The 141,240-nt window shown below is 44.8% G+C and overlaps 6 protein-coding genes and 1 non-coding gene across 12 annotated transcripts; 5 read left to right on the forward strand and 2 right to left on the reverse strand.

Annotated features, from left to right (window-relative positions):
* Window positions 1-1,944: 1,944 nt before the first annotated feature.
* TTC9C (tetratricopeptide repeat domain 9C) lies at window positions 1,945-11,185 on the reverse strand. Of its 2 annotated transcripts, XM_054981986.1 has the most exons (4): window positions 11,106-11,185; window positions 7,398-7,653; window positions 5,795-5,977; window positions 1,945-2,360 (listed from the first exon to the last, which is right to left on the reverse strand). In XM_054981986.1, exons 1-4 carry the CDS (start codon window positions 11,118-11,120, stop codon window positions 2,266-2,268), a joined length of 549 nt encoding a protein of 182 aa, XP_054837961.1. In that variant the 5' UTR covers window positions 11,121-11,185; the 3' UTR covers window positions 1,945-2,265. The 2 variants fall into 2 exon arrangements, with proteins under 2 accessions (XP_054837961.1, XP_054837969.1); XM_054981994.1 differs by lacking the exon at window positions 7,398-7,653 and having other exon boundaries at window positions 11,106-11,145.
* Window positions 11,186-19,391: 8,206 nt separating this feature from the next.
* On the forward strand, window positions 19,392-47,892 carry HNRNPUL2 (heterogeneous nuclear ribonucleoprotein U like 2). 4 transcript variants are annotated; one of them, XM_054992704.1, is made up of 16 exons: window positions 19,392-20,110; window positions 24,401-24,533; window positions 25,458-25,531; window positions 26,391-26,530; window positions 30,575-30,787; window positions 34,341-34,431; window positions 34,537-34,649; window positions 35,024-35,287; window positions 35,987-36,109; window positions 36,663-36,791; window positions 39,791-39,959; window positions 40,089-40,289; window positions 41,255-41,299; window positions 41,801-41,880; window positions 42,179-42,289; window positions 44,928-47,892. In XM_054992704.1, exons 1-16 carry the CDS (start codon window positions 19,570-19,572, stop codon window positions 44,997-44,999), a joined length of 2,499 nt encoding a protein of 832 aa, XP_054848679.1. In that variant the 5' UTR covers window positions 19,392-19,569; the 3' UTR covers window positions 45,000-47,892. The 4 variants fall into 4 exon arrangements, with proteins under 4 accessions (XP_054848679.1, XP_054848690.1, XP_054848698.1 ...); XM_054992715.1 differs by lacking the exon at window positions 41,255-41,299 and having other exon boundaries at window positions 19,394-20,110; XM_054992723.1 differs by lacking the exon at window positions 30,575-30,787 and having other exon boundaries at window positions 19,395-20,110.
* LOC129346050 (small nucleolar RNA SNORA17) lies at window positions 37,882-38,021 on the forward strand. Its single transcript, XR_008598687.1, has one exon. It is a non-coding gene; the product is annotated as a small nucleolar RNA SNORA17 (small nucleolar RNA).
* A 1,483-nt stretch (window positions 47,893-49,375) lies between the features above and the next one.
* LOC129338468 (adenylosuccinate synthetase isozyme 2-like) lies at window positions 49,376-68,889 on the forward strand. Its single transcript, XM_054992743.1, has 13 exons — window positions 49,376-49,608; window positions 51,324-51,426; window positions 52,223-52,291; window positions 54,816-54,866; window positions 54,953-55,019; window positions 57,297-57,404; window positions 59,339-59,420; window positions 60,884-61,010; window positions 64,023-64,177; window positions 64,368-64,492; window positions 65,758-65,855; window positions 66,797-66,946; window positions 67,065-68,889. Exons 1-13 carry the CDS (start codon window positions 49,384-49,386, stop codon window positions 67,115-67,117), a joined length of 1,413 nt encoding a protein of 470 aa, XP_054848718.1. The 5' UTR covers window positions 49,376-49,383; the 3' UTR covers window positions 67,118-68,889.
* Window positions 68,890-69,731: 842 nt separating this feature from the next.
* On the reverse strand, window positions 69,732-76,977 carry GNG3 (G protein subunit gamma 3). Its single transcript, XM_054988557.1, has 3 exons — window positions 76,887-76,977; window positions 72,578-72,683; window positions 69,732-70,148 (listed from the first exon to the last, which is right to left on the reverse strand). The coding sequence occupies exons 2-3, from the start codon at window positions 72,674-72,676 to the stop codon at window positions 70,020-70,022; spliced, it is 228 nt and encodes a 75-aa protein (XP_054844532.1). The 5' UTR covers window positions 72,677-72,683; window positions 76,887-76,977; the 3' UTR covers window positions 69,732-70,019.
* Window positions 76,978-84,710: 7,733 nt separating this feature from the next.
* BSCL2 (BSCL2 lipid droplet biogenesis associated, seipin) lies at window positions 84,711-113,953 on the forward strand. 2 transcript variants are annotated; one of them, XM_054992769.1, is made up of 12 exons: window positions 84,711-84,794; window positions 86,210-86,833; window positions 88,223-88,304; window positions 91,251-91,394; window positions 94,193-94,228; window positions 98,239-98,373; window positions 99,294-99,391; window positions 101,756-101,897; window positions 105,647-105,719; window positions 107,973-108,053; window positions 109,991-110,056; window positions 113,617-113,953. In XM_054992769.1, the coding sequence occupies exons 2-12, from the start codon at window positions 86,625-86,627 to the stop codon at window positions 113,775-113,777; spliced, it is 1,227 nt and encodes a 408-aa protein (XP_054848744.1). In that variant the 5' UTR covers window positions 84,711-84,794; window positions 86,210-86,624; the 3' UTR covers window positions 113,778-113,953. The 2 variants fall into 2 exon arrangements, with proteins under 2 accessions (XP_054848744.1, XP_054848752.1); XM_054992777.1 differs by lacking the exon at window positions 94,193-94,228.
* Window positions 113,954-124,573: 10,620 nt separating this feature from the next.
* Window positions 124,574-130,253, forward strand: LRRN4CL (LRRN4 C-terminal like). The gene is made up of 2 exons (XM_054982624.1): window positions 124,574-124,984; window positions 128,873-130,253. The coding sequence occupies exons 1-2, from the start codon at window positions 124,978-124,980 to the stop codon at window positions 129,739-129,741; spliced, it is 876 nt and encodes a 291-aa protein (XP_054838599.1). The 5' UTR covers window positions 124,574-124,977; the 3' UTR covers window positions 129,742-130,253.
* The last annotated feature ends 10,987 nt before the right edge of the window (window positions 130,254-141,240 follow it).

Raw genomic sequence — 141,240 nt, forward strand, 5'->3', positions numbered from 1 at the left:
TGCAATAAGAGATGGATTGATCCTGAGCATGTCCTGGCATGCAACAGAATCTCTGGCTCACTCCTTGGTTGCTAATTTAACTAGTTGCTGATGCTTTAATGGCAATCTGATCTCCAGTAATTCACAGGTGAATGTCTTCAGCTCTGTTCCATTAAAAGCTTCACTTACAGATTCCTGCAGATCAAACCTCTTGGCAAAGGGGTAGGAACAAGTTGGGCTGGTTTGTTTCTGACCAACTGGCAACCTTGCTTCAATCGCTTGCTCTGTTGTTTGCTCTGCAGGCATCTCTCCAGGGAGCACACTGTGCTCAGGCCCAGATTCTGTAGTCTGATGTGGGAGGGATACCATTCCATTGATTTAGTTCCATCAAATAGCCACCTGACATTTTATTAAGCACATCATGATACTGGAGTAGAGCAGGGAGAGTTTAAAAGATGGGGTGTGTGTGGGCGTGTGCACGCCTCCCAGTCCTCTATGGCTGCTGTTCTTGCTTGTAAATATCGTCCCATGAGGGCTAGAAGCTCGTTTGGGGAACTAGAAAATAATGCAGAAATGGAAATTTCTCAAGCAGCCAGATTCCTGTTGGGCTTTACACTTGCATAGTTGCAGTATTCATATATGCTAGCAAGCAGGAAAGGGATTATAGAAACGTGCACTTTGTACACACAGCACACACCCGAAGCAAAATCTTGCTGGTGTCTTGGGTGTTTGCAAAGGGAAGGTCACAGAGGGCAGCTGAGAAAAGCAAACAGCCCCCTTTCCTCAGCTGCTTCTAAGGGAGAAAAGTATTTGCTTAAGGAGCCAGGCGGGAAGTGGAGCATGGCAGGAATTAAGGATGTTGCAGCCGGAAGATAAAGAATGGAGACTTCTGCCTTTACTGAGAGCTGCTGTAGCACAGTGGTTAAGTGGTTTGGCTGCAAATCAGCACTACTGGTTTGAATCCCACTACTGGCATGGACTCAGCCTTGGGTAAGCCACTCCTCTCAGCCCCAGGTCCCCAGCTTTATTGTCGGGATAACAGTAACACTAAATTGATCTCCCCTCTGGGTGAGGCACTAATCTCTCTAGAAGAGCGGTATATAAGTGCAGTTGTTACTATTTACAAAAATGCCCACTGATGGCAGGAGAGGACATTGTGAAAACTGCCAGCTTGTGAAGGCGAGGTTCAGCTTTAGAACCTCCTCTCTATCCTCTTGTGACTCCATCTCTTCTCACATCTGCTTGAGAGAGCCACACCATTTTCCTCTCTACCCCTGCCTCCCTGCAAGGGCTATGTGCATTACAGTCCATTCTTCTGCATGTATACTTAGAAAGTCAGAAGGATGTACTCCCCAGTATCTGGTAGGAATATCAGTAACTACTCTTCTACTTGTGCTTAAGCATTACAAAGGGAAGCGACCCCCATTTTCGCATGGGGAGGATTAATAAACTCAGAAATAATGGAGGGAGGAGGGGCAGAACCCATTTAAGTGTAAGTGTGCAGTCTACACAGAGGTGGCCAACTTATTTTTGCATGGGGCAAGGTATTTTGCTGCTCAGCTAGGTTGCCAAAGATGGAGAACAAGATGCCGGAGAGGACTAACCATGGTTATTATGGCAACAAGGGCACTAGAAATATTTTATTTACAGTCTGCCTTTCTCACCGAGACTCAAGATGAAGTGTATAGCATTAAGTCAATAGGAAAAGACATCCAATCCAATATACAATCTGATAGGGTTAGGAGTGGAGAGCCTAGCCTTGGTCAGTAAGGCAACGGGCATCCAAAAATGTAAAGCATCCCAGAATGACCCTCCAGAGCCAGATGTGATGGGTGTGGGAGGCGCTCAAAAAACAGAACCAACCATTTCCCACTAGGACAGGAAGGATCCTGACTTCGGTGAACTTCATAACCTTCGGACCTTTCTTTTTTAAGCAAAAGGAATAAAAGACACACAGCCAAAAGGGAATTCCCAACATATTTTATGAACCAAAGGGAATAACCATTAGATCTCCACCCCCCCCCCCACTGATTCCTGCTTTACCTGCTTTAGTAGTGGGAGGAAACCCATAACAGGTTGCACAATCCATCCCTAATCCTTTTCCATTCCAAACCGGTGATAGAAGAAATTATTGAGGCCCCCTCTCTTAACATCTTCAGTTTAAATTGGCTATTAAGCACATGACACATCTGAAACCTCCAGAGCCAATGAACACGTACAGTCTGCAAGAAAATGGGAACCAGTGCGACTCCACGTCCGGGTACTTCTAGGTAGGAACTGCTGCCTCTACCCAAACATTCCCATATAAAGCTGCTTCTCCTTTTGATGGTAGCTGCTCAGCTGGGACTCTGTCAACTGCAAGTAACGCTTCACATTGGCATCTTCCATCCATCCATCGTGAAGAGAGAAAAGCAAAAAAAATAATGAAGACAAAGTTGTAGATACAGGTTGTTCAAACATTTGGAAATATGGCTGGTGATCAAAGAAAGTTATTTTGTGCATCAGACCCACCAGTTGCCAGCTGACTACACTTGCTCAAGGAGGAGCAAAAATTGGGCCACCCATTTCCCAGAAGGTTAAAAGAAGGAGGGGTTACACACAAATCTAATAAGAGCAAAATGCCAAGGGTAAGATCCTGTGCACGTTTCCCTGTCTGTAAACCACTGGCAGTTTTCCCACTTTCCACTTCCTCCATCGTTCCCCTGCAAGTACCAAAAACATGATGCTAGCCACCTGTATGGAAAACTAATAACATTTGATTTATATTCTGCCCTTCAGGATAACTCAGAGCGGTTTACAAAGTGTGTTGTTATCCTCATGACAATCACCCTGTGAGGTGGGTGGGGCTGAGAAAGTTCCGAGAAGGTCACCCAGCTGGCTTCAAGCAGAGGAGTGGGGAATCGAACCTGGTTCTCCAGATTAGAGTTCTGCCGCTCTTAACCACTACACCAAACAACAAAGTAGTGAAATACACGTGGGATGAAGCCAGGAAGGAGAAACAGGCAAAATTAAATCTTCTAACTTGTTTGCCAGTGGTGCTTCCCCTAGTGCATGCAATTCATAGCAGATGAAGCAGAGGGGACAACTTCTGCCAATCTAGTCCCTCAAGACTATTACCCCACATAGCCAAAATATGTCACTGGTAAGTTTATTTTTAAAACTTGCCTTGATTACAGTTTCATAGAGCATTCCCCTGGTATGGATGGCCCAGGCTAGCCCAATCTTGGAAGCTAGGCAGGGTCAGCCCTGGTTAGTGTTTGAATGGGAGGATCAACAAAGAAGTTAAGCACTGCCATGCAAGCAATGGTAAACCACCTCTGCTTATCTTTTCAGGACAACTTAACACCCACTCAGAGAGGTTTACAAAGTATGTTGTTGTTATTATCCTCAGGACAATCACCCTGTGAAGTTGATGGGGCTGAGAGAGCTCTGAGAGAGCTGTCACTGACCCAAGGTCACCCAGTTGGCTTCAAGTGGAGGACTGGAGAATTAAACCCAGTTCTCCAGATTAGAGTCCCATGCTTTTAACCACTACACCATACTGGCTCACAGCCTCTGAATGGGGAGGTTGGCTTTAATATCTGGCATTACTAGCCACGGATGGACCTGTCCTCCAGGAATCTGTCCAATCCCCTTTTAAAGCTGTCTATGCCTGTGTCCATCTCTACATTCTCCGGCAGTGAATTCTACATCTTAATCACTCGTATAAATAAGCATTTCCTTTTGTCTGTGCTAAATCTACTGCCCATCCGTTTCATTGGATGCCCTTGAGTTCTGTTGTTATGGCGGAGGGAGAAAAAGATCTCTCTGTCCACCCTCTCTGTAGTGCTGTGAAGTCATAGATAACTTACGGCAATCCATAGTGGGGTTTTCAGGGCAAGAGACTAACAGAGGCGGTTTGCCATTGCCTGCCTCTGCAACCCTGATCTTTGTTGGAGGTCTCCCATCCAATTACTAACCAAGGCTGACCCTACTTAGCTTCTGAGATCTGACAAAATCAGGCTTACCTGGGCTATCCACATGTGCATAACTTTATAAATCTCTATCATGCCATCCCTTAGCTGTCTCTTTTCTAAACTGAAAAGTCCAAGACTCTTTTGCCCTTCCTCATAGGAAAGGCATTCCAAAAGAAAGTTATTTTAAATGGAGTCTTCTGAAGATGCCATCATGGAATAGTGCCCCCATCATGTTATTTAACAACCTCTTCTTAGTAAAAGCAATTTGAAAAATTGGACCACAGGTTCAGCGTATCTAACATCCTATTACTAGTGCCTCCAGGCCGTCACTGAGAAACAATCCTCAGTTGTCATTAACCCCAAACAATATTTAGAGGTTCTATAACTCAGATTATCGTTTACCTTATTTTTCCTCCTCACTTTTTCAATGCTTACCCTGAAAAGAATCATATCTAATACTGAACATAGACCCAGATGCAGATCCTTAACTCTGTAGATTAAGACCATGAGGTTTTCCGCATGGTTATTTTCCATCGGTTATGGCTCCATACGGCTTCAATCTATCCCGAGCGCCACATGGATATTTTTTTTTTGCCTTTCACTTTGCGTTTTTTGGCTTCCCTCCATTTTTTTCTGATTCTTTTGAGATCACTTTTACCCCAATCTTTTTCTAGAAGCTGATTTTGAGTTGATTTTTAACTCATGCATAATGTTTCCTTTGGGGTTTTTTTGTCCCGCTCACCTCCAACCCACTTTTTGATGATTGAACGTTTGTCATTGCCAAATCACTCCTCTCTCCATCTTTCTTTCCCCACTTCCTGCTTTTTAAATCTTTTTAAAATCATTAATTTCGTATTGATAGATCGACCTACTGTTGTAATAATAGGTACAGCAGGTTTTCTGAATTCCAGCCTTTGTTTATTTTTTTTAATAAGTGTCTCTAGTCCCTTGTGGAGATATAAGAAAGGCACATCTCTGCAAGGGAAGGGGCTAGAGATTTACTTTTTTAAAAAACGAAAGCTGGGAATTCAGAGAACCTGCTGCACCTTTTATTGCAACATTAGGTCCACCTATTGATATGAAACTGATGATTTGAAAAAGATTGCAAAAGCCCCGGGGGCCCAGGGGAGGGGGTGGCGGCCACTTTTGGTGCCAGAAAAAGCAGCATGATTTGAAAAGCACATAGCTGCTGCTTCTCTGAGCTCTGTCCTAACAGAAGTCAGTTTGCCCTGCTGGTGCTAGCCTCTGGCTCTGGGTCAGTCCAGGCAAGGCTCTCCTATTTGGACTGAAGAATGTAGGTATGGGTGGTGCTGCCCTTTTAGGCCTCCCCATGGAAAGACTTCCCCCAGTGTTCATTTTCAATCTTTTTTTAAAAATTCAGCCCTTATGTCAATCTGTTGATATTAATGGACTTCTCCTCTCTTCCAGAGTGGAAAAGAGGAGCTGGCAATGGCACAGGTGATTGGGCCGGTAAATGAAAATGGGGAAGGAAGGAGGTGGCCAGGAGCCAGCAACAACACAATGGAGGGCAGGTGATGTTAATGGGTGAGCAAGCAAGGATGAGGATGAGGCACTCCTGGAAACAACAGGAGAGGGGCAAGGGAGAGAAAACCCGGGGAAGCATCTGGACCAGCAAGGGGTGGCATTTCCCCCTCTCTTGCAAGTTTTGCAGGTCCCCAGCTTGTTAATTCATATTAATGATTTTTCAATACCAGACCATTCAGCAGTAGTTCTTGCTGGGGGATTAATCCAGAACAAGAGGTATTCCACCTATTGGACGCAACCATGATTAAAAAACCCCACAATGGCCGCGACAAGCTTTGTGCTAACATCTCCTGGTGGATCCTGAAGCCTCTTACCTTTGGGCTGCTTGCTGATAGCTTCCAGGAGATAGCGGCGTGCTTTGTCATAATCCCGAAGGTGGTAGAATGCCACTCCAGCACGATACAGGGCCTTCGTGTTCTCCGGCTGCCTTTCCAGGACTTTTAGACTGTAGTCTTTCACCCGCTCATAGTTCACAGGTTCCATGTGGAGGAGACAAGCTGTGTACAGAACATTAGAACCCCACTGATCAGTCTGAGGTTTCTTGTTCTTCAGCAACCTATTTTCATCCAGAAGCTAGCCTGATACTTCCAGGGGAACCCACCAGCAGGGCGTAAAGGCAACAACCCTCTTTGGGCATGGCCACTGAAAGATGTCTCCATGAAATTTGTCTCACTCCCCTTTTAAAGACATCTAAGGCTCTAGATAATCACCAGAGCTTGTGAGAGTGAGTTCCGTAAGTATACACCGAATTCTGCCACAGATGTGGTTTCCTACAACATTAGCGAGGCATAGTTTAATCTCAGCTTAGAATCCTGATTTCTGTCTCTCATATTTTTAATTCCACTCTTTCTCCAAGGAGCTCAGGGCAACATGTACAGATCTCCCTTCCTCCATTCTGTTCCTAAAACAACCCTGTGAGGTAGGTCAGATGGAGACAGAATGACTGACCAGAGAGATTCGTGGCAGAATACTGTCTGAAACCAAACGCGGGAAGAAAACTGAACACAAAACAATAGACTGAGTAACCTAAAGGCTGAGATAAAGGATAAAAAACACGGATTAGGGAATGTACAACTTTAATAAAATCTTCTCCAAAACCCTGAAAGATATGTGGTATATAAAGCTCCTTGAGCTTGAGCAGAAAAGTTGAGATTGACACATTCCTACTAAGACTGGACTGAACGTGTTTCAACAAAAGAATGCTTTCATCAGTTGTCCCTCCATCCACAATTAATTTACATACAAGAAAGATATCAAGTTCACTGTATAGTAAAAACATGTAGAAAATACGTATACCACTTTTTAAAAAAAGCTCTGTGTTAAAATGGTGCTCTTTTCACAATGCAAAAATTGCTTTCTTTTGTTAAATCCACTGCCAATCAGTTACCCCCAAGGCTACTCTGGGTAACCCTAAGGGTGTCCCTCCGAGCCCCATTCATATGCAGAACGCCACACACAAGGTGTCTGATTAGAACAAGATCGCTCCTATTGTCCCCCAGTGCCTCCTTGTCTAGAGTTTTGAAGCCCTAGTTGTTTCTTCTGCTGGTGCAGTAGTCATGGATAACTCAAAGTTCTAGTTTTATAAGATACAAGAAGTTTCCACTTTCTTCTTCACACCATGCATATTTTCTAAACCTCTATCACATGCTCCCCTAGTCCCCCGCCCCTCAAACTAAAAGGTAAGGAATCACAAAGAACAACAATGTTATACTAAGAGGTCAGTGATAGCACTTAGTGGCAAGAGAATGGTACCCTTGCTTACATCATCAGCCAACCTAAAGGTAAATTCTTGAAAGGGAATATTCAGGCCTAGGATCTGCTATCTTAAACATTCAAGATCAGGGGACAGAGGGTTTGCATTCAGAAAGACCTAGCATTAATTCGACATTGCCCAGAGACTATTTTCTGTAGCTTTACCAGCAAGATTATTGTAGCAGTCGCTTTGGGTGCTGTGGAGAGAGCATTCTTGCTCAGGGGTTACATGAGGCTTCTCCCCGCCAAATTCCTGCAAAGGAGACGGCACGCTGGGATCCAGCCCTTTCACCTGCAGAAGGGCCCAGTGGTAACGGCTTACGGCATCACGGAAACGCCCTTCTTTGTAATAGCAATTCCCTTCCTCCTTGAAACGTCGGGCCTGCTCCAGCCGCAGGTCCATGACCTCCTCGGAAGAGGCCTGGAAGGAAAATAAAACAGGCTCCTAACTCAAAAAGGAACTTTTTTTCTTTTCAGAGAGATGCCAGCTTGCTAGGAACCCCAAACCCCCCCCCCCAATATTCCAGCATTATGCACCATAGTGAGAACAGCTCACTGAAAAATAGTAAAATTGTCCATATTAATCTTCAACAAAGAGAGGTGAAGGGGAGCTTACAGGCTCCACAGAAGCTACATTCTCTGACCCAAGAAATGCCAGTGTCTAATTCCTTGTATAATAGTAAAGAGTCCAGTAGCACCTTTAAGACTAACCAACTTTAGTGTAGCATAAGCTTTCGAGAACCACAGCTCTCTTCGTCAGATGTGGTTCTCAAAAGCTTATGCCACACTAAAGTTGGTTAGTCTTAAAAGTGCTACTGGACTCTACTATTTTGCAACTACAGACTAACATGGATAACTCCTCTGGATCTAATCCCTTGTATGTGAGGGCTGTTTATGATCAGTGGCAGTTCAAAGGAAAGCACTCTGAGCATGCTCAGAGGTGCACTGCTTCATTACTCCATCACATTTTCCAGCGCTAAGCTATGGCACTCAAGCATGCTATATATCTAGGAGTAAGTTCTGGCCAAGTAAAGCCCTCAAAAAGTATTATAGGATAAACAGTAAACAGGATCCTAAGAAAAGGATGTCCATCTGTCCCTCAGCAGAGCAGCAGCTGTTTAAAATGAGAATATGGAAACTGGAAATTTTACCAGTGAAACGGTGAGAGTAAACTCTCCCACTAGGACCCTGCTCGTAAACCATCGTTTACTACCAGATGTTACACAGGAATTATTTTCATCCGTTACAACTGCATTCCTACGAATATGAACAAAAGGCATGCAATACACTTTATTAAGGCCAACCAAAATGACACAAATACAGCGTGCAAGCTTTTGAATTTTCCAGAACTTCATCAGGATGGGTGTTTTTAAAAAATGGGGGAGGGAGATAACCGTTGTATACAGAAAGATATATACAACATATTTAGTGTATTTAGCCAAGTACAACCCTCTTCTCTTCTTGCTGGCACACCAACATCTTCACAGAGAGATGTTGCACTAGGCCAAAAGTTTGCCTGTCTCTTATCTTAAAGACAGGCTGAATGGCCATCGATTGGGGAGAACAGAGTTGTGTGTTCCTGCATTAAGCAAAGGATTGGACCAGTTGACCTCCAAGATCCCTTCCCACTCAGACACTCTAAACCGAAGCAGTACAAAGCTGCTTCGTATAAATGTTGAAATTTTGGGAGAGACCATAGTTCAGTGGCAGAGCACAAGCTTTGTACCTGTGCTGAGTCCCCATCATGTCCGCTTAAAAAAGATCTCAGGAAGAGATCCTCAAATCCTTGGAGAACTGTTTCCGGTCAGAATAAAGAGTACCAGGCTAGAAGGTTAGGTTCCAGGGTCAGTCTCCTGCAACAAGGATCTCCAATGAGCAGGAATGAGAAAGAGCCGGCTGCCACCAGTTCAAGTAGGCAGTACCAGGACTTTTTTTCTGGGAAGAGGTGGTGAAACTCAGTGGGTTGCCCTCTTGAAAATGGTCACAAGACTGGTGGCCCCGCCCCCTGATCTCCAGACAGAGGGGAGTTTAGATTGCCCTCAGCACCGCTTAGCAGCATGGAGGGCAATCTCAACTCCCCTCTGTCTGGAGATCAGGGGGCGGGGCCACCAACCATGCGACCATTTTCAAGAGGTTCCGGAACTCCGTTCCACTGCGTTGCTGCTGAAAAAAAGCCCTGGGTGGTACCAAATACAGCAAATACAAGTACAGCAGACAGCATTTGTATGCCATTGGCTATTACACTATCATTGTGCTATAACCATCTTTTGCAATGGGATCATCTTGTCCACCCAAGAAAATCCTGTTGCAATTGACTGCTATAGTGTTATGATACACAATATCCAATGATGGATGAATGCAGCTTTGGTACAAGGTAGCTTAAAAGTGTGTGTGTGTAGGGGGTATATTTATGTATTCAAATACACACTGCATAATTGGTTGGTCTGTAGTGGGACAGCCTGGTTCTCCCTTGGCTATTTAAATGAGGTGGTTTAGACTTTTTTTGGTTCTAGGCAAGAACTGTATGTTGAAAAAAAATAATAATGAAGACCCTCTTGATCGCAATTTAGCTGTTGCACCAGTGTTCTTCTGTTCTAAACAAACAGATGGTTTTACGAACCTATCTGTCTCTACTGAATGGTTTCTAAGAGCAGAACCTGTCCAGTCTTGGGAGCCTAACACTGCCCTGTCCTGTTTGGGGGTTGGCTGTTATCAATATGCTGATAATACTCAGCTCTACGTATCTGTATCCAAATCTGGTGATGTGGTAGAGATCCTAAAGTGCTTCCTGGCTGCTGTGGCTAAATGGCTGAGTGAAGAAACTGAAACTATAGCCGGACAAGAAAGGGGTAATGCTGGTTGGGAAGGTGGAGATCTTGAAAGGCACTGTGCTCCCCACTTCCTATGGGGTTCAGTTGACCCTTGCTGACTCAGTTAAAAGCTTTGTGGTTTACTGGATCCAACATTACTGCTGGAGAAGCAAGATAATGGAATTACAAACATTTTTCTCTAACTCAAGTCTAACCTGGAAAATGACACAATAAATGGTGCACAAATTACCTACAGCAACAGACAGTAGAAACCAGGGATTGGGGGGGGGCAGGGAAAGAGGTGGCGGAACTCTCAAGAGGAAAATGAGGAAGAAACACATGGGATTCTTTGAAATCATATTATTTTTAAGCACTATTGCCGATTATTTTCAAGAGGAGCCGGAATGCCATTCCCCCACGTTCCCCCTGAAAAAAAACCCTGGTAGAAACTATTCACTGTGGTACAGTCTACACTCCCTAACTCAAGCTTCTTTCTGAACCATTTTGTTACAGTGCACCCCTCTTTCCTGTACAAAAAGCCATCTTGATTAATTCAGTTTTGAATTGTTTGCAGAAAGCCCGGAGTGTGGGAATATTCCTGACCGCAGCAGGCAAGCCATTCCATAAGGTGGGGGCACAACAGAGAGTGTGCAATGTTTTAAATTTCTAGTTGGTTCCAGATTTCTACCTGTCAAATCCCATCGCCTTGTCTATTGGATATCCCATCCTGCTGATTGTGTTGTCACCCCGAGTCCGAGGGAGAAAAGCAGACTGTAAATAACATAAACAAAAATAAATTGCATTTTTTTAAAGGCTGGGCAAAGCAGAGTGGGTTTCTGAATACTCAACTCTACGAGGCTGGAGCCTCGCTGGGGCTGCCTCCACTCATCACAGCACACTGCACTACAGGTATTATTTCCAGAGGAGTTGTGGCTTGGAAAAACCCATTGTGAACGGTCGCTACAATGCAACCGCAGAGCGACGTCAAAGGATGCGTGGCACAACCTGGCTGGTTACACGGATCTCTCCTACACACACCCCCAACAGAGCACAAACGCGGTACCTTTGCTGCTGCCATCGAGGTCAGAGAAGGTTTAGTCCCATCCCGCCTTCCCTCCCTTATAGCGGCTGCCACACCCCCTCCATGACCTGGAAGGAAAGGAAATCGGCCGCAAGGGCAGGCAGTTTGGGAGGCGTTTCCAGTGCATGTGATCACAGCCTACTGATCTAGCGGGAGCGGATGCTGCACAAACTGGAAGGTGGCGGGAACGCGAGGAGAAAGCATTCCCTTTTGCTCCATTACTGGTGGCGCGATTCTCAATCTGATCTTAGTGCGTCAAGTCTATTTCCCCTTAGGAAGGTTTCTGAGAGGTGTTGATGAAACAATATCCTTATTTCTATAGGAGTCGATATGCCACCCTTCCAGAATCGTGCTTGAGGCAGCAGACAAAGCTCAAAAACATTTATTTATTTTAGATTTTTAGTCAGCCGTCTGAACTAGACGGGCTCAGGGCGGAGTACAACATTTCAATTCACATAAATAAAACAAAACATACAAAAACAACTTTATACAATAAATATAATACAGCTTCTCTTCAGATGGCAACGAGAAAATACTGCATTTCAGGGCCTAGCTTATATATAGGGTGGTGCACAGATCTTTAGTGTGGCCGGTGGGGGCCCAACCTAGCCACCATATGCCTGGAGGAACATCTCTAGTCTTATAGGCCCAGCGGAAAGATAACAAATCCCGCCTGGCCCTTGTGTCTTCAGACAGAGAGTTCCACCAGGTCGGTGCCAGGACCGAAAAGGCCCTGGCTGTGGTCGATTATCAGTGTTGGATGCCTTGCGCTGTATGTTTGCACTGTTTTTTATCCTGCAATACTTCTTGAGTCTCGGAGAGAAGGGTGCATCATAAATAATATAAAAACAAAATCCAGCCATTGAAAACAATAATTGAGCACTCTAACAAAAATACATAAAACAGACCTCAGACCCGAAGCATACTATAAACCCAATAAAAAGATAGAACCCCTTCTTAAAGAGAAACGTTTTAGCCTGGTGCCTAAAAGGTAAGTTACCAGGCAAACCTCCAGGGCAAGGGTATTCCAAAGGTCTTTACATCCGTCACTGCATGATAAGACATTAGCACCAGTAGTACAATCCTGGGCACCGTTACACCCTTCAAAGCCCACTGAAGTCAACAGTCTTAGAAAGAAGTGACTCTGTTAAGGATTGCAGTGAAAATATTCTGATTATACATCTTCCAGTTTAGCAAAACCTGGGACTCCCCACCCATTAGAGGTGTTAACTACCTTAGCAGAACTAGTGAGCTGTTAGATATTAATTTGCCATCACTACGTTGTATAGGGTACATCCTGCCTTTATCTATTTGCATACCTTCTACATCAAAATCTGCCTAGAGAGGAGCCACTGATTGCATCTGAAGAAGTGGCCTGTAGTCCTTGGAAGTTTATGCGTGGAATGCGTTTCTTGGTCTTTTTCATTTTTGCTGCAGCTGATGAACACTGCAATTCTAAACAGATTAACCCCCTTCTAAGCCATTGACTTTAGTACACTACATCATAGAGATCCCTCTGGAATTATATCTTCAACTGTGTCTCTTTACCATGAACAGTTCCTATTTTGGGGCCCCTCGTCTTTCCTTCCACAAAATGTGTAAAAACATAAATGTTCAGGAGGGCATTTATATAAAGAGGTTAGAAGTGCTATAGTCTATTACAATGCTTATTGTTTGTATCACCTTCCTTATACTGTATTCCACCTTCATTTTTTAATTAGTATTTATTTGATATAATAAAAAGATGTACATAACAAAAAGAATATATGTAACAGGTACAAGGCTAACATGTATACCTGAATCCTAAATAAAAAGGTGAAATTGAGAACTTGGTTTCTCACACTTCACTGCAAGATCAACCATTCTCTGCTCAACCAACGTTCAACCTTAATGAGCCTAATTTGGAAGTACGTCTATTTTGCTTGTGGGCTATTCATTTCACCAGTGTGTAAGCTCTCTTACTTTCATTAGCAACTAGACATGAATTTGGTGGCTATTTTTTTTTTGCTTCCAATTCCTAGCAAAGACTAATCTGGCTGTGGTAAACATATGTAAAGCTATTGCTTGAAGATTTTTAGGTGTATCTACTACACAGTCATAGATGCAGAGGAGTTAGCCCTGTTAGTCTGTAGTAGGAAAATCAAAGAGTCCACCTATATATCTGACCAGTTTCTTCTTGCCCTCCATGCATCTGACGAAGAGAACTTTGATTCTCGAAAGCTTATGCTACAATAAAGTTGGTTAGTCTTAAAGGTGCTACTGGACTCTTTTTGATTTTGCTATTACACAGTTTAACAGTAAGATCTCTGGCTTATAGGGAATCTGCCTCTCCGTTGTCTTCTACTTTTGTAAACCAATTTCTGCTTTATGGGATATAAAGCAATTGCTGTGGCAATTGGTTACAGAACCAACCAGAGGGGTAGTAATCTTGGGGTTAGTTCTGAGCTGGTCTTAGGACCTGGTGAGAGTAGATGTTGTTGCATCAGTTGGGAACAGTGACCACAATACTATTAAGTTCAGCATTCTTGTTCCTAAAAGAAGTAACTTTAACAAAAAAGGACGGAAATACTTAAAAAGAAGCTGAGAAGGAAACAAGAGTGTCAAGGCCTAGAGGATGCTTAGAAGCTATTTAAAACCACTCTGAGGCCCTGATAGAATGCATTTTCCAGGTTAGGAGGTACTGCCAAGTCTAAAAGAATGCCAGATGGTTAACACAAAATTATTCAGGAAGGTGAAAAACCAGGCTCTCCACAAATTGGGTAAGTGGGCAAATTAAGTTCAATATAAGGAAGCGTAAGGGGATCCACATGGGAACAAAAAATCCCAAGTATATGCGGATAGAGTCTCAATTTACTGATGCAGAGGAGTTAGCCGTGTTAGTCTGTGGTAGCAAAATCAAAAAGTGTCTGACGAAGAGAACTTGATTCTCGAAAGCTTATGCTACAATAAAATTGGTTAGTCTTAAAAGTGCTACTGGACTCTTTTCAATTTACTGAGACTAAGAGCTAAACTACATGAGCCGAATTACAGGAGGATGCTCAAGTGAAGGGAGACACAATGTTAGTTGGGACATGTAGTTTGAATTTCACCTTTCTACAGAGCCGCAAAGATCGCTCCTCAGAGGGTTTGTTAATAATTGACAGAGCCTTCAGGGAGGCAAAGAGAAATTAACAAACCCTCTGAAGAGCGATCTTTGCCGCCTCTATAGAGAGAGGTGAAATTCAAACTGTGTCCCGGCTAACATTGCGTCTCCCTTCATTTAAGCGTCCTTGTGTAATTTGGCTCATGTAGCTTAGCTCTAAGAGGGAAAGAGACCTTTAGGGTTGCAGTGGATAGCTCAGTTAAAGTGTCAACCCAGTGTGTCACAGCAGTGAAAAAGGCAAACTCTGTGCGGGAGAGTATTAGGAAAGGGATTGAAAATAAAACAGCCAATGCCCTTGTATCGATATTTGGTGCGGCCTCATTCGGAATATTATGTGTAGTTCTGGTTACTGTATCTCAAAAAGGACATTTCAGAACTGAAAAAAGTACAGAAGAGGGCAATCAAGATATTAGGGGGTTGGGATACCTTTCCTCAGCAGAAAGGCTGAAGAGACTGGAACTTTTCAATTTACAAAAGAGATGATTAAGAGGGGACATGATAGAGGTCTATAAAATAATGCACAGGGTAGCGGTGGACAGAGAGAACCTTTTCTCCCTCTCCAAAAATACTAGAATTTGAAGGCATTCGATTAAGCTGATGGGCAGTAGGTTCAGATGGACAAAAGGAAATACTTCACTCCGTGTGGAATTTGCTGCCAGAGAATCTAGTGGTTTCTTTTTTGTTTGCTTGCACTGTTTTCCAGTTCTGTAATTCTAGTTGTAATACATTGTTTATTGGATACCTTATTCTAGGTGATGGATTTTTTAAAAATATTTTGTAATCTGCCTTGGGTCTCAGCAAGGTATAAATTACTAAATGCTAGGGGATGTCTTGTTAATATTTTAAACCTTAAAACAGCTTGTCACTAACAAGGATGGAATACCTAACAGAGACTAGAACCCTAGAAACCAGGCCCTGCAATAGACCTAGATGTTAACTTTGTCCTTGTATGTTTCAGCAATATAATGGTAGGTCCAAATTACATCAGCAGCAGAATGAAATGGGGATGGTGACGGTAGTAATAAAGGTGGATGTTGCTTCCAGCCAAAAAACTAGAAATGATACAGCGATGCTCTAGGAATCCCAAAGATCTCTATGGTTTTGCCATAGAGATCTATGGGATTCCTAGAGTCTCTTCCATTTTCCCCCTGGAAATAGATCCATAGGAGTTAGCCGTATTAGTCTGTAGTCGCAAAATAGTAAAGAGTCCAGTAGCACCTTTAACTTGCTGCAACTTTATTGCAGCATAAGCTTTCGAAAACTGCAGTTAGGGGTTGAGAACTGTATTAGGGGTTGAGAACTGTGGTTCTCAAAAACTTATGCTGCAATAAAGTTGGTTAGCCTTAAAGGACCTCTTGAAAATGTCACCGAGGCATCACTCAACACCATTTCTGCCTCTCCACAACTCCTAGAGCCTCTCTACACCCCAGTAAGCATCCCACCAAAGGCTGGCCACTCTAGCAACAGCACTTTCAGATGGTGGGTTTCCCTGCATTTCCCTCTCCGACTCCCTGTAGCAGCCATTTTCCTCACATCCACACCACTGGGTGGGGGTGGGGGAGGTCTTTTTCACAGATTTTTTTAAACCAGTAATTGACATAGAGATGTAACATTATATAGGTAGATTGATATGCCAACTTTAATTTAAAAACACATACACACACAATCTAGTGCCATGGGGAAGAATGGCTACCATGGGGACAAAGGAAGGGAAAATAGCTGCTGTGTGGGTAGGGCTGGGAAACTAGAGTTTCTCACTTACACAGCAGCCATTTAGGTTTAGCTGTGATCTTACTAAAATGTGGGGAGAACCCAGGTGGTGTACAAATGCACCACAATGCTGTGGGGAACACACATCTGGGATAAATAACCTTTGCGGGAAAGCTCTAAACTAGAGGAACAAGTCAGATCCACTGCCACTGCTGTTATTCTTCAATGTTCAACTCCTTCCTTAAGGTCTCTGTGAGGAATGGAAGGCATCTTACTGGAGAGAGGTTTTTGTTGTGAGCTGGAGGTGACAACCAGGAGCATTCCCTGCTCAGTCAGCCCCTACTTTACAATGTAATTTTGCTTTTAGAGGCTATTCAGCTGGTGTTCTATAGGTACCAGCATGAGACAAAAACCATTTACTCAAAAGTAAAGACAGTGTGGAATACAAAATAATTCAACAACCACATTTAATTAAAATTTTATATTTGATTTGGTATCTATTTGTTATTATAGATATATGTGGCTGTGCCATGAAACATGTTACACAAGCCATTTAAGAGATCAACAGATCTAGATCAACTGGAGTACTGTGATATCACTAAACACGGGGGCGGGGGGGAATGCCTATTTTGCCATTAAAGAGGCTTTCCATAGAAATATTTCCCTTGTGGATGTTAAGGGAGTTTTAAAAGTAGAAACCACGTTCCCATATTTTAGCCTTAGTAAGAAATTGAAAATTAAGTTGGTCTTGCCTGTTACGTGCCCCTAATGTGTTTTTCCTTCATATTCTCATTTCACTGTAATGAGAATGTATGCAATAAAAAGGACATAGGTAAAAGGAGGGGGAGTGTTTAGGGTAACTTGCTTGGAGCGGGCTCCAGAAGAAACCCTGAAGGTTACAATTCCCTCCTGTGTCTCTTCTTCCAGCCTTGAATGTATCTCTCTTATTGTTAAGATAACAAAAGGAGCCAAGCCAGTGTTAGTTTTTACGTTTTTAGTTTATATGACCTGTCATATCCTAGGATTGACCTGTCACTCTTCTGCATAAATTGTAAACCTTTTGAAATCCCATTGATTTCTCTTTGCTTGTCTGTGCAAATTGTGTAAACAACATTGTTATCTTTATGAGAAGGTACAAATATGGGTGAGAGCATGCACTATGGTCAAATGTGTGCATCCGTTTATTCTGAGTCTGTCTCATAATAAACTTTTCCTTCTTTGATTACCAGTTGTCTGCCTTGATAAATGCAAGACCAGTGATTTACAGCGTACTGCAAAACTGGGCTTTAGGGAGAATTCCCCTCACAGCGGACTTGCATGCAAAATAAAATGCTGTGTACCTCACCTTGATGATAGACAGTATTTATTGAAGGATTTCACCACATGACACTCAAACCACTCTCCACATCATCATCATCAAATGGCCTTGTTTGATGTGGGGAAAATGCTGAGATCTGACAACAGATCAAAATGTGTGTGGTCTGACAGCTTGCACTGTTCCAGTTGTCAGGGTTGGGGATTAATACCTTGAACAGAGCCAAAAGATTGGTTTACCAATGGGTATTACTATTGCATGTCTCAGGACGGAGGATCAATTTGTTTCTTCTGCTGCTTATTTAAATATAACAAAAAAAAAGCCTGGGGCAAGAAGAGCTAATTATTTGAGAGCCAGTTTGGTGTAGTGGTTAAGAGTGCGGGACTCTAATCTGGAGAGCCGGGTTTGATTCCCCACTCCTCCACCCGAAGCAAGCTGGGTGACCTTTGGGCTAGTCACAGCTCTCTGGAGCTCTCTCAGCCCCACCCACCTCACAGGGTGTTTGTTGTGGGGATAATAATGACATACTTTGTAAACCACTCTGAGTGGGCATTAAGTTGCCCTGAACGGTGGTATGTAAATAGAATGTTATTATTGTTATTATTATGAGCGGGGTTGGCATTTGGGCTGTAAAGGATTTTGACATAAACAAGTTGCAGAAAAGTGGCAAATCTGAAAGCATGAGTTTTAAAAACCCATCTTTGCTCCAATTTCTGCTCCACGCACACCCGCATCAAAACAAGTGATTTTATGGGTAGAAAACAATGGGATGGTCAGCAGAAATTTGCCGAACACCTACATGCACAATCCTTTTGGCACATTTGCTCTTTAATACTAACTGGGACAAACTCATTCTTGAGAGCAAAGCGATGCTATCAGTCATATGGTGCTTGGACCACAGAATATCCCTGGGTTTTCCTTTTTGAATGTAGATGGCCTTTCAAGTCAACCAAGGGAATTGTTTTGTTTCATATTGAAGGGGGACGGGATTACTAGAATGTGCCAACATCATCAACATAATCGCCACCTCTGGCTTGAGAAATTCCTAGAGATTTCGTGGAAGAGCCAAAAGAGGACATGACGAGACGAAGGCGGTAACACTAATTTTTTGAGCCACTGCCAAGGGAAACATGGTTTTTTTAAAAAAAACAACAACAGCCTATTCACTTTCAGCAGTAAACAGTCAGGTATGTATGTTTGGTAGAAAAGAACAAGAATAGCCCGTATTGTTGGCAGAAACTCTAGAAGTTTCATGAGAGGTAAAAATCTGTCTGGGTGGGGTTTTCTTCTATTCAGTGATGAAATACCTACAGTGTACAGAAGATCATAGTTCTAGCTTTTACGCAATTCTACAAAACGGAGAATATTAGTGAACGAAAGGAAATACATAACTAGCGGTTTAAAAAATTCTCTAGTACAAAGCCGAGGACAAGATGGCGGCTTCCCGGGTTTGAGACGGAAAGGCGGCGGAAGTCTCGCCCAATCAAAAATAAGCGTTAACTGTTTCTGGGCAGATTGGCACCATGCCTTCTTCGTGCGATTGGTGAGTTTTAGCCAATTAAAAAAATAGCCACAGGACAGCCTTGTTACTATCCTCCGGGGCGTTAGCTGCCCGCCTAAAATCAACTATTGTGGACGCGAGATCCCAGTTAACGCATGCGCAATACCCAAAGGCACGTTTATTTTTAAAAAAAGGAAAAAAAAGACCACGCAGGCGTATTAACTCTGCGGCTTCTGAGGTTATCTTTTTTACGCCCTGATAAGCTGGTGAGGTTATATGTGTGTGTGAAAAATAAAAAGAGGGAGAGCCAGCGCACGCGTAAATACGGTCTCTCAGACTGACGCCTGCGTAATTTTCCTCCCAACGGTCGTGCGCGCCAGCCATCGGCGCCTGCAACTTCCTCACCCCTTCTCCGAAAAAAACCCTCGTTCCCTTTCCGTCGGCGCATGAGTACTACAGCGGCGAGGCCTTCTTTCCCCAGCGCAGGCGCAGTGAGAGCCCAGCGCGCCCCCCTGCGCGCGCGCACGAGCTCTCGGACTGCAGGGGAGGAGGCCGCCGCCGCCGCCGCCGAGACGGGCGAGCGCGAGACAGGGGGGGAGAAGAAGAGGAGGGTGAGAGCGAGAGCGCGAACGCTGCGCAGGCGCAGTTCGGTCAGCGAGAGAGCGAGCCTGAGGAGCGCCCTTTCTTGCGGATTAATCCCTCGCTCTCTTTCTCTCTCTCTCCTCCCCCTCCCTCCTCCTCCTCCTCCCTCCTCCCCCCTCAACGGAGCGCGCGCGCCATGGACGTGAAGCGGCTGAAGGTGACGGAGCTGCGGGCCGAGCTCGGGCGGAGAGGCCTGGATTCCCGCGGCCTGAAAGTGGAGCTGGCCCAGCGCCTCCAGGAGGCCCTGGACGCCGAGATGTTGGCCGCCGGGCCTGACGAAGGCGGACCGGAGTCGGCCGGGGTGGCGGCCGGGCAGAGCCTCGCCAGGGCCCGCTTGGCAGGCGGCGGCGGCGGCGGCGGCGGCGAGAACGACGACGACGACGAAGAGGAGGACGAAGAAGAAGACGAGGAGGACGAGGAAGAGGAGGACGAGGAGGCGCTGCTGGCCGACGAGGAGGAGCCGATGCAGGCGGAGCCGGCCGCGGGGGACGACGGCCAGGCCCTGCCTCAGCCCGCCGGGGAGCAAGGCGAAGGCCAGGCCCAGGCGGGCGGCGGCGGCGTCAACGGCGCTGAGCGGCCCCAGGAGGAAGGAGGCGGCGGCGGCGGCGGCAGCGAAAGGCCCAGCGGGGACGAAGCGCCGGGAGACGCCGAGGCCAAACAAGGAGACGAGCAGGCGGGTAAGGCGGGAAGCGGGGCGGGCGGGCTCGCGGGGCCGGCGATGCTCTCTCCGCCTCGCCTTCAGTACAAAGGCACCTGCACACGCGGGCATCGCTTCGGCGGAAAGGAGGCGCTTGTTGCTTCCTCAGGGGAGCTGTACGCGTTTCGACCTCGTGGTTCGTTTTTTATCTTGTGATTTTTAAAAAACAATTCCGCCCCTCCCCCCATGCATGTTAATTACTCGAAGGAAAGGCCTGTTGGGGTTCGGTAGGGGCTTAATCCCTGAGAAGTGGGCTTGGATTTGGCGCCTTGGCACCCAGATCCTACCCAGCGTGGCTCAAGTAAATCCCAGTGAGCATTACCCCCCCCCCCCCCATGCATAGCTTTACGACTCAAGCCTAAATCAGTGTTACTCCAGTCTAATCCCATTGAAATCAATGGGCGTAGCCGGGGGTATTTCTGGTTAGGATTGCACTCCTAGTACATTGTAGCAAAAAAAAAAGTGTAAATGGTGGATCAGTTTTATTGTATAAATTCTAAACAAAAAAAGGTTGTTGCTGTAATTATAGAATTCATTTAGTTTGTTATTTTCAGTCTTTTTGATTTCCATAGGGCTAGTCACGTTTTAGGCCAGTTCTAGTGCACCTACTCCTTGCATGCATAGGCAGGCCCCTAGGGCATACTCCCAAGTAATGGTACCCGATATTGTGCTCTTACAGCCTAGGCTTATTCATTCAGAAGTAAATTCCCCTAAAGAAAGGTAGGTATAGGTAGTATAACATCTTCAGTGTCTTAGAGTAAAAGTGTTGTTTTAAATGTTAAGTCTTTAAGGTGCCCTAGGACAAAAAAAGGTGAATATTTTTGCAAGTTGTTGCAGTAACTGAATTGAATGCATATTTCTTCTCTGTTAACCTATCTTTTCCTCTGCCCTCCTGTGTCAAATGTTAGATGGCAAAGGCCTCAGGACAATGCTGTATCTTTTTGCTTTGCTTCTCTGGTGTTATAATAGAGGTTAAGAGACAAAGCTGTGCTCTCGAAAGCTCCCAGTTCAAGTCAAGCCTCACTATGTGTCTTGGGGCAAAATTGCTGCTTCTCAAGTCTGGCTTGCAGTGTGGTAAAAGTAATCTTGAAATAGTTTTTAAAGGCTTGGATTTTCAGAGATGATGAGAGAATCCATATGAGGTACTGGCTAGAATTTTTGGATATGGAACTAGGGAAGGTAGAAGTTCAAATCCACAGGCCATAAAGGTGCAGACTCTGTTAGCCTTCCTTACTGTGCAGGGTTATTGTGAGGATGACATGAGGTGGGGGATAGAAAATGATTTATACCATCTTGAGCTGCTAGGAGGAAGGGCAATATGAAAATGTGGCAGTAAATAATGTAGTGGGTAAATCCTAATTAGTTAAAATTTTAATATAGTGCTTAAATTATTAAGTTCCTTGAGGCAGGGAGCTGCCTCTCCTTTACTAATATGTGTAAAGTACCACTTTGGTAATGAACAAGGCGCATGGTAGTAATTGTTCTGGTGTCCACTACAGATAGGCAGTTGGAAGAAAGGTTGTCTGGGTAGCTTCCCTGTATTTTATCTAGTAGAAATATGTAGCATTTTATGTAATGTGTTTCACACATGCAGAGTGTTCCACATTACCTCAGTGCTCACAAGAGTCTTGAAAGATGGTTCAGTGTTGTCTTTCCCAGACTAATGGTTTGTCTTAACCTAAAGAGAGTCTGTATCAGATATGAAATTCGAACTGGGTGCTTTGTGGCTCATCAGTCATATTCTTAACTGATATTTTGCATTGCTGCTGTAAATCAACATGTGAACAATGCATTTCTGATATGTATTTGATGCAGTGACTTTTTATGGGTCATAAACAGCCACAGGTTGGAGCAAAATGTTTAGGTATTTGATCCCAGGTGACTTCAAAAAGAGCAAATTTGCAAATCAAATAATAAAATGGAAGATTTGGGGGGGTGAGGAGAGCAAACTGATTAAAAACAGGAAAATGCTTCAGAAAGAATGAGAGAACATAGCACACAGAAAACAGAAACTATATTTAAGAAGAAAGTTAAAGTAAGAAAATACTGTTTTCATAGTCTAGCAATTTTAGAAGGATGGATTAAAATTGTATCAGTGTAAATGTTTTAGTAGGATCTCTCTTACATGTGTGCAAAGATCTGTGAAATTGTGGCTTATGCAACTGGTTTCTCTTGTCTATAGTACTTGCTGAAGCATCAGTACTACAGAGTAGAAATTCCATATGAGATCTTGAGACGAAAGCTTTGATTATCATAAGTATGAACACTCTACAAATGTATTTGTTATTTAGAAACCTAGGAAGTTTAATGGCTAAGAGCAGTTTCAAATATTGCACCTGAGTCACATGACCACTTGTAGTTTTCAGACACTTAAGCTACTTGTCTGGATGTTCAAGAAAAGAGTTCTAGTTCTAAGTAGCAAGTATTGCTAATTTCTGCTATGCTTTCCGCTAATTTCTGAAATAGAATAGCAGGAATGATTCTGATATTTGCTTCATCCAGATGCTTCATTCTCTTTAAAGATTGAAAATGCAATGATTTCTGTTCTTTTAAAAATATTGTGGCAAAATTAGTCCTTCTGAGTGACAGTCACCTTAAAAGGAAGATACGGGAAGTTAGTGTAAGGCACACAATACTTAATTCCTTGTAGATTTTTATCTTTGGCTTTGCCACCTTTTGCATTTTGGATTCAAAATCTGTCATTGGTTTGTTGCATGAAATCGATTCACGTATAACACCTGAATTAATTGGTCATGTGAAATTACCTTCTTGAGTGGAAGTCAGAATGTGTAAAATTAAAAGTATGCAGAATATTTGAGAGTATGAGGAAACTGTCCTCCTTGGTTGCAGTTTTCTGTGATGCAATGCACATGGAAGCGGCTCTACGACTTTGTCCTTTTGAGACATTGACAACTGCACTTCGTTTACCAGTGTCCCCAAAGTACAGCCACTTCAAGTTTTCTTTCTATAAACAAAACAGACCCTGGAGTATAAAATAGCAAAATCAATAGATTTCTGGGGTTCAGTGTTTTTTTATTCCTGCAGATGTAACGTGAAAAATGTCTCAAGATTTTACACAGGAAAGGTGGTCCAAGGAAGCATTGAAATGAAGTGTTACAGCTGTCTGTAGGTTGACCTAAGCTCTGGGCTTCTACTGAAGAACATTAATTTTATTTACTTCATTTATACTCCACTTTCCTCCCCAGTGGCTTACAATATTCTCCGTCTTCAGTTTATCTTCACAACAACCCTGAGAAGTAGGTTAGTCTGAGAATGTGTGACTGGCCCAAGATCCCCCAGTGAGTTTCCATGGCACAATGGGGATTCAGACCTTCGTCTCTCAGATCCTAGTCTAACAATCTAGCCACTGTGCCACATTGGCTCTCACCACATTAACCTCCCCACAAACAATGAGTTTTCTAGGGTAGAAAAACATCCTCACATACCAACAGCATTAGTAATTAATAATGACTAGAGATGGGCACAAACCGGAAAAAAAAGAACTGTGCGGTTCATGGTTTGTCGCATTTCACGAACCTGCCCAGTTCGCGAACTGGCTCGTTTGGGTCGTGAAAACGTCACATCCAGGTCAGCAGAAGGCCACTTCCGGGTCAGCAGAAGGCCTGCAGGAAGTCCATCCCCTGTTGCCTAGGAAACTGATTGATCGGTGTCAGGCTATCTGCAGTGACAGACCAAAAAACAAACCAAACAAACGGGCCTAAAGTTTGTGGCAGTTCGTCAGAAATAGGCTCTGATGAATTCCTGGTTCGTGAACCATGAACTGGCCCGGTTCATCACGAACTTTGGTTTGTATTTCGGTTCGTGCCCATCTCTAATAATATTTCACGATTCGTTGATTTCTAATAGCTTAGGTTCAAAAAATATCAAGAAACATTTCTGCTTTGATAAATATGCATTTGGTGATGATGTTTTACTGTCTTATAGTACTGAATATATCTCGCAAATGCAATTTGAAAGTTTTTGGTGCTGCTGCCACAGAAAATTCCTATCAAATGGCTATAGTGAAAAATAAAGTTTTGTTACTTCTTCCAGGCCTTGTATAACAAGACTTGGTAAAGGGTGTCTAGAAAGCCATGTGGGGCTTGCTAGCAGTGATTATTTTTGTTACTCTGAACACCAGGGACTTTGTCCGCTGTAGGAATTCAAGATAAATACTTCATGGGTATTCTTCTCTTAAGTATGTTTGCGAGAGAACACTTTTCAGGTGACTTTGAAGACTGCTATATAAAATCCTCCCTTCTATTTGCAGCAAACGAAGATGATGAGAAAGCAAAGCAAGCGGGTTCAGATGGAGAACGCCGCGGGCTAAAAAGACAGCGTGAAGAGAAGGAAGAGCACGGCCGTGCTTATTACGAGTTCCGAGAAGAGGCATACAATAGCCGGTGAGATGCACATCATTTTTGCAAGGAATTTAAGCCAGTTTGTAGGCAGCGTGTGAAACATACAATTTGTGGAGGATTGGGTACACTAAGCGAGGAGTGGGTTAAGGAGTTTAGAATATTCCATTTATTTATTTAGTGCTAAGATCCCTGTAGCCCACGGATGGATGTTTAAATTTACAAGTCCAGAGCACATACTTAGGGGACAACTGTTTTTTGTTAAGTGCTCTAGAATATTCTGTCTTGCTCAAGAACACAAGACATGTCTGGCTGGGTCATACCAAAGAACACCTAGTCCCCAGTGCTTTTTTTGCAAAAAAATCAGGAGAGTTACCAAATACTTGATGTTCCACTAAGTATTGTCCAGTTATCCATTAGTGAATTGCTGGCTATCTTTTGCTCTGCAAAAGCTCAATTAGGCAATCAAGGAGATTTTTAGGACTAAATTGTGAAGGTTTCGTTTCATGAACTTATTTTTCTTATTAAAATTGCTTTATATTGCTCACAATGGTTTATCCTTTTCCATCACCTGAGTTTCCAATTCTGCATATTTTCTTGAAGACGGTACTGCTTTTTTGAGAGGTGATATTCCATAAAGAAGTTGTGTACCTCTTAGATTGGAAGAGGTTTGTGCAATTTCCCTTGAGCTAAAATAACACTGGGAATGAATATTTATTCAGGGAGAGGGGTGGGAAGTTTTTATTTATTTATTTATTTTGCTATGGTTTCCCATAATAAAATAAGTTGGGACTTTTTCTTTTCTCTCAGAATACAAGAAAAAGTAAAAGATGGGTAGTTTCGTGAAATGAGAGACGGTAAACAGAAAACAATTGTACATTTCTGTGCTAGTTTCTTCTGTGTACCAGTTTTAACTGCTGGATGCATTTCTAACCTAACTTTGATGTTGGTTCTCTCCCATCAATGTAGATCCAAGTCTCCACCACCACCAGAAGAGGAGCCTCGAGAAGATGACGATGAGAATGCTGTGATTCTGGACACCTGTACGTAGCTGTTTGTCATACTATCATATCTGTATAATAATTCAAGAAAGTATAACTTCATGAGAAACAGTATGAAGCAGTGGTTTGCATACTGGACTAGGTTCTTTGAGAGCCCAGTTCCAATCCCCGCTGAGCCAGGAAGCTTATTGCATGACCTTGGACCAGTCACTTCCTCTCAGCATAAGTTCCTTCACAAGGTGGTTGTAGTGCCAAAATAGGGAGAACCCTGGAGGAAGCACATGATAAACATTTGAGAGAGAAGTTTGTGCACAAATGAAGATTGGTGTGTAACACTGGATTTCAGTCATATTCCATGTTGGGGAAAGCATTCGTGATTGGCCTTCTGATGACTCTCTACAGTAAAGGAATTGTAGATGAAAACTATATTCTAGTGTGTTGTAATTATGCTCAGGATGGATTTTCAGATTGTGTAAGAGCTTCCCTGAGTGCGGTTACAATGAAATTGATGGCTGATCTTGAAGTATCCTGGATGTGCTTTTTTTATGAAATGAGAGGCCAAGGGAAGGAATCTGAGGAAGCAGAAACTTTGCAGAGAGAAGGAAAGGGAGACTAGCCTCATTGTCTCCACTTGCTAGTGAAGAAGAGCTCCCTGTATTTCATTTAGACTATGACTTGGCTAAATTCACTTTACTGTCTATTAACCAGTGGTTTAAAGGTTTACAGAAGCCTCAGCCAGGTCACTGAATTCCATCTGGTATCTCACTAGTTTTCTGTCCTTTTACTGGGCGCAGCTCATCCATGTCTTAAGTTTTACTTCTAGGACAGTTTTATAGCATTAGGAAAAATATCTTTGACAATAACTGATTTTAAGTGCTCATTGCTCTGATCTCTCTCCCAGATACATCTGATCTCCACTTCAGAGCTACCAAGGACCGTTATGGAGGGCAACCGTTGTTCTCAGAGAAATTCCCTAACCTTTGGTCAGGAGCAAGAAGCACACATGGAGTGAAAAAGGGGAAAGTCTGCTTTGAGGCAAAGGTGAGGATGCTTGTTCTATGAAACGTGCATAATCCATATTACAACAGACACTTTTGACTAACACATTTTATTGTGGTAAATGCTTCTGTGAGCCCGGGCGCACTTCACCAGATGTATAATACATTGTCCTCAATGGTAGATATATGCGTACTCTTATATATTACATGAGTACAAACAGAAAGGGGTACAAAATAAAGCTAGTAGGCCAAGCAATCCATAGGTATGTAAGGTGAGCTCATGAAAGCAAGATCCAGGCAGAAGGAACATATTTCCCCAGAGTGTGTGTGGACCTCTCTTGGCTTGCAGTGAATTGGCAAATGTCGATATGTGAAGTGTGCACAGGCCTAAAGAGGAACTTTGCCCCTCTTAATGAGGTAGTGTTAGTTTTGAAAAAGGGGGGTACCTGTTAGGATTCACATGCAGCTATGACCTTGAGCTATTGATAAGCACCCCGTGTTGCCCACATTCCAGTTCTTTTCTGTTCTCTGGAGCTTTCTCACTGACACCAGAGAAGCATCTGGGGAAGGGAAAATGGCTGCAGTTCAGTTCAAGTCTGTAGGCCTAAGTTCTGGATCCAAGAGTCACCTCTAATGGAAACTACTCCTAAAACTGACTGTGAGCTAGACTGATAAAATTCATATGCAGATTCGACACTAACTTAGTTGTTTCCACACAGGTTGTTTCCCCCTTTTAAAGTTTTGCTGAAGTGTGTCAGCTTTTAAATCTGTTACTGAGTAGTCCAAGGAGATTAAAATCCTCAGGCGTTGGTTTGAGTGTTTTCAGACATTCAGCTGATAATATGTGACCATTTATTCTCTTGTATAGAGGCAGGCGGTTTGGCCAGCATAAATGCTAAAAGGGCATTGATGGCATGTTGAGTTCCCTAGAACTTCAGCAACAAGTGTGGTCTGAGCCAGTTAGATTGACACATAATGCATTTATACGGGCAATCTGTGTCTTGGGACTGTTTATGAAAGAGAGCCCTTTACTATGAATGGGAGAGTGTAGCACTCTGGCCCCTTTTATATCTCTTTGTGTGCGTGGACCTTGATATGTGTGTGTTTGTGTGGCCATTTTTAAGGAAACGTAGCTATTTAAGTTGATGTTCTTTCACTTTTCCTTTGTGAGTGTGTATGCGTGCAGCTCTGTGGTTCATTTTGTTTTACTGGTATTTTGCCTTCATTAAGGAAATCAGAGTGGCTTAAATGAAGTTCTCAGGCAGTTTCTCACAAAGGCTTCTGACAAAGCTTGCTTGGTTTCAGCAAGGTTACTGTGTTGTATGTTATAACAGCCCTTCTGTTGGGCAGTGATGAGGGTCTTCTGGGCAGATTTTCTGATTCAAATTTAAGTATTTAAATTATGTTAGTAAAAATTAAATAAAGTTAACCAAAGAAAGCAAATACACCATATACAAGCACTGGAGTTTATCTGTGCTTCATATCCCACATTTAACCTACCAAACGTGACTGATCTGCAGTACAACAGCCCTGACAACTATAGTTAAACAGTCCATATTTGCTTACGTGGGGCAGAAATTTTCCACAGAAAATCAAAATATTTTCTGGAAATTTTTTTACTCCACATCACTGGTACTAGGACAGGCTTCATTTTTTTAATTATATCTTTTTTTTTTCTCCCTCACATTCACCCTGAGATGCTCAGAGAAACCTTGAATATAAACAAACTACAATATACACAAGCAAAATACAATTAGTAAAACGCACACAAAACCATTTCCTATGCAAGTGCTACATCCAGTGGCTGGCTCAGTTTGTGGCCATAGGCTATGAGCCACAGATGAAGAGCTGTTTGGATTGTGCCAAAAGGCTAAGGCCTCTGGCCATGCCCAGGCTTACACTTGCAAACTGAAAGGAGACAGAAACGCAACAGAGATGTTGCACTGCTGGCAAGATGCTCATCGTCATTTCCACTGTCTCAGTGGATTGGTGACAAAGAATAGTCACACAAAACTCATCACCCACAATGTCATCTCAGTTAAAGTCAAGACAATTTATTATTATTTACTATCCTATATAGTAAATTGGTTTAGCATAGTTAGCACTCTGAAGCTGAATGTAAGATCCTTAATGTATTTGGGCCCAAATCTTCCTTGGTATCCATTTAATAAGAGAATGTGCAAATCTAGAGATGTGAGGGCCCAGAAAAATAAGTCGTCCCCCCCCCCCATTTTTTCATTAGAAAAACTAGGAAATTTTGGACATCACTGGAAAAACTCTTAGGTTATAGACATATATTTTCAAGAGTTTTTCTTTAATGTAAATCATTTTGGTAACTATTAATAATAATGTATTCAGGGATAATATCTTAATAAAGAGCTTAGTGTTTTCCAGTATTGTAAAGTTTAGCTTAATATCTAAACATGCTAATAGCCTACCTATTGTGAATATGAGAGTTTCTGCCCAAACACATTTTCTTTACTACATAATTGGTTTTCTGCATTCAACTTACATTTTTTCTTTCCTCTCAGGTAGTAAAAATTAAGATACGTGCTCAATAGTAGCAAAGTGTGCAGCAATTTACTACTCTTTCTCAAGTACTGGAATTTTACTTATAAAAAATAAAGGCATTAATGCTTTAAAATTCCATAAATATGCCAAATACAATTTTATATGATAAGTTATAAATGATACATTTCTGTTTAAAAAATGGATGGGCGGGTTTCCTCTGTGGCTTCTAAATTTCCAGAAATCTTACAGCTCTGGACTCTGCTGATGTTCTGCTGGTAGAAAATAATATTCTCTTGCTATCTTTTTCTCCCAGCAGTTTCATGTTGGGTGAACCTTCAAAGACAAAAGGCCCTGTGGTTTTTAGGGGTGCTATGAGGAGAGCAATCAGGCAAGATGCTCCTCTTCTATCTGTGGAATGTCAGTAGGATCCGACCCATAGTCTCCTGGCAACATCACAATGAAATAACACTTTCAGATTCAGTCACCAAAAAGGCAGAAATACCCACATTTTCAATTCAGAATGTCATAGCTACATCCTTTAAATAAACAAACAAGCATGTATGAAATTCTGCATACTCAGAGCTGGTTCACTGCACAAATGGCTGCTTGAGGTTCTATAGCAGCTGAGGTTTCGCTCAAGGCAGGGTAAAGCTGTCCTGATTGTTGCCCCCCTCTATTAGGAGCTGCCTTTCTGAAAGAACTTGTTTATGGTTAATAGCCAAACTGGAGCCAAGAGCCTTCTTGCAAATAATTGTAGCTCTTAAAAAGTATATGTAGCCCTCTAATTTGATGCTTTCAGTAGGAGTGGGGAGAGGAAAAAAGGGCTAGAGTTGCTTCCCCTGTTGTCCCAGCCAGGTGGGAGGGGTTGTAGGTTCTTTAAAGCAGCTTGCTCTTCAATTATTGAATGTGTGGGGAGGCAGGAGACCTGCAGATCATGAGTGGTGAGACAGAGGCAACCTGTGCATCCTCAGTGATACTTCCAGGGCTTAGCGCTGGAGTTGAAAGCATACTCCTTGGCTCTGCCCAGGTAAGGTCTTGGTACAAATTGCTTAAATAGAGTGATAGCCATGTTAGTTGGTTGTATCAAACCCATAAAGTAATCTTGTGTCACCGTAAAGACTAACAGGTTTATTGTAGTGCAAACTATCATGGCTAGAGCCTGTTTCATAAGATGCATGAAGTGCAGTTAGCAGATAAAACTACAGAAAGTGAAAGTTTGTAACAGTGTGGCCATGAAATGCAGCAAAACTGAAAAGTACAAGATAAGCATGGTAACCATTCACAACTGACTTAGTGTAAGCCCTGGTTAATGCTACTAAATCTACTGTTGATTTCTTGTTCAGCAACTTTATGCAACAATAAATCTGAAGTCTTTTTGGTGCCACAAAACTTTTTTTTATAAGGGAGGACAGCAGCTGCCATACCCATTGAAATGCCTTTGCAATGAATGAATAAATGTGTTATCTTAGTGGAGATGGGAGCTGGTAGATATGGGGGTGGGCATTTTCAAAGATGGCCAGTGATACGTAAGAGTGCTCGCTGATTAGCTAACCTCCATCCCATCCCGCCGTCGAAGTGGAGCCCAGCCCCTTGGTTTACTGCGGAGCTGGGTGACATGAAGAGGGCCGGGAGACGTCTAGAGCGGCGTTGGCGGAAAACTAAGAGTGAATCCGACAGAGCGTGCTATAGAGCTCATTGGAAGACCTATGAGGCGGCGCTGACAGCGGCAAAGAAAGCCTACTTCTCAACCAATGAATCAACTAGTTCGCGACCAGCTCAGTTTGTGAAGGTATTTCGGCACTTGCTGACTCTTAAATCTGTGCCATTAAACTCAGGAACAGGTGATTAATTGTGACCCTTTTTGCAAAGTTTTTTGCTGATAAAATACCTCAGATCCGTTCCAATTTGTATGCTGGTTGTGATATAGACCAGACAGAAGTGCATCATCTGGTCCATCTTTAGATCATTTTGACCCAGTTATCTTGATGGATATTAACAGTATCTTGGGATCTGTGCAAGTCATCCTGGTTGTTAAATCATGTAAGGACCATATTAACAAGTCCTTGACGTCCATAATAAATCATTTACTGACTGGGGCGCCTTCCCTTGGCCACTCAGAGAGGTGGTTACTTTCATTACTTAGAAAACCATCATTACAGAAAAATTATGTGGCCAATTTTTGACTGGTCTCTAATCTCCTGTTTCTGGGAAAGGTAATTTAGAGAGCGGTTGTGGATCAACTTCAGGTCTTCCTGGATGACTCATCTGCTCTGGAACCTTTACTGTGGTTTCAGGCCGAGCTACACAGTGGAGACAGCGTGGTGGTTTTCGCTGATGATCTCTGTCTAAATGTAGACAAGGGCCATGCCTCTTTGTTGATCCTACTAGATTTATCGGCAGCCTTAATATGGTGGCACATGCCATCTTGTTAAGCCATTTGGAATAGAAGAATGTATTAGGGAATGTGCTTTGGATTGGTGTAAATTGCTCATTATGGATAGGGCTGAGAGGATTGCTGTTGGAGGTCATGAGTCTGGGCTCTGTCCTGTGGGGTTATAAAAGAAGCCGTCCTATACCTCCATGTTATTCAAATTATGTAAAGCTGTTAGAAGATATTACTTGTGGTTTTGTAGTTGGTTTTCATCAATATGCTGATGATATCCAGCTCTATATTTCTTTATCCAAATCATCATCTGATGATGTAGAGGTCCTGACCCAGTGTCTTACTTCCGTGGTAAAATAGCTAAAAGTTGAAACTGAATCCTGATAAGATAGTTAATGTTGGTTAGGAAGGTCTTGAGGGACTTTGTGCTCCCTGCTTTTGGTAGGATCCAGCTGAAACTTTCTGGCTCAGTTAAGAGCCCAGAGGTTATGTTGAATCTAGCATTATTGCTGGAGAAGTAAGTTAATGCAGCTGCAAAAATACATTCTTCTAGCTTCATTTAGCCTAGAAGATAGCCCCCTGCCTTGACTTGGCTGACCTGGCCATGTGGATCCATGACGTGATTACCTCAAGAGTAGATCATTTTGAAGCACTCTATGTGGGTCTGCCCTTGAAGTCATCTTGGAGACTTCAGTTGGTTCAGAATGCCTCAGCCCGGTTACTGTCAGGTACAAGGCAAAACATGAATGTTACGCCCTTTCTGCTGTCACTCCATTGGTTACCGATCTACTAGGTTCACTTCAAGATTCTGGTTATCCTAAACCCCTTAATGGCCTTGGACCCACATACTATCTCTCCTGCTGTGCTCTGCTGCGACAGCTTTGCTCCCCTGAGCAAAGTTCTCTGGAGGTGCCACTTTGCAAATGGGAAAGATTGGCAACTGCTTGTTCACATGTTATTTCTGCTGATTACCACCTTGTGGAACGGGCCTGCCTGACAAGATCTGGAAGGTCCCCACACTTGTTTTACGGAATGTGCGAAACCAAAATGTTCAGGAAGGCTTTTTTTAAATAGAAGGTTTAGAACTGTAGTATAATGGAACAGTTTAGGAAGTCTATTTTATTAGGAAATAAGATTGCAGTTCATTGTATGTATCACCTTGCTTTTAGTGCATTGTCTTTTACCTTTGTAACCCACTTTTTGCATTAATAGTATTTCATGCCTTAGACAGGGTTCTTTTTCATTGTTTTCCAATTCTGTAATCCTAGTCCTACTGCATTGTCTATTGGATGTCTTATACTGTCTGAATTTTTAAAAATATTTTGTAATTTGCCTTGAGTCTCAATGAAAGAGGTGAGCTATAAAGGAAGTAAATAAATATTATATATTTAATATTGAAGAAATTTAAAATAAAAATATTCAAGGAAGCTTATAGGTTACTTTCCTTGAGCCTGTGTTGTGCTGTCTAGGAAGTAACAGCTGGGAGTGGCAAGATTGTCTCCTGCTTGGAGTGATGGTATGTCTTGAGCTGGTCCTCCATCCTTATTAGAAGTGGAAGGCAGACCTTACTTAAGAGCATGATGTTTAATTCTTAAGACATCCAATTGGCAGCATCATTATTCATGTCATGTCAGTGTCTATAGAAACCTACAAAGCGTTTGAACTTGAGATTGAAAGTTACCAAATATATTTAAGTGAGTAGCCATGTTGGTCTGTAGTAGAAGAACAAGATTCAAGTCCAGTAGCACCTTTAAAACCCACAAGGATTTTCAGGGTAGAAGCTTCTTAGAGTCAAACCTCTCTTCTTCAGATATTTAGCACGGGGGGGGGGAGCCTTGTACAGACTTTGCAAATGAATAGAGACATAGGATTCTTATCTCACTGGTGGTGGTGGTGGAGAGTGCTGTCAACTTGCGGCGACCCCTTGTGGGGTTTTCAAGGGAAGAGACTTAACAGAGGTGTTTTGCCGCTGCATAATGACCCTAGTCTTTCTTGGAGGTCTCCCATCCAATTACTAATCAAGGCCGACCCTGTTTAGCTTCTGAAATCTGATGACGTTGGGCTTGCCTGGACTATCAAGGGCAGTGCTGTTATCTCTCAACAGATGCTAATTTTCTGCATTTCCTCCCCTCCTCTAATCAAGCTGATTACATTTTACAGTGTACCTTTACATCTTGATACCCCTGTTTGCAACACTTCCCACCTTCAGGCTGGGATATAAGAACTCCGAGATCGCCATTCCTGCTTGCATCTGATGAAGGGAGTTTGACTTTCAGAAGCTTATATCCTAGAAAATCTTGTTGTTCTTTAAGGTGCTAGTGGACTTGAATCCCGCAGATATATTCAGAGAAGCTGCGTCTGTCAGATTTATCTTCCCTAATCATCCATTAAGTCTTTCCCATCTATTTTATGGAACTGTCACAGTTATCTAGGTAGTGCACATTCCTTGCTTTCTGCAGCTGTGCTTTGGTGGTTGCATGAGTTTAGCATACTTGTTAAAGAAAATAATAGATCATATATATGTGTGTGTGGGAGAGGTGACTTTTATTTGCCAAGGAGCTGAGGTTAAGATCTGCACCCCAGTTTCCTGCTATTACTGTAAAATAACTATGGTGTTACCACTGTGGCCACTGTGCAAAGGGATCATGGCTCACATTTGGAGAGCTGCCAGCAGAAGCGTGTGATCAGAATAACTACAGGTAGAACTCGGTGACTGTGAAGAGGACATTCCATACTGGAGTAGCATTAATTGCTTTAGAATGGGGCAAGGGGCACTATGAGGACCTATTCATAAAGAGGAATGTTTGGGTTGGTATTTAAATAGAACTCATTACATCATAGCAAAAGTCTTCTTCTCCGGGGGAAATTATACTAGGCTGGAATGGTTGTCACTCCTAGACCTGTTTTTCAGTGTTTTGCCAGATGCATCAGGTGGCTGCTCTCCTTTGATTTGTCTTAGGTGGCCAAAACCCTCCCATTGAAGGAAGGCTGCACAGAGAACTCGCTGCTTCGCGTCGGATGGTCCGTCGATCACTCTCGTACACAGCTAGGTAAATAATACATCCTTCATGGTGGCTTCACAGCTTGGCTAAGCTGTTGCAGCCATGTAGCTCATGCTCAAGGTGCAGCTGTAGTAAGTGTTTGCTCTCTTCTAGGTGAGGATGAGTTTTCTTATGGCTATGACGGACGAGGGTTGAAGGCTGAAAATGGGCAGTTCGAAGAATTTGGTCAGCCCTTTGGAGAGAACGATGTGATCAGTTGCTTTGCTGTAAGTGCAGTAAGAGAGGCCCTGAGCCTGCTCTTGGGGGGCTTCCTTGCCATCTTCAGAGTAGGCTGGGTTATGGGAACTATACTTGCATACGATCAAAATGTAACTCATAATTCAAAGTTAACTCCTGCTCCTTTCCTTGGTGCAGTACCATTCAGGGAACTACTTTACATTTAGTCTACTGGCATGGAGGTTTGCTTTGAGGCTGCTTAGAAGAGTAACTGGCTGAGTTTCTGAGTAGGGCCGCAGAAAGTCAGCTTGCTGTGTTCCAGGGCTAATAGACCATGGCTTTGAAACATACGTCTCTGAGACAACTGCATGTAGTTGTTGCTAGAGAGGTCATCGCTCACATGCTTCTGTGCCTTGTGTTGTAGAACTTTGAAACTGAAGAGGTAGAGCTCTCCTTCTCCAAGAATGGGGAGGACCTGGGTGTGGCCTTCCGGATCAGCAAGGAATCTCTAGGTGATAGAGCTTTGCTGCCGCACGTGCTGTGCAAGAACTGTGTTGTGGAGATGAACTTCGGCCAGAATGAAGAGCCTTTCTTCCCAGTTCCTGAGGACTTTGTGTTCATTAATGCTGTCCCTGTTGAGGATCGTGTACGCACTCCTCTGCCACCCAAGACCTCTGAGGAGTGTGAGGTAACAGCCTTTCCTGTTGTTTTCACAAGAGAACTTCTCTCTTGTTCTGTATGGGTCTTCTAGGCTGGGCACTGTGTTCCCAGAGCTGTTACTTCCCTCTCTACGTTTCCATCTTGGAGAATAACCTTCACTACGTAGTTGTATCTTTACCCTTCAGGCAAGGCAGGTGAAATCTGACTTGTCCTCTAGTGTGGACAGTTGAGTGGGAATGGACATTGGTTGTCTGGGTCTACCCGCTTTTTTGTGAAAGCTGATTTCTTTGTGCCTCCAGACTCTGCATTAGGGAGAAATGCTTTGTCTCCTATTCCCCTTCCTCCCAAATGTTAGTCGGGAGGAACTGTTACTGTAACTGATCCCCCCCCCAATGTTAATCTTGGGGGATCAGTTAGACTGATAAATAAGTCAATGGCCCAAGGGTAAGCTTCTCAACTGAGTAAGTATTTAAGATTCTGATCTCCCTTGTTTTAGCCCAATGCTATTACCTATCCTGAGAACAGGAGAAAAAAATATTATCTTCCTCAGTAATGGTTAGAATGACACTTGTGGTCTTTATCTGAGTTCATGCTAAACTTTAGCTTAACAGTGACAGTGCAGTCTTAATGGAGTAGTGGCAGCTGCCTGCATGGTCCATCAGTACTCTCCTCCCGTCGCTGCTTTTTCATTTTTCTAAATTTGTTGGTTTTCTCTCACCTGTTCTAGGTGCTGTTAATGGTTGGGCTGCCAGGATGTGGGAAAACCCAGTGGGCACATAAGCACACCCAGGAGAATCTAGACAAACGCTACAACATCTTGGGGACAGATGCTGTTCTCCTCCAGATGAGAGTAAGCAGCCAGAGGTTATGTTCGCATGAAGGGACTTTGCCCTCCTGACTAGAGGCATCCTGTAGCAGAAATGTTGGCTTTTTCACTGGTTGCCAGGATCTGGGCTTTTCCTGGTCTACCTCCATATTAGCAACAGCAGAAAGATTGGGCCTTTTGATATTGTGTATCACCATCAGATACAGAATAAGAAATTATGGACAAAATAAGTGACTTTTAAACAATCCTTGAAAATATGCTTAATATGACTACAGTATGCATAGGAATTAACTTACGCTGTAGATTGTTTTACATTAAAAACTTTGTTACATGTTTTGAATGAGTTAAACCTTGTTTTTAAAAATGTTAAACTCATTCTGAAGGTAAAAATATTTCACAGGAGGATTTGTTTTTAGTTTCCTCCAAAACTCCCAGGTTTTCTACTTGGAAAAAATCCCATTCTCCCCCCCCCCCCGGCCCCGCCTTTCACATTGAGGTCAAGCCATCAGCATGTTGGACTTATGTCACTGCATTTCTTGATTAACTCCTCTTCCTCTCCATATTTTCCCCTTTTTAGACAAAGGGACCTGAAGTCGAAGAACTGGACACCAAGAGTCAAGATCAGCTCATTCAGCAAGCTGCCCGTTGTGTTAGCAAGCTGGTCCAGATTGCCCCCAGGACAAAAAGGAACTTCATTCTTGACCAGGTACTAATTACAGCCAGATTGCATCTCCTTTGCATGGCAGTCAGTCAGTTGTTCCGGCTTGACAAAGGGTTGGACACAGAATCCATACTCATATGTAACTGGTAAAGGGAGAGGCTTCATTATTGTATATTGCTTGACTAGCAATCAGTCGTCTTTACTTGTCTGTTCACTTCTCTTACCTGCTAAAATAAACATTTTAAGATTATGTGCATTGCATCTTTTTGCAGGAAAAGTTGGCATACTGTAGTTCTAATTTTGGAGACCAACTGATGAGACTCTTTTACAGGCTACTCAGGCTTTGAGGGTAGATGACCTGGGATAGCCTGATCTCAACAGATCTCAGAAGCTAAGCAGGGTTGGCAGTGGTTAGTTCATGGATGAGAGGATCACCAAGGCAGTCCAGGCTTGCTATGCAGAGGCAGGTGATGACAAACCATCTCTGTTAGTCTCTTGCCTTGAAAACCCCAGCAGGAGTTGCCATAAGTTGGCTATGACTTGATAGCATTTTACACGCAACAACAAAAAGATGTTAAAAAATTCAGCTGCAACATACTGAAAAGGCATACTAGTCAATTTGTAGAAACACCATAACTGAACATTATCTACTTTAAGACTGCTGGAAAGGTCTTGACTGCTGCATGACACTGCAGGGCAGGCGCGGACATTGGGGGAAGACCTGGTCTAGAATGATGTTGCTGAGCCCCAAAAAGGCGTTAAGCAAGCTACTTTGCCCATCAGGTATTTTTGTTTAAACACTGGAAGTAACACCTGGGAGGGAAGCAGGATAGAGGTGCAATCTGCGTGAGAACTGACAAACTTGGGAGGAGTTTTTTAATTGCCAGGTAGATGGGAAGGCACCTCAAAAGTAATTAATGAAAGCTGAAGAAAACTTCCGAAAGGGACCGATTATTAAGGGAAGCAACTTTTCCCTAAGAGGTTAATACTGTTAGTACAAGAAGGAAGATGAGAGGGTAGGGGGAAATGAAACAGGATTATAACTGCTATTATGATGGCAATAAAAGGAGCTGTAATGGAGTTCCTTGGAAGTCGAGTGGGATATGTTACAGATTCTGGAATGGGATGTTGCTCCTGTGCCCCTAGAGGCGTTACAAGCATGGCTGTTGTGCTGTGTTTGTGTCATTAGGTGGCAGAGAGAAATGGGCTGTGTCTACGCTCTGTGCTCGGAAATGTAGGCCTGTGGGCACTTAGAATGATTAATAGCCTGACAAAGCAACAAACTGCTGTCTTGCACAGCAGTGCAGGTCTCTGGGTCTTGCTCAGGAGGTTCTGGCTCAGTGGGAAACAGTGTGATGCGTTTCAGTGAATAGTAGGGTATGGCTGTAGAGGTGCTTTCCCCCCTGCCAATGGAGGAAAGTATTCCTGAATGGTTAGACCTCCTATTTACGCTGCAGGCAGAGCAAAGACTTGGATATCTGGCTGGAGGCCCTAGTTTAGCATGTGAAAATGGGTTGAATTGACATCGTGATATTACACGCCAAACTTCTCTAGCTTCAGAAATTGCGGGAGGAACAAAATCTTAACATAAGTAGATTCTAATGCATTCCATTTAAAATGTGGTTCCATAAAAGAGGCCTCCAAAAGAGCCCCAAATGGATACTCCAATTGAGATAGATCAAGATGGGTAGCCTTGCTAGTCTGTCTGTAGAAAGAGTTCAGTAGCACCTATAAGACTAAAATTTGTGGTTGGGTCCCACCACAAATTTTGTTCATCTTATAGATGCTACTGGACTCCAGTTGAGGTGAGGGGACCCAGTAATTTGCACACACACATGCCTGGCCGCCTCTCCCAATATGTCCCCCAGAGCGCCTTGCGCTCTGTGGATAAGCAGTTACTGGTGGTCCCTGGCCCGAGGGACATTTGCCTTACCTCGACCAGGGCCAGAGCTTTTTTGGCTCTGACACTGGTCTGGTGGAACGCTCTCCCAATGGAAATCCAGGCCATGCAGGATTTGCTACATTTCAGCAGGGCCTGTAAGATGGAGATTTCCTGCCAGGCCTGTGGCTGAGGTGACAGCGTTCTGTCCCTCCTGACTGCCTGTGCTCCACTCTGTGCCACCCTGGATGTGATCAGTAGGCTTACATTACCGGCTGCACCCTACAGTTTGGTTGCGGCCTCAGTGAGACCTCATAGTTGTTGCCTTTTAATTGCTGGTTTTTATGTGACTTGCGATTCCTCTTTTTTAAAGTGTTTTTAACCTGTATCGATTATTGTTGTGAGCCTGCTTGCAGGGAGGACAGGATATAAATGGAATGAAACAAATGTCACAAAGAGATTAATCTCATTTTACAACTTGAGTACACCCAGTGAAATTGACTGGAAGACAAAAAGAAGCTCTGCATTTGCTGCTGAATTAACACACGAAACATTGCAAGATATGATCTCTAAAAAGATCAGGCAACTGAATATGGCTATCCAGCCATGTTAATTAAAAGTGGAGGCTCCCATGCTTTGAAGCAGTGGGTTGGTTTCTTCCGAGTCATTCCACTGGCACTCCCCGCCTCTGCCCCCAGATCTAGGAACATTTCTTTGATTCTTGCGTCCAGGAAAGTGCTGCTGATAGTGGAATAGATCAGTGGGATCCAATCTCAGGGGCAAGGGCACAAAAGAAAAGTGTGCCCTTCATATCAACTTGGCAGCATCTGGCTGAGTGCTGTTGGAGACAGACTGCGGGACTCAAAAGACCGTTGGCCTGATCCAGTACTTATGACTGCAGGAACTCTCTGCAAGTGAACAATTAAAAATTTACGTTTCTACCAAATTCTGGTCAAAAGCTAGCTTGGAGAATTACTACTTTCCTTACCTCATTAGCTGGGTAAGGTGGTTTAACTGCTAGAAGCCAAATTAATGTCTTTATGCCCATGTGCTGTGTGTGATTTTTGTTCAGGTGTGAGTGTCGGGTTTTTTTCCTGGCGTTTTACCTTCAGTGGGAGGTGGCGGTGTTTGCATTTCTGATGCGCCTGTCTCTTCCTCTCATCAGTGTAATGTGTACAATTCCGGCCAACGGAGGAAGCTGCTTAACTTCAAAGGGTTCTCACGCAAGGTGATTTTAATCGTCCCCAACGAAGAGGACTGGAAACAGAGGCTGGAACTGAGGAAGGAGACTGAGAAGGATGATGTGCCTGAGTCAGTGATGCTGGAGATGAAAGGTAGGTTTGGGGGAAACGTCACTGGGCACGCAGTGCAGCTAGAGCTTTCTTTCCCCACTGAAAAGCAGAGCAACCAAGAGCTTCCCTCTCACCCTGGCATCTTTGTCTGCTGTGTCTTCCTGTTTGCAGCCAACTTCTCTCTTCCGGAGAAGTGTGACTACATCGATGAAGTCCTATACCAAGAGCTTTCGAAGGAAGAGGCTCAGCCCTTGGTCACTAAGTACAAGGAGGAGGCCAGGAAACTACTTCCGCCCTCTGAGAAACGAACAAGCAGACGCAACAACCGCAACAAACGCAATCGCCAGAACCGCAACCGTGGCCAGGGATATGGTGAGGCTTTGCAAGTAGTAAGAGCGGGAGGTTCTCCTGAAATGCTGTCCTCATGCTATGAGGACATACCCTGAGGATGTCTGCGCCCTCTGCTTGAAGGCAGGATTTCCTAGATGGTATCCCTACTGTAGTCAGCTCATTCTTCACCTCATTGTCCTCTAGATATGCTCTTCTCCGTTGGATCTTAATTGCCTTGGGGCGGGGGAGTGTCCAGTGTGCTCAGAGTAGCTGGCCATTCCAGTCCACCTTCTTGCAACACTGTGGACGGAAAGTCACACATTAATGTTGCATGTCCTTTTATACTAAGTCACCCATAACCATATGGAAAGGCAGAGTAACTGAGCCTGCCCGATGGGGATTTTCCCACTTGACTCTACTTTTTCCAGTATACGTATCCTTGCTCATCCTAGGCCACTTGTTTGACACTCATCCACACTTCTGTGGCCTCTGTGTTTGCAGTCCCGTTTTTGGGCTTCCCACTTAAATTACCTTATTCCTCCAGGCTGCAGCCTGGTGCTCCGTCAGTCCTAGGCAGCAGGAGCTGAGTGAGAGAGACTGTCGATTGGTTCTTGTTGCTGCAAGCGTTTTGGAAAAACGTTTTCCTAAATTCCCATTGCTCTTCCAGCCAGTTAAGAATTAGGTTTCTCTGAACCGATCATGCCGTTAGTCTTTGTGGATGTATGTGTGCGTGTTTGTCCTTTTGGGGCTGCTGTACACCTTTCTGTTTCCACGCCAGATTGTAGTGCAGCGCTTGCTAGAGTACATAGGCTTCTGTAATGCTGCTGCTGAACTCATGTTCCTCGCGCCTGCTGCTTCTTGCTTACTGAAGAGCGCTCCTACTTTGCTTCGGCTGAAGCCCCTGGCAGATGTAGTTTCCCTGGCAGAGCAGGCAGCCCCTCGTCCTGGTTTTGGAGGAAGCTGGAAATTAAACTCTCACTGAGAGCCTTTTTTTTTCTTTTTGGCAGCTCAGCCCAGGCATCCAAGTATGCAGCACCCCCCCGGGCTGCTGTGTGAGTAGTGCGCTGGGTCTGTGGGAATTGGGGGTAGGGCAGGGAGGTGGGAAGTGGGTCGCACACTACAGCGTTGCTTGTGGGTAGAGGATTGGGTGGAGCTGGGTTGGGGGCGGAAATTGGGTTGAGATAGTGCTTGGGGAGAAATTAGCTTAAGTGTCACCTGTATTTTGCCAGCCTCTCCAGTGAGCTCTCCTAGTGGCAGATAGAGGAAAAAATACAAGATTTGGCTGGCCACAAAGTTGCAGAGAAGCTTTTGCTGATTGTATTATCTAGATAGCAAATGTTCTTTTGCATTCTTGGTCTGTTTTGAGAAAGGTAATGGATGGCAGCTCAGCTTTGTGTCTTTCCCTCTACCCCAATTTCCCCAAATGTCTTCTATGCTGTAAATGTGTATTGTCGCCTGGGAAGATGCCAGTCAGTTGGCACCTTGGCTGCAATGGATGTTCTCAATTTTGTCACTGAGTTGACGCTGCTGTCTCTCCCCCCCACCCCTTTCAGTTGGTGGACAGCGCCGAGGTTACGACAATCGGGTGTATGGGCAGCAGCAGCAGTACTGGGGGCAGCCTGGGAATAGAGGTGTAAGTATATCCCTTCTGCTTCTTGTTCTCCAAACAGGAGGGGTTATTGATGGACAGCTCCACTTCCCTGATTGTTTCTGAGCTGTATCATTCGAGCATATCTTTTGCCTCTGCATGTTTGGGAAAAGATCAAAAACTAAAGGCATTTTTTAAAGAACCTAAACATTGAGCTCTATGGCTTTAAGAGGTATTGCTGGAGAAGACCACTTAAACTCACTTCAAAAGTCGGAGGTATTATGAATGGAGGTGGGATGCTTTGACTACCGTGTAGGGCTGAATGGGCTGCTTTATCTTGCAGGGCTACCGCAACTTCTATGACAGATACAGGGGGGATTACCGGGGGTTCTATGGACGCGATGATTACAACAGATACTACAACAGGGACTACTACAGGGACTACAATCGGGAGGTGAGAGGCTGCAAGCCACATTCTTTTGAGAGAGATTTTTTGCATGTTTCTGTTGAAACCATTCCTGGAGATAACTGCTGCTAGAAATGTGTTTCTCTACTGGCTAAGAAAAGTGTTGATTCTCAGCCCAAAGAACAATGTTTTTCTTGTTGAAAGTGTTCTGCCTCATAATGAAGATTCTCAAGGTGATTTAAGATACAGAACAAAATTAATGAATTAACAACACAGTTATAACAGCGCTCTACACTTCCACAGTGAAACACCGATCAGATAGCAATAGGAATCAAAGGAGCAACGGGAAATGAGTCTCTGTCAGAGCTAACAAATATAATAATCTGTCACCAAAGCTTGAAACTCTAAAAGGGTCTCCTCCAGGGAGGGAATTCCATTAAAAGCTCTGCCTGTCATTAGTGACCTGCTCCTGCTTTCTTGCCTTTGCTGGGTGGAGAGTGTGGCTCAGTGGAAGGGTGTCTGCTTCATATGCAAATGCTCCTAGGTTCAATCCTCTGCATCTGCAGCTAAAAGGATCAGGGAGTGGGTGATGTGAAAGACCTCTCATCTGAGACTCTGGAGAGCTGCTGCCAGTCTGAGTAGACAGCACTGACTTTGGACTGGCCAGCCTGATTCAGTATAAAGCTTCACTTGTGATCCCAGCCTCCCTCCCTTTCTGCTGCTTGGTTTGGTCTGTGGATGCCCTGTTAAGCTCTTTATCAGCTTTGAGGCAGGAGATTGTGAGTTGCTTCCAATAGCATGTTGACTGGGCAGTATCTTATGTATACTGCACAGACTTGGCTGCAACGCTGTACCTGCCAGGGACAAAGGCGGAGGCAGCAAGAAGAGAAACTGGAGGAAGCTGCTCATGAACAGTAAAGAGAAATTGGAATACCCAAATAGAATGAAAATGGCTCCTGCTGAGCCAGCCAATCAGTTGTGCAAAACCGGCTGAGGAGGAACAAACTCAGAAAGCCTTCCCAATGTGCTGCAAAGTGCCAGGGATCAATGTTCTACCCACCCCTGGTCCAAGCACATAGTACAGTAGTAGCCCAATCTACCCTAAGGTTAGGTTACATGGTGTTTTCTAGCTTATAAAAATGAGGTGTGGTGGTTAAGAACAGCAGGACTCTAATCTGGAGAACCAGGCTTGATTCCACACTCCTCCACTTGAAGCCAGCTGGGTGACCATGGGTCAGTTGCAGTTTCTTGGAGTGCTCTCAGCCCTACATCCCTGCCCACCTCACAGAGTGTTTGTTGTGAGCATAACAACACACTTCCTAAACCCGCTGTGCTATGAAAACAGTTCCCGTATCTGCATAATAATATTAACCTGCCTCTTGTTCCGGAGAACAGCAGAGACCCTTTAGTTCCCTCCCCCCCCCACCCCTAGAGGTTAGGTAGATGGTGGGTGGAGTAGGGTACTAGTGCCTTTTTTGGTGGTATTTCTGGAATTCTCTCCCTAGAGAGATACAATGTCTAGCTTGTTTAGAGGTGCTGAGCTAAAATATTTAGAAATTTGGAGATGTTTTAGTATTTCTTGCTACCTTTTCTTTTTACTGATCATTGATCTTTTGATAGCTTTGGTTGTGATCTATGTCAACATTTCTCAAACTAGAATCTGGGGACTCCCACGGGCCCAGAAGGGTCCTGCAGGGGATCTGTAAATCCTTTGTAAGAACAAAGGAGAGGGCAAGCATTTATGTGACTTCTGGTTAATGTGAAAACAGAAGTCTCTTTGGTATTTAGGAATAGGAGATGGTGGTGGGAGCATATTACCTCTCTTCAGAACTTGGGAACTCGTAGAGCTCACACTGCCCGTAAACACCTTTTTAAAAAATATCACTTTGCTGCTCTAGCTAGAAAACATGCAGACTACAGCCCTAGAACTCTTAATTGGTTAAGTAGCTCCGAGGAAGTACAATCCTTGTGCAGGCTTCATAGTTTCCAGTATATAATGGAACTCCTTCCAGTGAAAAGGATTTCACCATATAGAGAGATGCCACTTTGCATCCATAAATGATAGTAGCTAATGGCAGTCTTCAGTTGAATATTGGAAATGTAGGTCTTGTGTGTTGTTGTTTTTTTTTAATGAGGAGCTCAAATTTTTTCCAGACCCCACCTCTGTTTAGAAACTATTAAAACCAGTAAGGAACTTTCTGTCTCTTTTGAAAATTCCTTTCATGTCAAAGGACAAGACTGATTTAAAACTTGAGTCAAAGCCTTTAACGTTGTGGCCCTATAGAACCAGCTACCCTCTGGGATCTGACGGCAGCCATGTACAGGCAGTACAGCCATATTTGTTATAAACTTGCTTTTAAAGCACAGCTGATGATGTCTCCCTGTATTGTTTCAAAGGTGTAAAAGGATGGAAGTCTTTATGAGGTACATATAACTTGCTGCAGATAGTTTGAAAAGGGAGGCTGTCCCGAGTGTGGTGTATGCCAACGAAGGAGGAAGAGAGGGCTTAAGGGTCCACTTAAAATACTTTAATTAGAATAAGAGTCCTTGATTTACTGACGTTTAAGAACCAATGACTTATGTTTTAATTGTTTACAGTTTTGTTAGCCACTTTTGAATACTTTTTAGCCAAGAGGTTGGACAAAAATCTCTTAATAATCACTACTTCTGTTGTCTTCCCTCTTAGTGGCAGAACTACTACCAAGACAGAGACCGATATTACAGGAACTACTATGGTGGATACCAGGGGTATCGGTGAAACCCCAGTCATCGTCACCCTTCAGCCAAGCAACAAGATTCTACTAAGGGGAAGTGTCTCTCATTTCCCAGGATGCAACCAATGGAAACAGGGCTGTTGGGAGAGAGGCAGCAGGGGCAAAGGGGGCGGGGGAGGGGGGGAGGTTTAAAAAAAAAAGAAATTGTAAATTTTTTTAAAAGTTTGTTGAAAGAATATTGTCTTATTCTATAAAAAAAGAAAAAAAACATTTCAAACCTAGTTTAGACATTTGTAATCAAAATGTTTGCGCGAAGAGGAAAGCAGCACTTAGCGCTGCCTGTGATTGGACAGGAAAACATGACATCATAGAGTAGCTGGACTGGCAGCCAGGCAGGGGAGGGGGAGGCACAGGGCTCACAGGAGATCCTCTCTGAGGGCACATAGGTGAGGGAATGCCGGGGGAAAGGCGGCCATGCAGATGGGGTATACATTTTGACCTTTTTTTTGCAAAAACTTTAGGGGTTCTTGTCTGCCACTTTGTTTTTGTTTTGGTGGGTGGGCAGTGGTATAAATTCTCTTCATGCCAGGTAAACAGGGAGACCTCTTCCATATTGGAGACATGGAGAAGGTGGTCATGGTGCTCCCTTTCCCTCTCTCTGGGTGTTTGACCTGTTTTTTTTCAGACAGTGAATTGCTGGGAGGCTTGTATGGGCATTGTGTGTCCCAGGACAGAGGCTTCTCTTGAGCATCTCCGTACTCTCCCAGGAGTCTTCCGTGACATCTTAGTGTGATACTGTGATCCATCTAATAGAAGGAAGTGCAGGAAGTCCTTGCCTTGTTTTCCATGGCCAAAGCAGGCTGCCTTGGGTGGTCCCCCTTGCACAAGCATACACCCTTCCTCCCAAAGCTTAGCTGACCCCTTTCTCTCTCTGTAGCATCTATGCTCTTGTTAGTGGAGTGGAAAGGAACATTTTTTTCTCAGGGTTTCTGCAGGATCTTCTCATTGTTAGCACCTAACATGTATATAGGCAAAGTTGTGCAAGCATGTAATCATCACCTTTTGAGGAGCTTAGCGCTGAGAATAGCAACAATTTTATACTATCAGTGTAGGGGGGGGGAGCTGTCTGGGGGTGAGAGGACACAATTCACTCAATGCTTGTTGTGGTTTTGCTAAACTTGGTAGGCTCTGTATATAGGAAACTAAGTGGGAAAGGGGGCCGAAAGAGGGACTACGCTTCTTTAGGGGGGTGGGGGAAAGTTGTATGTGCCCCTTGCTTGAAAAAGTTAACTTTCTGAAACCTTGCCCTTTGTAAAGTTCAGTTCTCAGAAGGTTTGAGGGTGTAAACTGTGGGCTTCTATTGAAAGGCTCCCTTTTTTCCCTGATTGGTGTGCCCCAGTACCTGAAGTGTTCTCTTTGGTGTTTGTCTGATTATGTGGAGGAAGACGACTATCCCTTCACAGTAGCCAAGTGGGTTGGTTCAGTGGCTGGTATCCTTTTCTTGCTTTTTTGTTTTTTGCATTTTTTTTTCAGGTGGCAGGGGAAAGAAGATTAATTTTGTTCCTCATCCTGAAACTTGGGGATCTGATCACTAATGTTTCTTCCTGCCAATCTTGGTATTGGGGGTGAGGGTGGGGGTTCTGCGACAGGATGCCCTTCCCTCATGGATGTGAATGGTGTAAATTTCCCTGGTTTCTGGATCCCAACTGCCTCCAGCTTAGCTAATTATGTCTGATTCCCCTGCCACAGGGACTGAAGATTTGCCTCTATTCCTTGTGATTCACTGTTTGAAATTCAAACTTTTTAAATTTTCCTTTAAAAATTTGGTTTTTTAAGAATATGCTCAAAAGCCTTTGTAAGTTGCTCTGTCTCCCTCCCCATGAAAATGCTAATTTCCTGCATCCCAGCTGGGCAAAAGAATGGGGGCCTGCCAGCTCCAGAAGGCATTGATAAGATAAGGGGGCAGAGGGAAGGGGGAAGGCAGCTGTCTCCCAGCCTTCTTGCCCTTTTTCAAACTTAGGAGCTAGAGAGAAGCAGGATTCTTCTATCTCCATGCATGTGTGTATTCAGAATGTTTGATTGTGTGACAACTGTTTTTATAACAAAGTTAAACTGGTATTTTAAATGCTTCAGGCCATTAGAAAATATTCTTCTGGGGAAAAAGGTGGGAGGGGTGTGTGTGTGAGAGCGAGCGCAGAAATCTTCAGTAGCTGAACACTCGCGTGGGTGTGTGATGGCTTGATGCTATGAAACAATTATTTGAGGTGGACTTTCCAGCATATTGGGGCATCGGCAGCCCTGATGTAAGCAAGCAGGTCCTCAGGTGTACCTTTCAAGATCTCGCAGGACAAAGGTGGAACCAGCACCGGGCCCAGATTAGCTTCAACAACTTTGGGAAGTGGCTGTCACAGTTAAACGGAATAGCTTTCAGAGCTACAGTACTTTCTCTTTCTGGGGGGAATGACTAAAACTGCTGCATCCTAGACCATCAGAATGAGAGCTCTTGGCAACTTCAGTAGATGTCTTCTTTTTTTCTGCACATTTTTGTTTTAAAAAAAAATAATTAAATGGTAAAAAATTACAAAAAAAAATCCAGCCTGTTTAAAATCTGTTAGTGTTTTTCATGATTGTATGTCTTAGTTGCTGTAGATGGAAAGCTCGAGCGAAACGGAGGCTGTAAAATGTTTTTACAAACTGTAAAACGTTTAAGTGGCCAGTAAAAAGGGTTTTGCCATTGGACATGTAACTGTGTGGTTGTTTACATCTGTAACTTTCTTTCCTTAACAATTCTGGCATATGTAGGTTGATAAACTTCCATTTTTAGAATAAATAACCATTCGCTTGACTCCACATCTTTCTGTTGCTGCACTGACTTCTTAGGTGTCGTTATGCTATTTGCTCGTCTTTTCTCCCTACCCCAATAAAAAAAGTGAAAAAGACTAAAAGCAAACTGAGCTTCCTTTTCATTCAAGTGAAAGCCGGGGTGGAAGCTTCTACTGGGCTCTTACACAGCTTTGTCCTCTTCTGTACCTTTCAGCTATTTGAATAAGGCTGTGAGAGGTTTCCATTCCTCTAAATTCCTATTCTTCTGTGCCAGGAATCTCTTGTGCATGAGAGAGGATCCACTTAATTAGTAAAACAGATTCATACCCATCATCTGCATTTTGCAGATGGCTCAAATGTGAGGGACCACAACCACTTTTGGGGGTGATAATCTTAAAAATCAAAGTAGACGTCTTCCTATCCCTGGATTACCACATCAATTGGAGAAGTTGGAGAGGAGCTGTTATCTGAGTCTCTGTACTCATCATGAGTATCCAAGAGGGAAATAGCACTCGCTAATCTCTTGACACCAGAAAACATGTAAATGTTGAGGTGGTTGGGTTAATAAAACAATACAGTAGGACTGTTCTGCCCACAGCTTATCTCTTTACTTGCATTTTTCAGTTCTGTCACGTTTTAAGATAGACCTTTCTGAATTTTTATTGACAGCTATGGTAGGTAAATGGAATCTCTTGTTTATATGAGAAATGTAGTCTTGGGATTCTAATGGTACCGTGTATTGTCCTTCATGGCAACAATGAGAGACTTAACTCTTAACGGAATATGCCTCCCTTTCTAAAAAGATGCTCTGAAGACTTAAGCAGCTTGGACTACTACACTTAAAAAAAAAATTCCCCCCAAGAGTTAGCCACCTCATGGTCTTGCTATTGGGAGTTATTGGGAGTTAAAAAGCTGGATATCGGGGAAGGACAGGGACAATGTAAAAGGCTGAGGTTTTGCCCTACCCTATTGGATGGGAGACCTCCAGCGACGACCAGGGCTGCAGAGGCAAGCAATGGCAAACCACCTGTTAATCTTTTGCCATGAAAACCACGCCAGGGATCGCCATAAGTCAACCATGGCTTGAGAGCAGGATTTCATTCATGCGAAATCAAAAGAGTCCAGTAGCACCTTTAAGACTAACCAACTTTATTGTAGCATAAACCGGTTAGTCTTAAAGGTGCTACTGGACTCAGACTAACATGGCTAACTCCTCTGCATTCATGAGGTGGAGGAAGATTCTTTTGCCACCATTTTGCAAAGTGCCCTTTCTTTACAAAGCACGTATTTTCCGCTTGTGCCTGGGGAAGAGCTCTGAATAACCCCCTTGTGGACTATTGTTGCTGCTGACCTGGCAGGCATTCTGGCGTTGAGATCTTCCAGAGCGCCGAAGTTTTGTTTCGCCGAGTTCCTCTAACGTTTTATTAAGATGCTAGTATTTGGAGCTGAAGTTGCTTAGGGCGGCGCCATGTTACGTTCTCCGAATGCATTGGAAGCGAGCCTCTTTCTGCCTGTGAGGGGGTGGCGGCGCCATTTTGGATGCTGGCGCAGAAGTCACCACGGCCGGCGCCATGTTAGGGTCTGCTTCCTCCGTCGCTGCTGCACATGGCGGGAGCTAAGAGCGCGGGAACCGGCGGCCTACTGAATGGAGGGGACGAGAGCCCGGAAGGGAAGCGGCCCCGGTTGGGGGCCGTCCCGCCGGCATCGTCGTGGCCCGGCCCCCCGGGGAACCGCGTGACGGTGGTGCTGGGGGCGCAGTGGGGGGATGAGGGCAAAGGGAAGGTGGTCGACCTGCTCAGCCAGGATGCCGATCTCGTCTGCCGGTGCCAGGTGAGCAAAGTACAGGGGGGCTGGGGAGCTAGACCTCATGGAGGGTGGGGGAGGCTGAGAAAACCAGAGAGTGGGAAGCGAGAATTAGAAGGTAAAAGACTGGAGGGGAAGGCAGGATAGAGGGCAAGGGGGGTACAGAGCTGAAGTTGGTTTGCAGTTCCTAGTTCCTTATTTTCAAATCCAAACACAAATATTGAGGGGGATTGATAAGCTCTGCACCCCAGAATAAGGTTTGCAGCGGCACATATACGCTTCCATGTTCTGGGGACTCTGCCCTCTGGGTGGACTTTTGCTGCTTCCTGCTCCAAAGCTCAGTTCTTGTATTACCTACTTTAAAGTAGGGTTCCCCCGGTTGAAATGCACAGGCAGAAGGGGCGGGGAGTGGGGGGAGCTGTAAAAACGGTCTTCGGATCACCCGGAATCAGGCAACCACGTCCTCTAGAGACTGTCCCCTACAAGAAGACAGGTACTGGTGCACGATCCAAATGCTGGCTCTGGTGCAAACAGCTTCTGTTTGGGCTGCCTCCGAGAAACTCGTCTTGGGAAGAAATGTGAATGAAGAACTGGAACAACTACATGCCCTGTGCACACCAAAATGAAGCTTGCACCACCACCTATCTTACACTTGTAGCTTGTATTGAGAAGGTTTTGTACCCATTTTTAATACCAATTTTTATGGGTGGTTGGAGAAGAATGTGTGGATGAGTCTGGAAGAGTTATGGAGAGGATTTGAAGGGTTTCTGACAGAGGGAAACAGAGATTTCGTCTACATAAGACATCTGACACAGGAAGAACACATCTGGAGAGGCAGTATTAGCAGGGCAAAGTCTTTGCTGTACACTGGAGCTGTGTGAAGAGACTGTGAAATGCCAGAAAGGAAACTTCAGCCCATTATAATCTCTCCAGGTCCAAGTCTGGCTCTGGAAGGCAACTCCAGCCCATTTCCATTCCTCGCTGCCCTGTAGTTGCCATCCCACACAGTTTTAGACTGGAGAGGTGCAATTGACAGAGCCTTGGGGCAGTGAAGATGAAATTAACAAACCCTCTGAGGAGCAATCCTTGCTGGCTCTATCTTTTTAAACTACGCTTCCCAGCTAACATTGCATCTCCCCACACTTGACAAACATGCACTGAGGCATCTTGTGTAGAGAGACTCTGAAGCTGAAGAACTAGAGGGAGGCCAAAAGATACGGAGGGCCTAGGGAAATCTTTCAAGAGGGATGACTTAGGGGAATTTGGGGGCAATTCTGTGATGGGACAGGCTGGAGGAAGGCAAGAACCTGTTTGGAGTGAATTTAGGGAAGTCACTGAGAATCCAGTGGTGGGGGAGTCCAGAGCAGGTGTACACATTAGTGTGAAAAGTAACATTTGACAGAATAACACACACACCAACTCCCTTGAACAGCATCTATTCCATTCTATTAATAGGCTTGTGAAAAAGAAGGAGCATCTTTTTTAAAAAAATAAGGGGTATCTGGGTATCTTAAATCAAGGAACAGGTGCAAAAGGTCTATTCTCCAGAGGAAGTGGAAAACATGGTAGATGGCAGAGGTGCAGATCAACTCTGTTTTCAGGTGGATAGCCATGATAGGCTGCTGTAGAACATCTGGATTTGAGTCCAGTAGTACCTTGAAAGATCAACAAGATTTTCAGGATATAAACTTCGAAGAGTCAAAACTCCCTTTGCAGATACATCTATTGTGTCTTTTTTGCAGGGAGGCAACAATGCGGGCCACACTGTTGTGGTGGATTCAGTTGAATACAATTTCCATCTGTTGCCCAGCGGGGTTATCAACCACAGTGCCACGTCATTCATTGGTGAGAGATTGCACAGACTGCCACAGTTGTGAAAACTAGCATGCTACAATGTATTCAAGAGCTGTATTCAAGAGCAGCTGTATCTTAGAGGTTAACTGTCTGGGATGTGACTCAGAACTTTGCGAGTTCAACTCCCACTACTCGCATGAATTATGCAGGGGGCTTTGGGTAATCCATTCTTCTCAGCTGCAGCTTCCCAGCTGTATTGTGAGGATAATAATAACACTGACTTTGTTCACCACTGAGTGTGGCACTAATCTGTCCAGAAAGGCAGTATATAAGTGCACTGTTGTTGTTAGTACTATTATTAATAATAATTCACATTTAAAACATTTTAGCTACCACCCAATTAGTACTCCATACTTTCTCCACGTCACCACCCATGTTTCTTGTGCTGCTGCAGGTTCTCCCGTTTCTCCCGTGAGAGCCAGTTTGGTGTAGTGGTTAAGAGCACAGGACTCTAATCTGGGGAGCTTCCAGGTTTGATTCCCCACTCCTCCACTTGAAGCCAGCTGGGTGACCTTGGGCTAGTCACGGCTCTCTTGGAGCTCTCTCAGCCCCACCCTCCTCACAGGGTGTTTTGTTGTGGGGATAATAATAACACACTTTGTAAACCGCTCTGAGTGGGCATTAAGTTGTCCTGAAGGGCGGTATATAAATCGAATGTTGTTGTTGTTATCTTTTTTGATAAATCTCTACCATGCTGTCCAAGCATCTGAGCGTCTTTCTCACACAAGGATTTCATCTTTTGCTTCCCCCAGTATGGTTGCTCATGTCTGTATTATTTCTGTCTCAGGAAATGGTGTCGTCATCCACCTACCAGGACTCTTTGAGGAAGCTGAGAAAAATCTTAAGAGAGGGCCAGGTGAGTGACCTCCCCCTGCAGCTGTCTCGAAGGGGAGGGAGAATAGTATGCCATACTGATTAAGAGGGCGGAATCAGTGAGATGTTGTTAGAGGGAATGCTCGTTCATTCTCATACCTGTGATTGGGAGTTGCAGAATCTGATCACCAGAGTGGAATCCAGTGTATCTATCAGATTTCTGAGAAGACCAGCCTTTCTTTTCATTTTTAAAAAAATGTTGATGGTATGGATATGAATGTTACAGTTCAGACAGTCTTCTGAGCTTTTAAAACGTTTAATCATTCTACTGATATGTAAACTGCTTTGAGTTCTGCAAATGCAGGAGAAAAGGTAGGATATAAATATTTTAAATAAATAAATATATGCTGGTACATGTTCAAGGTAGCGTGTAATTCAATTTCAAGTAAAACAATATTATTAAAAAGCCATCACATTTTTATATTGCCTGTCCGTCAAGAAGTCCAGAGCCGTGTCTATCAATTCTGTCTTCCATTTTGCTTTTACAACAAAAGGTTAGGCTGAGAAAGAGAGAAAGAAGCAAAAGAATAGCGAGAGAAAGAGAGAGTAGCAAAAGAGAGAGTAGCAGTAAGCTTCCATGGCAAAATGGGGATTCTAACTTAGGTCTCCCAGATCCTAGTGTGACACTTTAACCGCTGCATCACACTGGCTTTCTAAAAGAAATATTGAAAACAGAATAAACATTAAAAGTGCGAATTGGCAGTTAAGAGAATTGCAAATCACGACCCATTAAGAAGCTGGCCTTTCTAAAAATGGAAGGGGACTGGACTAGTTAGGTCTCTCTATACAGCATGGAGCCACCTGAGAAGGCCATACTGTATGTGGCCACTGATCTAGGCTCTGTTCTTGAAGCTCTGGGAACAGAGGGAAGTTGTGATAGGTTTCCAGTAGGTTTATGAATTGTCAGTGATCAGTAATGGTAAGTTGTATATTTTCATTTACGCAAATGGGCTTTCTTATACCAGCCGTTGGTTGATCTCTTGCCCTGAAAGTTGATATGGTTTGGCTCATTAATTATAAAAGGTTGCTGATAGTCCTTTTCCAGGTCACTTTCTTGCAGTCAAAGAATCTGTCTCTCTTATCAGCTAAGTTCTGGTATTTCCGAAGTAGATAGATATTCTGGGTAGTGGTGTTGTGCTGAACAAAAATCTAACCGCAAAAGTCACGTAATGCCTTTTTCTGTAATACCTTTTTTGGCCAACACAGCTACCTCTATTCACTTGCCACTGTTTCCTGTCCTTCCCCATGGATCCCACTTCCTACTTCCTTTTCCTCTGCAACACATCATAGGCCTCAGTCTGCTTCTTGTTCATCCTGTGCAGGTAATAACACGGGGGGATGGGCTTTGCTTCACATCTTTTGAACTAAGTTTCTCTCTAATAAACCAACTGCAACGTTGATCTTGTAACATTTGCCTAATTTAATTTAATTTCATATCCATCAGGGCTAATTTTGACGGGGAACACAAAGGAACACAGTTCCGGCAGTTCCCCAAAGAGGTCATATGTCAGGTGGCCCCGCCCACCTGACTCAGCCATTTTGGGCCCCTTTTCGGCCATTTTCAGCCCCCTTTTGCCATTTTGGGCCCAATTTCAGCCCCGAATGGCCAGGATTGGGTCCAAAACAGCCAGGATAGGTGATGTCAGGGGGCGTGGCATATGCAAATCAGTTATGCTAATAACACTTCCGGTGATGGCAGGGGGTGTGGCATATGCTAATGAGTTCCTCCTGCTCTTTTTCTACGAAATGACCCCTGATATCCATAATTGTATTAGTTTTACAAAACTTACAGTGCAACCCTAAGAAGAGTTACTCCAGTCTAAGCCCATGGAGAGAGCTGGAAATCTGAGAGAGCTGGAAATTGAGATTTTCCTCAATCATTGGTTTCTGGTGAAGTGCTGGCATTTGACTCTGCTTAGAAATTCCACTTCCAGAACTAGAAACTGCTCTTCCAGAACTAGTTGTGAGAGAAAGGCACTCTGCAGTTGCTCAGGGATGCCGTTCCAGAGGTATAACATCCTGCATTCCAGGACCGAGCCTAGGAATTAAGAACAAATTCTGGGGTTTAACTGTGGTTCTCATTAAGTCTGTCCCCCCCTTTCCCAAAAAAGCTGATATTTTTAGCATTCTTTGGTTGAAACTGCATCTTATGTGGGAATAGGATAGCAGTTTATTGCAAAGTTTAGCATATTATCATCTTGCTTATACTGCGGCATCTTCTACCTATTGTAATCCTCTTACTGCCTTGTTTATGGTAGGTCATGCCTTCTCAACTGTTTTTCTGTTTACACTGTTTTCTAATTCTGGAATTCATGTCCTGTTGCTTTGTTTATTGGATGTCTTATGCTTAGTGAATGATTTTTCTATTTTGTAATCCACCTTGAGCCTCAGTGAGATACGTGGGCTGTAAACGAAGCAAAGCAATAAGTACCACCTTCAGAGTTGTTGTGCCACACACATTGAATGAAGCGACAGAATAATTTTAATGAATCGTTCTTCCTCTGTAGGTTTGGAAGGCTGGGAGTCTCGGACAGTGATTTCAGACCGGGCCCACCTTGGTAAGAGCCGGCTCCTGAGAAATGGGAAACAGGTAGAAGATGGGTTGGCTTCTCTCCACTGAAACCTTCCTTTTTCTCTGTCCCAGTGTTCAATTTCCACCAGGCTGTGGATGGGATCCAGGAACAGCAGAGACAGCAGCAAGGTGGCAAAAAGTAAGGAGATCTTGGGCGTGCTGGTGGGGAGGGGCTGTGGCTCAGTGGAAGAGCCTCAGCTTTGCATACAGGAAGGTCCCAGGTTCAATCCCTGGCATCTCCTGGCTTCTTCCAAGGAACTTAGGGCAACTTATATATTCCCCCCTCCACTTTATCCTCAACAACCCTATGAGATAGGTAGGTTAGGCTAAGAGAGAATCACTGGCCCAAGGTCGCTCACCATACAGTCCTAAGTAGAGTATCATCATTCTAAGCCCTGTTAATGTAAATAGACTTAGAAGGGTGTAACGCTGCTTAGGAATGGATTACACAGTCACTGTGTTAAGCGGCACACAGAGGATCTGAACCTGGTTCTCCTCGCTTTTAGCCCAGCGCTTGAAGTACTACACCACTACAGATTTCACCTTGTGGTTAGGGGTTGTTCATGAGGGTGTTTAATATGTCAGTCTTAGAAGTGCTTATAATAACATTTTACAATAATAATATTCGATTTATGTACCGCCCTTCAGGACAACTTAATGCCCACTCAGAGCGGTTTACAAAGTATGTCATTATTATCCCCACAACAAAACCCCCTGTGAGGTGGGTGGGGCTGAGAGAGCTCCAGAGAGCCGTGACTAGCCCAAGGTCACCCAGCTGGCTTCAGGTGGAGGAGTGGGGAATCAAACCCGGCTCTCCTGATTAGAGTCCCGCGCTCTTAACCACTACACCAGACTGGCTCTCTGTTTCAGCATTTCTTCAACACTCTGTATTGGATTTCTGCTGGTTTTAAATCTTTGCAAGTTTGCATTGATAGACCCTATTATCCTATTTATTGAAATGTCCTTGAAATGGACTGTACTGACTCACACTGCATAATCCACCTGACGTCTCACTGAGAAAGGCCGACTATAATAACAGAAATAAATAAATGCTGTTGTTGTTAGTACCAATATTGAGCAAAAAGAAGACAGTACACAGCAGCCACAAAACACTAAATCCATTGTATTTTGTTCTTTAGATTTTTATCTTGCACTTTCTCCCAGGGGCTTAGGATGGAGTACATGAGATAAATAGTTATAAACACTGTGTCAAAAGGCCATGAAATACGAAATGTTTTAATGTGTATTAAGCTCTATATTGTACCCTGCCCTGAGCCCGTTTGTGGGGAGGGAGGGCTAAAAATCGAATTAATAAAGAAAGAAAAATAAATAAAAGATCTGTAACATTTCTTTGCAAAACTCAAAAGTATTATAAGATATGAACAATGACCTTTCACAGCATTATGAGCTGCGTTGTAGGAGTTAAGATTGTGTTATCACCGGTTGCTACTATTCTGAATGGTCACTGTTCTTATTATTTGAGCTGACTTAGAAATCTATCAAATCCGCAGCAGCTTCTAGTCCCCAAACACACCATAATAAATTGCTCTTTCTGGAACTACAGCACTCTGTTTCGGTTGCAGTGGACTAACATGGCTACCCCACTGTTACACTGTGCAAAGCTTAGTATAAGACACAAATTTGGTGAGCAGTCCTTGTCCAGTAACCTTAGGACTTGTCCAGATTCATTGTAGAAGGTCTAAATATTCGACATGAGCAATGAGGATGGGGGCCCTGACCTGGATAGCCCATGTGAGCCTGAGCTCATATTTCAGATGCTACGTAGGGTGGGGCTTGGTTAGTAATTGAATGGGAGACTTTCAACAAAGACTAGGGTTGCAGAGGCAGGCAAGGGCAAACCGCCTCTGTTAGTCTCTTGCCATGAAAACCCCACCAGGGATCATCGTAAGTCAGCTATGACTTAAGGGCACTCTCCACCACAGGGAGGGGTGACTTTGATATGTAGGGGGGAGGGAGATGCTCCGTGGCAGAAGGTGTGGAAGGAGGTAAAGAGGATGATTCGAAGATGAGCTGGATAGGAGGAGAGTTACAAGATTGGAGAAAGAGAAGAAATGCTCAGACGTGAGTAACTAAGATGCTTGTTACTTGCTTGTGTTCCTTTAACTCTGTTCTTCTCCATACCTGCCAGGATGGATTTTTCTTATCGCAAGCTGGGAAGGAATAAGAACCCCTTCTGGCTGCTTGACTGTTAGCAGTGCAAACCAAGTGCTATCTTCATTGATCTGCTCTGGTAGAGAGCTCATTTGAACTCCACTGTGAGCTGTTAGCAACGTGCTTTTTTAAAATCCCAGGAAGAATGACAGAGCATAACTTGTCAGCATTAGCCGGGATACCCCCACACTGTCTTCTTGTGATTTCTTTGGCTGGTATCATTTCAGCCCAATTCTTTTTGCAGCCTTGGCACAACCAAGAAGGGGATCGGCCCTGCGTACGCCTCCAAGGCTTCCCGGACTGGCCTGCGTATCTGCGATCTGCTGGCAGATTTTGACGAGTTCTCCAAGAAGTGAGTTGGGAGGGCAGAGAATATAGGAAGGAGGGAGGGAAGTCTTAGGGGGCTGGAGGTGGGCGTGGCGTTTGAAGTGTCATATTGTCTTGTTTTGGATGACAGTTATGAGGCCTGATTCAGATCTGGGCTGTGGCCTAAGGAGCCTTGGGAATCTAGCAGACTTTCCTGTATTAGTTCATTAGCCTTCTTGCAAGAGGTACACCCTAAAATAAAATCAGATTCATTGTATGTATAGTACATAAGTAAATACAATTAAATTATCTTTGTCTCCCTGTTATCCTTTATTAAAACATAACTATAAACATAATTAGCATTTGAGCATGACGGAACCAACAATCAATTCTTCGTAAATGGCTGTAAAATAAGGAGAACATGAGTTCAGTAAATCTGTTACACAGAAGTAAACAGGATCACAGGCTTTCCCCGAGAAGACACTTACAATCCAGACTCCTGTTAGGTTCTTAGAATTATCTCTGACAGCAACTAACTCACCAGCTTGATGGGACTCACAGTCTTGGCTAATTAATTACTTCACGTTTATATTGTCTATACTCACGTTCTCTAAATTTATATAAATGCTGTGGTACATTGTTGCTACTGTTAATCATAACAATGAATGTAAAGTTTCTCATACTGGGATCTAGAGGACCCGAACCAATACACCTCATCTTTGAACAGTATCTTCATCTCTGTTTGGCTGGTCGCTCTTGCTGTTCTCAGACACTTCTATATCTGGGCCTAAATACATATTACAAGCAAGGGCTCTAATGAGAAATTTACGGGTCATCTTATTCCCCCGCCCCACAGCTGATCATCCTCCCTATCCTATCTCCATTTTCCCTCCCTCCCCATCACAGCCCCTACAGTTTCATACCCTTTGTCTCGTCATATCAGCTACTTTCCCTCCTTCCCCCTCGCAAGTTTTTTTGGTCCTTTCTTGACTTCCTCCAGACCCATTTCCCTACTTTTGCTTCATTTTCCTTCTTCCTCAACTCATGTTCAGCTTTGCCTTGCCTGCTCACTGTCTTTCCCCAGTTCACTTCCAGAGTTGAAGTGAAGCTGCAGCAGCCATTTCGGATTACCGAGTTGCCTAGGCAATCCAAAATGGCCGCATAGATCTTGTGAGGAAATCCTCTGAGATCTCAGAATTTTAGAACTCTTTTTTTATTTTCTCCCCGCTCCCTTTACAATTTAAGATTTTTTTCAGCGAAGCAGGAGATCTCCAATAATAATAATATCATAACATTCGATTTATATACCACCCTTCAGAACAACTTAATGCCCACTCAGAGCAGTTTACAAAGTATGTTGTTATTATCCCCACAACAAACACCCTGTGAGGTGGGTGGAGCTGAGAAAGCTCCAGAGAGCTGTGACTAGCCCAAGGTCACCCAGCTGACTTGAAGTGGAGGAGTGGGGAATCAAACACGGTTCTCCAGATTAGAGTTCCACACTCTTAACCACTACACCAAACTGGATCTCCAAATGTTTCCAAGTTTGTCTAAACATTTCCTTCCAGTGTCCATGGCCCTAATCTGTAGATATAATAATCCGCATAATGCTGTGCTCAGAGTTAGATATAATGGTATAGATTGGTATGAGTTAGGCTGGGTCTGTCCTATACAAGACCTTATTGTTCTGTAGCTTTTTTACTCTCTGTCCCTCTCCAAGGCTGCTCTTTCCCAAGGTACCCCGTTCCAATATTTGCCATGTTCCAGTGTTTGTCTGAGAAACCTGGCCAGCTCTCATTCTGACCTGGAGAAACACTTTCCACAGTCTGCTTCAGTCAAGACCAGTAATGTTCCCCCGTATTCCTGGGAAGATCCATTACAGCTTGTGCTAAACTGCATGGGGTAGATTGGGCTGAGAGCCATGGCGAATATGTTCAGTCCCTATGTGAATGACTCAGCAGTAATGTCTCTGTCTCTCAGGTTCAAGGTCTTGGCTCAGCAATACAAAGCAACATATCTAGCTCTCACCATAGATGTGGAAGGTGAACTGCAACAACTGAAGGTGATTGATTGGTGAGAGTGAGGGGCACTGCTCCTGGTTCCTTTGGCCACTGGAAATCCTGCTCCCCTGCAGCTTCTGGGATTCTGCTGGGTTTTGTCGCTGCAGTGCGTCTTGATTCAACCATTGCTCCATATCGCAGCCTGCGCCAACACGCCTTTCTTCCTCCAAACGTACCAACAGGAAAACTAGTTTTAGAGCCGCTTTGCCTGTTGCTGCTTTCTACCTGCTCCTTACTCCCACTGTGACCTTCAGAGGTAGACAGAGTGCCATTCAGTATAGTTTGGCAGGGCAGATCTCAGACAGCACTAGAGATGGGCACGAAATGGATAAAAAATGAATTGAGTTTTGTGGTTCATTGGGTTCCATGAACCATGAACTTTCACGAAATTGTCCCGTTTCACGAAACGATTCATTAGGTTCATGATTCGTCAGCTCCCAGGGCCCTACAATGGCCCCGTTCATACCCAGAGATGCCAAACTCACAGGGAGACTTCAAAGGCACCCTCACCCATCAACCTTCCCAGCAAGGACAAGAACAGAAATAAGTCTTTTCAGTCTCTTTCAAAGCAACAGCAAATCTAGCCGAAAGCTCCCAAATCCACTCTCTCTCACTCCAAATCCCAGCAACAGCTCCTCTCTCATTCTGTCTACTAGAACTGAAAGCAGGAGGCACAGAGTTGTGCCTTGTATAAGAAACGCTCACATAGAGCAGAACAAGAGCTCTCTGGTTGGCAGACAGACCTGCCTAACAGGGTTTGGAGGGATGAGATTGGTGTTCCCATGGCTACAGAAGCCCCCCCCCCCCGTTTCTGTCATAGAACAGAATGGGAGATCTTAGTTTGGCAGGGAGAGCTGCCTATCAAGGTTATGTGGGCTAAGATTGAGGTTCCCATGGCAACAAAAGGTCTGCAGACATTCCGAGCATATGCTGCCTAGGGAATCAATAGATTGGCGCTAGCCTATCTGGCATCACGAAGCATTTACAAATCAAACGAATTGGCCCCAAAACTCGTGGATTTCGTGAAAAACGTGGCCCCCATGAAACACGTTTTTGTGAATAGGCCGGATTCATCACAAAATTTGATTCATATCTCGATTCGTGCCCATGTCTAGCTAGTTAGCACACATCATGGTGTGCAAACCTGCCTTTCTGATTCCTCGTATACACCATGGCTGGTGAATTCAGACTGCACACTAAAACCATGGTTTTGCAAGCTTCCTGTAAGCCATTCTTTGTTAATCCATTCACCCTCCTTAGCCATGGTTTAATATAACATCTAGATAGAGCCAGCAAGACAACAGTTCATAGCTGTATGGACTAGAAATTTTCTTTTGTATAGTGCCAAACTCTATGGTTACTGCAACAGGCAACTCATCCCTTGAGACCCAGAATTTGCTTTAAATAAATGAAACATGGAGCAGCCTTCCTTTGGAATTTATTTTCGTTTTTATTTCATTGGCAGGAATATGCCGAGAAGATCCGCCCGTTAGTGAAGGATGGTGTTTATTTCATGTACCAAGCCCTACATGGTCCAACCAAGAAGATCCTTGTGGAGGGGGCCAACGCTGCATTGTTAGACATAGACTTTGGTAAGCAGTTCTCCTCCTCCTGCCTTGCACATACACATGTTGCTCTTTAGCTATTTATACTGCTTGGCACAGACATGTCCTCACAGTCTCAAAACATACTGTGTTTATACTGAATGGAGGGAAGGTGAGCCTGTTGAATGGTTACATATTCCAACCAGCTGGGTCTCCAGTAAAGTATGGGATGTGCTTAATGTTTGAATAAGCTATTGTGAGAGTAGCTCTTTAGCTTAGTTATGTCTCTCGAACCCGGTCTACCATGATCCTTCTCAGTCTCACTGTTTTTGTGATTTTTTTTAAAAACTTGCTGTTTCTCCTCTGTGTTTTGTTTCTTTTTCTTCTGAGTAGAATAAATAACAACATTCAATTTATATACTTAGAAACTTATTTATATTTATATATTTAGAAACTTAGCTCCCACTCAGAGCAGTTTACAAAGTGTGTTGTTATTATCCTAATGACAATCACCCTGTGAGGTGGGTGGGGCTGAGAGAGCTCTGAGAGAGCTGTGACTGACCCAAGGTCACCCAGCTGGCTTCAAGTGGACGAGTGGGGAATCAAACCCGGTTCTCCAGATTAGAGTCCCACTGCTCTTAACCACTGCACCAAACTGGCTCTTGACCAGAGGTAGTTCAGGGTTCTAGAGCTAAACAGCCCTGAGCGTTTTAAGCTATCTTCATCGGGCAGTTGCTCTAACCCCCTGATAAGTTTGGTTGCTCTTTCCTGTACCTCTTCAAGCTCTACAATATCCTTTTTCAGGTGCAGTATACACTGTGTATATGTGTGTGTACACACACATTTTATTTATTTGTTTTTATTGACTGTGTTTATAGTCTCCCTTTTTATTTATTTATTTTATTCGATTTATACCCCGCCCTCCCCCACAGATGGGCTCACTGACACTCAGAGCAGACTACACAGTGTAAGTCAATGTGATCAGTAGGATGAGAAAGTAACAAGCAATGTGCTAAGACTAGGATTATGGAAATCTTGTAAAAAGCATGGAGTATTAGATATAATTAGGAATTGCAGATACAGTGCAGATGGATGATACATACGGCAAAGATGCTACAACCTCAGTCCATAGCCCATTTCCCTTTATAAGAAAGATAAATAGATACAGTGGATGAACTTTTATGAAGTTGCCAGTCTGGTGTAGTGGTTAGTGTCAGCCTAGGATCAAAGAGACCAACATTCGAATCCCTGCTCTGCCATGGAAGCTTGCCCGTTGACCTGGGGCCGGTCACATGCTCTCAGAGCGGGACCACAAGTGACGCCTGACACAGGTTGGACACTAGTCAGCTTCCCTCAAGTTTTGATGGGAAATGTAGGCATCCTGGTCTTGCAGCTTGACTCTCTGACTGCTGTCTAATGGACTTTTCAACTGTCACTTGTCCAACATTCCGCCAAGCTGCCTACATTTCCCATCAAAACTTGAGGGAAGCTGACAAGTGTCCAACCTGTGTCAGGCGTCACTTGTGGTCCCGCTCTCAGTCTAACCCTGACTCATAGTGTTGTGAGGAAAAAATGGAGGAGAGGAGAACGATGTAAGCTTCTTTGGCTCCCCATTGGGAAGAAAGGCGGGTTATACATGAAGTAAATAAATAAATATGGCATGGGACTATTGGTCCATCTGTTCCACTACTGTCTGTTCTGACTGGCAGTCCCACCCGCAGCCTTGGGGCTCCCGAGAAGGAAGGGACTCAAGTTCCACAACGGGCAAATTGTTTTGCAAATGCTCATCAGGGCAATCCAAGCCTCGCTGGTGCCTGTGTGAGCAAGCTTTGCTGTGACTCAGTAGTGGAGCAGCTGATCGCAGGCTTCCTCTCTGCTGCAAAGAAGCCTATGCAGAGGCCTTATGCAGAGAATCAGACTGTTGGCCAGTCTTGTCATACTAATGGAAAGATTTATTTATTATTTTTGGTCTGGGGGTGCCAGTGTCAGGGTCATGGCCCCTGCCATAAGGTATACTTTAAAAGCTTCATGGTCTAGCAGCCCCTGCCATACTTTAGGGACTTAATGTTAACTGTTATGTTGGGGCTTGATATTCGTTTACATGCTGTGTAAAATCTTGTGTGTGAAGGATCCCGTTAGCTGACACGGCAGAGACGATGTTATCTGACTATATTGTCGAAGGCTTTCACGGCCTTCTTTATCTGACTATGTTGAACATTTAGCAAGAAAAGACCATTCCATTACCATAGATTCATAATCTTGACTTTATAAAAACATTCTCTTAGCTCGCATTCCTGTAGATAACTACTGTAGTTAGATTCCTTCCCATTCGCTGTAGACAGCAGTGGGGAACGGGCTGTGCTTAAATGTCTATATGTGCTGGGTATTGAGAACCAGACTTTATTCCCAACACAGAACATTTTGGGATGCTGAACTGGGGATCATCAATAAATCTTTACCTCATGGAGGGCTCATTTTGAGGGGGAACGCGCTGGAACACAGTTCCGGCAGTTCCCCAAAGAGGTCACATGACAGGTGGCCCCGCCCACCTGACTAAGCCATTTTGGGCCCGTTTCGGCCTGGATTGGAGCCAAAACGGCCTGGATCAGGCCTCTGACGAGTGGTGGATCACTCTCCCACTCAGCAGCGGCCCGATCCTGACCATTTTGGGCCCCTTTTCGGCCCTTTTGCCATTTTGGGCCCAATTTTGGTCCTGAATGGCCAGGATTAGGTCCAAAACACCCAGGATAGGTGATGTCAGGGGGTGTGGCATATGCAAATCAGTTATGCTAATAACACTTCCGGTGATGGCAAGGGGCGTGGCATATGCGAATGAGGCATGCTAATACGTTCCTCCAGCTCTTTTTCTATGAAATGACCCCTGACCTCATGCAGTCTTGGACTCTTGCAGTGATGTTATTGAGATTCAGCTGGCAGATCCTTACAGCCAGTGACTGAATCTGACTTCAGCCTGCCCGCTCAACCACTCCACTATAGTCCTTCCCCCAGATCACCTTCCAGGCCTTTTTCCAACCCGACTACCTTTCTCTCTTCCTGCAGGTACCTACCCATTTGTGACCTCCTCCAATTGCACAGTGGGGGGTGTCTGTACTGGCCTTGGCATCCCTCCACATTACATTGGCAAGGTGTATGGCGTGGTGAAAGCTTATACCACTCGGGTTGGTGTTGGGACGTTCCCCACGGAGCAGGACAATGTGAGTCTGCGCTGCCCTTGGGGTTGGAGGGCAGAGATTTCAGCGGGGCATCCTGGTCTGCATAAATGCTGTATCTATTTCTCTTGTGGGATTGATGGACCAGGAGGAGACGTTTGCGGGAGTGGAGAAGGGTATTTCCTAAACAGCTTTCTAATAACATTTTTAATTTGTTTGTGTTGGTCTCTCTCAGGAAATAGGAGAGCTGCTGCAATCACGGGGCCGTGAATTTGGCGTGACCACAGGCCGGAAGCGCCGCTGCGGCTGGTTGGATCTTGTGCTGGTGAAATACGCCCATATGATCAATGGATTCAGCGCGTAAGCCTCTGCTGTTGCGTCAGCCTCGCCATCTCTCCCTTTTCTCCCCAAATTGCCACATTTTAAAGCTCCTCAGAAGGGCTTGTTGTTATGACCCTTACTTCTCTAGGGTAGATTTTGCCTTTAATCTTTCCCTTACACCCTCTGGGTAGATTTCTGCCACCAGGAATATTATATTCCAAGATATTTTATTTAAATTTTCCCTTTAGTAACGTGCCTAAACGTCAGGCTCCTTCGTGGTTCTATGTGGCCCTGAGGATAGGAATGGGATACACTACAGCAATGACAGCTACTCTGGGATATAACAAAGACAAAATAAACTTTTATTTTTTCAAAACGTATCGGTTTCATAAAAGTAGTTCTCAGTTCTTAAAGTTACTTCATTTAAACTCATTCACGCAGATCTCTTCTAAGTCTTCACACACAGTTAGCCTCTTTCTCTGGCTCAATATTTCTCACAGACGTGCTTAAAGTTACTCAGGTGGCACACAGCCAGCCTCTTTTCCTCACTAAATATTTTTCACAGAAATGCTTAAACTGCTCAGGCAGCACACAGCTAGCCTCTCTTTCCCTGACTGAATGTTCTTTCTCCACTCTCAGTCTAAAACTGCATTCACTCTGCCCACACTCTCAGTCATCAACCAGTCATATTACTCACTCATCCCTCTCTTTCACCCCCACTCTTCACCTATATCACACTGATCATTTAAAGACACATGCACACATTTACTTGAAACCGTTACACTTGTATTATCTTTTAATTGGAGTTATCCTTTGCACCAGTACCATGCATTGCACTATAGTAAAGAGTCCAGTGGCACCTTTAAGGCTAACCAACTTTATTGTAGCATAAGCTTTCGAGAACCACAGGTCTCTTCGTCAGATGCTTTTCATCAGAGGCATAGATCCTCTGGATCTATGCATTGCACTAGCAATCCTGCTGACTGACTGGGGCAAAGAATTTGGCACACAGTCTTCACTTAGCTTTTAGCTCTGTTCACTTAATTCAGAAGGACTTTGGATGAAGTGGAGGAGAGTGCCTGGGTAATGAGCCCTTAATGGCTTGCCTGGAAGCAGGTGGGGTGTTGGGTTGATATCTGCTTAAAAGAATAGATAAAATGGATAGAAGACACTACCGTTTCTCTCTTTTCCACTGCTGGGGGATACCATCGTAGTGGAATCTGCTTTTCCCTTAACCTGGTCTGGTTGCATGTTTGCATTCCCTCTCACTTTTCCCTCTCCCCGTCCCCGTGTCTTCTTCATAGCCTGGCAGTGACCAAGCTCGATATCCTGGACACCTTTGAGGAGATCAAAATTGGCGTGGAGTACCGGCTGGATGAGAAACGCATACCTTATTTCCCAGGTGATACTGGTGGGTGGGAGGTGGATCTGACCCTTACGGGTTCTGTCCTCTGTTTTGGAAGCCAAAGAACGAGATGGCTCTGGAGTCTTCTGTGAGATTTTAATTGGCACTGGGCTTTGCTGGGGTTAATACAGATGGAAGGTACCACTTCAAACCATGCATAATTAACTCCGGGAAATCACTGTCGCGTGATGTGGTCATGGCTGTTGGGATTAGATACATCCATGGGGGAGGAGAGTTCCACAAACAGCTATTCGTCGCAAGGGCTAAATGGACCTTTCACATTCCAAGGCAGCTTGTTTCTGAATACCAGTTGCCAGAGGGCAAACAGAAAGGGGGATCCTTGCCCTGCTTTGCAGTCTTCCTGGAAGCATCTGATTGGCCACCGTGGGAACCAGAATGCTTAACTGGGAGAGACCATTAGTATGACCCAGCAAGACCTTTCTTATGTTCTTAATTACAAGACGTGTGCGTCTGAGCATGCACAAAGCGCACAAGCTTCGTGCCCTTGAGTTAATAGCCAACCTTCCTGAATGCTGCAAAGTTTCCAGGTTATGGGATGGTAGTTGTTAGGCCAGCCTTGGGCCTTAGCCATTCTCTTTCAGGACATTAAACATTAGAATTGGGAAGGGGAGCCAGAGATTCATACTGCCTTTGCTCAACTGTGGCTAGCGGAGTGTGTCTAATAAATAGGAGGAGAGGGAGGCCAGCTGCCCAACGTCCTAGGACCCAGCTGTGGGACCTAGAGAACGAATAAGGGGATTCAGTTTGCTAGAGTTTGGATTGGACATTCTCTCTCTCCGGTTCTTCCTCTGTTCCTCTGTGGTGAGAAGCTGGCATAGGAGAAAGAGTCAGTCTTGGGCAGTGCCAGATTTCCTGAAAAATGTGGGCATTCCAGCTTGTGGTAACAGCCTCTCTCCTGCCACCCCATTACCCCACAGCAAACCAGGAGCTCCTCAACAAGGTGACTGTGGAATACAAGACTCTACCTGGCTGGCAGTGCAGCACTGAGGAGGCCCGCAGCTTCAGCGAATTGCCCTCCCAAGCCCAGGGGTACATCCGATTCATAGAGGATTATCTTGAGGTGCCAGGTGAGTCTGATCACCCCTTTTTTGAGATCTGAGCAGCCAAAGCTGTAGCTGGCGTGCTTGAGACTCGGCCCCGTTTTAGGTTCTCACTGCCGCTTTCCCAATTCTCTTTGTTTTGCAGTGAAGTGGGTTGGAGTGGGGAAATCCCGCACATCCATCATCAAGCTTTTCTGAGGCTGGCGTGAGAGCTGGACCCTCGTTTTGGAAGAATACGGCAGGCCCTCCTGCTTGCCACTGCCGCATGCATTTCACGGACCAGTCAGCAGAAGATGGCAAAAAGTACAGGGATGGGGTAACCCCCCCACCCCACCCCCAGTTCAGCCCTTCCTTCGTCCAGGCAGCCTTTCTCCTTCCTTCAGCTAAGAACACTCTTCGCTCACGTTCATCTTTGCAGAGACTTATATTCCCACCACAGCCGGCCCTTTTCCCCATCTTGGCCCCAGTTGGAATCACTGTTTTCAACCTTTGCCTTTTATTCAGCTCTCCTGTCTATTTGCCGTACTTGGAGGGGAGAGGCCATTGTCCACCCTCCCACCCCAACCCCCCCGATACTTTTGGATGGCCAGCACACTCCATTTTCCTCTTCTGCATTCATGTGTCTGTCTGCCCGCTCCTTTTTGGTTCATCCATAAAGCCAAACCATACAGCAAGCAAACAGGGAAGGAACGTTAGGCTTACGAGTCCCTCCTCGCCTTTTGTGTTATAGTACAAATTAGCAATTTCCTCTTTTGTAGCCCACCATAGTTTGCCGTTGCCTGTCCTGGATAGCCCAGGCAAGCCTGATCTCGTCAGATCTCGGAAGCTGAGCAGAGTTGGCCTCGGTTAGTAATTGGATGGGAGACCTCCAAAGGAGACCAGGGTCACTGTGCAAAAGCAGGCAATGACAAACCACCCCTGTTAAGTCTCTTGCCTTGAAAAATCCAGAAGGGGTCACCGTAAGTTGGCTACAACTTGAGGGCACTCTCCACCACCATCACAGTTTTCCATTGCATCTAAACTAACAACCTGTGGTTTGTGGCATTGGCCCTGTAGACTTTCATTGAAATCCTAAACAGAGTTACTCCAGTCTAAGCCCATTAATTTCAGCAGGCTTAGACTGGAGTAACTCTGCTTAGGATTTCACTGTTTGGTTTGCTCTTTTGCTGGCAATTCTGGTTTTCAGAGCAAGAACCACCCGTAGCTTGTTGAGTTGGATATAATGGCAGCTTGTGCAAAATGAGGTAAAAAATTGGATTATTTGAGGGGTGAGGGAGGGACTGAGCTAGCCTAAATCTTCGTTGCGACTTGTTCATGCAGTGCCAACTCAGTGTTTGGTTTTATATCCAAACCCAAACCATATAGGTTGCTGGTGATTTTCACCTGTCTGCCTCAGCACTCCAGGACATTGTGGTGCTAAGTATGAGACATCCCAACACAACCGGGCAGTTTTACCTCTCCTAATAACGGAGCGATCGACTTAATCCATCATGGGGGTAGGATCCCCATTCTGTGCTGCAGACCGTGTCTGCTCTCTGTCTTTCCCATTATTTTGTGGAGAAATACCCAGCTGGTTTAGAACTCTGCATTTAACCAATGTCTCAAGTTTCTATGATTAGAAATACCCGTGCAAACCAAACCCCCTCCTAGGCAGGGCCGAGCGGGGGGCAATGTGTGTAGACGGTAAAAGTGCTACCCAGAATCACTGTCTTTTTCTCACCCGCTGTTGATTTTTAAAGCAGGAAGAGAGATTTTTCCGGGGTGACCATTTCTGTCCTACTTGCACAGTATCACCCCTCCCACCCTAATGTATTATTGCTGCCACTTTGAAAGGCAACTTCCTGATGTTGTCATGTTGCCCACATGCGTGAGCCCAGCGGGGATTTCTGGGCATTTCTGCAGCTGCCGTTTTTTCACTGTAGACATAAGTATCAATAAAGAACGATGGATTATTTTATCACTAGGATATACGGCGTCCAGGCTCAGAGGGATGTGTCTCGATGCCAGTTATTTATGCTTTGCTGCATGAAGGAATTCTCCCCCCTACTCTTCACCCCTCAAATCGCTGCCAACTCTGGTACTTTCTCCCATATTTTTAGTTTAAGCCATCTCAATCTTAAGAGCTAGAAGGAACAGTGGAGACCGCAAATTCTGATGTTGGGGGTGGGAGTTTGAACAGCAGCAGTAAAATTTTGCAATAGCATTTTGAAATCTGAGTTAGTTTTCAAAACCAGTGTCAGACTTGTGCAGCCCTGATTTTGTTTTTGTTGCACCATCAATTTGCCATCAAAAGTAGAGTTCTCGCCCTCTGCCTTCCTTCAGTCTCCACCAGATCAAGCCATGAAATTCAGTCACTACATCCTTTGCCTTGTTGGGCGAGAGTCTCACACCACATTTTGGGGGTGGGGGTGGGTGTGTGTATGGTTCTTGTTTTTTCTTCCCTGGCAGAGGCCCTGGAGTTGCCCTCTCACCCAGCCCCATAACAGTGACACCACTTTGTAACTTCCAGGTTTAATTTAATTATTTTCTGTGCTCTCTGGTACAGTGTGGGTGGGCATAACTGGCACAAACCTCCTGGGCCTGGAGCTGAGATTGCCTGAACCCTTCCCTGGGCATTATGGAGCGGGGGGGGGGGGCAGGGAGGAGACAGCTTCAGCACCTCTGATTCGGAGCTAACTCAGTTGAAGGAGAGATTGAAGGCTGGTAGGGGGGCCAGGCTCATGTCATAGTTGAATTGCTGGGTTTGCAATTGGTATATAGGACCCCCGCCCCAGGAGTGTGCCTGCCGTTATGCTCAGCTTAGCAGGGGCTTTCCTTTCTTAGGAGGGCAGGGTGCTGTCACTTACAGAATCATTACAGGATCATTGTGCTCGATCAGAGTGCGTGGCGAAACATTTGCCACCGACGGGGCGGCTGCAAGAGGAGACGAGTGCCAGCCCTCCACCCCCTGCCAAGAGGCATTCACGGTTTCCAAGATGCCACGTGTTTCCACAACCCTAATCCCACCCTGATTTGGTGCTGAGGATGTCCAGGGAGAGGGGGAAAGGGGAGCGGCCCAGATGCCCACTGGGCACCAGGTGCCGATAGGGGCAGGTGTAGCTCAGAGCAGGGCACAGAAGAATTTCTTCTCCCGGAAGGGGTTTTCCGAGGTGGGCACGGGAGTGATGAGGGGGTCCTCACAGGCATGAGCATCGCAGTAAGTCATCAGGTCGGCCGCTGCCTTGGATACCTGGAAGCAAAGAGGAGGAGAGAGACTTGAGAACTCCCAGGACTGTCGGGTGGACCCAGCTGCGGAAAAGAGCAGCCTCTTCCTCTTTTTTAGGTATGTTTAACACACAAGACAATGCTTCAGTTCATCATGTCCCACCACTTTAGTGATGTGGTATACAACTACGGGGTTTCTTCTAATGGAGGTAGTTGTGAATTTCCTGCAGTGGGGGGGTGGATTAGATGACCCTGGAGATCCCTTTCAATACTATGATTCTATGACGGGGAAGGTGAGGGCATGACGTTTCGGTTCGGTCAGCAGATTTCTGGGGGTCCCACCCTAACTGCATCCAGCTAGCAGTGATCGTTATTATAGAGATCTCAGTGCATTTTTTGCCTTTTATTGCATGTTGTACAGGAAGTTGCATTATTCTAATCCTACCCTTCCTCCAATGAGTTGAGGGCAGTGTTCCCCTTGTCTGTTTTATCCTCACAACAACCCTGTGAGGCATATTAGGATAAGAGAGCAGCTGTCCTACACTCATGCCCTGTGCTTTTCACGCCTGAGTTGGATTTTGAACCTGGGTCCCCCCGGTCATGGTATCACTAGCCACCACCCTGGTCTAGAGAGGCTCTGGAGTTCCCAGCCGCTGCACAACAGTACCCTTGTTATGTGCACAGAAGCACCTGTGCCTTCTGCAGCCTTGCTCGGCATGCCTTGCCTCTTCATCCCTCTGGGCTAACTTTTGAGAAGGGCCCAATCCACACCAGGTATGCCGTAACCTAGAACACTGCTTCTAGAACGTCAAGTGTTGCACTACTCATGGATTTTGTAAAGAAGAACTTGTGAGAAAAAGATACGTACTGCATCCTTCTCGGGAGGAGAACACCTTTTGGGGATTCCGAACTGCCAACATTCCTCAAAAGAATCTGCTGACGTTTAGAGTTGCAGATTAGTTTGGAGAGCAAGGCTCTGATCCAGTAGAACCTTAAAAACCAGTTTCCCAGGGTATGAGCTTTTGAGAGTCAGCTCCCTTTGTCAGCTATGACTCTCAAAAGCTCATACTCTAGAAATCCAGTTGGTCTTTTAAGGTGCTACTGAACCCGAATCTTGCTCTTCTACTACAGACCAACACGGCTACCCACCTGAAATTAGTTTGGGTATGATAAAAACCAACTCTTGCCACATGAGGGCGCATCTGTACAACTCGCTGATTACCAGACAGCGAGCCATCTTCTGTCCTCCCCTCCAAAAACCTTGTTCTGAGCGCTGATGTTTTTGAAATGCATTTCTATGGGAGCAGTTTTTGGCGAGTGCTGCCTGGTGTGAGAATGGCTTTTTGGACCCCTCTTCTACAAATGTGTAGCAGCTGCACGTTTTTTGCACAAGAGCCGGATAGTCGTTAAGAAAATGTTCTAGCTTGTTTAGCAATCCTAGTGTGCCTAAGGGAATTCTGGGAATTGTAGTAGTAGAAGTTGTGTAAAAGTCCTAGCTTCTTGCAGAATGAAGCAATATTTGGGCTAAGAGTCATGACAGTTAAGCAAGACTGAAACTGGTTTACTTTAAGAATGGTGACATGCTAAATGTATCAGGGATGGGCTGGCTTCTGTATGGGCACACCCTTCCCCTTTTAAAACCACATTGATGCGCTTGTGTGTGTTTAAATTATAAAGCAAGACTCCATACTAGGGTTGCCAAATCTGGCCTGCAAAATTCCTAGAGATTTGGGGGGGGGAACCTGGGGAGGACAGAGTTTGGGAACAGGAAGAAGTGTAGTGGGGTTATGATACCATAGAGTTCACCCTCAGAAACAGCCACTGTAATTTCTCGCTGTAGTCTGGAGATCTGTTGTAATTCCAGGAGAACTCCAGATCCCACCTGCAGGTTGGCAACCCTACTCCATACCTTCCAACCTTTGACAGATAACTTAAGGACATGATTCTGTATTGCTTTTCAATAAAAGAATTTGCAAGGCACTTTACCAAACTCAGAACTTAAAATATGAATGAGACAAAAAAAACCAAAACCCTAATCAGTGGAAGTACAGCAGAATAACAGTTTTGGGGAGAAAAACACCCTAATTATCAAAATATTAGAAAAAGAATGTTTTGTTTGCCTTTTTGAAAGAACAGGATCAAATTCCCCGCCAGGAATGACATGGGGCTCTGGCTTCCCATTTTCAGGGAAGACTAATCTTGTTAAATCTTAAAACATTGGAGGTTCTATGTAATCCATAAACTGCTGTGCTTGCCAGGAAGTGCAAAGAAACCAGTTAAGATTGCAAGCCTGTTAGCAATAGTTGACATGTAGGCAGCCCTGAAGTCAGTGGTGTTTCTGAGCCCCCAGGTGGTAAGCGGTTTGCAGTGTGTGGTGTTCCTGGGCCTTCCACCCCTGATAAGGAATGTAGCCACCTGCCATCCTTGCCTCCTCTCCCCCCTTCCCTTTCATACCTTTATCCTGCACATACTGGCCTCGATCTTCAACTGCTCCACCATCTTTCGGGCCTGCCCGATGCTCATGGTGCTGTTGACAGGGGTCTCGCCCTTCATGGCGATGCTGTGAAGGGCACAAGGTGGGAAATGGGGCGGGGTGAAAGAACCTGTGGCTGCCATTTTTTAAAAAGGGTTAGACATTTATGAAAAAGGCGCTTAATGGCTTAGCTATGATAGCCAAATGAAATGTGCATGTTCAGAGGCAGTCTACCTTTGGATGCCAATTACAGGGGACAACCAATAGGGATAGGTGTTTCCTTCATGCCTTTTTCCAGAGCTCCCTGGAAGTACCTGACTGGCTACTGGTGGAAATGGGATAAGAACTAAAGAGCCCCACTGGATCAGGCCAGCGGTCCATCTAATTCAGCATCTTGTTTCATCTGCAGCCACCCAGTTGCTCTGGCAGATGAACAAAGCCCTCGTCTGATGTTGCCTGCAAGCAGTGGTATTCAGAAGCTGACTGTCTCTGAATGTGGAGGTTCACTTTAGTCACTGTGGCCATTGATGGACTTCTCCATGAATCTGTCCAATCCCCTTTTAAAGTTATGCCCGTGGCCATCACTATCTCCACAGGCAATGAATTCCACAATTTAATTACCCATTTAGTGAAAATGTATTTCCTTTTATCCATCCTGAATCTACGGCCATCAACTTCATTGAGTGTTGTTTAGTCCTAGTATTATGGGGGAGGGAGAAACGGTGCTCTCTGTCCTCTTTCTCCACCCCATGCATAATTTTACAAACATGTCCCTTGTTAGTTGTCTTTTTTGTAACTGAAAAGTCCAAGTCTCTTTTGCCTTTCCTTATAACCGTAGCCTTTCCCCTTAATCATCTTGGTTGCCCTCTTCTGCGCTTTTTGACACAGTAAGGCAATATGTAGAGTCTTACGCAAACAGATTCAGCATTTTAAAATTGTGATTAGTTTTTCATTGTATGAAATTAAGAGTTGCTTTTAGCTGGCTATCTTTGGTTGTTGTGGGTTTTCCGGGCTGTATTGCCGTGGTCTTGGCATTGTAGTTCCTGACGTTTCGCCAGCAGCTGTGGCTGGCATCTTCAGAGGTGTAGCACCAAAAGACAGAGATCTCTGAGAGATCTCTGTCTTTTGGTGCTACACCTCTGAAGATGCCAGCCACAGCTGCTGGCGAAACGTCAGGAACTACAATGCCAAGACCACGGCAATACAGCCCGGAAAACCCACAACAACCATCGTTCTCCGGCCGTGAAAGCCTTCGACAATACATCTGGCTATCTTTGTTTCTTTGTTTGTTTTTTAAAATGTATTTCAAGGGCCCCTGGGCATCATTTCCAAGATGAGAATTTAAACACTACAAAGGTTTAGGGTTGATCTCTGAGCTATGATAGTGAAATGGAAGCTCTGTGCTAAGACACAAAAATCTTCTGATACCAAATGCTGGGGAAGTACAAAGAGGAAGTGTTTGGCTTCCTGGAGGCAAGGCACCTGGTTGGCCACACTTGAAAACAGGATGCTGGACTATTTCGACTTTTGGCTTAGGCCACTAGGGCAACTCTTGCCCTAAATGATGTGACCTTACCAAACCCATGTTGAAGGACACCGTGCTCTAAGCTGCCCCACCCAATGCACATATCTTCATAGGATGCTTCAGGTGATAACAGTTCCTCTCTGAATGGTTATGAGTGATTGAGACCCAGCATCGTGTAGAGGTTATAGTGTCAGGTGTGGATCTCGGAGACTGGGATTCTGCCACGGAAGCTCCCTGGGCAGCTCTCTCTCTTTTGGGCCACTCATTCTGTCTGCCTAACCTACTTCACAGGGTTGATGTAAAGATAAAATGCACAAAGGGAGATTAATATAAGCCCCTTTGGATCCGAGGAGAAAAAGCAGGGATAAATTAATAAATAGATCATATAAATGTTAAAAGGTTGTTAACTGACACAGGTTTGAAGAGGGGATGCAAACTACTGTATTACTACATTTTACTATCATCTGGTTTTAACAGGAGCGTAAGGTAGAAACTAGGCTTTCCGCCATGAATGCAAGCCCTGTATGCACCCTTAGGAGGATGTATATCGTCTCCTGCTGCTTTACCAGTCCCAATCTTTTAAACAGAGTTCAGGCTCCGTTGGACCAGGATGCCAGAAATTGTAATAATTAAGATGGAACTGCCTTTGAACATGTGCAGAGTAATCCCAATGAACAACAGCCCCGCCCCCCCCCCAAAATTGGGATTGGGGTAAAGGGTTTCTGGGAGAAGGGAGCTTTACAGGTGCCTCTCCTCAAAAAATGGAAGATAATCGTACCAATCTCGGTTGTACCAACCCCCTGGTACAACCGAGATTGGCAGATATTTTAACAGACCCCCCCTTCTCATAACTCCATCATAACACTCATAACAGCTTTGAGCAGCATACATGATTTCCCCCTCTCCTTTTATTTTCACAACAACCCTGTGAGGTTAGCCTGAGAGAAAGTGACCGTTCAAGGTCACTTGTTGCTTCATGGCTCACTGAAGGATTGAAGTGAGAGCTCCCTGGTCATAGTTTAGCAGTTAAACACTATACAGGTTAGTTGTTGTGGGTTTTCCGGGCTGTATTGCCGTGGTCTTGGCATTGTAGTTCCTGACGTTTCGCCAGCAGCTGTGGCTGGCATCTTCAGAGGTGTAGCACCAAAAGACAGAGATCTCTCAGTGTCAGTGTCAAAAGACCGATCTCTGTCTTTTGGTGCTACACCTCTGAAGATGCCAGCCACAGCTGCTGGCGAAACGTCAGGAACTACAATGCCAAGACCACGGCAATACAGCCCGGAAAACCCACAACAACCATCGTTCTCCGGCCGTGAAAGCCTTCGACAATACTATACAGGTTAGTCTGAGTGTATGCACACACCTGGTCCAGGTCAGCCACTGATACCCACATGAACAGGGATTCAAACTCTCGTCAAAGACCACTGTGCCAACTCTGTTCATTGCCTTTAGTGTACACAGTATAGGGCTAAGCATGTATAGTCAAATGTAAATCCCGCTAAGTTCAACAGGGTTGACTCTCTGGTAAATGTTCTTAGAATTGCAGTATAGGCCCCTGTTCACACTGAAAGTTCCACACATGTGGCAGGGTGTGTGTACATGACCCTGAGGTTCCCTGCTCTGCCTGTCCCATCACATGTACAACCTACGCACTAGAGCTATGTGCAAAATGAACATTAGCCAAAATCCAAACTTTACCTCAGAGCACAGCAGACTGGGGAGGGGTGCATCCCTGATTTATACTGGAATGTTTTTTAAAGATACATGGGGACACAGAAGTAATAAATGAAAAGAGTGTTTCTGGGCATGGCCAGAGTGTTTTTCCACACACCACTAGGGAGGAAGGATTCCATGGCTCAGGACGTGGCTGACAAATTTGTTAAAACCCCAGCAGTCCCGCGTTTAAAAATTAGCCCACCTACACAGACTGCAAAATGGAGAGTGATGAAGTTCAATCTTGCAAGGGAATTGTGATGAAGAATGCCATGAAATATTTCCTGCAGGGTGAACTAATAGAGGCAAGACATTTTTCTTCTCTTTAAGCCATTCCCCCTAAGACTATTCTATCATCCTGTACTCTCTCTCAACCCCGCCTTTAAGATTTTTATTTTTGGGCCTTGGTTCCTGTGCTGTCAACAATAGCGTATTCAATTAACGTCGTGTGGGGTGAGGCTTAATTAGCTCCACTAGGGATTTTCTTTCTAGACAAAAAGGCTGGGGCCTTTTTTCATGCTTTATAACCCCTTCCCTCAAGGAGAAGCACCCATCTCTGGAGATGTACCTAGGCAGTACCAAATTTTCCTGCCCCACCCATCTCCCTCCTGAATGCCACGTTCCTTTCAATGCAGGTGCAAAATGAAGAAGTAGAAAATCCATTGGGTAAGGGAGGGGGATGTTAGAAAGCAGACATCATGACAGTCCCAAAGCCTGTCATCTGAAGACAGAATAGCAGTATACCAGTTATTTTACACATGCACTCATTTCTGTATTCCTACCCCACCCCTGATATAGCTGGTAGGGAGAAATCACTGCTTAAAAGCCTTTCCCAGTTACCTTCTGCTTTCCCCCATCTCCATTCACAAGCCAGGAAATCTGAAATTCCTACTCTGCTCTGGTGAGAAACGCAAGGCCACTACTGCTTACTTCACCATCACCCCCATTCCTTCTGTCTGCCCTTGGCATCTTTTTAGGTCTCTGCCCAGAAGAGTCTCCATTTGCCAGATAATTGCACCAATTAATGAGTCTTCTACTCTTAAGGCACTGACCTCTTTTGATGATTCCTGCTGGAAATGAAGAGATGGAGAAAAATTCAGGTTTCAGTCTTGGGTGATGATCTGGCTGGTGGGAGACTCTTCCACTTGCCTGGTTGGTAGAGGAAGGGGGGGAATGTTTTCTCAGTGTCTTGGCTGCTGTTCTCTCCCCTCCCGACACTTAGATGACTCCACACTGGTGTCTCCCCACCTCTTCCAGGATGGAGCTTAATTTGATGGACCGGTACCTTGAGGATGCTACAAGCCACTTAAGGCTGGGAACAAACCATGTCTGTGGCAAGGGGAGGGGGTGATGCAGATGCCCACACCCAGTCGGGCTTCTTTGAAAAAGCAGCCCCTTTTCCAGACTGAAAGGGTCTGATTGCCATGTGGAGCACTCTCTAAACTGGGGAGACTGAGAAGTAAGCAGTAGTTTGGGAAGAATATATCTAAGAAAGGGGTTTAGGGGGGCCTGCCCCCCCCCCTTTGTAGGTAGTGGTATGAGCGCATGAGAGCTGCAGTGTACAGTGCCTGCATCTCCCTTTCATTTGGAAATCTGACATCAAAGCACTATCCACTTTTTTTCCCTCCTTCCAGATGGACATCAGTGCCCTGAACGACTTCCTTTCTCGTGGCATGTTGCAGTTTGTGGTATTCTGTGTATCTGCACGGGTGTTGTTTGCACAGAAATGGAAAAAATTGGATTTGAGAGCTGCTTTTTCAGTTCCAGGTGACGAAGCATTCTTTGCAACTTGGAAGCAGGTGTCCTGGTTTTAGGAGAATAAAAGAAGCCCTTAGCCTCTAATAGTAAGAAACAAGTGAAAGGGCTGCAAGGACCTGGGGCAGGGGAGGGGGGAAGCAATCTCATTTCCCCCTCCATCACTATTTCCTCTCTCCCTTCCCTCAAACACCTATAGGCTCTCCTCTTTTCCTGTTTCATTCTTCCACTCCACCTGCCAACCTATCTTTATCTTGCCCCTTCTTCAACTTTCCTTCCTTCCCTCTCCCTGGCAACCTCTACCAAGGAAAACTATGGCTGAGTAGGGTTGCCAGGTGCAGGTTGGGAAATTCCTGGAGATTTGGGGGGTAGAACCTGGAAAGAGTGGAGTTTTGGGAGGGGAGGGGCCTCAATGGGGTATAATGCCATAGAGTCTATCCTCCAAAGCAGCCATTTTCTCCAGGGGAACTAATTTTTGTGGCCTGGAGATCAGTTGAAATTCTGGGAGATCTCCAGCCACCACCTGGAGGCTGGTAACCCTATCAGGCTGAGTCATGTGATGTTTGTTGCCAGGCCCAGTTGCACAGTGGGGAACCTGCAAGTACCCACTTACTTACCTGGGTATTCCCCACACCACTTCCTCTTTCTCTTTTCATGGAAGCTCCTATATCCTTAATTTTCCCTGCTTCTTTCTCTCCTTCCTAACTAGCTACCAACCAAGCTTTTATCTCCTCCCCATCTACAGTTATGTTTGTAATTGACTTCATTTATACCCTGCATTTCTTCACAATGGGGACTCGAATCATGCTCCTCTCCTGTACTTTAGCCTCAAAACAACCCAGTGAGGTAGGTTAAGCTGAGAATGTGTGACTGGCCCAAAGTTACCCAGTGAGCTTCCACAGCAGACTGGGGATTTGAACCTGGGTCTCCCAGATTCTAATCTGAAACTAATCACCTCAGCACACTGGCTTTTGACTGCTGTTCAACAATAGCAAGCAGCTGGGCCTGAATAAGTCATGTAATAGCAAGTAGCCCAGAGGCTGTTGGCAGCCTTGGCCTCAATGAGTCCTCCCTTAAAGGCCAAAATAGCCCTGGAAATGAGCCTGCCCCCTCCCCCTGCCTTTTACTAACAGAAACTAAGGCTTGAAGGCTGGCATCACTGTTGAGGTAGTCCAGTAATGGCAACTGAAGGCATTAATTTTTTAAAGCTACAGGCGCTGCTTTTATCATTTTGGTGGTGGTAGAGAGTGCCATCAAGTCATAGCTGACTTACAGCGACCCCTGGTGGGGTTTTTATAGCAAGAGATAGCAAGGTTGTTTGCCATTGCCTGCCTCTGCAGCCCTGGTCTTTGTTGTTGGTCTCCCATCCAATTACTAACCAAGGCTGACCCCACTTAGCTTCCAAGATCTGGATAGTTAAAAAAACACCTCATCACTAATTTTTAAATAGTAAAGAGTCTAGTAGCACCTTTAAGACTAACCAACTTGATTGTAGCATAAGCTTTCGAGAGCCACAGCTCTCTTCATCGGATGCATGTGATGAAGAGAGCTGTGGCTCTTGAAAGCTTATGCTGCAATAAAGTTGATTAGTCTTAAAGATGCTACTAGACCCTTTACTAATTTGCTACTACAGACTAACACTGCTAACTCCTCTGCAACCAATTTTTTTTAGTTTATTTTTAGATTTCAGATTTTTTTTCTGAAAACTTGGGGCTTTTCCCAGGTATGTAGAAAGATCTGTCCATGGCTCCAGTCTTTGGATTTAAGTATCCTCAGCTGGGGCCATGTTAGATATATTGATGATAGTAAATTTTTATCACTTTCAGGATTCAAAGAGCTTCACAGACATTATCTTCTGGTAACAGCTTTGTAAGGCAGGGCAGTTCTACCCCACCACCCAATATTGCACACAGATACACTAAAGGGCAAACATAACAACAACAACGTTTGATTTAAATGCCATCCTTCAAGACAACTTTACGCCCACTCAGAGCGGTTTACAAAGGGTTAGAATGGATTCCATGTTTGCTGGGTAACCTTTTGCTGCTGTGTCTGCATTCTCTCAACCCATTATATCTTACAGTATTGCTTTGTGGATAAAATGGGGAAGGTAGAAACGGGTACGCTGCCCCAAGCTTCTTGGAGAACAAAGAAGTGCTAGATAGAGACTATAAGCATTTTGAGGCAGGGGCCTTTTGTGCCTGCAATTCTGTAAGCTGCTGAAACCATGTTGAACAAAACATAAGCGATTTGACATTATATAAGTAATGACAGTAACAGGCAATACATAGTAGTGATATAGTCCCAATCACTTTTTCGAAGCATCCCCTTGAACCATTTCCTTATAGCACGGCCCCATCACCCTGTTTAAGAAAGCCCTCCTGAACAATTCGGTTTTGCACAGTTTGCAGAAAGCCAGGAGAGTGGGAGCTTTCCTGGTTTTTTTTTCAGGTATAAGGTGGGGGCCACCACAGAGAATGTATGTGATAGAACCTTTACTTGAGTCCAGTAACCTCACCAAAACAACTGTTTCCAACACAGTATTTGTAGATAGACCTAAGAAGGAAACCACTCTCCTAGATGCTGCTGTGCCATTTGCTTATGGTACGAAGTAGGGCTTTTTTTCTGGGAAAAGAGGCGGTGGAACTCATTGGGTTGCCCTTTGAGAAAATGGTCACGTGGCTGGTGGCCCCGCCCCCTGATCTCCAGACAGGGGGGGAGTTTAGATTGCAATCTAAACTCCCCTCTGTCTGAAGATCAGGGGGCAGGGCCACCAGCCACGTGACCATTTTCAAGAGGTTCCGGAACTCCGTTCCACTGCGTTCCGGCTGAAAAAAAGCCCTGGTACAAAGGAAGGAGAACCTGAGATAAGCCCAGGCACCAAAACCTCACAGTCTTTTCTGCAATGGCACTGATACCTATGATGTTGAAGAGCAACTGAGGGGGGAAGCAGGTGCCTACTTCTGTCTGTTAAAATGGAGGGAGGGGGCAGCAACAGCTCTGTTGTGATTTGAACAAGGGCCCGAGAATCACCTCTGTGGGCGTAGTGCAAACTTGTAATTTGCTTGCACCCTGTCTGGTGATCCCATCCCTACAATCTCATCAGTGCTATGGGTGGGGCAGAGCTGATGCTCTGGAGGGGCTCAGCTTCCTCCCACACTGTGTGGGAACCACTGTGGGGTAAAGTGTGGTAAAGCTGGATTTGGGGGTCCAGGGTTCAAATCCTCATTCTGCCATGAAGCTGCCTGGGGAAACTTGGGCCAATCACTCAACCTAACCTACCTCACAGGATTGGTGTGAAGATAAAATGAGGAAGATTGGTTATTACATACAAAGCTCTTCATGGCCTTGGCCTGGCATACCTACAGTACTGCCTTCCTCCCTATGTCCCTCCATGGCAGCTTCACCCATCTGAACAAGGTCTCTTGCAGATGCCAGCCTGCACATGGGCAAAATCAACAGCAGCCTGTACATGAGCTTCCTCTGTGGTGGCCCCTACCCTGTGGAACGGCCTGCCTGAGGAGGTCAGGAGAGCCCCCACTCTCCTGGCTTTCTGAAAACAATGCAAAAACGAATTATTCAAAAAGGCTTTTTACTCAGATAGGAGGGTGGTATTGTAGGGAAGGGATCTCAGATGTTTTGCTAATGAGTTAGGGACCATAGACTTCACCACTATGTTGCCTTGCATATTATCTGTTGCTTTGAATATGTACTCCTGTATACTACTCGTGCTTCATGTTGTCTAATATCAGTCCTAGAATTGATTATGTTCTGTTTCAGCATTTTTCAACTCTGTATTGGATCCTTGCTAATGCTATGTCTTTGTAAAATCCTATAACATTGTTTATGGAAATGTCCTTGACACTGTATAGAAATGTCCTTGATATTGATTGTACTAATCTCACACTATGTAATCCGCCTTGAGTCTCAGTGAGAAAGGTGGACTATAAATGACATAAATAAGTATGTCCCCCGGCGTGTTCCTTGATAGAAAAGGATAAAAATGCACTAGATAGGTACATTAGCCGCTAGACCTGCACTGCTGTCAGTTGGGTCCAAGTCAAGGTCCTGTGCCTGGTTTTGGCCCAGCTGGCAGTGATGTGGAAGGAGGCAATGGTGTAGTAGTTACAGTGCTGGACTAGAATTTGGGATCCATGTTCAAATCCTCACATTGCCAATGAAGCTCACTAGGTGACCTTGGGTTAGTCATTCTCTCTTAGTCAAACCTACCTCACAGGCTTGTTAGGATAAAATGGAAGAGAATAATGTATACAATCTTGAGCTCCTTAGAAGAAATATACTAAATAAACAAATAAATAATGGATTTGCTGGCCCTGATCTCATGAATCATGGAAGAAAAATGTTTTATTTTTGAAATGACATATATAGATCACATTATGGTGATGGGTTTGCAATCTGGGCTGGCCTTCTACTGGATTCTGGCCAGGCAGGGATCCCCAGTTTTAGTGAGTCTGTGGTCATTTTGTGATTTGAAGAATGAGTGGTGGGTACCACCACAAAACATCTGTCATAAAGGGTGGGACCGGTCACAAAATAGCTGCCATGGGGCAGGGGGAATCACAAATTGCTGGAAAGTTCCAAGCTAAGCATCTTCCTAGTAGGGTTACCAACCTCAAGATGTAGGGGCTGGAGTTCTCCCAGAATTACAATCAAACTTCAGAAAGAGTCCAGTAGCACCTTTAAGACTAACCAATTTTATTGTAGCATAAGCTTTCGAGAATCAAGTTCTCTTCGTCAGATGTATGGTACAGAAACTGGTCAAACATAGAAGAGGAGGGGGGAGGAGGGGAGGAGAGAGAAGATGCAATTAGGGGGGGAGAGGGAGGATGCAACCAAAACATTCCTTTGCTAGTAAATGTAAACATCTCCTTTTGGTGTGGGGGTCAGTTGGCTTGTGTGAGGCTTCAAAGGAGTTTGCCGTGTTAGTTTGTAGCAGCAAAACAGCTAGACCATCCAATTCAATCTTCAGGTTAGAGATCAGTTACCTGAAGTGGCAGTTTTGGAGGGGGAATTCTATGACATGGCATCCTTTCTGAGTTTCCTCCCCTCCATGAAACCCACCTTCTCTAGGCACCACCTTAAATCTCCAGGAATTTCCCAAGCTGTAGTTCTTTGCTTTGGGGAAGAGATGCTTTGAGGAACAAATGGGCATCAGGAAAACACTGGTGGGCACCATGGTGGGATCATTGTGATGTAACATACTCATCCTTCCCTCACTTCATCCTTGAGTTCTGTTTCAGACATGTCAGATGACTACATGTCATTCCCTAGGAGGGTTTTTTTCCTTGCTATTGTAACGCTGTTTTCACAATCCAGATGACATTCTTCCCAGCTCACTGTTTTCCTCATCATTTCCCCAGATATTTCACAAGTTGATTTGTGGAAATGTACTTGACCTTAAGGGCAATTGCAGTGCCTAGTGATACCTGTGTAGACTTATTGTGGTGATATATTCTCAGCCAGCCACAAGCAGGGGTTTGCTAAGATTAGTAATGGCTTGTAAAATACTTCTATCCCAGCAGTACCTGTATTTCTACTTAGCCACACCTTTCCAGCCTTATCTATCCACTTTGTCATCTATCCCAGCAGCAACTGTGCTAACCTAGTTTGCAAGATTTGCCCATCACCACAGTAGTTAAAAGCTTAGTTGTTTTTCCTCAAGTAAGTTTTGCTACACACCTTCAGATCTAAGAGCTAATAATTAAAACTGCAGGTGGTTCCTCTGTTGCCTCATTCTAATTTTTATTGTGTGCACTTAAGAATTTGCACCATTTGTTGCTAAACAATATATGGTTGGATTTCTAGTCCCTTTTATTTCTCCTAACTTATTTCTCCTAACTCATATGAGGATCTTTTCACACAAGAGTAGTGTGTAGTAACTCAATGTGCAGGTTCATAAGTACACATGTGTAACCTGCTTGGGAAAAAAGGGTTACTCACAGGAGATACTGTGTAATTACCTATTACAGAACATCTTGCAGTACATCAACCACCGTTTTGCAGCTGTGCATGTGTTACCTGTTCAGAAAAAAGGGGAGGAGTTAGCTAATCTTTCACACAGATGACATCAGAGAGCCCCCATCCAAGATGCCCTCCCTCTTTTTACAGTTGTCATTTGGATGACATTGGGGAATCAATGAGGCATACAACACAATCCTTCCTGACCAAGGTGCAACCCCCCTTTTTCTAGTTACAGCAAGCAAACACTTTCTCAGCAGTACAATGAGGTTGTTATATGGTATAGACTTTGGAAGTGTCTTGAATAACTCTGATAACCAAAATCAAAAACAAAGAGTGGAGGGAATGGGGGGAACCCTACAGTGCAATTTGAGAAATCTCTCTATCCACCTTATCTGCTTGTTGCAGTCTGGAAATGAATAAATTGAGCTTGTTATGAAACCTTAGACAAGCCATATTCTCTTGGCCCTAGCCTACCTCGCAGGGTTGTTGTGAAGATATATGCTTAAATGTATGCCTGCTTTCCAAGACTCAAGGGAGGCCAGGATTGAATTGTGCTAGAAAGACAGGCCAACAGAGCTCTCCTTCTGGAAGGCAATCTAGCTGTTCCTGGCATTTTCTTCACCAACAATAAAATGCAACTAGCGTTGCCAGCTCAAGCTTGGGAAATGCCTGGAGATCTGGGGAATGGAGCATTATTAAGAAGGGGTTTGGAGAGGGCTCTAATGCCATCTACCAGCAGCCATTTTCTCCACTGAACCTGATTTCTGTGACCTGGAAGGTGGGGGAGTCAGTTGTAATTCCTGGAGATCTCCAGTCCCCACCTGGAGGCTGGCAACATTCCCCCTCACCCTTTCCACAGAGAGCTCCCCCCCCCCCTTTGTGTTAAGAGAGAACCCAGGAGTCCTAGTTCGAATGCAATTTGGGGGAGGAAGGTGCTCCCTTCCCTGCGCGCCTGTTGCTGTTGCCATGGAAACGACATGTAGGCCTTAGCTGCATCTCTCGGCCTCCCTCCGACCACGTGATTGGGAAGATGCTCGCCGCAGGGGGCCTTTTTCAGAAAAGAGAAAGCGAGGAAGACCCGCCTTCTCCTCCCCCGCCCGTTCTCAGGCGTTGTAGGGGCGGAGCTAAACCCGGAAGAGGCCGATTTTGGAGAGGCACAAGAAGGGGAGGGGAGCAACAGACAGGAGGAGGCGTTAGGCAAGTCGCAGCTGGAAAGGACTCAGGTGGTTTAACCCTTATTCTTTCCCTGTGGCTGGGACCCCGGCATCCTGGCGCTCCATCCTTGCCTCCCTTGAGACCCAGGCGTCCCACCTCCTAACTTATTCCCGTCTCTCTTTTTGTGACTGCAATTCTTGTCCTTGCTTTGTACCCACCTGGCTGTGTACGGAACCCAGTCGTCCGGGAATCTCGCCTACTCTTTCCTTCCTCCCACCCCAAAAGTTGTGGCTAGACTCCAAGTAGCCCGGGTTTTTAATCCCCAAATTCAGCTAGAATTTGGATTCCTTCTGCCTCCCAGTTACTCCCCCTCCCGGTGACTGGTCCCCATCTTTGGAGGTTATTCTTGCTTTTTCTTTTTCCTTTCCCTTCTCCCCGTCACGGTTTTTAGCTTTGCTTTTTATCCTTCCCCTGGTAAATTCCTGTTATATATGTAGGTGTTTTTTTTTAAGCCCCCACCCCAAGTTGTAGCTGACTTCTCAAAAGTTTTAACTTTCTCCCCTTCATCTCTCTGGGGTTGCAGTTTTAGTGTCTGGGCTCCTTTTAACTGTCCTATCTCTTTCCCATAATAGTGGCTGGAGCCTCTCCCCAAGTGCCCTGGCTCTTTATCCCAACTTGAAGCTGGAAGTTGTATGCCCAGAATTTTCTTCAAACCCTCCTCCCCATTGACTCCTTAGTATCTAGGTGCATACAGACTAGCCCTGAAACATCTTATTTAACTTACGGATTGTAGTCATTGGAAATTTTCCCTTCCTGGCAAATGGTGGCTGGAATACCACTTGCTTTGCCATTGCTTACCCTCTAACACAATTATCTCCCCCTGTCCCACCAGCTTTTTTTCTGTTGTTGTTTTGCTTTGAGAGTCTCAAGAACTGCCAGATTCCATCCTTTTGATTGTGACTTTATGTATCCTTTTTAAAAACTTTCTCTTAATTGGAGATAAATTCCAGGCTAGGATTAAGTGCTTATTATATATAATTGTTTTTTAATTGCCATTTCATGTCACAGGGTGTACCGGAGCTAATTTGCCCTTTTTATGGCTAAAAACCTGCTAGATGCACTTGTTTCCTGTACCTTCCCAATAGGAAAAAGATTCTGAGAATGTTAGTTTTACTTTGCTGTTAATGCAGAGCAGGAGAAATTTGGGGATTTTTGTCACTCCACCCCCATTGCCGTAGCAAGCCATGCTCCATTTCCCAAATTTGAAGTGCTTCTTACCTACCCTTCTAAACTTTCTCTGGAGCTCTTTATAACTCCCTGCTCCCTTGTGGTCCTTCCCCAGGCTTCCTTCTCACCCTTTTAAGTTCACTTCGTATCCCTGAGTCAGTTCTCTTCCTAGCCACCTGTGTCTTGGATTATAGTTTCCATGTGTGTTTGGAGCACTGCTAACCCTGGCTGGGTTTTTCCCCCTTCTTTCCTCCAGGGCCCCTCCAACCCAGGGTGATGCTGAAACTGCAGAGAGTCTGATTCCCCAAGGGTCTGGCAAGTTAGTCGAAGCGACTCCGCTGCCTTCCATGTTTTGGAGTCATTGACTTCTGGGCCGTCCGGTATCTCTTGATGGATATAAACAGCCTCCAGAAAGGCAAGAGGCGTAGATGGCGTGGCATGCGAACCAGGAGCCAGAGTCTCTTCCCTGAGTAGGAGGCTGCCTCATTGCAGCTTAGCCAGGATCAAGGCGAACTCCTTCACTTGCCTCCCTGTGTTGCATAAGAAACTGCTGTTAACGTTCCAGTCTCCTCCCAGTGCCATTGCACGGCATTTGTTACCCAGTGCATTCATCCTACAGGCCATTTCTTGCTTCCCTGGATCCTGGTCTGTTGCCTTCTTCCGCCGGTGCCATGGCGGGCAGCACCGGCCCCTTCCTGCTTTGGGCTCAGGATGTAGCAACGCTGCTGATTCTCCGGGTGCGCCGCACAGTCCTGCAGACGGCTGTTTTGCTCTGTGTCTTACTGCTTCTCCTTTGGGTGTCCATCTTCCTGTATGGCAGTTTCTACTACTCTTACATGCCTACGGTCAGCTACGTCAGCCCTGTACACTACCAGTTCAGGTCAGTGACTTGGGTAGGAAATACGGGTGGAGAAAAAGGTGAAGATTGATAGCAGACTTCAGTAATGACCATGTGCTATGAATGACTCCTGTGTTTTTTCCAGTATACATTTGAATTTTGTAAAGGCGTGCTACGAGGGCCCAGGACAAATGTCACCTTTTCCATTCCATGGCCTTTGGGTTTCCCTCATTTGCTATCTAAAGCCACCTAACTGAAGAGAGCTCTTCATGCATCTGATAGTGGGCTCTTCTTATGTAGCCAACAGAAATGTATACCAAAATAAATCTTCCAGATTTTTTGTTTTGTTTTGCTGTCACTCACGTACCCAGCTTCCCTTCTGGATTTAATTTCCAGATTTTTCCAGAGATTCATGGAAAATACTTCCATCCTTACACCTCAAATAATACTCTTAACAAAAAAACCCTACTTTCAGTTCAAGCCAGAACAACTGCGTACCCCCCCCCCAAAACTAATGCATCATGCTTCTGCACGAGTCATCATTCTGGGTGTTTTTTTTACTATTGTAATTTTGTTGCGTCTCTATGTTGGGTTTGCCTCTGAGGCCTGCCCCCTCATGGTGGCTGATTGGAAAACAGCAATGCCAGAGCAATAAATCTCGCATTCCTCCTGTGTTGTACATGCATGAGAGTTCTTTTTAATTTTTGTAATTTATTTTTATGAATGCAATTGAGGGTTTATGAGGGGATGGGAAAATTTGATCTAAGAGGATGGCGGTTTCAGCTCTGTCTATACACCGCACGCACGCACACTCGCCTTGGAGGCTTTACCCAGGCAATAAACTAGTGTCTGGGCTGCAGCAGATCGCAAGTCTGGGCTCACGTAACTGAATACTCCTGAAATCTTTATTTTATTTAAAACTCTAAAAAAAAATCCTTGCACATAGAACCTATCTTGTTAAGGATCAGTGCTCTAGCAATGTTTTCTAGAAGTATGGGATTTTTCAGAATTTTTAATGGAGGAGCATTTGCTCATATGAAACTGCCTTATACCAAATCAGACCCTTAGTGTAACAGAGTGAGTATTGTCTGTTCTAGCCAGCAGTGGTTCTTCAGGTCAAGGTTTTCCAAAGCACTGATCAGCTGATCCTGTTTGACTGTAAATGCCAGGAATTGAAGTGGGGACCTTCTTCAAGCAAAGTATATATTCTACCACTAATATCCCCCTCCCCAAACAGAGACTGAAATTGTTTAAACAGTGGAAGCTGCCTTCCACTTCAAAATGATGCCACTGACATGCAGTCTTATCACCTCTGTGAGACAAACCGTACCAGGGTCTGGGGAGGTGTTCAGGGAGCGGGGGCAGATGTGGAATCTGCCAAAGATTTGGGGACCTGACTGTAATCTTGGGGAATCCTCTCACTTTTTCTAGGACAGATTGTAACTTGCCTGGACCAGAACTGTGCTCTTTTCCTGTCGCCAATGTTTCCTTCCTCAAGAACAGCCGTGACCGGGTAAGTGGCCAATATCAGTGTAAAATGCTTGGAACCGAGCAGGGCTTTTTTTCTGGGAAAAGAGGTGGTGGAACTCAGTGGGTTGCCCTTGGAGAAAATGGTCACATGGTTGGTGGCCCCGCCCCCTGATCTCCAGTCTAAACTCCCCTCTGTCTAGAGGTCAGGGGGTGGGGCCACCAGCCATGTGACCATGTTCAAGAGGTTCCGGAACTCCGTTCCACCGCATTCCAGCTGAAAAAAACCCCTGGAACCGAGGATTTCGTGTGGGTGTAACTGCAGTTTCTATGAATGCATGATGAGCACTTCAGGTCTTTGTGCCATGGATTTCAGTATCATCTACTCTGATGGCCAGCAAGTCTTTCGGGAGGAGGCTCGCTCTTAATAGCTACTGCTATAGGATCCTTTTGGATGGTTATCCCAGAACCAGAATCTAAGATCAAACTGCTGAAGAGGCAGTGATTAGAAGCACCCAAAAGGCATCTCCTCCCCCAAACTAGCATTAAAAGTATGCGTTTTAATGTGCTTTATCTTCATGCAAATTTTGAACTTCTATATGAGCAAAAAATTCTACATTCTTTTTTAAAGAATGCAGCAATATATTTGCAGAGCTGAGTATTCAAAGCATACTTTACTATTGTAATCCTGTTGGAAAGGGGCTTCTGGCATAGCTTAGAGCCCAGTGGTAGCTTTCTTACAAAAAGGTAGATGGGGATTTGAGAGGAGGTGGATGAACTTGGAAGTTTTTTTTCTTTTTCCAAGATTAAACTTGAAGAATAATAACAATAACAAAATTCGATGTATATACCACCCTTCAGGACAATTTAATACCCACTCAGAGTGGTTTACAAAGTATGTCATTATTATCCCCACAACAAAACACCCTGTGAGGTGGGTGGGGCTGAGAGAGCTCTAAGAGAGCTGTGACTGACCCAAGGTCACCCAGCTGGTTTCAAGAGGAGGAGAGGGGAATCAAACCCGGTTCTCCAGATTAGAGTCCTGCTGCTCTTAACCACTACACCAAACTGGCTCTCCTTAGGTATTTGTTATAGACTTATTTCCACTGCCATCACAAAATTGGAAATCATGAAAGTTTATATCATCTTGCTAGAAACAGACTTCTCAGAAATTGTGATTGTTAGGATCTTGGGCCATTAGTGTTTACCAAGTCTGTTTAAAGTAATGCTTCAGTTCAAACAATGAGAGTACTATCTCATTTCTTTTAAGTTCAAGTAAATGTTCGTATTTCTCAGTCATCAACTTCAGCACCACTAGCCAGGATAATAGTGTATATGGAATCTATGGAATAATGAGGCTTACCAAACAATATCATTAATATAATAACATTTTTGGGTTACAACAAAGAATAGATCACCTGTGCTTCTACAGAAACTCAAAACTCCTGTGTTCTCTAAGCCCTACTAGACAGGTTTGTATACATTTTCTAGGCCTGACATGAGACAAGAGGATAGAACAGGATCCCCAGTCTTTTTGAGCCTATGGGAATTCTGACCCCAAGTGCAACCACAACATGGCCACCATGGGAGGAGGAGCCAACCACAAAATGGCTGCCATGAGAGGTGGAGCCAGACAGAAAGGAAACCCAAGTGCAGATGAGTAATTTTAAAAAACACACTGGGAAAGAGCAGTGAGAGAGAATAAAACCAATGCTGGAGCGATAGGTGCCCTCAAACCAATGTTGTTTTAATGCACAGCCAATCATCTCCACTGGCCCAATCCGAAGCACCACACATTTTCTAAAAACACTTGGTGAGTGCCACGGACACATTGGGAACTCCTGGGATAGAAGTTCACAAGCTTCATCAAATATTTTTTTATAATATTTTATAAATGATTTCATCTCTAATGGGTTTGAAGTCTGCAAGAATAAACAATGGAGATAATGCACAACTTAATAGAGTTGGCTGTTGTAGCAGGACCTCGCTTGGGGGGGGGTCCCCAGATGTTTCACTAGCTTTTGTTTTTTTTGCTTCAGAGGGCCCACAAAATACCTGTTTAGAAATGTGCTGGGTGTTTAGCTTCTGTGTGAGGGTGGGTCTCTTCTCCCCTGGTTTTCAATGACAACTTTATCCTGATTCTTCTTGTCAGCATAGTTAAGAGAGAGGGGGGGAGGGGGAGGGGGAATATAAATCCAGGTGCACTATTCTTACCATAGCCCCGTAAAGCGGGGCAGTGTGGTTATTCCCATATTATAGATGGACTGATGGCAGGCAGAGAGAGGCTTGTTTGAAAGCCACCCAAGAGAGTTGCCGTTCAAGGCAAGATTTGAAGCAGAATCTTTCCTCGTATTCTTAGTCACTGTGCTAGACTGGTACTCGGCAGCCATGCAGTGAAGTCTATACAGTGTGTTGGACCACAAAACACTTCCCCAGTCTGTCCTCCCTCAAGTCCTGATGTTGGTTCTTAGTGGCCTAGTTGGAGAGGCCTCGGACTTTGCTAAGGCTCTTCCTTGCCAAGTCTGTGTCAAGTTTACTCTGCTCAGGCATGCCTCTGTTACCAGTCCTTGTGGGATAGCGTCTGTTTTTGAAGTGGGAAGATGAACTGGATGATCTGATAGGCCAGGATTCCCCAACTTTGAGCCTGTGGGCACTTTTGGAATTCTGGGGAAGGGTAGTGCAGTCACAAAATGGTTTCTGGGAGGATTATTTAGGAGATCGCAAACTGTTCTCTTATGAAAAGGGCAAATATTTCTGAATGGGCACTCTCAGCATCTCTTACGCAATGGAGGTGGAAGCCTTGTGTCTGCTTGGGGGATGAAACAAGGGGCAGACCGTCCTGGCATCCATGAATGCTGCTTTGGGGATCACTGTCAGCAGAGTACAGAGGTTGGCTTTCCTTGATCAGGCATCATTTCTTTATCAAATTAAACGTGTTCCCCGAATTGCTCTGCAAGAGGAGTCTTCCCACTAACATGTTCTGTGCCTGCAGGTCCTCATGTATGGCCAGCCGTATCGCATCTCTGTGGAGCTGGAGCTGCCGGAGTCTCCTGTCAACCAGAACCTGGGGATGTTCATGGTGGTCATATCCTGCTACACCAAAGGCGGCCGCGTCATCTCCTCCTCAGCCAGAGCCGTATGTTGCCAGGGATGGGAGTGGGTGGGCGAGGAATCGCTGCAGTGATACCCATTTCTGACTCTTTTAGGAACTTCTCTGTTGTCTTCTGTAGGCACTCCACCTTCTGGGAACAAGTATACCTGGTTCTTCCTCTTCTTATGAAAGGGGTGTATGCTTTAGATAAAATCTGGCAAATGGTGACGTTATCTGGAATGATGCCTTCCTAGTTCTGTAGCTGCCCCCATAAACGCAGTTTAATTTTGCAGTTGGACTTAGCTCAGGTACATGGTCCCACATGTTGTGGAGCATGTGAACAGAGAGACAGCAGGCCTTGTAGAAAGAGAGGGACTGTGGGTCTTGTGAAGTTAAAAATCATAACTCCTGGCCTGGAAACTTGAACACGATTAATTTCTCAGAACCTCACTGACGACAAACAAAGGGAATGTTACTCCCTACAATGACCTACTTGTGACCACAAGACATAAAAAGTTACCTGTTTAAGTCATGCTGGGTATAAGCTTATTAGCAAGGGTTAGCCACAACGGCAAAACAGAACCTCCATTTTTAGAGGCAGTGTACCTTTGTGTAGGAGACACAAGAGGATGGTTCTCTGTCCGGCTTCTGTTAGCTTCTTAAAGGCATCTGGTTGGTTGTTGCTGAAAACAAAATGCTGGGCCCTTGGTCTGATTAATATGCAGTTCTTAAATAAAACTTCTGCCTTCTGTTTCTTCCCAAGCCCCCCTCCCCCAGTAAACATCCTGGGTTATTTGTGCGTTGTGAGGCACTCTGTTATACTGATCATCGTTTCAGGACCTCTCAGAATCTGGCTAAATATTAATAGTTCTACGAAGCTGCAGATAGCCCCTAGGAATTAGAGAATAGGGGATATAGCTCTTTTTTTGTTAAAAAATAAATTACTGCAATTTTTAAAATACCTTTATATTACTAAAGATATATTAACTAACAATTTTTATCAAAATAAGTTGAAATTCATCTAGGACCAAAGTCTCATAGTAGGTAAAACATTAACCAAAAAAAGGACCAATTTCTTTATTCTGCGAGTCTGGCCAACAGTAGAAGCAAAAGTAAAACTTATTTTTTTGGTAATAAATCTGCTTGAGGAAGAGGGTCAAATTCCTATAACAACGATCAGTGTGTTTGTGGGAGAACAGCAGTACTAATTTGCAAACCAAAATAGGTCAGCTTCAGAAAGATGCTGTGGGGGGAAAAAAGTGAACATTTGTTAATTAAAGCACTCCATTGCTGTGTCTTAAAAGATGATGTTCATATAGCTAAATTAGGGGAGAGACTAGCTCAGTGGTAGAGCATCTGGTTAGTCCCAAGTTCAGTTCCCAGAACTTCTGCCTGAGACCCCAGAGAGCTATAGCCAGTCAGAGTAGGCACTACCAATCTTGATATGTCTGGCTTGGTTTGAGGCAACTTCATGCGATCATAATGCACTAGGCATTTTTTGTGGAATTGCTGCTGTGCTTTGCTGTCTTTACATCGCTGGTTTGTGGCGTGGCTTCCTTTGGCTTTTTGTCTGCTTTGTCTTATGTCTGACACACTACAAATATCTGTATTTTCATACATGCTAAAAACATTACAGCCATCTCTTTTCCTCATTGGCTGGCCATTTCTTGTCTCTTTAATGATGTGGGAGGGTTGTTTTTTTCTGTGTTTTTGTGGAGGGTTAGTCCAAGGACTTGGTTCCAGTGACAGACTTCTACTAACAGAAGGGGGGGATGATTTTCACTGACTATCCTCCTGTCCACTCTCTGCCCACTCTCTGCAATTCATGCTGCAGTGAAACAGGGAGGAGAGGAAGTCCCATTCCACTGACAGAAATCCCTTCCATCTGCGGAACTTTCCACTGGATCCAGACCCTCAGCCTGATTCTGCACACGGTGGATAATGCACTTCCAATCCTCTTTATAGATCATTTGGAACAGATTTTTTTGTGTGCGGAACAAAAAATCCACCTCAAACTATTGATCAAGTGCATTGAAAGTGCATTATCCAACCTGTGCGGAATCAGCCCATGATATGTAAATTAAGCCTCTGTGTTCAGAGGCCGTGTATTTCTGGATGCCCGCTTCTGAGGCAAACGGGGAAGCATTGGCCTTTGTTGAGCCATTTGTAGATGTTTTGAGGGATATCTGGTTGGCTGCTATAAAAAACATAAGCTGCACACTATATTTTATTAAGACCAACCAAAATAATGCAAAATAGTATGTGGACTTTGAAGTTCTCTGGACCTCTTCATCACTTTGATATTTAAAAAGGCAGGGTGGGGGAATTTTTAAGTCTGCTTTGCATCTTGTGTGGAATCCCAGATTTGCATAAGTGGTAGTGCTGAGTGAAGCTGCTGTTAGGTTACACCTTTTCCCTTCTGGGATGAACAATTATAAAAACCAGCGATTAGTCAAGTGAGAAACAGGCGTTTGGAATAGGTGGCCTGATCGAGCAGGGCTGGCCTTGCATTAATAGAGTATGTGTGTTCCTCAAACACGTTAGCCATTCTGAGTGCTTTAACATATATCCACTTTTTTCTGGTACTTTTTTGAAGCTTGCATCTGTTCTACTTATGGGTGATTATACAAATATAAATGAGAAATTTCCCCCCTTTTTTTCATAAGAATTCCCATTTTCATTGCAGAACAAATATTACTTTTGCTGCCAGTTTGCTCAATACCCTTAATTCAGTTCACATCTAGTGGGGATGTTCTCTTCCAGTAGCGTATTATAATTTTTAATTTTTTTAAAAAAAAAGAGCGCAAGCTAAGCATAATTGCTGTTCTCCGCTTAATTCCCAGAGCACGGGATATTCTCCCAAGGTTGCAGGCAGACATGTAAGTAAACAATCATATTTAAAGATACTTAAGCACTTCCTCTCTAGTTGATAGTTCTACAGACATTAGTGACATGGTTCAGAAAGAATGGGAAATTGTGGCTGGCTAGGATGTAGAGGGGCCTGGAGAGATTTTTAAGTCAGTACCTCTTCTCCTTTCTTTAAAAAATATAAAACAAAATATAAAAGGCATCGATGAGATAAATCATATCAAGCTAGGATAATAAGTAAAATATAAGCAAATAGTCAACATATTACCCATATAAGACTATGACATTTATGCATCTTAAAATTTCTAATTTGATGTATTCATCTGGTTTAATCCTATTCCACAATAACATGAACAGCTGTTCAGTTTTGAATAAATGCAGTTCATAACAACTCCTTCCTTCCTCGCATATGTTCACAGGCTGTTTTTCTTGTCCACTAACATAACAAGACCAGCATTTCCAGAGTCAGGTATCTGTTGTGGACAGGGATTTCTGTTTCCAGCTTTCTCCCCAGTCTTAGCCTTGCTGATGTTACCATGTAACGTTCCAAATATTCATACTTTTTTGTGCATCATTCCTGCACTAAACTCCGTGAAATAATTCTTTTGTTGTGCAGTGTCTTACATCACAGGTTCTGTCTCTCCTCTCCTCCTGCACAGCCAACTAATGAGCTAGTTGGGACCAGTGGCTGAGTGATAGAGCACAGGATTTGCATCCAAAAAGTCACAAATTCAGTCCCTGCCATTTTGGGAAGGGCCTTTCTCTTTCTAAACTGCAGAACAGCTGTTCCCAGACAGAGTAGATAGTAATGTAGCTGGGAGGCCTAATGTTCTCATAGGTGTAAGGCCAGAATTTGCATTTTGTTCTTTCAGATGGAGCAGGGGACTAGGGATTATGCTATCCAAGTAAGTGGACTGAAACTTTCAAGGGCAAGGATTGTAGGATCTTAACCTCCCACCCCTTTGAGCTATTTCCAGTTTTGAGAAAGTTATTTCCATTGTCAAGGAACTTGGTTGTACTAATAGTTGCACCAATTGGATGGCTGCAGTGGGCAGGGAGAAGGGGACAAAATCATTTGTTTCCTTCTGTTCCGTGAGCAGGGCTGGCGCCACCGTTGAGGCCATGAGGCGGGTGCCGCGGGGCCAGAGGGGGGGCCAGGGGCAGAGGCACGCGTCCTGTGCTGCTGCCAGCTAGCCCCACACTGCCGCCTGCCTGGCAGACACAGGCCAGGAACAACAGGCAGCCGGGGCAGCGTGCGGCACGCGGGCGGCCTCTTCGCTCTGGCCCAGCCCCGCGCCGCTGCCTGGCAGACACGGGCCAGGAACGACAGGTGGCCGGGGCAGCGCGCAGGCGGCCTCCTCGCTCCTCCCCAGCCACCCACCGGTGGCACTGCATGATGCCGTCATCACGAGATGATGTCATCACGCAGTCCGGGGCCGAGGGTGGCCTCCAGCGCCAGAAACCCTGGCGCCAGGGCTGTCCGTGAGTGCATCTCTGTTCATACAAGAGGCAAAAAAAGAGTGATCTTGTTCCCTCCATCCTCCCCAATATAGTCACCTGATCTATGGCAGCTATTAGTATGCTTAAGTTCCTCGACCCTGAGAATAAACTTTCCTGGGATCAGAAACAGCTCTAGAGAGGAGGACGGCGAAGATCCTGGACAGTTAGAGCTTTCCTCTGGTGGTTCATGGGATCTCAGGCACTGTTTGGTTTGTGCTTTCCTGGCAAACCCAAATTGCAGGGTTCCCTGGTTCAGATGCAACAACAAATTAGTTTGCTGTGGACATCCTTCCTTAATAACTTCTGGTGGAGGAGGCAGCATGCAGGCTCATGGGTCCCCCCAGACTGCACTCAGCCAGTATGGTTTCTTTTATTTTTTTATATATATATATATATATATATATATATATATATATATATATATATATATATATATATATATATTACTCTGAGAATGGAGTCTGTTGAAGGAAGCATCGGAGGCTGAGAGTGAATTAAAAACAGAAATGTAAACTTTCTGGAAATTTTGAAGCTGTGGTAGAAAAGTCTCCTTTTTTGAAGAGGTACGAACTGAGATATATGCAATACTTGCTGTCTGATCAAACCTAAAATTATTGCTCCAAACAATATAAGATGCATTGTTGTTGAACTGGTTAGCATAAAAATGACACTATTTGGCATGCTGTAACATTCTCCAGGCAAAATTACAAAAACATCCGATACTAAAAGAGATCTGCAAACTGCTGCATCCTCGGCTACCTTGGCATCAGCTTTTGCCATTTGAGTAGTCAAAAAAAACCCCCTCAGAATCTGGATTTTCTAAAGAAATGGTTATTTGGATAAACTGGTTCATAGTCATAAAAGGTTATGCAGTGTATTCGGATGTTAAACTTTACAAACTGGAAATTTTGAATTATTCAATAGTGTAATATCATACAAATTATCATATAATTTAGATGAAGTTAGTCTTCCTAAACAGGTTAAATGCTTGAAAAATGTTATATATGCCTACAGTATACATAAGAATTACCGTCATCTAATGTTGTAGATTTACATTGTGCAAAAATCTTCACACTCCACAATCTTGAGTCAAACCGTGTCTATAAAAACCACTTAAGAGTTTTTTGCTGCTCCCCAAAGTTTCTAGTTTTTCCATGGGTTGGGGGTAGAGTTGGTAATAGAGAAATGTTTTTCTGGGCCTGTCTTGTTGAAGGTTCCACTTGACCCGCTCAAGCCCTTGAGGTCTTATCCAGTCTTCAAGTGTGAGATTTTGGTGGGTAGGGTGGGATTGCTAACTTGCCAGCCTCCTCCCTGAGTAACTTGTTGCAGCCCTCCTGTTATAGTCAATTAATAAAGAGGTGAGCATTTTTATACAGGTCTCAATGTTTACAACTCAGTGGACCTCCAAAACATGTTTCAGGAATTTTAGTCATGTCTCATTCCCTAAATCAATATGGCTTTCCTTTAGAAATGCTTGTATATAAATATATATATTTTTTATTAAAATGTAATATGGCTTCTATGAAGTCTTCAGATTATGGTACCATAGGTATGGTGTAAGAAGAGCCCAGCTGAATCGGGCCAGAAGTCCATCTAGTCCAGCATCCTGTTTTTCACAGTAGCCAATCAGATGCCCTTTGGCGGGCCGATCAGGCTGGTATAGAGACCCAGGCTTCCTTGTGCTGTTGTTGTGCCCGCTCCTAGCAATTGGTATTCACAGCTAGGCTGCCTCTAAATAGGAAGGTTTCATTTAGCCGTTATAGCTATTGATGAATTTATCCTCCATGATGCCAAATTGAGCCAGTTGTGCAGGAGAAAGAGTGGCTTATAAATTTGTTTAAATACATATGTAAATACATTGATGGAAAAGATTTGTAGCCTGTGGTTCTCTTCATCCGTAGCTTCAGAGGTGGCTTACAGCATATAAACAACCAATAAAGTGGCTTAACAATGTAATAAAAATCAGCACAAAACACAGCAGCCTAAAAAGATTTAAGATCTTTTAACAACAAATCTTGCATTGTGTTAAAGTCACTAGTAAAGTCAGCACAAAAGAACTACCTGCGTTTTGTCAAATGAAAACAAAACAAAAAGCAAGGTGAATAAATGACAGAAACACTCCACCAGAAGCCTGGAGGAAACAAGGAGCAGTTTTCACCAGGTGCCGAACACTTATATAGGCTTGGTGCCAAACAAACAACTGTGGGGTTGAGGTGCCACTATCAAAAAGGCCCTGCATCACGCAAAGCAGAGTTGCTGCTGGCTATCCTAACCATTATGCAAGCCAGCCAACTCAAAGCGTCTGTAATCAAAAAAGAGTAGATAATTTTTAACTGGGGGAAGTGAAAGCATCCCAACGATATAAGTGTTGCTCACAATGGCAGCCAAGTGCCTGAGTTTGGTGGGTCTATTTATGTGTGGTTTAGTTGTACTCTTACCCAACTTGGTTTTTTTAAAAGAAGTCCTAAAGTGATAAAAAACCAAAGCAAATATCAGTAAAAGTATTTATTTTCTTGCCTAGGCAATGCTGCACTACCGTTCAAGCCTGCTTCAGATTTTGGACACCGTAACTTTTGCCGGCCTCTTCTTGTCGGGTTTTTCAGAGCAGAAGCAAACTGTGGAGGTCGAGCTGTTTTCAGACTACATGGAGGACTCGGTGAGGGGCAGCGGGGGTTCCATCCCCTGGTTCTTGGGGTCTGAAACTCCCCAAATACTGCAGCCCATAGCACCTTAAACACCAAGATTTTCAGGGTATAAGCTTTCGAGAGTCAAAGCTCAATAAATATCTGAAGAAGGGATCTCTGATTCTCAAAAACTTGCACCCTGAAAATCTTGTTGGTGTCTAAGGTGCCACTGAATTTAAATCCTGCTGTTCTGCTGCAGACCAGCACGACTACCTACCTGAAACTATCCCCAGATCTTGACTCCTGTTTAGTCACTTCCAGTGCTGATCTCCCCACTCCGCCCCACCGTCTTGCAGCGTGTGAAAGCAAATGGGAAGTAGCTAATGTTCCCTTGACTTTCTGGTGAGTTTCCACTACAGGGATCCGGCCAGTCAATGCGGAAACTGAATGCTCCTCTTAGGCCTTTGCCGCCTTTCTTCTGAGTCTGGTGCAAGTAGTTGCCAGAGGCAGCTGGTTTCTCCCCTCTTGGTGTGACGTGTTATTGATTCATTATATTTCTGTACTGCTTTTTCTCATTGCTCAAAGTAACTGATGTGAGGGGGAAAGGAATATGTGCTGCTGCCCTAGAGGACACATGGGAGGTGAGGGTGGGGGACGACGACACGTTGTCTTCATAGGGCTTTCCTCAAGGCTGTTACTCTTGCTAGAACCAGTCATCTAGATAAGTGTTCCCCCAAACATTATCACAATACTGAATTTTAGCAGAATTAGTCAGGAGATCATGCCATGAAAAAAAAAACATGGTAGGTTTTTATCCAATTTCTGCAAGCAATCTTAGGGTTGGATAAGGCCCGGAACAGGAAGGAGACATGGCCTAGGAGAAAGCACTTTTCAAGCTGCTCTTTTTGCAAGGAATGGCTTACTGATTTTACATCTCCTTCCTTCCTTCTAGTATTCTCCGACAATTGGTGCAGTAATTGAGATCCAAACCAAAAGGATTCATATTTATGGGGCCCAGCTGCGAATTCATGCTCACTTCACTGGCTTGCGGTAAGGACTGAGCAGCCAGAGTGAAATACTCCAGGAGGTGGTAGCAGGGTATCTTCAGTCTTGACTGGTGTTGGGAGAGAACCTCTTGAGATGCTTCCTAAGGGGCCCCTGTTATGAACAGAGGTTTGGGGCCTTGGTGTGTAAGGCCTCCTTAAATATAACACCCTTTAATATAAACAAATAAAAATATAGCTAAGGTTGGGAAAACTCCATGCCTAGGCAATCCAAATTCCATCCAGTATAAATCAGGCCAACTGAGCAGATGGGCATAATGTGTCAAGGCATAATTCTCCTTTTTTTTGTTTTAGTTTGGGGTATTATATAGTGGTTTGTGCTGGCCTTAGTGAAGAACAAGTAGTTGCGCGGGGTGTGGAAATCCTGCCTTCCCACGTTCTCACTTCTGATAGGCAGTACCTATATACCTGAAAGTACATCTTCAATACCGTGAGGGCTAGAGATTTGAGTATTTTTAGTTACAAACTGAGTTTCATGCCAAACTATCTGCATCAACATTCTATCTTTTGTTGTTGTGGTGTTCTTTACTTTCCTCCTGTATACAGTAAGGTGAGCTTTGGCGAGATGGATTGTGGCTCAGTGGCAGAGTATCTCCTTGGCCGCAAAGTGTCCCACATTCAGTCTGTGGCATCTCCAGTTGAATGATGTCAGGTAGCACCTGTCAGGAAAGACTTTTCTCTGCCAATCAGAGGTGGCAATACTTTGCCAGCTGGGCCAGTGGTCTCACCTTGTAGAAGGCGGTTTCACAAGTTCTCCATCAACATTGGGGCCTAAGATAGCTTACAAAACAAACAAAATTACTACAGAAAGGCCCTCAAGGTGATTGGGACAGCAGCAAGCTCACTTTTCCTTCCTGTTACACTGGTGGAGGATTTAAGAGGGAGTGGAGAGAGCTGAGGTGGGGGGGTGTGAGGCAGTTGGGACGGGCCTTTCTTCCAAATGAGGAAATCCACATAGCCTCCTATAATTTGGGGAGTTGTTTTGAAATAAACACTTTACCCCTCAGTTGCTAAATGTTCTGATGGGGCTTTGGGTACTCTGCTGTGAGGTAAGATTTGTGGAGAGTAAGAAGAACTCAGATCAATGAAGCAGGATATTTATAAAGATAACAAAGGTCTATTTATGTACAGGTTGTTCTTTAAAGAACAGATCAGCAGCCCAGGTATCCCAACATTCAAAGGAGACACATGGCTGAGCTTACCACTTGCCCACCATTGGTGGGCAATCTCCCAGGTGTTTGACTGGTTGCCCGCTGATCGCTGATTATGGCAAACTCCCCAGCAATCGCACGCCATTGTCAGGTAACCCGGGAAAGTATGCACCGGGTGCACTTCCGGCAGGGGATGACAATGCAACTTCTTGAAGTGATGTTGTTGCGCCAGCCACGAGCATGCTCCCATGCATCACTGGGACTAATTTTGGCCCCAAATGGGCTAGAATTAGCCCTGTGCAAAGTGCAGGAGCACTCTCATGGCCGGAGTGATGTCACTTCCCAGAAGTGATGTCACGCCTCCCTGGGAATGTGCGTGCACGCATAGAAACTTCCATAGGGAAGTCCCGGCCTCCCCCCCCCCCTTCCTCTTGGAGGGTATAGGGACCTGGGAACCCTAGCAGAGGTACATAAGCTAGTTACGGCTTCAGTTTAAGATTTTAATGCTTTCAAGTACAGACAGGCTTTCGCTGACTCGCCACTAGGTTAGATCCTCTCTCTCACACAGGGTTCCACGCACACCAGCCTCCTCTTTCTCAAGAGTCAGACTAAAAAGTACAAAGTCTGCTCATCATCAGAGACAGTCCTCACAACTCTGTCCTCTCCCAGAGATAGTTAAACCACTCTGCCACAACACCAGGCAGAATTATACACAAAACTGATTGCACTGTCCCTGAGGCAGGCCTAAATTACGGCTGCGTTTCCCTCCTCCATTCCATGGCTCCCCTCCCACCCCATACAAAAGGTGACTGAATGCAGGGGCAGCCCTCTCGTAGCCTCACAGATGAAACAGCTTAGTGGCTGTCTTACTGCTCAGGAGCAGTACAGCCTCTTGTCCATCCCACTGTTCACATGTATCCTTGAACAGAGTGTAATGTGTTTGGAAGCACTTCCTGGAGCTCTACAGTAAGAAGAAAACGCTTGTGAGAGATTTGAGAATATCAAGTTGAAGCCTATGGAGCTGTTCTACTAATAGATATGCTTTCTTTCTCCCAGACAGCCCGATATTTTTTGGAGCCATAGTAGAGAGTTCCTGGAAATAAAGGGATGATGATAAAATAACTTACAAAAGCACAACATAAGGGACTGTACCAATGCATAACTGTAACCCTGCTTCCCTTCTGGTCCATCTCTCGCAGGTACCTGCTCTACAATTTCCCGGTCACCTCCGCCATCTTGGGTGTGACCAGCAACTTTGTCTTCCTCAGCGTCCTCGTCCTCTTCAGCTATCTGCAGTGGATCTGGGGCACTGTGTGGCCCCGAGACTCACTTTCTGTACAGGTGGGAGATGAGACTTTCCCAGGGCACGATGGGGAAGAAGTTGGTGGTGAACTACTGCTCGTAAAAAGCCTCAGCGCTTCCTTTTTATTGAAAGTTCTGTGCCGCATGGAACTTTTGGACTCACAGTATCCATTTTAGGAATTTTGTGGTTGTAAGAAAAGGCTAGCTTCTAGCTGTGTTTTTTTAAAAAAAATCATAGCCCAGGAGGACTCTCAGTTTACGGCTTCCAAGTGAATTACAGTATAAAAAGAAGCAGTGAAGCAACGAAGTAACAAAAAACAGCAGGGAACACTCCTCTGTCAGTCTAAAAAGATTTAACATCCCCAACAATAAGAGCAGTACAAACTCCCTATCAAAACAAGAGAGGGGAAATAGACCCCAAAGAGCCCCCCCCACCACCACTTTACCACAAACCTTGGCAGGAGGAGTCTTTCCTGGTGTCTAATACAACATAACCTTAGAGTCAGGTGAACACTTGAAGAGAGGAAGGCCTAAAGTCAAGGTGCCACTGTCAGAGGCCCTGCCTCAAGAGGCTGTGTGGAGAAATACAATAAAATGGTCCAACAGTATCAGACAAAACATGAAACTGTTGATCAAATGTTTTAATAATCACCAAGAAGTGGAAATGGTAGAGGACTGGGAGAATAAAAACACCTGGTACATAAAAGCTTGTGAACTCTCTGCCAGGTGAATTTCTGTGGGGAGAGAGTTCAGGGCACCCCTACTGAGAAGGCCTCTGGAGTTCTTGCCCACCCAGCCTGTGAAATTGGGTGCATGCCGAGCAGGAAGATCTTAACTGACAAGCAAACTCATATTTGGTCATCCTCTTTAAAGCCCTAACACTGGGGTTGTACCCTGAGGTAAATTGTCTACTGAATTAACGCTTCCCAAACTGACAAGTCGTTCTCCATGATATGCGATGGACAGCAGCCCTTCTGCTGGAATCTGAACTAGCTGATGTTTTGGAACAGTCTTTTAAAGGTAACCCCACACAAAGTAGATGGCAGCGATCTAAACTGACCGTGATCAAAGCATGGATTACAGTATTCAAGTGGACCTTCCCAGAAAAGGTTACAGCCTAGGGCTGGCTCAGTGCACCTTGTCACCCTACACCGCCGCCTCCTGTGTTGCCCCATCAGACTGCAGAGGCCTTCTACAGCCCATCCTGGACTCAGATAAGGGCCGAACGCATCCTCCCCTGCCAGCCCACTAGATCCAAGAAGGGCTGTAGATATGCACTTCAGCTTATCTTGGAGCCAGTGGCAGCAGCACAGTTCTGGGAGGTGGTGGCAGGCACCCACAATGCCTGCTGCTGCCTTCCATGTGCTGTCTTCTGCTGATCTGTGGCAAGGACAGTTGTATCCACAAGCTGCCCTGAGTGGAAAAGCAAGAGCAAAACACTCAAAACTGGGGAGTGAATACTTGTTCCCCAGAGCAACAGCCACCACCACAACTCTCTAACCATCAGCTTGGGACCAAGAGCCAGTTTGGTGTAGTGGTTAGGAGCGGCAGGACTAATCTGGAGAGCAGGGTTGTACTCAGAACAGACTGATGTGTCAATCCCCATTTCATGTTCCTTCAACCAGAAATTCCTTGTCTGGATGGATCTTGAAGGGGTTGTCCCTTGGTCATCTCCAGGCAACGGTTCATATCATCCATGCTCTTGTTTGATGCTGGGAACAGGAAAGGAATAGAGTCGAGTGTCCGTCACAGAATCACAGAGTTGGAAGGGGCCATACAGACCTCCTAGTCCAACCCCCTGCCCAATGCAGGATGAGTCTAAAGCATCCCTGACCAATATTCATCTAGCCTCTTCTTGAAAACTTACTGAACAAAGGAGGAAATTCCTAAGAGACCACTAATACAATAATGAAGATTGTCTCAGTATAGATAAATACAATTTATAGGTCAAACCAAGTGTAGCAATATTTTGGTCAAAACATATGTAATAATATAATATCCTTCTACTACAATTGAGCAATGGTTTGTTCATATCACAACCAGAGCCTGTGGAGAAATCACATTACTAATCAATTATCACAATGTCCCTTTCAGGTAAGTATCAGTCATCTGTTGATTTCAATAATTGTCTCTTTGATGTGTTTTTCTGTTTTTAGGCAGGATTTCCGCTGATATCCAACGATGGGTGAGTATGGGTCTTTTTATGTGAGGCAATGGTGATTCTCTATGCCATGGCATAGAGAAAATGGCATAGAGAGCCACCATTGCCTCACATAAAAAGACCAGGAAGAATGGAGCAGTAGAATTCTTGACTTGAAAAAGCAACTGCGAAACGGGCTGTCTAAAGAGCTGGCGCACCCTTTGCCAACTGCCCAGGAGATTTGGGAATTTTTCCTCCTGGAGCATACTCACCCATCGTTGGATATCAGTGGAAATCCTGCCTAAAAACAGAAAAACATATCAAAGAGACAATTATTGAAATCAACATGATTGATACTTACCTGAAAGGGACATTGTGATAATTGATTAGTAATGTGATTTCTCCACAGGCTCTGGTTGTGATATGAACAAACCATTGCTCAATTGTAGTAGAAGGATATTATATTGTTACATACGTTTTGACCAAAATATTGCTGCACTTGGTTTGACCTATAAATTGTATTTATCTATACTGAGACAATCTTCATTATTGTATTAGTGGTCTCTTAGGAATTTCCTCCTTTGTTCAGTGTGTATTTGGGACCACTTTCCCTCATTGTTACTATATCTTCTTGAAAACTGCCAGTGAAGGGGAGCCCACCACCTCCCTAGGCAGCTGATTCTACCTTTGAACTACTATGACCGTGAAATTTTTTTTCTTAATATCCAGCCAGCACCTTTTTGCATGTAATTTAAGCCCATTGCTTCGGGTCCTGTCCTCTGCTGCCAACTGGACCAGCTCCTTGCCCTCCTCCAAATGGCAGCCTTTCAAATATTTAAAGAGAGCAATCATGTCCCCCTCAATCTCCTCTTCTCCAAACTAAACATTCCCAAGGCCCTCAGCCTTTCCTCATAAGGCTCAGTCTCCAGCCCCTGATCATTCCCGTCACTCTCTTCTGCACCCTCTCGATTTTGTCCACATCCTTTTTGAAGTGAGGCCTCTAGAATTGCACATGGTGCTTCAGGTGCGGCCTGACCAAGGCAGTATAGACAGGGACTGTGACCTCCTGCGATTTCAGTCATCACAACTGAACCAGAAAGTCTGAAATGGTGTCTGCTGAAAGTGCAAAGAGGGCACTGAGGGAGGGCTTCGGTGTACCCTGCTCTTATCTGCCACATTTTTATCCCGTCCTTCCTCCAATTTGGTCAGAGCAGCAGTCATGGCCTCCTAGTGGGGTAAGGTTAGGTTGAGACAGTGAATGGCCCGAGTGAGCTTCACGGTGGAGTGGGAGTTCGGCCGTGGATCACCCCAGACCCAGTCCAGCACTGTAACCCCGACACCACAGTGTCTCTCTTCTACTAGTGCTGTGCCACTGCAGCATCACTGTGCCCCTCCAACACTACTACTTTCCTCCTCTTGATTAAAAAAAAAAAATCTGCATTCCTTCCAAGCCCTTGCCAGAATATTTTAACACCAGGGGAAATTATAACGTTCCAATTCGAATAATACAAATTGAATATTTGCGTAATTGAATTTAAGCAAGAAATTTCAGTTGGGACGTGTGTGTTTGTGTGTGTGTTTGTGTGGCTGGATGATGATGGAATTTGGACCAGGGTGCTCATTGCTGGTCTACTGTGCCCTCCTACAGGTGTCTGGCCAAGAAGGATCTGGCACACAGCCGCGAGAAGACGTACGCAGGCGGGTTGTGATCCCCAAAGCAGGTAATGCTGGAAGGGGAGTAGTTTTCAAGAGGGTGGGGAAGTCTGTAAGCAGGGGCGGTGAGTCAAGTGCATTTTTGGAAGGGTGTGTGTACAAAGCAGGTGGTAGTCCGGCCATCACCTGCTCCTTGTGTGGCACCCCTGTGTTCTCTCAATTTACCCGTGGCCGTGAACATGTCAGCTCTTGTCCATCCAAAATGCTGTCGTTCAGTTCAGACATTACTCTAAAGAGTGTTCAAGTAACCTAAATTGGGACTTGGTGTAATTGTCCGGCTAACCAGAATTGTAACTGAGCTTGCTCCTGTTGTGGGTGCTAAGTTTGCTTTGGTGTGGTTTCTGACTTTTTAAAAAAAAGTTTTTATTTAATTGTGCACATTAATAGGTACAATATTGAGAGAAAGTCATTAAACATTGATAACTAAGAAATCTGTTACATATTAATAATTTACATGCCCTTATAACCATGAATTTTCTTACAAATGAGTATTGCAACTTGGATTTCAATTAAAGGTTGATATACGAAATGATAACTTAAATCTTAACCTTATTATAGAGGATTTATAGCATAAACATAGACGGTTGAACTACTTTGATAACAATTAGATTATTAATAAAAATACTGTTTAAGGAAGATTTTTTCAATATATATAATCAGGGCTTTTTTTCTGGGAAAAGAAGAGGTGGAACTCAGTGGGTTGCCATCAGAGAAAATGGTCACATGGCTGGTGGCCTCGCCCCCTGCTCTCCAGACAGAGGGGAGTTTAGATTGCCCTCGGTGCGGAGGGCAATCTAAACTCCCTCTGTCTGGAGAGCAGGGGGCAGGGCCACCAGCCATGTGACCATTTTCAAGAGGTTCCGGAACTCCGTTCCCCCACGTTCCCCCTGAAAAAAAGCCCTGTATATAATAATGATTAAATAAGTATTATTATGAAGTCAAACCTTTTACCCATCGATTACAGATATTAATAGAAGAACCAACAATGATAATATATACTCATTATTGTAACCCTTATAAACCTTGCTAAAGTAACCCCCTTCCCCTCTCCCCTCCCTCTGTCCCCTCTTTACTAAATAGTGCTATTTAAATTGGATTGATTAAGTTGCTTAATAACAGTTCTCTATAGCCCAAGAGTAGACTATTTGGCCTACTGCTACCAACTTGGAGGACTGTAAATAACTGGAGGCCCTGTCCGTGAGCTCCATTCCCTCCCCACCATACCTCTAATCCGATATTAAATATATGCATTTTGCAGTCATAACATTTTACAGGTTATTTTAGTTTGCTGTCAACTTGGATTTTAGTGTGGCTTCTGACTTGACAAACTCGAGTTGGGGCTGCCCTCTTGCCTTCAGTGGCTGCTTGCACCCACAGTTTGAAAACAGTCTCGCAGCACTTAAACCACGGTTTTCTCTTTGCTTTGAGCTTCTGACCCACATCATGGCGAAGAGCATAAGAGTCTCACTGGATCAGATTAAAGGTCCATCTAGTCCAGCATTCTGTTGCCCAGCCAAATTATCTAGGTTTTTATATTCTGCTGGTGACTCAGAAGTGGTTTACAAAAAAAATGTGCAGACTGACTCCAACACTGGTCCTGGATCTTATGGGGCAGCTCCCTCAGGATCGCAAGCTTTGAATCGTGATCCCTTTTGGCCCATGCCAAAGGCTCATGCCTCTGAAAAGTCCCCAAGCAGGGAACGGAGACAACAGACCTACCCCAGACCTTCATTAAGCCTTTGACCTCTGTCTATTGCCTTTTTAAAACACCCTTTCTCCAAGTTCCCCCGGGCAGCATAGAGGCAGCCTTGTGGGGTAGGTCAAGCTGAGAGAGCATGACTGAGCTGTGGATTTGAACCCAGGGCTCAACAGTCACAGTACACTATTTTGCACTGTTTCTCACAGTGCAGCTTTCCCAGAGCCAACATGGCTAATAGCCATGGATGCATGTCTCCTCCTCCATTTAAACTCCAGGCCACTGCTGTGTCTTGTGGCTGCAACTTGTATTGATTTATTATTTATCTACTTTATTAGGCATTTAGCCCGTCCTCCCCACTAGCAGGCTCAGGGCATGTCACAGCATAAGTTGATTGTGATTTAGAAGTTGTATAAGTTGGTTGTGTTTTGTGTGAAGAAGGGCTGTGTGTTACGGTCAGCACAAACCATGCTCTGGTTTTGAGGTGTGAACCTAGCGGACTTAAGCTGAAATCTGAGATGCATGGTGTGTATACCAGTTCATGCTCCTCCCACTGGTTCTGCAGGTGCTGAGGAAGCAGAGGAGGTTCCCCCGACACAACCCGAAGATGTGGGGGCTGCTGAAGGCACAGAGCTGTCTGAAGCAGGTATGGGCTTCAGTGGAACTTGGACCCCTTAAGGAAATAACTTGGCAATGGGATCAAACTGAAAGCCCTTCTTGTCCGACATTCTGCGGTTTCCAAAGGGCCTGCCTGGATGCTGCTAAGACGCTTGGGTGTCTGTGGGTGAGAATACTGCTCAGCAAGTGGCATCGGCTGTGTGGATTTTTTTTTTTAAACCCATGGAAGTAGGTAGGGGAGGGACTTGAAAGCAGACTGGCATCAGGAGCGAGAGTTCACCCTGGGAAGATCTGACCCTCTGGGTGGGTACTCTGCCAATGGCCTCTCTGGTGCCAATGGATTCCATCAAGAAATAATTTCCTAACTTGGGCCAGGACTTGACACACCAGAGGACACCCAGTTGTGGGTGGAGGTCTACTTTTAACACAGAACATGCCACACTGGGGAGGTAGAGCTACTTCTTCACCCCCTTCCTTAAATATGACGGCCCCACTACATCTAGTGCAGTCTCGGGATAACTCGGACACCACCGCAACCCACCGCGATGGCCACCCACCCCTTAATGATCTGGAAACGCTGATGCTGCACTGTTGCCAGTTTGGTGTAGTGGTTAAGAGCGGCGGAACTCTAATCTGGAGAACTTGGTTTGATCCCCCACTCCTCCCCTTGAAGCCAGCTGGGTGACCATGGGTCAGTCACAGCTCTCTCAGAGCGCTCTCAGCTCCACCAACCTCACAGGTGATTTTTATGGGGATAATAATAACATATTTTGTAAACTGCTCTGAGTGGGCGTTAAGTTGTCCTAAAGGGCGGTATATAAATCTATAATCATCTATCTGTATTATTATTATTAGTGCTAGTGTGGAGGAGGAGTGGTCCTGATTGATCCCTTAGCTTGGAGACTATTAAGAGCCCTGTGGTGGGCGAGTGGAACTATGACTGCTTTTCAAGCTTTAAAAATCAGAGTTTATGCTTTCCTCATAAGAATATATTCCAACCTTTCTTAATGCTGATATTTTTATCCTGCCCTTCTTCCAAGGAGTTGAGGGCAATGAAGTTGTTCCCTCCTTCTCTAATTTACCCCCACACATCTGTGAAGTAGGTTGTATTGAGTGACTGGCATGTATAAGCTTCATAATAATAATAACACTCGGTTTATATACTGCCTTCAGGACAACTTAACGCCCACTCAGAACAGTTTACAAAGTGTGTTATTATCCTCACAACAATCATCCTGTGAGGTGGGTGGGGCTGAGAGAGCTCTGAGAGAGCTGTGACTAGCCCAAGGACACCCAGCTGGCTTCAAGTGGAGGAGCAGGGAGTCAAACCCAGTTCTCCAGATTAGAGTCCTGCTGCTCTTAACAACTACACCAAACTGGTTGGGGGAGTTGAACAGGGCATCTCGCTGGTCAAAGTCGGGCACACTCTTCCATCCCACTTGATCTCATTGCACCTCTGCCTATTACATCCAGGATTGTATACTCCACTGGGTACTAGAACAGAAAACTCAAATTTGGCTCCACCTGCATCAATTATGCAGAATTCAGGGTTTTCTTGGTGCAGAATGGGTATCGCTTTTGCATCCTTACTTTGCATAATCCTACAGTTTTGTTGCTAGTTAACTTAATTCATTCTCATTTGGTTAGCCAGTGTGGGAGGAGCAAGGCCTCTGAAGCTGCCCCCACCACTGGGTCATACCAGCCTCTTTGCGGTTGCAGGAGACAATTACTGACATGCTTTCTTAAGCGCAAGGCCTAGAAACTTCCTGGCTGGGGGAGGGATGGCAAGTTGAATGTTGTATATGCAACTCCCTTTAGTACTCCTGCTTGGATCTCCAAATATAGCCTTGAGTTGGGGGGGCGGGGGGGGGGGGTTAAAAAGTAGAGCCGACAGAACTTTATGCACACGCTTACCCAGGGTTGGTCTCCCTGTCCTGACTTTGGATTTCTCTTGATTTCACGCAGCTGCTGAGATGCAAGCCAAGAAGAGCAACGTTGGAGAACTTGATTCTGGATCAGAAACGAGCCTAGGTAAGGGGGGGGGGGGTATTAAAGGACGGCAGCCTCCTTGTGATCCCTGCGTAAGAGCTGCCACCATAGACTTCCATAGGTCCATGCCTGTATGTAGAGAATGCAATGCCCTCCGGAGCTGTAGCCAGCTTTTCCTTGCTAAGTGGGGCTGCCGAAATTCCAAGTACATCTTCAAGCAAATGGAGAATCAGTAGTTCCCTCGTAATTCATGCTTGCTCAAGTACAAAAGCTTTTACGTCTTCATAATGGCAGGATTTGAGTCCAGTAGCACCTTAGAGACCAACAAGATTTTCAGAGTGTAAACTTTTGAGAGTCCGAGCTCCCTTCTTCAGACACGAGTCTTTATAATGGACATCTTACTTAGGCTACAGTTGGCCCTTTTAGGAACCCTAAAAAGTTATCATAGTTGGTTCAGGATCATTTAATTATTTTATACCCCACCTTTCTACCCAATGAGTGACTTGCATTGTTCTCCTCTCCTCTGTATTATCCTCACAACAACCTTGTGAGATGGGTTAGGCTAGCATGTGTGACTGTCCCAAGGTGGTTTAGCAAGCTTCAGTGGCAGAATGAGAATTCAAAACAGGGTCTCCTAGATTCTAGTTGGATGCTGACCACACTGGCCCCCAAACAAAAGGATGATGGTGACTAAAAAATCCATCTTGAGCCAGGGGAATTGCGGCCTGGCACAAGTGGACAGGGCAGATGGATGGAGTTTGGAGTGCTGTCACTTTCAGGGTCTCTTTCTCTCTGAAAAATTGAGGGATTCGGACATCGCCAGATGAATGGTTGGCTTTGCATTATCCCAGCAAAATGTAAAAACAAAATGTCCCAAGACTTGATACTAAACATGAGAGGGCTGATCTATTAATACAAATTAAACTTAATTACACCCTTTCATTTTATTTCTGTGTATATTCACTAATGAACACCCAGCAAAACAACAGGGTAATATTGCAAAGTGCACATTTGGACTGATTTGATGATATCTCCAAAAGAGAGGTAATACAAAGCAATCTCCCAACAAGAATGTGAAACTTAAATACATCATAGATTACTGGCTCATTGCTGTGTAATGAGCTGTGCTTTGCTGAGTTAATTTATAGATTTTTTTTTTTTGGTCTAGAACGGACAACGTACAGCTTTCTGTTTTGTCATGGTGATAAATTCTTTACTTTAAAAAAAAAACTGTACCCTGCTGTTGCAAAAATAGCAAGTTTGTTTGACCTAGTGTGGTTTGCCCAAATAGCTACACCAGTCCAGAGAACTTCAAAAAGGACAGAAGTTTTATTTCAGGAATAAAGGGGTGCAAAGTATAGGTAGCAAAAGTTCTGAGCCCACTCAAAAATGGCGGGGAGGATCTTTTATACCTTGCTTTTCTGAGGCAAAGCCCATCTTCCTCCTGAAGCAATGCCCACCCTCTTTTTTCATCTGCTTTTCAGCTCCTGTTGGAATTTTTCTACTTGCTTATCTTACTGGTCTTAACTGGCCGGCTCTGTTTACTGCTTTCTGTTTTCTCGCTGTCTCAGCTATTCCCTGCACACTGAAGGCCAAGCAAGCCAGCTGTTTCGAATCACAGGCTGGTAATACGGCTTTTCCTTCGCTCGTTTTGCTCACAATTCCTCCCATTAGAAGCTAAACTGAAGTGTTAAGTGGAAGCGATGGCTGCTTTATTGTTATGCTGAGCGTTAGACTGAAGTTGCCTGTGACTTAAACAAATCCTGGTAACCCATAGACATGTGCGGGTTGGTGCTAACCAGGAGGAGCATAGAGTCCAGAGGCTGGGAATACAATACCTACCACAACATATGCAAATTGAAAGAACAGAGATTCCAAGAAGAGCCCCAACGGCAGGTCAAAGAAGGGCTCCCCATCCTGATGTCTGGGAGAACAGGGAGCCCCACCAAGGGCTGGAAAGCTGTTGCTTTGTTGCCTCCCAGTCCTGAACCGTCTTTTCAGCTGATAAAATATGGTGTTTTGAGTTATGGGGGAGATAATATAGCATTCTTTTTATATAAAAGCTCACAACCCCCCTTGGGCAGCCAGTATATAGTCTAAGCCCAAGCGTTTTCTACAGCACTGCCTTTCCACTTAAATAGAATTTTTTAAAAAATTCCTCAGGGTAGCTTTAGTGAAATGAAAATCTTTTGAAACTGAGAAAGCAAAATTAGCAACGCCACTTCCTGCAGCAATCCAGAGGTCATAAAACTTCAGGAGGTCATGATGATTAAATGCACAGGCCGGGAGGAAATGATGGTGCCATGGCAGATCTCCCTGCGGAGGAAGTTCAAAACACGAGACGACACCACAAAAACGGCCCTCTTTCTGTAATGGTTACCTGCCTGCTTTCCAAAGGCAAGGGCATTTCATAAAACAGTCAGAAAGATCATTTTAATTCTCGGTCCGTTCCGATTCCCTCATCCCAGCTTTTTCTCGAACTCAGTTCAAGCCAGACACACAGAAATATCCATCTTGAATCTTGGTGAGAAAGGCCAGCTATAAATTAAGTAAATAAATAAAAGCTTCTGTAATCAGTACCGTACACTGTGTTTTCTCTATATGCTTTACTCGTACCCTACTGCATACATACATACAGAGCTGCTTTATACCTAATTATTGGTCCAGATGGCTCAATATTTTCTGACTAGCAACACCTCTCCAGGGGCTCTAGCAAACTGAGGTTCCCCCGCATCTGCCTTGAAATCTTGTAACTGTCAAGGACCTCTTTCGAGAGAGATCCAGTTTGGTGTAGTGGTTAAGAGCAGTAGGACTCTAATCTGGAGAACCAGGTTTGATTCCCCACTCTTCTGCTTGAAGCCAACTGGGTGACCTTGGGCCATCACAGTTCTTCCAGAGCTCTCTCAGCCCCACCCGCCTCACAGGGTGATTGTTGTGAGGATAATAACAACACACTTTGTAAACCGCTCTGAGTGGGCGTTAAGCTGTCCTGAAGGGCAGAGTATAAATCAGATAAAACCAAAACTGTAAGCGAATTGCATCCATGCTAGCCATTTAGCCTAGAAATTGCTGACATTGATTCATTTGCTCAGTTTTAAGAGAGCCAGGTTACGTTGTTGCCATCTCATTGCATTCCAGGTTTTTCCCCATTGTCTGAAAACAGATTAGACAATACAATTTGTGGAGATTTCTTTTAACACAAAATACAATGGCAGCACCAAATTGACTGTCCACACCAGAAAAAATGCTATTGAGGGGCTAAAATCCCTTCAAATTTTCCTCCTTTTTTCTGTTCTGGTTTAATTATCTCCTATTTTATCATGGTGTCCTGAATCAATTGGACACCTTCCCTGTCCTCTCCCATGATAATTATTTCCTGCTTTTCTCTTTGCCGCCATTGCCGACTTCTTTATAGTGCGCTTGTGAAATTACAATAATAAATAAAATAAAACTGAATGGTGCTGTAAGGTGAAAAGTAATGTGTTAATTCTTCCCCCTCCTCCAAACAAGTGCTGATAAGCAGAGGGCTGTTCCAAGCCTGCCAGAATCTTAACTGTTTCAAAAAGTACTATATAGAAAATATTTCTTTTACTTTCCTGCAGAGACAGAGTTTGAGACCGTGGACAATTCTTCGCTGCTCACAGAGGCCAACTTCCCAGTCCCTTCCCAGGAGAGCGATCCTTCAAACCTGCTATCTTCAGAAGGAAAGGCCCCTTCACCAGGCACAGAGATCCGCCAGAGAAGTGTTTGCTCTAGTTCTTGAGAGGTCCTGGTTGCTCAAACCCCCCTCCCCTCGGCATTTGCACTTCTAATAGCATACGCCCAGCACAGGCCTTGCTTACCCTAGGGAAGCTCCGGCTCCCAGCTTGTGTTTACATTCCAGCCCCTTTATTGCCCGGAGACACTGTAACTTAATAAAATTTATCTGCTAACCGTTAAGGTGAACCGGTGTGTATTGGATGGGTAGGCTGGCGGGACATCTGCTTGTTGGAGATGGAAATTGCATGAGCCATAATCTGTGTTTTTTTTAAAAAAACATTATCTGCAGCCTACTGACATGGGAGATGTATTGCTTTGCTTGTTTAACATAAATTAACTCTGCTGCCTATTCAGACCTTTATCAGAATACACTAACAGTGCAATCCTATGCAGAGTTACTCCAGTCTAAGTCAATTGAAGTCAATGGGCTTAGACTGGAGTAACTCTCCATAGGATTGCTCTGTAAGTATCACCCGCACACCGGGACTGGAAATGTCTTTTATAAAACATGAATGCAGCTATTCTAAAGATATGAACCTACCTTATACTAAGTCGGACCATTGGCCCGTCTAACTCCGTATGGTCTCCTTTGAGTGGCAGAGGCTCTCTGGGGTCTCAAGCAGAGAGGGGTCTTCCCCAATGCCTGTGAACCAAGATCCTTAACTGGTGATGCTGGAAATGAGGCAGAGGATTTTCTGCATAGGTGTGCTGCAATTGTGCGGGATTGCAGCTGGTACAGAATGTGATATTTGCATGCAGAATTTAGTTTTCAGAAAAATCTCTGCAGGTTTTTTAATGAAGCAAGTTTTTAGTACTTAAGATTGAGAGTGCATGCTTGAATGGGGAGTAGGCAGTGGCTCTGAAGCCAGAGTTGACGAAAATTTCAGGTGCTGCAAGGAGAGCAAAGGAGCCCGTTTTCGTCCATGATGCCCTGCAAATCACTAATAAAAACATGTAGATGCAGTCAATTTGTATAATTTTACCCAGAGTTCTGTCTTTGTGCAGAGTTTTAACACTTGGGGGGGATTTTAAATTTTATTTCTGGCACTGAGGAGAGGGCTGTGTCTTGGCGGCAAAGCACCTGTTTTGCTCGCAGAAGGTCCTGGTATTCTTGGTACTTCCTGTTCTTTGGCAGCAGATATGGGGAGGTTGAAAGCGTTTCTTCACCTGTCTCCCTGGAGAGCCACTGTTTACAGCAACTTCATATGCAGACAGGCTTCTCCCCACACTGGTGGTGTCATTATGTTTCTTGGCTGTCTGCGCCTTTCTGGATTAATAGGATTTTTTGAGCAGTCCTCATGACGAGGGTCCCACCCAACTGGATTCTCTTCTGTTCAGCTTGGGGAAAGATCAGTGTTCCTCCCTGCCGGGAAGGAGGGGGGTGTCTGCATTCCACAGGTGGCTAGTAACCCTTGGGTCAGATTCCAGGCTGGTAGTGGTTGTAACCATGTCGTTCCACACCCTGTGGGGAGGAAGTATCTGCCTTCTACGGCTGGACACAGCAGGCAGTGTTTCATTCCAGCAATGATGGAACATGGATCATGTGTCTTTCCAGAACTTTCCCAGGCTGCTTTGCTGGTATGCTAAAGTGTATGATGGAATGTGAATAAAATGTGGTGTTAAAACCTTGAGAATAATCTTGGTGGTACCTGCTCCGCTGAGTTGCTTGGGACACCTTATGGGGGGCAGAGAGCGGGAACATAATTTAGCAGTTACGATTTCAGGAACTAAGTTTTTGAAATGCATCGGCAGCATGTGTTCAAAAAAATAACAAACCAGGGAGGAGAGCACTAATAGCCCTTCTCAGTTAGATTAAAGGGTCCAGCTTTGTTTCCAGCAGTGGCTAGTGAGGTGCCTCAGGAAAGCTTATAAGCAGGACATGAAGGCTACAGCCCTTCCCACTCGTTTGTTCCTCTATTTTTCTTTCAGAAGTAATAACATAATAACATTCGATTTATATACTGCCCTTCGGGACAACTTAATGCCCACTCAGAGTGGTTTACAAAGTATGTTGTTATTACCCCACAACAATCACCCTGCAAGGTGGGTGGGGCTGAGAGAGTTCCAGAGAACTGTGACTCGCCCAAGGTCACCCAGCTGGCTTCAAGTGGAGGAGTGGGGAATCAAACCCGGCTCTCCAGATTAGAGTCCCGTGCTCTTAACCACTACACCAAACTGTCTTTGAACATGGAGGTTCTAACACAGATATCTGCTTCACTGACAACTCTTCAAGTGGTTCATGCCAAAGAAGGCAGGCTGTTCTTCCGTTGCGGGTGTTTTGCTTGGATGCATGTAGTTCAGCTGTCTGCGGCCCTTAGTCCTCTGGTCTCTGACAGTCCACAGGCAGTACGAACAGCGTTTGTCCTGGCAGAAGGAGAGGAAGCCTGGTCCCTGCAGCTGCTTACCCTTTAGCTGATGACTGGCAGGTCAGCCTGCTCCTTGGCACGGTGCCCTTCCTAGAAGGAAGAGGGTCAAAATGCCATGGCTAATAGTTGATATGTTAATAGCATCTGTCTACAAAATCCACTCTCAAGGCACATAAGCAAATGGCTGTTGGAGAATCCTGTGGCAGTGCGTTCCACAAGTGCCACAGAACTGAGCAGCTGTCTCTTATCACCACCTTCTGTTGCTACTGGGCCAGATGGGAAAGAACCACCAACACATCTGCCCCGGCTGGTTGAAAATATTATGGTGGTTGGTGTCAAAACCTGCCAGGAGGTGCAGGGTCACAATCTTTCCTTTGGTAAAGGTAACCAGGAGCTTAGTTTGGGTGTCAATAAATCTGAGTTTATTCAGGGCTGGTCAGTTGTTGGCAGTGAGTGTTCTCACTCAGTTCTCTTTCCTTTGTGTGGCAGCCTGAGATTGGAAGTTGCTGAAGACTTTGGTTTGGGGTGAGGTTCAGATTCAGGTGCCCTAATGAATTGAGGTGTTGATTTTTCTTTTCCAGCAATGGGGATTTTGAACAGTGCTAAACAGTGTCCAACAATCCCAGTTACTGGGAAAGATACTGATCTCCATTTAAGGTACTAACCTTCACGTGCCTCTCCAAAGTTAGTGGAAGATGGCTGTCTTGGCATGTGGCAGATGGAGCCCATCAGTAACGAATTTCAGTTGGGTCATTAAAGCTGAATTGAGCTCAGGCATCCAAAATGCTTCAGCTCCAAAACAAAGCTGGAAACTCCATTGGGGTGAGTCTAATAATTTCTCTCAACAAGCTGGTGCTGCTGGGCTGCCCAGCTAGGGGTCACCGTGTATCATAATGTGTCTGTCTTATCCAGGATCCTCTTTCCCATCTTCTAAGGCTTTCTGCTACGAGCGAAGGTGGAAAATCTCTTCCACCCCCTTTCCTCCATTAGTTTCATAAGCCTCTCCTGTTCATTCTTGCTTGTCTACTTACTTGGGTGATTTCTTTTTTTCACAGAACTTGCTCAAGACCATTTATGAAATAAAACATAATGCCATAAAGTGGTGCAGTGGTTAGAGTGCTAGCTAGGATCTGGGAGGGCCCGGGTTTGAATCCCTACTCTGCCATACAAGCTTGTTCAGTGATCCTGAACCAGTTATTCTCTCTCTCAATCTAACCTACTTCACAGGGTGGTTGTGAGGATAAAATGGAGGGGGGAGGAACAATGTTATAAGTTGCTTTGGGTCTCCATTGGGGAGAAAAGCGGGGCATAAATATCTAAAAAGTTGTAACAACAGGTAACTTATTAATATGCCGCATGCACGAACATAAAAATCTAAAATAGAGATGGGCACGAACCAGAAAAAAATGAACCATGCGGTTCGTGGTTTGTCATGTTTTACGAACCACGAACTTTCACAAACCTGCTACGGTGTTCACAAACCTGTTCATTCTTGGTTTGTGAAAACGTCACTTCTGGGCCAGCAAATCATCACTTCTGGGTCAGCCGAAGGTCTGTAGAAAGCCCAACCCCTGTTGCCTAGGAAACTGATTGGCCCCAGGCTGTCTGCAGTGATGAACCAAAAAACGAACCAAACGAACCACCCTGAAGTTCGTGGTGGTTCGTCAGAAATGGGCTCTGACGAACTGCTGGTTCGCGAACCACAAACCCTGGTTCGTGACAAACTTTGGTTTGTATTTCAGTTCGTGCCCATCTCTAATCTAAAATGTCTAGCCCCTTAAATTTCATAAGATGCTTCAGGCTGAGCAAACAAATGTATTTAAAGGATCAACTCCTTAATTAAAAGCCCAGATAAAAAGAAATGTTAGCCCTCTTATTTCTCAAATGCAAAGCCCCATCCACTTCTGCCTTTCCACATGGAAGCTTCCCTGCTTTGCCTTCTTGCCTGCTAGATATTCCCGTCAATGCCGGTTGTTCATCCTCTGCTCACACCCTGCAGGCCCAAACCACAACTGGCAAGCTCTGAGTAAGGCAAAAGGATTTGCTACCCAAACTCCATTCTAATTTGATACAAAGACAATGGAATTCTTAGCACAGCATTTTAAAGTGCCAAACAGGTCAATAGTGTGGAATGGACATGGGAGAGCAAGAACAGCTTTTGGAGTTTTTGGTGCTCTTTGAAGCTTAATCACCCTTGCTGGATGTTTCAGAATTGATTCATACTTTTCCAAAGGACCCCAATTTGCTGGCATCTGCATTCAACAGGAATGCACCCTTGCTGGTGCTGAGTCAGAAGCGCATGGCAGTGACTCGGCACAAATGAACCGACAGGCTCATCTTTCTTAAAAATGTGTCAGTCGTAGTGTCTGTCTCTAATTCTTTGAAAGCTAATTAATGTTCCTCTGTCCTGGATTAGTTCCCTCTGGCATATCTTTAAACAGTTGAGTAGCATTTATTTTTTAATTAAGTTTGGATGACTTTACTTCTGTCTCAAATACTGCTTTTATGTTTGGTGTCTGGATTTTTAAATGGGGCCCAAGAGAGCTTTAAGCCAAAATGGGGTAACTGGGAGCAAAATAATTTGATACATGGGATGTGAAAACACTATATGGAGAGATGAATTTCTGGAAGAACGGGAAAGAATATAGATATTTATCCCCTGTTTTTTCCCCTGTGGCTGCCCAAGCATCATTATCCCCTTCTCCATTTTATCTTCACAAGTACAACGTGATGATGGTTTTAGGGTTACCAACACCCAGGTGGGGCCTGAAAATCTCCATACTACAGAGATCGGTCCCCCCCTGCAGAACATAGCTGCTTTGGAGGATGGAATCTATGGAGTTATTCTCTGCTGAGGTCCCTCCCTAGGCTCCACCCTCAAATCTCCAGGAATTTCCTAACCTGAAGTTGGCAAGCCAAGGTCAGGCTGTGAGAAACTGGCCCAACACTGATCCAGCAAGCTTCCATGGCAGAATGGGGATTCAAACCTGGATCTCCCAGTTCGTTGACCAGCACTCTGTTACACTGCCACGCAGTCAGTACTATCTAAATGGGAAAAGCAGATGAGCAAACCTTTCCCCAATGAATTGGGGTCACTTGAACATTTTTTCTCTGCGCTTACAGATCTCTTTTCAATGTGTTTTTGTGTATAGTTATGGCCTTTTTGGTTTTTAAATATTCTGGCACAGGCTAAGTACCTCTGAGAACGTGCAGCCTACCGTTTCTATCTGCAGAAGCTGCGCTTGTGTGAGGAGGAGGGGGGCGCTTAATTTAGTAATATGCTGCTGCTTTGCAGGCTGGAAGATTCCATGTTCAATTGCCTTTCCCTCCTGTTAAAAGCATCTCTGCAGGCTGGGAGCTTTGACTCCTGAAAGCGCATAATGTGGAAATCTAGTTGGTCTTGGACCTGGATTTTGCTCTTTGATGGCAGACTGACCCAGCTACCCAGCTTTGATGGCAGACTGACCCAGCTGAGTTAGATAGCTGGCTTAGTATACAGAGAGCTTTGTACTTTTATATGGGCAAAGTGTTGCTTATGGGCGTAGGTGTCGCCGTGCTGCAGCAGACCAATGGTCCATCTAGTCCGGCATCCACTATCACACATTGCCTAACCAGATCCCTCCAGAAGTGCTACAAGCAGCATGCAAAAGCCTCTCCCTGGTTTTGCCTTCCAGCAGTGGTACTGAGAGGTTTACTGCCTCTGGACTTGGAGGTTATATTTAATCGTGGGTAATAGGGACCTATACTTCATTAATTTGCCCAACCTCCCCAATAAATGCATTGCATTTGCATGCATTTATGTACTGCTTCCCTCCCAATGGGGGCTAAATAAGGGACTTGTTCTCCATTTTTTCACACCAACAACACTGTAAGGTAAGTTAGGCAGAAAGTATGTGATTGGCTGAAGGCCCCCTAGAAAGCTTCCTTGGCAGAAGTGGGCACTTGAACTTGGTTCTCCCACTGACACTGGACCTGCTATGTCAATCTGATTTTCAGATCCATCTAAACCAGTAGCCATCCCCACATTTAATGCCTGGGAGGGCCATAAGTTGAAGCCATGTGCAGAAAACATTTCCTTTCCACAATTATGTGAAAAGGTAAAATGTCTTTAAGACAATATAGGCTGATTCCGCACACGTTGGATAATGCACTTTATCAATCGTTTGAGGTGGATTTTTTGTTCCGCACACAAAAAAAATCCATTCCAAATGATCTATAAAGAGGATTGGAAGTGCATTATCCAATGTGTGCGGAATCACTCATAGAATGGCTCACACCACTGTTGCCAGGGACCCCCCCCCCCCACCTTGTTATGGAGCCCACTCTGGACTATGCCAATTTCCTGCATTGCCGTTTGAGGCTCTACCAAAGACTTATATTAAGGGCAGCATTGCCCATGCCTGCTTCCTGCTTCTGTACCAGTATGGACTGTGTTTACCAATGCCTGTTTCCTGCCTCCTTGGACACCTACCTCATCTGGGCCCAGAGCCATGCCACTAGCAGCACAGTGCCAGCCGGAGGGACCCTCCGCGAGCCTGGCCGGCACCCCCTGGTCAGTTCCCATGGGGAGTTCCTTGCAGGACGGTCACTGGGTCTGCCCCAGCCACTAGGCAGCCTGCTAGCCAGCACACGAGATGTGCCAAGGAAGAAGCCATGTTCCCAGGCAGCAAAGAACTACCATGGACAGTTTGCTCTGAGGCTGCCATCGCAAGACCCGGCTCCTGTCACGTCCACGGAGCCCAGCCGCACCCTGATATTCATCTCTCTGGAAGCCACCCTGGAATGGAAGCTATGTGCCAGCTGCCCAGAACACCTAATAGACGCATGTCGATACAACCACCGCATTCCAGAGCAGATGCCATCAAGACAACTCCAGCTTCCTGAGAGATTCAATCAGCCCGCCCGGCACTCCCCTCCTTTGTCCCCTCTTCCTGAGATGTCACTATCACACAATTAGACTCTAAAGTGGCCCATTAACGATAGTTATAAGACCATCAAGTTTTTGTTTCCCCTCCTGAGAACCACATGGAAGGCCCTCGCCTCAGGTTACGTTTTCGGGTACTTAAGCAAGCTCTGCCTGCCATGAGGTGCGCGTCATTCCTCTCCCAACCTCAACCAGGCATGCCATTCCTCTACCGAACCCCGGCCGTCACTCTGCATATCTAGTGCAGGCATTAGATCTCGCCCTGCTTCGCTGCTTCTCGCCGTGATCAGGTACGTATCGCCCCGCTTCCTCGATCTCAAGTGGGCTCCCTGCTCATGCAAACAGCTCTACTTTTCTACTCTTTATTTCTTAGCTCTTGTATGTACCTTGCTTGTATGTGCTATTGTAGGCATAAGCAACATTTCTAGTAAACACATTTTGTACTGATTAGTCCTTGCCTCTTTATTGCGAGAGTAATCTGGAAGACGGACTCTGGTATGCATTGGTTAAGATCTGCACTAATTTAACCCAGACTACATGCTAATTTCGCCATAAAATAGCAGTTCTTGTAACACCACACCCACACACACAGGCATCTTTTAAGAAAATCTTACTGTAAGTAAGGAAATGAATGGAGGATCAGCAAATAGACACCATTTTGGCTAGTTTTATACAGTCCCATTCTGGACAGACAGTGACATTCTGGCTGCATGCGCCCCCACCCCCCGCTACGCTAATACATGTACGTTCAGTTCTATTTAGTAAGATTAAGTGCAACTCTGCAAAGCTTACTTCTCCAATGCAGAGATTCCAAAAGTGTGGATCAGGCTGTGTTTATCTGCTGGGGGAGAGCCTTAACAGTTTTTGGAGAGTTTAAGATACTATACACATGGGCTGTGTTTACCTTTGTAAACATATGGGGGGAGATTTATCCCAAGACACTGATTTCTTTTTTTTTATAATAAGTTTTTTATTTTACTAAGAAAAGACGAATCCAGAATAAGGAGGGGTGGGGAACAGAAGTTCATATTATATCACTCTAATACATTGAAGACACTGATTCCTTAATGCAACTAGTGCGTGTGGGAGGATCCCGGACCCATCCCCATTGGCTATCTCTGAGCTCTGATAGGCTGGGCAAAAAGGGGAATGGGAGGTAATGCTATATTTACCCAAAAAGAAATATAATGAGTTAGAATCATAGAGTTGGAAGGGTCATCTAGTCCAACCCTCTGTACAATGCAGGAAATTCACAGTTAACTCCCCCCCCACACACACACACCCAGGGACCCTTACTGCATGACCAACCCCTGCAAAAAAGTCATGCACAAAATGTTTTTTTGTACATTCCTGTAACTCGTATATGAAAAGGCAACCTTCTGTTTTTCTGGATGGTGCTTCTAGGGGGAAAAACTAGTCCGGTAAATAGGGTATGGTGCTGTTCCATAGTCATGAAGAGGGTCCTTGCCCCTTGGTGTAGAAGCAGACGGAGAAAGCATATGAAAGTAAACCGTAGTTCCAATTTCTCTACAGGAGAAAAGAGACTGTGGGAAGGATACCAAAGGGGCGTGATGCATTGCTACTGCAGGATCATTTAGGATCAGATTATATAAGGAAAAGATTCATCATATGATCTTCTGACATTTTCTACAAAAAGTGTGTGCGATGGCGGTTTTTATTAGAGCGATGGCGTTTTGCGCTTTTCCTAATCTAAATGTGTGCACAAAAACACCCCCACTCCCACACTCTGTTAGCCTTCTAGGAGGACACAGATATAAAATCATGATACAGGCTGCTTTTAAACTATTTTTTAAACTTGCTCTTGGTCTCCTACATCACATCTCTTGCCTCTTATTAGTCTTGGTGCTGCATATCTTGAGAGCCCTCTGCTGTTAGAAGGACCGTGCTTGATTTTAAACTACCAGCTCAGAACCTGTGCTTTTAACAGTTACACAAGGGATTGGCTTACAAAAGGATACACTTTTCCTGGTTTGGAGAGGCAGTGATGAACGAGGGAGTTTAATGTCACATACCTGCCTTTCAAGCACAGAAACACTGTTCAGGAGTGGGTGGAATATGGTGCCTATTCTTCTATCCAGGGCTCATTTTGAGGGGGAATGCGCAGGAACGCAGTTCCGGCAGTTCTCCAAAGAGGTCACATGTCAGGTGGCCCCGCCCACCTGATTTTTGGCCATTTTGGCCTGTTTCGGCCTGGATTTGGCCCCAAATGTCCAGGATCGGGCCTAAAACAGCCAGGATTGGTCCCAAAACGGCCAGGATGGAGCCTCTGACAGGTGGTGGATCACTCTCCCACTCAACAGTGGCCCAATTCTGACCATTTTCAGCCCCTTTTCGGCCATTTTCAGCCCCTTCCTGCCATTTTGGGCCCAATTTTGGCCCTGAATGGCCAGGACTGAGTCCAAAACAGCCAGGATAGGTGATGTCAGGGAGTGTGGTATATGCTAATGAGTTGTGCTAATGAGTTTCTGCAGCTGTTTTTCTACGAAATGACCCCTGCTTCTATCTAAAGTTTATCCTACCCTTTCTCCAAGTTGCTCTGGGCAGTACATATGGTTTCCCCCTTACTCCATTTTTATCCTCCCAACACGCCTGTGAGGTGGGTTAGGCTGAGAGGGAATGATTAGCCTGAAGTCACCCACCTGAACTCCAGAACTGAGGGCCAAGCTAGACGTGCAGGTTTTTAAGGAGTTCCCCAGACCCCGGGGGGGGCATGGGAGGGAGGTTTCTTCTCATTTTTTTTTCTGTTCCACGTGGAGTGTTCTGTGCATGAGGTTCCCAGACCCGGCTCTTTAAAAACCTGCATGTCTAGCGTAACCCTGCGTGGGGATTTGAACCGTTACCTTTCAGGCCCTGTTCTACTTCCCCACCTAGTTCTGAACTTCTGCTGGGGTCTTGAGTTTCGCCATCCTAGTTTGCAGAGTAGCGTTCCCATTTTAAAGATAAAGAGACTGAGACCGAGCCAGTTCTTCATCTGTAATGTAGGAGTAAGATATCTTACTCAAATCTCTTATAGCTTATCAAATCTCTTGAGAAGACCTTTGACCTTTCAATTAGTCTCTTTAATAGACAGTCTTCCCTGTGCTTCTGATGGAAAGACTATCCCTGTAGCTTTGCTGCCTGGTGAGTGTCTGTCTGATGCCTGGGTGAATGTATGGCCCTAGGTCAGGGCTGGGCTGGCAGCAGGAAAAGTCTGTCTGGGATGAGTTATTCTGCTGTCCTGTCAACCAGCCCGGAAGAAACTCTCTCTCCCTCTGGGGTGCCTGCTCTGTCTCTTCTTTCTCAAGCCGTTTTTTTCTTTCCCTAATTCTCTGTTAATGTCATTGGAGATGTTTACCGAGCAGATGCAATGGGAAGTCTTGTTAAGAAAAGTCCTTATAAGGCACAGTTTGTTTTCTTTGCAGGCACCTGCAGTGGGGGGCCCAGTGTAGGGTGGCAGCAGCTTTCCACCCCTCTGGCTGCATCTTGCTCATTCCCACTGGCTGGGACTGGCTTGGAAAGGGGTGGGGAGAGGAAGAAGCTAAGGGAGTGAGGTCATACAGAGAAGGGTATAAAGCTTGTTGTCTGCAGTGGCAGAAACAGAAGGCAACTGTGCACCTTCCAGGCAGAGAAGAATCCGTCTCTGCCACGGGTGCCGCATTGCTTGGAACGTCAAACAGCATCCCAGCCTAGAGAACACAGGAGTTGGACCTCCAGCATCAGCAGCTCCAGTCCCTGCCACAGGGTCCTAGACTGACGGCTAAGTGAACTTGTTTGCAGGCTGTTCATTCCAAAAGAGCTCCTTCATCCCACAGCCCTGTTGCCTTGGTGATTGGCTGTTGCATTGCTGAAGTTGTCCTGAAGACCCTTCAACCGGTCCCTGCAGTTGGAAGCTGACTTTCTCGGGCCACCTGAGGATGCCAGGTGAGTGAAGATGGTTGAAAGGGATGCGCTCATCTGCTGTTGCGTTCGCACTGTGTTAACGCCACTGTTTGGCTAGGAGGATGAGTGAGCCAGTGAGACTCTGTTTCAGATCTGATCTATGCCACGAACTTTCTTATGGCCCAGGTTACATGATATTTTTATATTTATACACTCTTTTCTCCAGTGGGGATTCAAAGTGGCTCACAATATCAAACTCTCCTGGACTGCCTAGATTTTTGCATGATCCTCACAGACATGAAGAGAAAGCTGTAGGAAATTGTAGAGAGACTGCCCTTACTGCATTTCACACCCTGATCTATCAAGCTAATTACAACATGTATTATAGTGAGCTTCCTGACACACTAATCTGCAATACCCCTCCCACACTTTGCCCGGATTATAAAGACGCCTACCTTTTTCAGCTTCTTGTATCTGACGAAGGGAGCTTTGACATTCATACCCTGTTGGTCTCAAAGGTGCGACTGGACCCAAATCTACTGCAGACCAACACAGCTATCCACATTTCTCTATGTATTGCTTATCTCAACTTGCCCTAGGAATTAAATGGGGAAGCTACTAGTTCATTTTTATTTACACCTCACTTTTCTCTCTTAACAGGAGCCCAAAACTGTTTACATCATTCTCCTTCCTTTTAATTTGATTTAAAACATTTATACAACACCTTACCACCCACCAAGGTGGTGAACAATCAAAGCAATGTTCAAATTCAGGTGTGTCTGTATAAAACAATTAAATGAAACAAAGGGAGGAGAGCTAATGAGGGAATACGCACACGCACGCATCCCCCCACAAGACTTCACTGACTGAGGGAAGACAAAAGTAGAGGGAGATAGATAGATCTCCCTGCAGAGAGAATGCCAAAGTTTTGGTTCTGCGATCACCCTCTCGGGTTGCCATCTGTCTAGCCTCAAATGGTGGAGGCACCTGAAGCAGAGTCTCTGAAGATGACCAGAGTAGTTGGGGACTGGGGAGGTTCATATGGGAGGTTATTTTATCTTTATGACCACCCTGGGAGGTGGGTGAGGGTAAAACAGAGTAATTTGCCCAAGGTCATAATAATATTAACAGTAATAATAACATTCAATTTATATACCGCCCTTCAGGACGACTTAACACCCACTCAGAGCAGTTTACGAAGTATGTTATTATTATCCCCACAACAACAAACACTCTGTGAGTTGGGAGGGGCTGAGAGAGCTCTGAGAGAGCTGTGATGGACTCAAGGTCACCCAGCTGGCTTCAAGCGGAGGAGTGGGGAATCAAACCTGGTTCTCCAGATTCGAGTCCTACGCTCTTAACCACTATACCAAACTGGCTCTCCAGCAAGCATCCATAGCAGAGGGGGGATTTGAACCTGTGTTTCCCCAATCTTAGTCTAGTGCTTTAACCACTGTACCACACAGTCTTTCCATGGCTGCTAGAGGAGAAATAGGAAAAGCTCAGATAAACAATTGGACTGAGAAAGGTAGCTGGAGATCCCTTCTAGCTTTCTCTGCCTGTCAGGGCTCAACAGCAAGAACTTGGGCCCATGTGGCTACTTTTAAGGAGCAGGTATATCTAACACATAGTCACATGTTATGGTGGACTTAGGCAAGCTGTTCTTCTGTTTTAGGCCTTGTCTCTTGGCTGCTCTATGGGGGTAGGAATACCATCCGGTCTTATGGGAATGTTGTGAGAATTGCTAGAACAATCTATGTGAAGTGCTTTCAGGTGCTACAGAAATGTACATTCTTGTTGGCTTTCCTTAGGACCCACTGAAACACTACTAAGGGAAGGGGAAACTTTTGAGTTCTCCAGAATTGTTTTTCAGGATGGATGGGAAACAAAAAATTAATAAAACAAAAGTGTGTGGGGGGCGGGGGGGGGGTGGGGTTGGGAGAAAAAAAAAGATATTAGTGGGCATGACAAAAAAAATCCCTCTAAACCGTTTAATAACTTTAAAATAAAAAAATGAAAGAATAACCTTAAAGAGGAATAGAATTACACAATCTACACCAGTCCTCTTCTGTTCCAAGGTTATATAATTCTGTTCCTCTTTCTCCAAACGTAGAATAGCTAAGGGAATGTGTCATAGCTAAATGAAACCTCTGAGGCAGTCTGTCTGAATGCAAAGTCAATGGAACAAGGAGTGTGTGTGTGTGGGGTGTGTGTGTGAAATTGCCTTTGTGCCCTGCCTGTAAACTTCCCAGAGAAGGCAACAAACCGCTAGAAAAATTGGAGCAGGACTTTTTTCTGTTCTTGAAGTTCCATAGGAATGTCAACAGAACCAGTGAACTTCAGGAGGAGTAATTGCTGTGTTGATTTCCTGGAACGTGAAGGAAAAGATTATGCTTCTGGGAGCTAGAACAGACTATTTAGCATGGAACAACTAGGGCTGGATGTCCCTCAGTTCTTAAAATAAAAAATTGTATTGAAGACATCCAAATTGTTTCTTCTGAAAATCCTGAAGAGGGTCACTGGAAGGTCTTAAGCTTGGCTTCATCAGCCCAAAACTGTAAAGAGTCCAGGAGCACCTTTAAGACTAACCAACTTTATAGAAGCATAAGCTTTCGAGAACCAAAGTTCTCTTTGTCAGATGCATGGAGGGTATGAAGAAACTGGCCAGAGATATATAGGTTGAGACGGGAGAGGGGAGTAGATGCAAATCAGTTGCAAAAGTCATGAAAGTGGTGGAGTGCACAATTCAAGCTGGCTAGTATTTTCATACTCTCCATGTATCTGACAAAGAGAATAGTTCTCGAAAGTTTATGCTACTGTAAAGCTGGTTAGTCTTAAAGGTGCTACTGGACTCTTACTATTTTGCGACTACAGGCTAACATGGCTAACTCCTCTGGATCGCTTCATCAGCCCAGCCGCTGACAAAAGCAGTAACTTATCTGAGGTTAACCATGCATGCTCCAAACATGCACTTTCACACATATTTTGGCAGGCACCAGAACTAGAAACTTGCCCTTTCTTTGCCACAAAGCAAATGGAAAGTCATTGCTAATTGATGTTTCATGCTGGCTGATCAATTTTTAAAAAATATTTTGTAATCCATCTTGGCCCTGACCTGAATGGCCCAAGCGAGTTTCCCTGCTAACCAGATGGCACTGGTTAGTAGGGGGATGGGAGACCAGTACTACCAAGGAAAGCAGAGTTACTGCGCAGAAGCCGAAAATGGCAAGCAATGTCTGTTAGTTTCTTGCCTTGAGAACCTCAGCAGAAGTCTACATAACTCGATGCCACTTGACTGTGTGTGTGCACACACAAATATCCATCTTGAGTCTTGGTGAGGCTAGCTATAAATTAAGTAAATAAATAAAAACTTCTGTAATCAATACCCTACACTGTGTTTTCAGTATATCCTTTACCAGTACCTTACTGCATACATACAGAGCTGCTTTATACCTAGTCAAACTATTGGTCTAGATGGCTTCATATTTTCGGACTAGCGACACCTCTCCAGGGGCTGTAGCAGACAGAGGTTTCCCCCCAACATCTGCCTTGAAATCTTGTAACTGTCAAGGACCTTTATTGAAAGAGATTCAGTTTGTTGTAGTGGTTAAGAGCAGTAGGACTCTAATCTGGAGAACCGGGTTTGATTCCCCACTCCTCCACTTGTAGCCAGCTGGGTGACCTTGGGTCAGTCACAGCTCTTCCAGAGCTCTCTCAGCCCCACCCACCTCACAGGGTGATAGTTGTGAGGATAATAACAACACATTTTGTAAACCACTCTAACTGGGCATTAAGCTGTCCTGAAGGGCAGTATATAAATCAAATTTTGTTGTTGTTGTTGTTATTAATAGCAGAGTAGGTGTTCTATTACTGAACCTCTTCCTTTCTAACATTCATTCCCCTCACCAACTGTTTCTTCTCTGTTAATAGGAATCATGAGAGTCCAAAGACCATTTCTGGTAGCCATCTGGATCCTACTGCTGTGCCCTCAGAGTTCACCAACAAGCATAGGGCACCCTTTGCCCATACCCCTCAAAGACAACCTCTTCTCGCCTCCCTCAGAGAGCAACACCCCAGAGATGATCAAAGACAAGCCTTCCCTGTCTGTTCCTGTCAAATCTTCTCAGGAAGAAACGGATTATTACGATGACTACTTTTTCAGCACAGACTCGCAGGAGACGCCCCATTACCCACAGACGCCCCCTCCGCACTGCGACTACCATCATTGTCACCATCTTCAAGTACCCTGTGAAGAGCTGAGAAAAGCCAGAGGGTGCTTGTGCCCAGGGATCACAAGTTCAAAAGTGGCCCCAGAGGCACCGCGCCTGCAAACCATCCACATCAGCGAGGCTGGCGCCAGTTTGCATTGGTGCGCACCATCCTCTCTGGTAGAGAAATACCACGTGATATACCAGGTGGTCGGGGAGGCCTCTGCTTCCAGCCCAGCCCTCAACAGCACTTTCCGATTAACGACAATATCGGGGTTATTACCCAATAAGCAATATTTGTTTTGTGTTGTTGCTTCCAACAAGGCTGGTCACAGCCCCACAGACGATGGACAGCAAGAACACGGGCCCTGCCGTCAAGTCCATACCCCTTCCCATCAGATGTCTTATGTCTATGTGGCTGCAGGGCTGGCTGCCGCACTGGTCCTTGTGGTGATCTCTGCCTTGGTCTGGCATTTCTGCATACGTAGGAAGAAACATTTGCTCCATGGGTCCCGGGACAATATCCTGGATGGTGAGCCAGGCCTTGATGGGACCACAAATAGCTCTTTCAGGAACGAGGAGCAATTATAAGGGGGACTCCAGCAGGTCCTCTCCCCACCGAGAAGTGCCTGCCCTCTCTCCAGGTATGGAGTGGACATTTCTGACAGGCTTGGGAGAAGAAGCAGTTCTTACGGTTCTTCCTTTGGCCGTGGAGGTAACATCTGTTGCGGAGAAGGGAAAAACTTTTGCTGCCCCTCATCTGTTTCAAAAGCAGGTGCTGTCTCTGGGATAGAAGAGGAGTCAACTTTGTGTTACCAGTACTGGAATTTGCATGTTTTGCACATATCCATTCCAAGAATCTCTTGGTTGGAAGGAAGATACTTATGCCGATCAGTGGCAACGGGCCAACATCTCAGACAGTACCTCCCGACATAAACATACTCAGGGAGAAAAAAGGTTTTCAGTGAACTTGGAGCCTCCCCACCCCATCAAGCACGACTTTGAACTGTCTTAGGAGCCTGTTTTGGATCGACAAAAAACTAAGAGTGGGTGGGTGGATGATCCTAGTAAAAATGCAAAGAAATCTTCTTTAAAAAAGGATATTGTATAAATTCTCTCTATTTATATATTTATTATTAAAGTTTTTTAAAAATAACACAGAGGCACAAAGGTGATTCTGTGTGTGTGTGTGTGAGAGAGAGAGAGAGAGAGAGAACCCACAGGGATGGTGAGAGCTGAAAAGAAACACTTTATTTTGTCTTGTCTACCATGGCTTGTGGCTGGGGGAGGGAGGAATATATATTTCAAAGGTGTCACATTTCATAAGCATGTTGTGGATAGAAAAGAACGTTCTTGCTCATCCAGAAGCAACTTGTTAGCTTTGAACAAGTCGAGTCCTCTTGTAGTCCATCTGCACTTATGAACTGATTTACCCATTATGCCCCCCCCCCACACACACACGCACACGAAACTGCCTTATATTGCATCAGATTGCTGGTCCATCAGGCTCAGTATTACTTACTCCCAAGTGGTGGCAGAGTTCTTTCACATCACTTACCAGCTGACCCTTTCAGCTGAAGATGTTGGGGACCAAATCTAGGACCAAATCTGCATGCCAAGTGGGTGCTCTACCACCTCGCCTCCCTAAGTTTCCCCTACAATATCTTGGGAGTTGCAGTTTCGTGAGGGAGTTTCTACCTACCTACACCCCTTTCAGAACTATAGTCTTCAGGGATCTTTGGGAAGGAGGAATGGCTGTTTGAACCAGTTTGTACTATAGGTGTACACTTAAGATGGTCTGGATCCCACAGATCTGTTCGCCTAAGGGCAGTGCTATCCAGCAGAAATTTCCTTGAGCTGCAGGGAAATGCCACGGTTATCAGAACAAAATCCACAGGCTCCAGCACAATATGTAGTTTAGGTACATATCCAACCTGCCCTGACCTGGATAGCCCAGGAAAGCCTGATCTTGTCAGATCTCAGAAGCTAAGCAGGGCCAGACTTGGTTAGTAATTAGATAGGAGACCTCCAGTGAAGACCAGGATTTGAGGCAGGCAACGGCAAACCACCTGTTGGTCTCATGCCATGAAAACCTCACCAGGGGTCACCATAAATCAACTATGACTTAAGGGCAGGATTTCATTTCATTTTTCATATACCCAAACTATTGGTTCCAGTGCCATCACTTCCTCCTCTACATCAAGAATCCTGAAAATTGTAGTTTTATGGGAAGCCGCCCATTTGGGATCCCCTAACTTTCTGGTCACGGATCTCATGGTTCTCTGTATTCTGCAGTGGTTTTATTTGAGAACCACTTTGAACAGATAGAGAAAGGACAATATATAACTCAGTTCAATAAATAACTTCTTACGCCAGTTTCCCAGATCACCATGAAAGCAATTTTGAATGTAAATAGGCCTTTAGACTCAGCTGTTTTACAAAGATCCGGTAATATATATATTTTTAATCCATTCTGAACTTTGGGGGAGAGGGGGGTCACAGTTTAAAAGTAATAAAACAGAACAGTTTGTTTTGTTATGAGCCAGTTTCTTCAACGTTACAGCAGTATGATACTCCACACAGTTTTCTGTAGAGGGGAAATAATTAAGAACATAAGAATAGTCCTGCTGCCTCAGACCAGGGGCCCATCTATTCCACCATCAGTTGCTATGGAGGGCCAACAGCAGGGCATAGAGGCTGAGGCCTTCCCCGATGTTGTCTCTTAGTGCTAATATTCAGAGGTTTACTGCCTCTGAATGTGGAGTTTCTTTTTAGTCCCCATGGTTAGTAGCCAATGATAAACCTCTCCTTCATGAATCCTAATTGGGAGTCTCTTTGTATCCTAAAGACTAACTTTTTTGTTCTAGATCAAGATGGGTAGCTGCAGGGCTCATTTCGCGGGGGAACGCACAGGAGTGCAGTTCCGGCAGTTCCTCAAAGAGGCCGCATGTCAGGTGGCCCCACCCACCTGACTCTCGGCCATTTTGGGCCCGTTTCAGCCTGGATTGGGGCCAAAACAGCCCGGATCGGGCCTCTGACGGGTGGTGGATCACTCTCCCATTCAGCAGCATCCCAATCCTGACCATTTTGGGCCCCTTTTTGGCCATTTTCAGCCCCTTTTTTGCCATTTTGGGCTCAATTTCAGCCCTGAATGGCCAGGGGCATATGCTAATGAGTTATGCTAATAAGTTATGCTAATGAGTTTTTCCAGCTCTTTTTCTACGAAATGACCCCTGGGTAGCTGTATTAGTCTGTCTGAAACAGTAGAAAAGAGCAAGAGTCCAGTAGCATCTTTAAGACTAACAGCATTTGTGGCTTTGGTGAGTCACAGCTTCGTATCTGAAGAATTGAGCTGTGACTCACAAAAGCTACTCTATCACATATTTTGTTAGTCTTATAGTGCTACTGGACTCTTGCTCTTTTTTGTTCTAGCATTCTGTTGAGAGAGAGCCAGTTTGGTGTAGTGGTTAAGAGTGTGGGACTCTAATCTGGAGAACTGGGTTTGATTCCCCACTCCTCCACTTGAAGCCAGCTGGGTGACCTTGGGTCAGTCACAGCTTCTAGGAGCTCTCTCAGCCCCACCCACCTCACAGGGTGTTTTGTTGTGGGGAAAATAAGAGCATGCTTTGTTAAACTGCTCTGAGTGGGTGTTAAGTCATCCGGAAGGGCAGTATATAAATTGATTATTATTATTATTATTATTATTATTATTATTATTATTATTATTGGGTAATGAATATTCTGCTTCCACAGACAGGGGGATTATCTTCTTACATGCACACTCCTGTTCAATCTCTTGTTCCTTTTGTGTCTAGTGATACAGAACCAGAAGCTTCTGAGACACACTGTCTGCTATCCTGAATAACTTTCCACAACTGTGCAGGGCTGCTAATTTGTTGTCATTCAAGGAAGCAGAATAGAATTAACAAAATCCAACATGTTCAAGCATGCTGGTTGCATTCCTTTCTCCCACCCACCCCCACCCCCCAACTCTTAGATTGGCTATGAGAACTGGATGGACTCTATTTAGACCTCACCCTCCCAAAGTGTGTTCTAGGCCAAGAGTTTCCATTGGCAGCATCTCACATACAGCCGAAAAGCTATTGAACTGTGGCCTGGAAAACCTGATGTTTTCCAGATGTGTTAAAGGAATGGATGGGAACATCTGGACTAGGAGTGCCTACCTCTTACTAGGACAACATGTACCCATAGGCTGCTGGGAATATTGGGGGCGGGCTTGGCCTGGCTTTCTCCAGCCTTGAAAGAAGTTGTGGGAAAGGATTCCCTTCTCAGGATTTGTTAATAACACTTCCACTTTCTCACAAACTGGGACTATATACTTTAGATGGAATTAGTGAATTGATTCTGAAAGGAGTATAGGCCAAGCATGAGATCTATTTAATAACATGATTATGATGAAATTTAGAATAAAAGGGGCATGTTGACAAAGATTTTGGGTCTTCCACTGATGACGACAAAATTGGTTAAGAAGAAATGTGCTCTGAGGTAAGAAAGTGTTAGCAGACTATATCAGTGTGAAATAGTGGCCGTTTCCACACGACTTACCTTCATTTGAAACGCCGCGGAACATTGTGAAAAAACCGTGGAAGATAGCATCTTCTCGCACAAATTTTGCGCAATGTCGCACAAAACGCACGAGAAAACGCTATCTTCCGCGGGTTTTTTGCAACGTTCTGCGGCGTTCCAGATGAAAGTAAGTAGCGTGGAAATGGCCCTTGTTTAAGGGACAAGGGCCGAATCCACACTTCCCTACCTTCCGGTTTTCCAGCACATTTATTACGCTGGATTCTATCCCACAATGTCCCAGACGGTATTCCGGAAAGGCAAGAAACAAGGAAGTGGGGGTGGTTAAGAGAGGGTGGTCTCTTTGTGAACCGCTTCTATTTGTTCACATCCATGGTGAGAACTGCTCAAGAGAAGCGCTGGAAAGCATGACAAACTCATCTGAGGCGCAGCGCAACAGATGTGAATGAATGGTGGGATTGAGGTGAGCGTATGTGAACATCCCTCTGAGAAGCGCATAAATGGCGGGAAAATAGCGGCAAACTTGAGCCGTGTGGATTCGGCCAAGGTTGTTGCCAGCTGTCTGCTTTGAAGAAATGAATGGGAAAATCTGTGAATAAGTTATTGCCTCAAGAAACTTCCATAATCTTGTTGTCAAACACAAGTATTTTAGCAGCTATGAAATATTAGTGTCAAAAACATTGAATAACACCTGTTGGTCTTATGGTGAGAAACTTTCTTTTATCCATTTCCTTCAAATTAAAAAAAAATCAACTTCTTAAGTGACACTTTTTTATCCCATAAACACCCTACCATTCTCACACAATTACGAAGGATTTTGTCAGGATGGCTAAAATTTAACATGGGCGGTGGTCATTGTCAAATATCTAACCTGAGACGGGTGTGTGTGTGTGTGTGTGTGTGTGTGGGTAAGCAGTGCTGAATGGGGTCAGGTCAGAATTTAGGGCACAGTAGCTGTTGATTCCACCCCCCCAATGGAAGCTCCCATGTCATTTTAAGTGAGTTGTGTCAGTGTTTCAGCTGGGGTGGTGAGGTGTGCAGCAGGTGTATGAGCCCTTATTGGTGTTGTTGGGGTGGTGAGGTGTGCAGCCGCTGGCCATAGCCTAATTATGGCCCTATTACGGAAGTGTCAGTGTCGGAAGAATGTTGGCTCATATTCGCAATCCTTCATGAACTACTGAAGTAGCAAGCTCATGGCATCAGATTCCCTTTTGCAAACACAGCACCAACAATTATACAGGGCTTAGAATTTACACATGACATCTTGATAAACCATACAACTGTCTAGGTAAGTAAGGTAGGCAGGGCTTTTTTTCAGCTGGAACGCGGTGGAACGGAGTTCCGGCACCTCTTAAAAATGGTCACATGGCCGGTGGCCCCGCCCCCTGATCTCCAGACAGAGGAGAGTTTAGATTGCCCTCCACACCTCTGAGCAGTGCCCTCCACACCTCTGTCTGGAGATCAGGGGGCGGGGCCACCGGCCATGTGACCATTTTCAACCAAGGGCAATTTAAACTTTAAAAAACTCCCCCCCTTGTTCCAGCTAACCCAAAGTAACGTCATTGTGCGGTCTTGAGTTCCACCACTGAGTTCTACCACCTCTTTTCCCAGAAAAAAAGCCCTGAAGGTAGGTAAGCTGCCTTAAGAGTTGGAAGGTAGAAAAGTGGCTAACAAATGTATTAAATAAATAGGTCAGTGTTACCCCCACATTGCAGATAGGGAGAGTAAGGCCTAAACTGAGGCAAGATTTGAACACACTTAGGCTGAAATCACATGTACATTTTAAAGGCCTTTAGCTGAAACTCGGCAGCTCCCACTGCTGCCCTGGGTCAACTAATGTATGCTAATGTGTGCTATTTCTCCACCACGCCCTTCTCAGCTAGTGAATGAGGAGGTGCTTCCCTCCTGGCTATATCGCGTACAGGCTTATACCACCATACAGCAGGACTCTGATACAGCCAGTGGTGTAGTGGGGGGGGGCAGAGGGGCAGTTGCCCCAAGCACATAATTTTTAGGGGGTGGTGTGCCGAGAAGAGCTTGCTCTTTGTCCGCGGGAGGCCGCCTGTGCCACCCAGGCTGCCAGCAGCGCCAACAGAGCAGCTGGCTTGCTGGGTGCCAATCTGGCCCTCCTGCAGTGGCTGCTGTCCAAGGAGTGCACTGAGCTGCTAGCAGTGGCGAGGGTGGCTGTACCATAGGGCTAAATCATGGGAGAGCTCCTGGGGCGGGGCATAATTATTAGGGGTGGGGCACTGTGTCAAGGAGGCCGTGGTTGCTGGCCAAGGAGCGCACTGAGCTGGCCGGGGCAGCTGCAGCAGAGGGCTGCCAGGTAAGGGATGGGGGAGGCGAGCGGCTCAAATTGTGGGAGTGCTCCTGGGGAGGTGGCCGTGCCCTGTGTGATGAAGTCACTTCCCGGAAGTGATGCCATTATGCAGTCCTGGGAGCATGTGCATGCTTTAGGTGCACGTGTGGTGCCAGGGATGCCACCTCCTGCCATGAGTTGCAGGCAACTCATGCTATGCCACTGGATACAGCCTCACAGGAGCTATCCCTACAGCCCAAGGGCCCCCAACCATTTTGAGCCTGTAGAGATCTTAGGAATTCTGACACAGAGCGATGGGCGCAGCCACAAAATGGCTGCTGCAGCTTACTTTTGGCCACACAGTGAAGATTCTAGTGCTGTAGTGGCAGCTTCTGCCGAAACTTTTAAAAAAAAAAATCGGCCCAGGCAATCAAATCTCCAATGGCCAATCAGAAGCCTTGCTGGGCGAAGCCCCACCTGGCCCTGCCCACATTCTAAAAACTCTTGGTGGGCACCAGGAAAGTTGGCAATGCGTGTCATGACAATGCCCATTGGCACCAAGTTGGAGATCCTTGTTAGTTCCTCAACTGATATCAAGAGAAGCTGACAAAAATGGGCAGGGAGGTTTTACGTTTCACTGGACAACATAAAAGTGGGATAAGGAAGCAAATCAACTTGGTGAAATGGCTTTTTAAAAAATTGTATCTCACTTTTTCTTCCCAAAGGGGACCCAAAAATGTCTCAAGTCAATACATTCACAACCCTGGACACATCTTTTTAATGTACGTCTGTACATAGCCAAAAATGCCCTTGATTTTCTTTTTTGGGGCCTCTGCTGCTCATCTCTCCTCCTAGGGGATTTTATTCGTCTTGTACTAGAAAGGTGAAAGTGCCAAAGCAAGACAAAAGTGATGAGGAATTACACAATTTTAAAGCTGATAATGAGGAAACTGAAATTGTTCAAGATTTTCTATTCTTTGGCTCAATCATCAACCAAAAGGGAGACTGCAATGTAGAAATCAGAAGTTTGAGATTTGGAAGAGCAGCTGTGAGGGAGCTGGATAAGATCCTTAAAGATAAAGATGTCTATCTGGGAACCAAGGTCAAGATAATCCAAACTATGGTATTCCCCATTACTATGTATGGATATGAAAGTTGGACAGGAAAGTGAAGAAAGCTGACAGGAAGAAAATTGATTCATTTGAAATGTGGTGCTGGAGGAGAGTTTTGCGGATACCATGGACAGCCAAAAAGACAAATAAGTGGGCACTAGATCAAATCAAGCCTGAATTCTCCCTAGATGCTAAAATGACAAAACTGAGGCTATTGTACTTTGGTCACATCATGAGAAGACAAGATTGTCTGGAAAAGTCAATAATGCTAGGAAAAGTGGAAGCCAGTAGGAAAAGAGGAAGACCTAAAACAAGATGGCTTGACTCAATAAAAGAAGCCACGTCCTCCAGTTTGCAGGATCTGAGCAAGTCTATTAATGATAGGATGTTTTGGAGATTTTTCATTCATAGGGTTGCCGTAAGTCGGAGGTGACTTGACAGCACATAACACACACACATACTATAAATGATATTGGGTATGGCAGGGAGCCATTTTTCTATTGGTACATTATAAAGTCAGTCAGGGGTCATTTCACAGAAAAAGAGCTGGAGGAACTCATTAGCATAACTAATCAGCATAACTGATTTGCATATGCCACACCCCTTGCCATAACTGGAAGTGGTTCATTAGCATAACTGATTTGCATATTCCAGGCCCCTTACATCACCTATCCTGGCTGCTTTTGGACCCAATCCTGATCATTCAGGTCCAAAATTGGGCCCAAAATGGCAAAAAGGGGCTGAAAATGGCCGAAAAGGGGCCCAAAATGGTCAGGATCAGGCCGCTGCTGGGTGGGAGATCCACCACCCATCAGAGGCCCGATCCGGGCCATTTTGGCCCCAATAGAGGCTGAAACGGGCCCAAAATGACCGAGAGTCAGGTGGGTGGGGCCACCTGACGTGACCTCCTTGAGGAACGTTCCCCCTCGAAATGAGCCCTGAAGTCAGTACAGCACAGAAACAGCACATATTCCAGGTTAATAACACTCCCTGCAACCCTCTCCCCATTAAGAGGAATTTCCCGCATATTCTGGATTTGGTAACGCAGATTTTCTTTAAAGTACATAATTCTGCAAATTCCCAGAAGAGATTTTATTGTGCAATGGTCTATAATGCCCACAATGACCCATGCTTTCAAGGGTGAGAAGTTGCATGAGTGTAATTCCTGCTTCTGCGTGGATCAGGAAACGGCTGGCATGAACGTGCTTGTAAAAGTTCCCTTCCAGGCTGAGCAATCACACCCAGGCAGGCATGCGCTAATACACTTACGTGGAAGGATCACGCAAAGCGTGCACAGGAAGATCACGTAAATTCTTCCACATCCGCTCTGTTTTGCATCACCATCTGCAAGCACAGCAGATACTGAATTCCCTCCCCCTCCCCCAGGTAACATTGTCTACCCAGAAAATCTGTTACTTGTATTTCTGCACGCAGGCTGTGGGTTAAAGATAACCTTTCTCCCTCTCCCACAACATTAGAATTTGGACTCAGCCAATGAAGTCAGACCCGGGAGAGACAAAAGCGAGTGCTTCTACAATGCACAATTACCTTATGGAACTCAGTGCCATAAGATACAGTGATGGCCTTTAGGTTAGAGCAGAACCACAAGTGACAAAAGGCACAGATTGGACACTTGTCAGCTTCCCTCAAGTTTTGATGGGAAATGTAGGCATCCTGGTCTCGCAGTTTCGCTCTCTGACTGCTGTCCAATGGACTTTTCAACTGTCACTTGTCCAACATTCCGCCAAGCTGCCTACATTTCCCATCAAAACTTGAGGGAAGCTGACAAGTGTCCAATCTGTGCCTTTTGTCACTTGTGGTTCTGCTCTCGGCTTCAAAAAGGATTAGATAAATCCATGGAGAAGAAGGCCATGAGGGAGAAATGGAGCCTCCCTATCTAGAGGCATTGTACCTCTGAAAACTAGTGGCTGTGAGGCACCAGCGAGGGCAATCTGTTTCTATCTTGAGCCTTATGGGAAGATAATATACAAATGACATCAATTAATGAATTCCTTCATTGCTTGCTTGGGGCTTCATCTGGTTAGGCGCTGTGAGAAATGGGATGCTGGACTCCAGATGTTCTTCAGATGTTCTTATGATCATGCCAGATGTCTTTACAATGTCTGCAAGCTTTTCTGGTGTTCTAACCGGGAACTTCCCGGCCAAGGCAGAGACCTAGCCAAGCTCATGCTGCTTAAGCTGTCAGAAATTGCTCAGAGAAGCATTGGATGGTGGAATGCCTTACAATGGGCAGGAACATTGACCTCTGCATTTGAAGAAGGGGGAAGGGGTTGATATTCAGCAGCTTCCCCGTTTTTGGCAAAACTTTTAGGGAATGCCCTCTTGTATTAAGCCACACTGCTTTGAGTGTAGGGAAAGGGAAGAAAGTAGGTTTTCTTGAGTGGATTCCTGGTGATAGCTCACACCTTTTAAGTGGAGGTGGTCTTTGCACGATTGTAATGGGAATCAATGCTACATGAAGGGTTGTGTAGCCCAGCCTGAAACCAGACTGGAAAGGGTCCGGAGCACAAGAGTCATCCAATAAATCCTTGAGCTGGTCTGCCACTGTTCTCTCAAACACTTTGCCTTTGAGCATCTCCTGGCTGTTCACTGTTGTACACAGTATGCTGGACTGGATATGGGTTGGCCTGATCTAACAGGGCAGTTCTGAGAGGCTAGATGCCTCTCCAGCTCAGGGTAGGGAGGTCAGTCTAAAGAGAGTGAAATCGATACAGGGGATATGCTTATGAATGCCAAACACTGGGGCGAAGTACATGAGAAATCCATTTCATCAAGATCTGCCTGTGGGCTTCCTAGAAGCACAGTTGGGAAAAAGGATGTTGAACTAGACCAACGTTTGTTCAGATCAAGAAAATACTACTTATGTTTTGCTTTTTATCTAGTGCATTTTTTATCCAAGGAGCTCAGTCTTCCCCCATTTATCCACACAAAACACCTGTAAGTTTGATTAAGTTGAAAAACAGTCTAAGATCATAATTTGTACCTCAGGGCCAAACTACAAGTGATGCCTGACACTAGTTGGACGCTTGTTGGCTTCCCTCAAGTTTTGATGGGAAATGTAGGCAGCTTGGTGGAATGTTCGACAAGTGATAGTTGAAAAGTCCATTGGACAGCAGTCGGAGAGCCAAGCTGCAAGACCAGGACGCCTACATTTCCCATCAAAACTTGAGGGAAGCTGACAAGTGTCCAACTAGTGTCAGATGTCACTTGTACTTTGGCCCTCAGTTTCCCTGATTCTCTGTAATCACTACATAATACTGTTTCCCTGCTATTCTAGATCTTGTGTTCATTCAAGTTTTCAAGAAGAGGCTGGATGAATATTTGTCAGGGATGCTTTAGGCTCATCCTGCATTGGGCAGGGGGTTGGACTAGAAGGTCTGTATGGCTCTTTCCAACTCTGTGATTCATCTGACTCGTTTCAAGACAAACCAGACAAATTAATGACAACTTCTGTCTTAGGCGGGCCCAACTAATGCACTCCACAGAGTCAAGTGAGAAAGTTTTCCCTGGAGTCTATGGGCCTAATGATACATTATGTCTACCCTGAGGCTAAAAACTTTCTACAGTTAGGAGGGAGGAAGTGTTGAAACACACCCACACACAGCATTCAGCCTGAAGTGGGCACAGGCAAGGAAAACAGACTTGATCGTGCCACTTGTGTACTAACAGAAATGTTTTAAATTCATTTCTAATCCGGCTTCACAATGTGTGCATCAGCTCTTGAGGCTGCTGGCCTTGACTGGGGCCCACTGTGGTTTCTAGTGGTTCCATCGCCCACTCATCCCCATGTGGGCATGGCTGTTAACTTCATCTTTAAGTTGGCTGACTCATGCTTGAACCTTCCCCTCTTTATTGAGTAAACTGGAGAGCATAAACAAGTTCCTGTGTGTGTCCTTGGAATCCTTGTGGCTTCATTCCGAGCAAACACTCTGTCCTGCCCAGTCTAGAAATGGAAGGGAAAGAGGCGAGGCTACGTCCTGTCTGCTCCCAATAGTTACCAGGGAAAAGAACAAAGAAGGGATTTGACACCTGAAAAATGAAAAGATGCGTTAAGCTTTCCTGCCTAGCCCATCATGTAAAAGAGGTTGAAGAACAGAAGATCTCAACAAATTA

Source organism: Eublepharis macularius, chromosome 1, assembly GCF_028583425.1.
Source record: "Eublepharis macularius isolate TG4126 chromosome 1, MPM_Emac_v1.0, whole genome shotgun sequence".
In the NCBI taxonomy this organism is placed as follows: domain Eukaryota; kingdom Metazoa; phylum Chordata; class Lepidosauria; order Squamata; family Eublepharidae; genus Eublepharis; species Eublepharis macularius.

Bases quoted from the DNA above. Each gene is read 5' to 3' on its own strand.
- TTC9C (XM_054981986.1), bottom strand. The intron at 5,978-7,397 runs GTAAAGCTACAG...TTCTGTACACAG, and splicing joins CTGCTACAATAATCTTGCTG to CTTGTCTCCTCCACATGGAA. The intron at 2,361-5,794 runs GTAAGAGGCTTC...GATGGATGGAAG, and splicing joins TATCAGCAAGCAGCCCAAAG to ATGCCAATGTGAAGCGTTAC.
- HNRNPUL2 (XM_054992704.1), top strand. From the start codon at position 19,570: ATGGACGTGAAGCGGCTGAAGGTGACGGAGCTGCGGGCCGAGCTCGGG. The intron at 34,432-34,536 runs GTAAATAATACA...GCTCTCTTCTAG, and splicing joins TCACTCTCGTACACAGCTAG to GTGAGGATGAGTTTTCTTAT. The intron at 42,290-44,927 runs GTGAGAGGCTGC...CTTCCCTCTTAG, and splicing joins ACAGGGACTACAATCGGGAG to TGGCAGAACTACTACCAAGA.
- LOC129338468 (XM_054992743.1), top strand. From the start codon at position 49,384: ATGGCGGGAGCTAAGAGCGCGGGAACCGGCGGCCTACTGAATGGAGGG. The intron at 54,867-54,952 runs GTAAGAGCCGGC...TCTCTGTCCCAG, and splicing joins TTCAGACCGGGCCCACCTTG to TGTTCAATTTCCACCAGGCT. The intron at 55,020-57,296 runs GTAAGGAGATCT...TTCTTTTTGCAG, and splicing joins CAGCAGCAAGGTGGCAAAAA to CCTTGGCACAACCAAGAAGG.
- GNG3 (XM_054988557.1), bottom strand. From the start codon at position 72,676: ATGAAGGGCGAGACCCCTGTCAACAGCACCATGAGCATCGGGCAGGCC. The intron at 70,149-72,577 runs GTATGAAAGGGA...CTTTGCTTCCAG, and splicing joins CCAGTATGTGCAGGATAAAG to GTATCCAAGGCAGCGGCCGA.
- BSCL2 (XM_054992769.1), top strand. From the start codon at position 86,625: ATGGCGGGCAGCACCGGCCCCTTCCTGCTTTGGGCTCAGGATGTAGCA. The intron at 86,834-88,222 runs GTCAGTGACTTG...CACTTTTTCTAG, and splicing joins CCTGTACACTACCAGTTCAG to GACAGATTGTAACTTGCCTG. The intron at 110,057-113,616 runs GTAAGGGGGGGG...ACTTTCCTGCAG, and splicing joins TGGATCAGAAACGAGCCTAG to AGACAGAGTTTGAGACCGTG.